This window comes from Nomascus leucogenys, chromosome X, assembly GCF_006542625.1.
Source record: "Nomascus leucogenys isolate Asia chromosome X, Asia_NLE_v1, whole genome shotgun sequence".
Lineage (NCBI taxonomy): Eukaryota > Metazoa > Chordata > Mammalia > Primates > Hylobatidae > Nomascus > Nomascus leucogenys.
The window spans coordinates 68,521,446-68,665,624 of NC_044406.1; the positions used below are offsets into that span (position 1 = coordinate 68,521,446).

Consider the following 144,179-nt stretch of genomic DNA (forward strand, 5'->3'; position numbering starts at 1 on the left):
GAGAAATGAGGATTGAATTTTGTAATAAATATTATGTTTGATTTTTGTCTCCAGCAAGGGAAAAATAGTATAGGGTAAGAGTATAGAGACGGCCAGGTCACAGGTATATTAAAAATAAATGGGCACAAGCTATTACTATGCCTTAGAGGTCCTTTCTGTTTATGTTTTGTATTTTTTTCCCCAAGGGACTACAACATTAGAAATGAAATAGAAATAATGTACACATGGCAGATTCAGATAGAAAATTTTCCCAAAGCTTTCTTTTTTCTTTATAGTTATCATTTATTTCCTCTGAGGTAATGTACCTTTTAAAAAACAAAGTTAAAGGACACACTACACTTCAGCAAAAGCTTGTCCACGAATATTATATTTCAGCCATAGATGAGTTGTTGTGGCTGTTTTAAGATCAAAGCGTCCAGTGTAATACAAAAATCACTGTAAACATATCCATGATATTCCTGTCAACATACCAATAAAAAGTAATAATAATAAAACTTATAGTGAACTTTCACCCATAATGCATATCATACAGCAAAATCTCTTACATATAGTTGTATAATAGTTGTATACATATACATAAATGTATGCATTTCTTAAAAGAATTTGTAACATGAACATTCACAATTTTCTTCATAAATCCTTTGTAGTTTATTTTGATCCCAGCAACTGGCATATAGAAAAGTAGATTCCTTTTCCTTTTCTCTTCTTCAGATAAATTTTTAATTACTTCTGTTTATATATAGGAGTGCCAGTTGTCTGACTTCTTAAGGAAGAATTATATGTCATGGATGGAGAGAAATCTCTACAGGAACCTCACTGAGCAGCTAAAACTCCACTATTCAATTTTGGGAGCCTGAGGCAAAGGCAGAAGAAAATTGGAGACAAACTGGCTTTTGACCAGATTTCTCCTGTTTCCATATTGAACATTGTATGGTGCTTTTAGGACCCTTTAGCTGAATGGTAGTCTGTTCTAGCACTTTTACATTCTCTTTTGGATGAAATGGCCCTAATTTGCCTAGCGAATCAGTACTACAAAGAAGGGTGACAGTACGTTTTATGTAGCTCCTGAGTCATTGCCAGTTCTCATCTTATGGCATGCATGCAAAGGAATATGTTAGAATGATTCAGAACTATTTGCCAATTTTATATCTATTTTTACATTTTATAACTTTTAGCTTACATATATTTTATATTGACTAATTTTATATATTTTATCCTTTGTAAAGCTTTTATTTGAAGAGGAAAACTTTAATATAAGACATATTTTATAGTGCAAAGATACAAATATTCTCCAAATTCTGGTAAATGGTCAAAATTATTTGTAATTCAGTTCATAGTTATGGACCGAATTTTTAGCACTTAAAATATCTATAAATATCTAATCATGTGGATGCATAAATGAGATAGATTTGTAGGCCCAAATAGTTAAATATTTGTAAAATATTAATTAGAAATTTTATTTTTTTGTAAATGATTTGACAAAATACTTATTTGGGAAACTATTTTCGTTGGTTTGGACTGGAAATGGATTTAAACTATACTTCACATATTTCTTCTCCTTTTTCTGGCAAAGAGGCCTTCTTTCTGGATACATAAGTCATGCTGGACAAAGAATGCTTTCTAAATGTAGACAGCCTTTTCCTAAAGTTACCTCCAGAAAAGAAATATAGGAGAGGGTCAAAGCAACAATTTGATGCAGCCAGAGACAAGGTTATGACCACGGACTTCTGCATTCTAAGGACAGAATCACAGGGTTTAGTTTCATTGTGTAAAAAATGAAGGTGAATGGTACGTTGAATATGATATGGCATGAAACTGACTAAAAAGGCAGTGGTCACGACCATGATCATTCCTATAGCCTTTTTATGACTTGACAGATTTTTTTTCATTGATTTTTTTAGTAAGGTCAAAATGATCATTGTGTAACAGACAATTATAATAACAAAAGGGATGATAAAGCCAACAAACAATGACACATAATGCAAGACCAAAACATGATTTTTAGTTTGATTGTCTTGTGGGGGCTCAAAGCACTTGGTATTATTTTTCTCATCTTTTTGTGGTTTGGCCATTAGAAATGGAGAACTGGTCAAAATCACAAAAATCCAAATACCTACACACACAAATCTGGCTTTTTTCTGTGTAACCAAATTAATGTTCTGGACTGGAAAAACAATTGCAATGCACCGGAAAAAGCTCATGGCTGTCATAAAGAAGATGCTACAATAGAGGTTGACATACAAAGCATAGGTGCTGAGGCGGCACAAGAAGTCACCAAAGAGCCAAATGCCTTTGTGAACATAATAGACCACACGGAGAGGCAGTGTGCACACACAAAGTAGATCTGCTACTGCTAAATTAATCATGTATACTTGGAAGGCTGACTTCTCATGATAGGTTTTTATGAGGACATAGAGCACGAAGCCATTGCCAAAGAAGCCTACAACAGAGATCATAGAGTACAAGGTGGAATACACTTGATTGCGGAAGTCATCAATAGTGTCACGGCATGTGGCAGAAGATACTGTCAGATTTCCTGTTTCATCCATATTTCTCTATGAATGTCTGCTTTGTGCCTACAATAAATAAAAAAAAATGTCAATTTTAACTAGACCATAAATTACAGGAAGTACTAATGTTTCATTTCATAGTGTCACTATGTATACTTTTTGACCACAGCAGCAAGCAAGAGTAGTGAGGCAATGAGGAGGGATTCAGCTGTACCTTGTCCTCTGGAGAAGAGTCTGTATCCTACAGGCATCCAGAAAACTTTTTTTGTCCTTTCCCACCCATGTTTTTCTAATGGACTTCCTCTAAATCTTCAAGACCTAGGTAAAACAGCCTTCCTGTATTTTAAATCATACTACTGTAGTATAATTCAGTAGGTTTTCCTTTCAAATGAACTTGTTTTTCTATTAGAGAAAAGCTTTAAGATAGCAGTTTCACATGTATGAATATATCTATATCTATACCTATCTATTTATTGGAAAATCTCTGAATTATTTTAGATAATAAAATCTGGATGAAAATGCTTGGCTCCCAAAAAAAGCCCACATTGCCAAATCAATCCTAAGCCAAAAGAACAAAGCTGGAGGCATCACGCTACCTGACTTCAAACTATACTACAAGGCTACAGTAACCAAAACAGCATGGTGCTGGTACCAAAACAGAGATATAAACCAGTGGAACAGAACAAAGCCCTCAGAAATAATACCACACATCTACAACCATCTGATCTTTGACAAACCTGATGAAAACAAGAAATGGGGAATGGATTCCCTATTTAATAAATGGTACTGGGAAAACTGGCTAGCCATATGTAGAAAGCTGAAACTGGATCCCTTCCTTACACCTTATACAAAAATTAATTCAAGATGGATTAAAGACTTACATGTTAGACCTAAAACCAAAAAAACCCTAGAAGAAAACTGAGGCAATACCATTCAGGACATAGGCATGGGCAAGGACTTCATGTCTAAAACATCAAAAGCAATGGCAACAAAAGCCAAAATTGACAAATGGGATCTAATTAACTAAAGAGCTTCTGCACAGCAAAAGAAACTACCATCAGAGTGAACAGGCAACCTACAGAATGGGAGAAAATTTTTGCAATCTACTCATCTGACAAAGGACTAATATCCAGAATCTACAATGAACTCAAAACAAGTTTACAAGAAAAAAACAAACAACCCCATCAAAAAGTGGGCAAAGAATATGAACAGACACTTCTCAAAAGAAGACATTTATGCAGCCAACAGACACATGAAAAAATGCTCATCATCACTGACCATCAGAGAAATGCAAATCAAAACCACAGTGAGAATATCATCTCACACCAGTTAGAATGGCAATCATTAAAAAGTCAGGAAACAACAGGTGCTGGAGAGGATGTGGAGAAATAGGAACACTTTTGCACTGTTGGTGGGACTGTAAACTAGTTCAACCATTGTGGAAGTCAGTGTGGTGATTCCGCAGGGATCTAGAACTAGAAATACCATTTGACCCAGCCATCCCATTACTGGGTATATACCCAAAGGATTATAAATCATGCTGCTATAAAGACACATGCACACGTATGTTTATTGTGGCACTATTCACAATAGCAAAGACTTGGAACCAAGCCAAATGTCCAACAATGATAGACTGGATTAAGAAAATGTGGCACATATACACCATGGAATACTATGCAGCCATAAAAATGATGAGTTCATGTCCTTTGTAGTGACATGGATGAAGCTGGAAACCATCATTCTGAACAAACCATCGCAAGGACAGAAAACCAAACAGTGCATGTTCTCACTCATAGGTGAGAATTGAACAATAACACTTGGACACAGGAAGGGGCACATCACACACCGGGACCTGTCGTGGGGTGAGGGGAGGGGGGAGGGACAGCATTAGGAGATACACCTAATGTAAATGACGGGTTAATGGGTGCAGCACACCAACATGGCACATGTATACATACGTAACAAACCTGCACGTTGTGCACATGTACCCTAGGACTTAAAGTATAATAATAATAATAAAAAAAGAAAATGCTTGGTTCCCTCAAGAAGAGGGCTTTCTTGGTAGTATCTGTTGAGTGCCACCCATACCTATGGAAAATAATCTAATTTGCTGTTAATGAAACTCCCTCCCCTGGGGGAGAGTATTAATCTAGAACATGGTTGACTCTACCTATAACTGCAGAACTCCATGGTAAGAGAAACCTTAGAAGCCATATAGTTATTTAATGATGAGAAAAATGTTTCAGAGTGATAAAATACATTTCTAAAATCTGCACCATTATTTAAGGCTCCGAAGAAAGATGTAGTACAAGTAGTTGGAATATACTTGTTTGGTGAGAAAAATGTAGCTGTTCATTCTTGTTCTCTTTCTAGACTTCCTAGACTTTACTGTTTAGCAATATACAGTTATTTCTCTTATAGGAAGGGTTTCTCTTATAGTTGATACTTGCTCTAGTGTATTTCAGCTCTGTCACTGAGGGCAGTCAATAAGTTCTGATCAGAGAAGGCTTGAGGTGAGATACTGTAGTGTAGAAGTAGTGATTTCTCTCATGTTTCTCTAGATTATCCTCTTTTATTCTTTACAAAGGTTGAAGGGACTCAATATGTAATATGTCAGATAATCTTTGATTGAAGTCTGATGTTGGCCTTTTACATAGCTCCTGCTCCCTTGTAAGAGAGGTGTTGGGGTTTTCAAGGTGGGAAGACTGCTTGAGTATGCAAAAACTGCCAGCCATGAAGGAGACTGATCTTTTTTTATTTTTTTTTTATTTTTATTTATTTATTTATTTTTTTTGAGGCGGAGTCTCGCTCTGCCACCCAGGCTGGAGTGCAGTGGCGCGATCTCGGCTCACTGCAAGCTCCGCCTCCCGGGTTCACGCCATTCTCCTGCCTCAGCCTCTCCGAGTAGCTGGGACTACAGGCGCCCGCCACCACGCCCGGCTGATTTTTTTATATTTTTAGTAGAGACAGGGTTTCACCGTGGTCTCGATCTCCTGACCTCGTGATCCGCCCGCCTCGGCCTCCCAAAGTGCTGGGATTACAAGCGTGAGCCACCGCGCCCGGCCGAGACTGATCTTTACTAGGGATACAGAAACAGATAGCTATGGCAGTTGTTGCAGGTAGGATGTAACTTCCTAGGTTTACTACCGCTAACAATTATATTTGCTATTGAGGATGTAGCATCTGTCCATCTAGCCATCCCAGCTAGTTGTTCAATTTTTTCCCTTTCATTAAAAAAGTCATTATTATTATTATTACCAAGAACTTTTGGTATAAGATAAAAATTGGATAGATTATGTGAGCCAAGATGGCCAATTGTGTGCAGTCAGAAGGAGCTTCTTCCACCAAAAGACCAGACTGTGAAGAAGATTGGCACACTCCAAATTGATCCTTGGAAAAAAGGCATTGAAAGTGGACAGATGGAGGATGGAGACCCTGGGTTGAAAGGGGAGGACGCTGAGAACACTGCACAGGGGTACCAAGTACTAGGACTCATTCCTGGCCCAGAGCAGCTCCTGGGGAAGAGATGAGTGAAATAGGCATGGAGTGCCCCAAGGATATTTGGGCCATGGACATTTGGAATCTTAGCTGCAGGAGACCCCATGATCTCCACGGACATTTGAGCTAGCAGGGAGAACTGCTCAGAGAGTTGGCAGAGACAAATCCAGCCTTCACAGAGCCCAGAGTATTTGGTACCAGAATGACTATAGTTGAGCATGGCCATGATTACACATACCCCAAGGATCGCCATACTCCTCTAAGTAGCTTCATCCTTTGTTGGCTGCCAGACCTGGACAGAGCAGGGCTGTGTTGCTCATAGGATAGGGGTAGTCTGATCTGAGGACCCCCTTGTCTGCTGGACTCTCCCAGGGTCCCTGCCTGGCCACACCTGCTTGCAGCACAGCCTCAGCTGCCAGCCAAAGAACTTGCTAGCAGCCACCACCATAGCTCTTTCACCAGATGACCCCGCATAACAGTCAGAGAGCTTTTGTAGATAGACTGCCACTAGCATGCAGTTGCCTGCAGCCTCTCCCCACCACTTCACCAGTACATGTGCAAAGACCCCACTGCTAACCCCCCACCCCCCTGAAGTGCTTTTGCTGGCAGTCCCTATTGACGTGTTATTGTCAGTAGACTGGGAACACCTTGGTTCCTCCAGCACAGCAGGTCCTTAATCTTGAGGGACCAGTGAAAAAATTGTGGGCCTGGTCCCAGCCCACCAAGGTTAAAACACATGGCTCAGGAGGAGTGGGCTGGACCTTGGACCCCTGAAAGTATCCAGAAACAAAGTCAATTGACTAAACTGAAGTTATACCACAGTCAAACCCTCAAGGGCATCAAATAATATAAAAGCAAAAAGCCATATGCAAAGAACAACAACATCAAACCTTAAAGGGACATCAGCCCACACAAACAAGAAAGAACCAGTGGGAGGGCTCTGACAACTCTAAAATCGAGAGTATCTTCTTATCTCCAAATGACCACACTAGCTCCCCAGGAATGACTCTTAACCAGATTGAAATAGTTGAAATGACAGACATAGAATTAAAAAATCTGGATGGCAACAAAGCTCATTGAAATTCAGGAACAAGTTGAAACCCAATTCAAAGAAGCTCATGAATCCAATAAAATGATACAAGAGTTAAAGATAAAATAGCCCTTTTAAGAAAGAACCAAACATCTTCTAGAGCTGAAAAACTGTCTTCAAGAATTTCATAATACAAATGGAAATATTAACAGCAGAATAGACCAAGGTGAGGAAAGAATCTCAGAGCTCAAAGATCAGTTCTCAGAAATAACTCAGTCAGACAAAAATAAGGAAAAAAATAAAGAAATAAAGAAAGAACAAAACCTCTGAGAAATATGGGATTATGTAAATAGACTGAACCCATGACTCATTGGCATCCCAGAAAGACAGGGAGAGAGAGCAAGCAAAATGGAAAACATCAAGAACACAAGCCCATTCACAATAGCCACAAAAAGAGTAAAATTCTTAGGAATACAGCTAGCAAGGGAGGTGGAAGATCTCTACAATGAGAATTACAAAACACTGCCCACAGAAACCAGATATGACATAAACAAATAGAAATACATTTTATGCTCCTGGAGGGGAAGAATCAATATTATTAAAATGGCCATACTGCCCATTTACAGATTTAATGCTATTCCTATGAAACTAACATCACTTTGCACAGAATTAAGAAAATCACTTCTAAAATTCATATGGCACCAGAAAAAAGCCTGAACACCCAAAGCAAACTAAGCAAAAAGAGCAAAGCCAGAGGCATCACACTACTTTAAACTACAGTACAAAGCTAGAGTAACCAAACAGCATAATATGGGTACAAAAACAGACACATGGACCAATGACACAGAATAGGGATTCCAGAAATAAATCTGCACACCTACAACCATCGGATATTCAACAAAGTCAACAGTAACAAGCCATGGAGAAGGGACTTCCTATTCAAAAAAATGGTGCTGAGATAACTGGCTAGCTCCATATGCAGAAGATTGAATCTGGACCCCATCCTTTCACCATCTACAAAAAGAAACTCAAGATGAATGAAAGACTTAAACATAAGACCTAAAAGTATAAAAACCCTACAAGAAAACTTAGGAAACACCATTCTCGACATAGTACCTAGCAAAGATTTCATGACAAAAACATCAAAAGCAATTGCAGCAAAGCAAAAATTAACAATTGGGATCTAATTATACTAAAGAGCTTCCACATAGCAAAAGAAGCTATCAACAGAGTAAACAGACAACCTATAGAATGGGAGAAAATATTTGCAAACTATACATCCAACAAAGGTCTAATATCCAGAATCTATAAGAAACTTAAATCAACATGCAAAAAAAACAACCTGTTAAAAAAATGGGCAATGGACATGAACAGACACTTCTCAAAACAAGACATAGATGCAGCCAACAAACATATGAAAAAATGCTCAACATCACTAATCAGAGAAATGCAAGTCAAAACCACAGTGAGATACGATCTCACACCAGTGAAAATGGCTGTTATTCAAAAGTAACAAAAATAATAGATGTCAGTGAGGTTGCAAAAAGGGAACACTTATACCTTGCTGGTGGGAATGTGAGTTAGTTCAGCTACTATGGAAAGCAGTTTGGAGATTTCTGAAAAATCTTAAAACAGAACTACCATTTTACCCAAACAATCCCATTATGGGGTAAATACCCACAGGTGTATAAATTGTTCTTCTATAAAGACACATATATGTTCATTGCAGCACAATTCACAATAGCAAAAACATGGAATCAACTCAGATGCTCGTCCATGGTGGACTGATAAAGAAAACATGGTATGTATACACTATTTGATACTAGGCAGCCATAAAAAAGCATTAAATAATGTTGTTGGCTGCAACATGTATGCAGTTGGAGGCCATTATCCTAAGAAAATTAATGCAGGACCAGAAAATCAAATACTGCATGTTCTCACTTGTAAATGGGAGCTAAACATTGGGTATATATGGACATAAAGATGGGAACAGTATACATTGGAGACTACCATAGAAGGTAGAGTGGAAGGGAGAGGATTGTGGGCTGAAAAACTACCTGTTGGGCACTATACTCACTACCTCAGTGATGGAACCATTTGTACCCTAATCCTCAGCATCACACAATATACCCATGTAACAAACCTGCACATGTAGCCCCTGAATCCTCCCCACCCCCCAAAATTGAAGAAGAATCATTCTGAGGCCATAGAGAAAAATGTAACTCCTATTCCAAACTCCTGCATTATTTCTCAGTTTGCTTTCTAGTTACCTGGCTCATTCATCATTGGTTGTGAACTCAGGTGCAGTTGTGGAAGAAAAAAAAAACTGCCTAAAGTTAATCTTTTTCTTAGTTCTATGTCAAGTGTTTTTTCTAAACTGGGCAATATTATCTTGTAATGCACTAGATAGTGCTATTGAAAATTTTGGTAATAGCCCTTTTCAGCTTTATTGAGATATAATTGACAAATAGAAATTGCATATTCTAAGTTGTACAATGTGATGATTTCATGTAAGTATACACTGTGAAATCATTTCCCTAACAAAGTTAATCAACACATCCATTATCTCATGTACCATTTGTGTGTGTGTGTGTTGGGGGAGGGGGGTAAGAATGCTTAAGATCTACTTTCTTTTTTTTCACTTCTATTTTAGGTTCAGGGGTACATGGGCAGGTTTGTTATATAGGTAAACTTGTGTCATGTGTTTTTTTATCTATACAATCATTTGTTGTACAGATTATTTCATCACCTAGGTATTAAGCCTAGTACACATTACTTATTTTTTCTTATCCTCTCCTGCCTCACAGCCTCCACCCTCAGGTAGGTCCCAGTGTCTGTTGTTCTCTTGTGTCCATGTGTTCTCATCATTTAATTCCCACTTACAAGTGAGAACATGTGGTATTTGGTTTTCGTTTTCTGTGTTAGTTTGCTAAGGATAATGGCCTCCAGCTCCATCCATGTTCCTGCAAAGGACATAGTGTCATTCTTTTTTATGGCTGCATAGTATTTCATGGTGCATACGTACTACATTTTCTTTATCCAGTCTTCTATTCAGGGACATTTAGGTTGATTCCATGTCTTTGCTATTGTGACTAGTGCTGCAATGAACATATGCATGCACACGTCTTTATGGTAGAATGATTTTACATTCCTTTGGGTATATACCCAGTAATGGAATTGCTGGGGGGAATGATAGTTCTGTTTTTAGCTCTTTGAGGAATTGCCACACTGCTTTCTACAATGGCTGACCTAATTTACACTCCCACCAACAGTGTATAAGTGTTTTTTTTTCTCCACAATCTCACCAGCACCTGCTATGTTTTATTATGTTTTAATTTTTTTTTTTTTTTTGAGACAGGGTCTCACTCTGTCACTTGAGCTGGAGTGCAATGGCACAATCTCGGCTCACTGCAACCTCCGCCTCCCGGGTTCAAGCTATTCTCCCACCTCAGCCTCCCAAGTAACAGATTACAGTTACAGGCATGTGCCATCACACCCGGCTAATTTTTGTATTTTTTTGGTGGAGACTGGATTTCACCATGTTGGCCAGGCTGGTCTTGAACTCCTGACGTCTGGTTATCTGCCTGCCTTGGCCTCCCAAAGTGCTGGGATTACAGGTGTGAGCCACCATGCCTGGCCTGCCTTATGTTTTGATTTTTAAATAATAGCCATTCGAACTTGTGTGAGATGGTATTTCATTGCGGTTTTGAAATAAGATCTTCCATATCAAATTTCAAGTAAATAATATAATAATTTCAAGTAAATAATATAATATTAACTACAGCCACCATACTGTACATTAACTCCTCAGAACTTGTTCATATTATAGATGAGCCACACTTGAAAGGTATTAGATAATTACCAGCAGGCCTTCCCACCACTATCAACTCTCAATCTATCTTGCTACAAACCCATTCCGGAATAATTTTTTACACATTGTAGTTTTCAATTATGACATGTCTTCCTTAAAATCTTCAGTGATTTAGAATGCATTCAGAATAACATCTAGACTTCTTGGCCTGATATTTAAGGCTCTCTACAGTCTGGGTGCAATTTACCTTTCCAAGTTTCTCTCTCACTTCTCTCTTTTGTACACTGTATAGTTAGAAGAAACAACTATTTTAGTATACCAGTGACATGTGCCATAAGCTTTCCCGCCTGGCTTTTTTCATTGTCTTTTTTTCTTCTTGAAATGGCCTTTTCTCCTTCCTGAAATGCCCTTTCCTCCTTCTTTGCATATGCAAAAACTACTTATCATTCAGCTCAAATTACACTTTCTTGACTAAGTCTTCCCTCAGCATCTATCTGAAGTAATTTCTATCTTTGATGAACTTCTAGAGAAACTTAAATCTATCTTGCAAATCAATGATTTGTATAAATATCTTATCTCCCAGACTATCTGGTTGATATATAAAAAAGCATCCCACACAGGGCCTAGCACATATGTATCTTGCCCATAAGTGCTCAGTAAGTGTTGAGTGAATACTAAATTAATGATAGGACAAGTTTAACATTTGAAGATATTATTTGTCATTTAAAACTATTTGGAGTTATCGTCTCATTCCAATATAAATTAAAATCTTTCCAATGTCAGAGTCTGAAGTTGCTGTGTAAGTAAAGTTACTTCCTAATATATCAAGGAAAGTACTAAGTCATAAGCCTAACCATAATGTTAAAAAACACAGTTAATGTCAGTTGTGGTGGCACATGCCTGTAATCCTGGCTACTCAAGAGGCTGAGGCAGGAGGATTGCTTGAACTCAGGAGTTTGAGACTAGCCTGGGCAAAACAGTGAGACCCCGTATCTAAAAAATAAAAAATCCCACCCATATCATTGATCTAGACTAATCATTTGTCCATTACATGTTATAATTAAATTTGAAATTCTCACATCTTTGAAAGATGCTAAATAAAACTGATAAATAACTATAAAAATATAGAAACAGATGGTCTATAGTCTCATTAATAACTTTGCAGTCCTTGCAGACCAAAATAAACTTTTCTAAAATTTCAATATTTAGGTTCAGTTGTTTATTTATAATGAAGTCAACAATTTGTATTAAGCCATAAAAAGAAGATTGTAAAACTTTTAAACAAGTAGTGAATCCTAGAATGGTAGAGATCATTTAGTACAAGCCACTCATTTCACAGATTATGGCTTTACTTGTATGAAACAGCATTTAATTTATTTTTTAGAATTTACTGTGATCCCCCAATAATGTTACCCTCCACTAGATGAATACAGAGAGTTTCTTTGGAAATATAAGATACTTAAGACCTCATCCCTGCCTTCAAGCAGCTCATTTTCTAGTGGAGGATAGGAATGATAGCTTAGAAGCGTGAAGAGGTTACAATACAGTATTGTAAAAGCCGTCTTAGCAGAAAACAAATGGGTTAATAAAAGCTAGCAACAAACATAAATAGAATTGATTTTATTTTCATGAGAATAATGAAGTAAGTTACTTTGTTAAGATAATTGCAAGTTGAAAAAGCAAAGTTCATTTGGAAAATTCAGGTATACCTCTTTCTGGCACTGGAGTACCTTCACAAATGTTCCTTCTTATGGTGATCAATACCTTTTACGGTGTAATATCAGAGGAAGCCCACGCTGAAATCTTAAGATTGAAAAGGAAGTTAACAACTGTAGAAGCAGTCCAGAAGGGTCATGAGAACTTAGCAGCCTTATGTACAGATCCAGAGTGTGTAATGGGGCATCAAATCTTTACTGACAGATTTAGGGCTAGTCACTGAATTCTGTGTCTCCTTCTTTTTTCTCCATCTGTTTTTACATTACCAGGGGGAAACTTGGAATACAGGCAAGGGCTCATCACAGATGTTTGCTGCTGTGTGCATGTAGCATCTGTATCTAAAAATGAACACACTATTATAAAATATTCCTCTCTCTATGAAACCAGGGTATTTCCTCTATCTTCTCTTCTAAACACTTGGTTATAAAGTTAAGAGGGGAAGTAATTTGGAACTTTACATCCAGGGATCTGGATTGCTAGGAATAGGCGTTAGAACATTAAAAATATCAAGCATATTGTCTGGGATGGCTTAGAAATTGTTTTCCTTAAAGGACGAATGGCTTAAACAACCTTGCACTCTTCTCCTTATAAGCTATAATAGCATATAATGTTTATATCACTAATTTGGCATATATTATATACTTTTGGAGATTAACTGTAGTTAACTTTTCATAAGCATATATCTCTTCTCTTCAATTAAATTATGTTCAGTAATCTAACACAGTATAATAAATCTCTAAGAGATGAGCAGAGATGGGCTTTCTTGAAGGAGGAGCAACCTGAATGCTTTTCTTCTAAGTTTTTGTTGTCCTATGGCAACTTTAATTCCTGCCTGCAAGGCCTCCAGAGGCTAGCTACTATTCCTTTATCTGTGGTCCAAGCGCTAACAAAATAAACACTTTCCTTCAGTTTATTCTTTTCTTTTCTTTTCTTTTTTTTTTTTTTTTTTAGACAGAGTCTCACTCTGCCCAGGCTGGAGTGGCTGGAGTGCAGTGGTGTGATCTCTGCTCACTCCGACCTCCGCCTCCCAGGTTCAAGCAATTCTCCTGCCTCAGCCTCCTGAGTAGCTGGGATTGCAGGCATACGCCACCACACCCAGCTAATTTTTGTATTTTTAGTAGAGATGGGGTTTCACCATGTTGGCCAGGCTGGTCTTGAACTCCTGACCTCAGGTGATCTGCTTGCTTCAGCCTCCCAAAGTGCTGGGACTACAGGCATGAGCCACTACACCTGGCCCCTTCAGTTTATTCTTAACCAGTAGAAACAGGCTGGAACTTTTTAAAAGAACTCTACCAAAAAAAAAAAAAAATCAAAAGGAAAATAAAAGAAATGCAAAAATAAAAAATATAGTCTAGTGTTAAAAGTAGAAACCTGAACCTACAGCTGCAATATTGCAGTTCGAACCCCCCTTGTATTCAGATAATCATTTCTTAGATCTTCTCTACTTTCTTCTCCCTCTCCAAATTGTTCCTTTTTCTCTAGGTAAGAAGTTGACATATGTAGCCTACTACAGTCTGGGTAAAGTGTGTGTTGCCGGTGCAAAATTACTCAGAGTTGTCTTTTATATTTTGTCAATCAGGCAATAAACATTTTTTTTTTTAAGTTTGTTTAGCTTGTCCCGGGTCTTCGTACGTCAATAAAGTTCTAGTGACTGAATGTTGAATGTATAAAAATCCTTTCTGGCAGGGCGCGGTGGCTCACGGTTGTAATCCCAGCACTTTGGGAGGCCGAGGCGAGTGGATCACGAGGTCAGGAGATAGAAACCACGGTGAAACCCCGTCTCTACTGAAAATACAAAAAATTAGCCGGGCATGGTGGTAGGTGCCTTTAGTCCCAGCTACTCAGGGAGGCTGAGGCAGGAGAATGGCGTGAACCCGGGAGGCGGAGCTTGCAGTGAGCCGAGATCGCGCCACTTCACTCCAGCCTGGGCTACAGAGCGAGAATCCGTCTCAAAAAAAAAAAAAAAAAAATTTGTTTCTGATCCTGAAATTATATGATTCTACTCATCTGTGAAGAAAATTAACTTGGCTCTGTCCTGGTTTTGTGTTTAGACAAAGCTTATATTTTTCCCTAGTGTGGGACAAGAAAGAAAGTTTATGAATTTCTAAGACCCACCTAAGAGAAGTTTAATATTACAAGCTTAATGCACTATCTAGTTATCCATTTCCATGGTGGCTGTGCAATTACAATTTAGTCCAATCTTTACATACACAAGTGAGTAAATGTCACATTGTCTGGGCAACAATGTAGTATTTTTCAAGTTCGGGATTCTGAAGGGTCTTCTATGGTTCCTTTATGAATTAGACTTGCACATAGTAGGCACTCAATATTTTCACTGCTTGCTTCTCTTTCCTTTGCAGTTCCTTGAGGACTCTTGTCTCTGACAGGAGCTCTGCCAATACTGGGCTCTACCATTGTTATCTGGGTGATAGGGAGGGTAAAGGTGAGTTAATGGAGTCAAATGTGGTTGTATGATTTTGATTTTAATTGTTTAATTCATGAACTACTCAGATCTTTTATTCGGCTCATGTTAAGTCCAATTCAGTTCAGGTTAACAAATATTTAAGGAGCCCCTATTCTTATAAGGAAGAGGATACTTTTTCTGCATCAGCCCTTAGCATCTATTGAACCTATAACCTGGTCAAGCTCTAGTGTACAAGGTAAATAAGAGAGCCCAGAGGTTTTCTAAGAATATCAGGCCCCAGGTTAGTTGTGTAATCCCAGTGCTTCAGGAGGGTGAGATGGGAGGATTGCTTGAAGTCAGGAATTCGAGACAAGCATGAGCAGCACAGCAAGACCGCTCTACAAAAAATAAATTGTTGCTGAATAGGATTTCATTATATAGATGTACAAATTGTTTATACATTTACTCATTGATGGACATATGAGTTGCTTTCAAGTTTTGACTATTACAGATAAAGCTGCCACAAACATTTATGTACAAGTCTCTATATGGGCATGTTTTCACTTTTTTTGGGTAGCTGGATTACAAGGTAGGTGTATGTTAAACTTTAAAAAAAACTGACAAACTGCTTTTTAAGGTGAGTAATGTGGGTGTGGGTATACTACTTGGTATCCCCTCCGTATCTCCATATGCTAACACTTGGTATGGTCAGTCTTTTAAATTATATCCGTCTAATATGTGTGTTGTGATATCTCATTTTGATTTTGATTTGCATTTTTCTAATGATGAATGATACTGAGCACCTTTTCATGTGCTTATTTGCCATACATATATTTCCCTTGGTGAAATGCTTATCCAAATATTTCACACATTTTTTCATTAGGTTGTTTATTTTCTTATTATTGTGTATGAAAGTTCTTTATATGTTCTGGACACAATACCTACATCAAATATATGCTTTGCAAATATTTGCTACTATTTTATTGGTTGCGTTTTTATTCTCCTAACAGTGTCTTGCAAACAACAGAAGTTTTCACTATGATAACATCCACTTTATCAACTTTTCTTTTATAGATTGTGATTTTGGTGCCATATCTAAGACATTTTTGCTTTACTCAAAGTCGCGAGGAAGTACTGATACATGCTACAACATGGGTCACTCAAGAACATTTGCTAAATGGAAAAGCTATATGCAAAAGACCACGTTTTGCTTATTCCATTTATCTGAAATATCCCAAAAAGACAGACTATAGAGACAGGTGATAGTTGCCTGAATCCACACGTGGGAGCAGGGAGTAATTGCAACTGGACACAAAGGATCTTCTGGGGGTGCTGAAAGTGTTCTAAAATTGCATTGTGTTGATGACTGCACAGTTCTGGAAATTTACTATAAATAATTGAATTGTACACTTACAATGGGCGAATTTTATGATGTATAAATTATACCTTTAAAACACTGGAGTTTTCGCTAAAAATGAAGAAATTATTGATACAGTCAACAATGTGGATGAATCTCAAAACAATTATACTGAGTGAAAGAAGCCAGACAAAAAAGAATCTATACTGTGTAATTCCATTTAGATAAAATTCTAGATAAACTAGTGCATAGTGATGAAGAGCAAATCAGCAGATCTCTGGGAATAGGAACAGGATAGGAAGGGGAGAGCCCATAACTAGAGACAGGAGGGAGAAATTACAAAGGGGATACTTTGGAGTGATGGATATATTCACTATCTTGATTATGATGATGGTTTCATAAGTATATACATGTGTGAAAACTCATCAAATTGTGCACTTTAAATGTGTACAGATTGCTGCATGTCAATTCTACCTCAGTACAGCTGTTTTTAAGGGACATGAATGGTAAGATAATTACAAAAAAAAATAGTTCTCTCAGAAAAAAACAAAGAACAAAAAAAATGATAAAATAATTAGCCAGGTATGGCAGCATAGTGCCTATAGTCCTAGCTACTCAGAAGGCTCAGGGGGGAGAATTACTTGAGCCCGTGAGGTCAAGGCTGCAGTGAGCCATAATTGTACCAGTGCACTCCAGCCTGGTGACAGACCTTGAAAAAAAAAATAAGGTGCCAACACATATACCATACAACTATATTGTTGCTGCAATAGAATTGTATGAACAAGAATCAATTATATACTATTGTGCTAAGTGAGGTCCAGGAACAGCTAGTGATCCAAAAGTGTCCCCAGGTAGTCCCCAGACTGGTATCTTCTACTAAATGAAATTGTAATAATACTTCTTTTTTGTTTCTAGTGAAATAGTAAGCCATTCTTGATCCTTTTAACCCAATTTAAATTTCTCTTCTTTGAAATGCTACAGTATTTTGTCTGTACCTTTCTTGATAATTTCCATTTGTTGCTTTGTCATTAGTGTTCTCTGTGGTCATTCGATTTATGTTTTTAAATTTTTTTATTTTTCATTTCTGTGGGGACATAATAGCTATATATATTTATAGGGTACATGAAATGTTTTGATACAGGCATGCAATGCATAATAATCACATCATGAAGAATGGGGTATCTTTCCCCTCAAGCATTTGTCCTTTGTGTTACAAACAATCCAATTTTACTCTTTTAGTTATTTAAAATGTACAAATAAATTATTATTCACTATAGTCACTCTGTTGTTCTGTCAAATACTGGGTCTTATTCATTCTCTCCAGCTAATGTTTTTGTGTCCATTAACCATCCCCACCTCCTCTCACTACCCTTCCAAACCTCTGGTAACCACCCTTCAACTGTCTATATCCATGAGTTAAATTGTTTTGATTTTTAGATCCCACAAATAAGTGAGAACAAGCAATGTTTATTTTTTTAAATTATACTTTAAGTACTAGGTTACATGTGCACAACGTGCAGGTTTGTTACATAAGTATACATGTGTCATGTTGGTTCGCTGCACCCATCAACTCGTCATTTACATTAGGTATCTTTCCTAATGCTATCCCTCCCCCAGCCCTCCACCCCCCAACAGGCCCTGGTGTGTGATGTTCCCCGCCCTGTGTCCAAGTGTTCTCATCGTTCAGTTCCCACCTATGAGTGAGAACATGCGGTGTTTGGTTTTCTGTCCTTATGATAGTTTGCTGAGAATGATGGTTTTTAGCTTCATCCGTGTCCCTGCAAAGGACATGAACTCATCCTTTTTTATGACTGCATAGTATTCTATGATGTATATTTACCACATTTTCTTTATCCAGTCTATCATTGATGGACATATGGGTTGGTTCCAAGTCTTTGCTATTGTGAATATTGCCACAATAAACATATGTGTGCATGTGTCTTTATAGTAGAATGATTTATAATCTTTGGGTATATACCCAGTAATGGGATTGCTGGGTCAAATGGTATTTCTAGTTCTAGATCCTTGAGAAATCACCACACTGTCTTCCACAATGGTTGAACTAATGTACACACCCACCAACAGTGTAAAAGTGTTCCTATTTCTCCACATCCTCTCCAGCATCTGTTGTTTCCCGATTTTTTAATGATGGCCATTCTAACTGGCGTGAGATGGTATCTCATTGTGGTTTTGATCTGCATTTCTGTGATGGCCAGTGATGATGAGCATTTTTTTATGTGTCTGTTGGCTGCATAAATGTCTTCTTTTGAGAAGTGTCTGTTCACATCCTTTGCCCACTTTTTGATGGAGTTGTTTGTTTTTTTCTTGTAAATTTGTGTAAGTTCTTTGTAGATTCTGGATATTAGCCCTTTGTCAGATGGGTAGATTGCAAAAATTTTCTCCCATTCTGTAGGTTGCCTGTTCACTCTGATGATAGTTTCTTCTGCTGTGCAGAAGCTCTTTAGTTTAATTAGATCCCATTTGTCAATTTTGGTTTTTGTTGCCATTGCTTTTGGTGTTTTAGTCATGAAGACTTTGCCAATCCCTTTTCCTGAATGGTATTGCCTATGTTTTCTTCTAGGGTTTTTATGGTTTTAGGTCTTACATTTAAGTCTTTAATCCATCTTGAATTAATTTTTGTATAAGGTATAAGGAAGGGATCCAGTTTCAGCTTTCTACATATGGCTAGCCAGTTTTCCCAGCACCATTTATTAAATAGGGAATCCTTTCCCCATTTCTTGTTTTTGTCAGGTTTGTCAAAGATCAGATGGTTGTAGATGTGTGGTGTTATTTCTGAGGTCTCTCTTCTGTTCCATTGGTCTATATACCTGTTTTGGTAGCAGTACCATGCTGTTTTGGTTACTGTAGCCTTATAGTATAGCTTGAAGTCAGGTAGCCTGATGCCTCCAGCTTTGTTCTTTTGTCTTAGGATTGTCTTGGCAATGCGGGCTCTTTTTTGGTTCCATATGAACTTTAAAGTAGTTTTTTTCCAATTCTGTGAAGAAAGTCATTGGTAGCTTGATGGTGATGGCATTGAAATTATCTCGGGCAGTATGACCACTTTCACAATATTGATTCTTCCTATCCATGAGCATGGAATATTCTTCCATTTGTTTGTGTCCTCTTTTATTTAATTGAGCAGTGGTTTGTAGTTCTCCTTGAAGAGGTCCTTCACATCCCTTGTAAGCTGGATTCCTAGGTATTGCATTCTTTTGTAGCAATTGTGAATATGAGTTCACTCATGATTTGGCTCTCTGTTTGTGTGTTATTGTTGTATAGGAATGCTTGTGATTTTTGCACATTGATTTTGTATCCTGAAACTTTGTTGAAGTTGCTTATCAGCTTAAGGATATTTTGGGCTGAGATGATGGGGTTTCCTAAATATACAATCATGTCATCTGCAAACATGGACAATTTGACTTCCTCTTTTCCTAATTGAATACCCTTTATTTCTTTCTCTTGCCTGATTGCCCAGGCCAGAATTTCCAACACCATGTTGAATAGGAGTGGTGAGAGAGGGCATCCTTGTCTTCAGCCAGTTTTCAAAGGGAATGCTTCCAGTTTTTGCCCATTCAGTATGATGTTGGCTGTCAGTTTGTCATAAATAGCTCTTCTTATTTTGAGATACATCCCATCAATATCTAATTTATTGAGAGTTTTTATCATGAAGGGCTGTTGAATTTTGTTGAAGGCCTTTTCTGCATCTATTGAGAAAATCATATGGTTTTTATTGTTGGTTCTGTTTATGTGATGGGTTATATTTATTGATTTGCATATGTTGAACCAGCCTTGCATCCCAGGGATGAAGCCGACTTGATCGTGGTGGATAAGCTTTTTGATGTGCTGCTGGATTTTGGTTTGCCAATATTTTGAGAATTTTTGCATCGATGTTTATGAGGGATATTGGTCTAAAAATCTCTTTTTTTTGTCTCTCTGCCAGGCTTTGGTATCAGGATGATGCTGGCCTCATAAAATGAGTTAGGGAGGATTCCCTCTTTTTCTACTGATTGGAATAGTTTCAGAAGGAATGGTACCAGCTCCTGTTTTTGTCGCTGATAGAGTTCAGTTGTGAATCCATCTGGTCCTGGACTTTTTTTGGCTGGTAAGCTATTAATTATTGCCTCAATTTCTGCACCTGTTATTGGTCTATTTAGAGATTCAACTTCTTCCTGGTTTAGTCTTGGGAGGGTGTATGTGTCCAGGAATTTATCCATTTCTTCTAGATTTTCCAGTTTATTTGCATAGAGGTGTTTTCAGTATTGTCTCATGGTAGTTTGTATTGCTGTGGAGTCGGTGGTGATATCCCTTTTATTGTTTTTTATTGCATCTATTTGATTCTTCTCTCTTTTCTTCATTATTAGTCTTGCTAGCAGTCTATCAATTTTGTTGATCTTTTCAAAAAAAAAAAAAAAACAGCTCCTGGATTCATTGATTTTTTGAAGGGTTTTTCTGTGTCTCTATCTCCTTCAGTTGTGCTCTGATCTTAGTTATTTCTTGCCTTCTGTAGCTTTGAATTTGTTTGCTGTTGCTTCTCCAGTTCTTTAAATTGTGATGTTAGGGTGCCGATTTTAGATCTTTCCTGCTTTCCCTTGTGAACATTTAGTGCTATAAATTTCCCTCTACAAACTGCTTTAAATGTGTCCCAGAGATTCTGGTACGTTTTGTCTTTGTTCTCATTGGTTTCAAAGAACATCTTTATTTCTGCCTTCATTTTGTTATGTACCCAGTAGTCATTCAGGATCAGGTTGTTCAGTTTCCATGTAGTTGAGCAGTTTTGAGTGAGTTTCTTAATCCTGAGTTCTAATTTGATTGCACTGTGGTCTGAGAGACAACTTGTGATTTCTCTTCTTTTACATTTGCTAAGGAGTGCTTTACTTCCAATTATGCAGTCAATTTTAGAATAAGTGCGATGTGGTGCTGAGAAGAATGTATATTCTGTGGATTTGGGTGGAGAGTTCTATAGATGTCTATTAGGTTCACTTTGTGCAGAGCTGAGTTCAAGTCCTGGATATCCTTGTTAACATTCTGTCTCATTGATCTGTCTAATATTGACAGAGGGGTGTTAAAGACTCCCATTATTATTGCGTGGGAGTCTAAGTCTCTTGTAGGTCTCTAAGGACTTGCTTTATGAATCTGGCTGCTCTTGTATTGGAGGCATATATATTTAGGATAGTTAGCGCTTCTTGTTGAATTGATCCCTTTACCATTATGTAATGGCCTTCTTTGTCTCTTTTGATCTTTGTTGGTTTAAAGTCTGTTTTATCAGAAACTAGGATTGCAACCCCTGCTTTTTTTTTTTTTTTTTTTTTGCTTTCCCTTTGCTTGGTAAGTATTCCTTCATCCCTTTATTTTGAGCCTATGTGTGTCTTTGCACGTGAGATGGGTCTCCTGAATACAGCATACCGATGGGTCTTGACTGTTTATCCAATTTGCCAGTCTGTGTCTTTTTATTGAGGGCATTTAGCCCATTTACATTTAAGGTTAATATTGTTATGTGTGAATTTGATCCTGTCATTATGATGTTAGCTGGTTATTTTGGCCATTACTTGATGCAGTTTCTTTAGAGCATCAATGGTCTTTACAATTTGGCATGTTTTTGCAGTGGCTGGTACTGGTTGTTCCTTTCCATGTTTAGTGCTTCCTTCAGGAGCTCTTTTAGGGCAGGCGTGGTGTTTACAAGATCTCTCAGCATTTGCCTGTCTGTAAAGTATTTTATTTCTGCTTCACTTATGAAGCCTAGTTTGGTTGGATGTGAAATTCTGGGTTGAAAATTATTTTCTTTAAGAATGTTGAATATTGGCCCCCACTCTCTTCTGGCTTGTAGAGTTTCTGTTGAGAGATCCGCTGCTAGTCTCATCGGCTTCTCTTTTTGGGTAACCCGACCTTTCTCTCTGGCTGCCCTTTACATTTTTTCCTTCATTTCAACTTTGGTGAATCTGACAATTATGTATCTTGGAGTTGCTCTTCTTGAGGAGTATCTCTGTGGCGTTCTCTGTATTTCCTGAATTTGAATGTTGGCCTGCCTTGCTAGGTTGGGGAAGTTCTCCTGAATAATACCCCAAAGAGTGTTTTCCAACTTGGTTCCATTCTCCCCGTCACTTTCAGGTACACCAATCAGACGTAGATTTGGCCTTTTCACATAGTCCCTTATTTCTTGGAGGCTTTATTCATTTCTTTTTACTCTTTTTTCTCTAAACTTCTCTTCTTGCTTCATTTCATTCATTTGATCTTCAATCACTGACACCCTTTCTTCCAGTTGATCAAATCAGCTACTGATGCTTGTGCATGCATCACGTAGTTCATGTGCCATGGTTTTCAGCTCCATCAGGTCATTTAAGGTCTTCTCTATGCTGTTTATTCTAGTTAGCCATTTGTCCAATCTTTTTTCAAGGTTTGTAGCTTCTTTGTGATTGGTTCAAACGTCCTCCTTTAGCTCAGAGAAGTTTGTTATTATCAATCTTCTGAAGCCTTCTTCTCTCAACTCATCAAAGTCATTCTCCGCCCAGCTTTGTTTCATTGCTGGCAAGGAGCTGCGCTCCTTTGGAGGAGAGGGGGCGCTCTGATTTTTGGAATTTTGAGCTTTTCTGCCCTGGTTTCTCCCCATCTTTGTGGTTTTATCTGCCTTTTGTCTTTGATGATGGTGACGTACAGATGTGGTTTTGGTGTGGATGTCCTTTCTGTTTGTTAGTTTTCCTTCTAACAGTCAGGAGTCTCAGCTGCAGGTCTGTTGGAGTTTGCTTGAGGTCCACTCCAGACCCTGTTTGCATGGGTATCACCAGTGGAGGCTGCAGAACAGCAAATATTGCAGAACAGCAAGTATTGCTGCCTGATCCTTCCTCTGAAAGCTTCATCCCAGGGGGGCACCCACCTGTATGAGGTGTCTGTCAGCCCCTACTGGGAGGTGACTCCCAGTTAGTCTACCCAGGGTTCAGAGACCCACTTGAGGAGGCAGTCTGTCCATTCTCAGAGCTCAAACACCATGCTGGGAGAACCCTTGCTTTCTTTGGAGCTGTCAGACAGGGACATTTATGTCTGCAGAAGTTGTCTGCTGACTTTTGTTCAGCTATGCCCTGCCCACAGAGGTGGAGTCTATAGAGGCAATAGGCCTTGCTGAGCTGCAGTGAGATCTGCCCAGTTCAAGCTTCCCAGCTGCTTTGTTTACCTACTCATGCCTCAGCAGTGGTGGATGCCCCTCCACCCACCAGGCTGAAGCCTCACAGGTTGATCTCAGGCTGCTGTGCTGGTAGTGTGCGTGTGTGCGTGTGACCTGCCAAGCCAGGCACGTGAGAGAATCTCCTGGTCTTCCAGTTGCTAAGACCATGGGAAAAGCACAGTATTTGGGCGGGAGTGTACTGATTTTCCAGGTACAGTCTGTCACAGCTTCCCTTGGCTAGGAATGGGAAATCTCATGACCCCTTGTGCTTCCCGGGTGAGGTGATGCCCCACCCCACTTCGGCTCACCCTCCATGGGCTGCACCCACTGTCCAACCAGTCCCAATGAGATGAAACAGGTACTTCAGTTGGAAATGCTGAAATCACCCATCTTCTTCGTTGATCATGCTGGGAGCTGCAGACCAGAGCTGTTCCTATTTGGCCATCTTGGAATGGAACCAATGTTTATCTTTTTGTGCCTGGCTTATTTCACTTAAATAATGATCTTCTGTTCCATCCATGTTGTTTCAAATGACAGTATTAAAGTCATTATTTTATGGCTGAATAGTACTCCATTTTGTATATGTACCGTCTTTTTCTTTATCCATTCATCTGTTGATGGACCTTTAGGTTGTTCCCAGATATTGGCTATTGTGATAGTGCTGCCACAAACAGAAATGCGGATATGTCTTAGATATATTGATTTCCTTTTTTTTTTTGCCCGGGTGGGGGTATATATCCAGCAGTGGGAGTGCTGGATCATATGGGAGTTCTATTTTTGGTTTTTTGAGGAACCTCCAAACCGTTCTCCATAGTGGTTGTACTAATTTACATTCTCATCAACAGTGTATAAGACATTCCTTTTCTTCACATTCTCTCCAGCATTTGTTACTGCCTGTCTTTTGTATATAAACAATTTTAACTTGGGTGAGATGATATCTCATTGCAGTTTCGATTTGTATTTCTCTGATGATAAATGATGTTGAACGCCTTTTCATATGCCTATTTAACATTTGTATGTCTTCTTTCGAGAAATGTCTTTTCAAATCTTTTGCCTATTTTTTGATTAAATTATTAGATTTCTTTTCCTAGACAATTGCTTGAACTCCTTATATATTATGGTTATAAATCTCTTGTCAGATGGGTAGTTTGCAAATATTTTCTCTCAATCTGTGGGTTTTCTGTTCACTTTGTTGATTATTTCCTTTGCCATGTAGAAGATTTTTAACTTGATAGTATCCCATTTGTCCATTTTTTGCTCTGGTTGCCTGTGCTTGTAGGGTATTACTCAATATTTTTTTTTTGCCCAGAACAATGCCCTGGAGCATTTCCCCAATGTTTTCTTGTAGTAGCTTCAAGCTTGAGGTCTTAGATTTAAGTCTTTAATCCATTTTGATTTGATTTTTGTATATGGTAAGAGATGGGGGTCACATTTTATTCTTCTGCCTATGGATATTTATTTTTACCAGCACCATTTGTTGAAGAGTGTGTCTTTTCCCCAGGGTATGTTCTTGGCAACTTTATTGAAAATGAGTTCACTATAGGTGAGTGGTTGTGTTTCTGGGTTCTCTATTCTGTTCCATTGGTCTACCTGTCTGTTTTTATGCCAGTACCATGCTGTTTTGGTTACTATGGTCTAATAGTATAATTTCAAGCTAGGTAATGTGATTCCTCCAGTTTTCTTATTTTGCTTAGGACAGCTTTGGCTATTCTGGGTCTGTTGTGTTTCCATATAAATTTTAGCATTGTTTTTTCTATTTCTGTGGAGAATGTCATCAATATTTTGATAGAAATTGCATTGAATCTATAGACTGCTTTGGATAGTATTCCAAAACATGAAAATGAAATATCTTTCTATTTTTTGGTATCCTCTTCAATTTCTTTCACCAGTATCTTATAGTTTTCTTATAGAAATCTTTCACTTCTTTGGTTAATTCCTAGGTATTTAATTTTATTTGTGGCTCTTGTAATAGGATTACTTTTAAAATTTCTTTTTCACATTGTTCACTGTTGGCTTATAGAAATGCTACTGATTTTTGTATGTTGATTTTGTATCCTGCAACTTTATGGAATTTATTTTTCAGTTCTAATGATTTTTTGGTGGAATCTTTAGGTTTTTCCAAATATAAGATTATATCATCTGCAAACAAGGATAAGTTGACTTATTCCTTTTTAACTTGGATGCTTTTTATTTCTTTTTCTTTTCTGATTGCTCTAGCTAGGATTTCCAGTACTATGTTGAATAATTGTGGTGGAAGTGGGCATCCTTGTTGTGTTCCAGATCTTAGAGGAAAGACTTAGTTTTTCCTCATTCAATAAAATTATAGCTGTGAGTCTGTTGTAGTAGGGCTTTTATTACTTGAGGCATGCTTCTTTTATACGTAGTTTTTTGAGAGTTTTGATCATGAAGGGATGTTGAATTCTACCAAAAAATTTTTCAGCATAAAATTAAAATGATTGTGTGTTTTCTGTCTTTTATTCTCTTTATATGATGTAGCACATTGATTGATTTGTACATGTTTAACCATGAATTCCAGGGATAAATCCCACTTGGTCAAGATGAATGATCTTTGTAATGTATTGTCAAATTTGGTTTGCTAGTATTTTATTGATAATTTTTGCATCAATATTCATCAGAGATATTGGCTTGTGTTTTCTTTTTTGGTGTGTGTTTGTTTGGTTTTGGTATCAAGGTAATACTGGCCCCTTAAGATAAATTTGGAAGTGTTCCGTCCTCCTCTATTTTTTGGAATAGTTTGAAGAAGATTGGTATGAGTTCTTCTTTAAATGTTTGGTAGAATTCATCAGTAATGCCATCAGGTCTCAGGCTTTTCTTTACTGGTAAACTTTTTATTATAACTTCAAACTTGTTATTTGTTATTAATCTTTTCAGGTTTTGGGTTTCTTTCTGGTTCAATCTTGGTAGGTTGCGTGTGTCTAGCAATTTGTCCATTATTTCTGGATTTTCCAATTTCATGGCATATACTTGCTCATAGTAGCCACTAATAATCCTTTGAATTTCAGCAGTATCAGTTGTAGTGTCTCCTTTTTCATTTGTGATTTTATTTATTTGGATCTCTCTCTTTTCTTAATCTAGCTCAAGGATTGTTAATTTTGTTTAACTTTTCAAAAAACTTATTTTTTGTTTCATTGATCTTTCATACTGTTTTTTCACTTCAATTTCATTTATTTCTTATCTGATCTTTATTATTCTTTTTCTTCCACTAATTTGGGTTTGCTTTGCTCTTGCTTTTCTAGTTGTGTAAGATGCAGTGTTAGATTGCTCATTTGAAGTTTTCCCTTTTTTATAATGTAGGCACTGGTAGCTATAAACCTCCCTCTTAGTGTCACTTTCGCTGTATCCCGTAGGTTTTGGTATGTTGTGTTTCCATTATCATTTGTTTCAAAAATTTTTTCAATTTCCTTCTTAATTGTTTCCTTCACAAACTGGTCACTCTGGAGCATATTGTTTAATTTCCATGTAATTGTATAGTTTCCAAAATTCCTCCTGTTATTAATGTCCAGTTTTATTCCATTGTGGACAGAGAAGATTCTTGATATTATTTCAATTTTTTGAATGTTTTAAGACTTGTTTTGTGACCTAACATATGGTTTGTCCTTGAGAATAATCTACATACTGAGGAAAAGAATGTGTATTCTGCAGCTCTTGGATGAAATATTCTGTGAGTATCTGTTAGATTCTTTTAGTGTGTAGTGCAGATTAAGTCTGATTTTCTTTGTTGATCTTCTGTTTGGAACATCTGTCCAATGCTGAAAGTGGGGTGTTGAAGTCTCCAACAGTTATTGTACTGGGGCCTATGTCTCTCTTTATCTCTGATGATATTTCCTTTATATATCTGGATGCTCCCTTGTTGGATGCATATATATACTTAAAATTGTTATGTCCTCTTGCTGAATTGACCCCTTTAAGATAATATAGTGACTTTGTTTGTCTTTTATATTTTCGGGTTGAAATCTATTTTGTCTGTTGTTAGTGACTCCTGCTCTTTTTGTTTTTTTTTATTGGCATGGAATGTCTTTTTTCCATTCTTTTATTTTCTGTCTATGTGTGCCTTTATAAGTGAAGTGTATTTCTTGTAAGCATCAGGTCAATGGATCTTGTTTTTTCATCCATTCAGCCAGTCTGTGTCTTTGGATTGGAGAGTTTAGTTCATATATATTCAATGTCATTATTAATAAATAAGGAGATAATCCTGCCATCTTGTTATTTGTTTTCTGGTTGTTTTATATTCTTCTCTTCCTTCTTTTTTTCTTCTTGTTTTCAGTGCAGGTGATTTTTGCTGGTGATATGATTGTTTTGTGCTTTTTATTTTTTGTGTATCCATTGTATGTTGTTTGGTTTGAGGTTACCATGAGGCCTGTAAATACTATCTTATAATTTATTATTTCAACCTGATAAAAACTTAACACTATTTGCATAAACAAACAAACGAAAAAGCAAGAAGAATACTTATAAAAATTCTATGCCTTAACTTTATCCCCCAACTTTTTAACATTTTGTTGTTTGTATTCATATCTTATTGTACCAACTATGTCTTGAAAAGTTGTTGTAGTTATTATTTTTGATTGGTTCATTGTTTAATCTTTCTACTTAGTATATGAGTAGTTCACACACTGAGTTACAATGTTATAATATTATGTGTTTTTCTGTGTACTTACTATTACCAGTAAGTTTTGTACATTCAAGTGATTATTTATTGTTCATTAATGTCCTCTTTTCATAATTGAAGTAATCCCTTTAACACTTCTTATAGGACAGGTCTGATAATAATAAAATTTCTCAGCTTTTTTTTTTTGTCTGGGAAAGTCTTTATTTCTCCTTCATGTTTGAAGGATATTTTCACCAGGTACACTATTTTATGGTAGAATTTTTCTCCTTCAGCACTTTAAATATGTAATGCCACTCTCTCCTGCCCTGTAAGATTTTCACTGAAAAGTATGCTGCCAGAGGTATTGGAGCTTCATTGTATGTTATTTCTTACTTTTCTCTTATTGTTTTTCATATCCTTTCTCTATCTTTGACCTTTGAAAATTTTGATTATTAAATGCCATTAGGTAGTCTTCTTTGGGTTAAATCTGCTTGGTGTTCTATAACTTTCTTGCACTTGGATATTGATATTTTTCTCTAGATATAGTAAGTTCTCTGATACTATCCCTTTGAACATGGTTTCTACCCCTATTTCTGTCTCTACCTCCTCTTTAAAGCTAATCACTCTTAGATTTGCCCTTTTGAGGTTATTTTTTAGATCCTGTAGGCATGCTTCATTGTTTTTTATTATTTTTTCTTTTGTCTCCTCTGGTTATGTATTTCAAATGGCCTGTCTTGAAGTTTACTAATCCTTTCTTTGGATCAATTCTGCTATTAAAAGACTCTGATGCATTCTTCAACATGTCTATTTCATTTTTCAGCTCCAGGATTTCTACTTGATTCTTTTAAATTATTTTAATCTTTGTTAAATTTACTTAATAGAATTCTGAATTTCTTCTCTGTGTTATCTTGAATTTCTTAGAGTTTCCTCAACAAAGCTATTTTGAATTCTCTATGTGAATGGTCACATATCTCTGTTGCTCCAATATTGGTCCTTGGAAACTTATTTAGTTCATTTGGCAAGGTCATGATCTCCTGGATGGTCTTGATACCTGTAGATGTTCATCTGTGTCAGGGCATTGAAAAATTAGGTATTTATTTCAGCATTTGCAGTTTGGGCTTGTTTTTACCTGCCCTTCTTGGGAAGGCTTTCCAGATACTTGAGAGCACTTGGGTGTTGAAATCTAAACTGTATCTGCTTTAGGGGGCACCCCAAGCCCAGCAATGTTTTGGTTCTTTCAGATACATAGAGGTTCCTTGTGCAAGATCCAGGAGAATTCTCTAGATTACCAGACAGAGACTTGTTCTCTTCCTTTACTTTCTTCCAAACAAACAGTGATATAGTTTGGCTGTGTCACCACCCAAATCTCATCTTGAATTGTAGCTCCCATAATTCCCATGTGTCATGAAGGGGACCTGGTGAGAGGTAATGGAATCACGGGGGCAGGTCTATCCCATGCTGTTCTCATGATAGTGAATAAGTCTTATGAAATCTGATGTTTTTCTTTTTTTTTTTTTTTTGTTCTTCTTTTTTTTTTTTTTTTTTTTATTATACTTTAGGGTTTTAGGGTACATGTGCACAATGTGCAGGTTTGTTACATATGTATCCATGTGCCGTGTTGGTTTGCTGCACCCATTAACTTGTCATTTAGCATTAGGTATATCTCCTAATGCTATCCCTCCCCCCTCCCCCCACCCCACAACAGTCCCCGGAGTGTGATGTTCACCTTCCTGTGTCCATGAGTTCTCATTGTTCAATTCCCACCTATGAGTGAGAACATGCGGTGTTTGGTTTTTTGTCCTTGCGATAGTTTACTGAGAATGATGTTTTCCAGTTTCATCCATGTCCCTACAAAGGACACGAACTCATCATTTTTTATGGCTGCATAGTATTCCATGGTGTATATGTGCCACATTTTCTTAATCCAGTCTATCGTTGTTGGACATTTGGGTTGGTTCCAACTCTTTGCTATTGTGAATAGTGCCGCAATAAACATACGTGTGCATGTGTCTTTATAGCAGCATGATTTATAGTCCTTTGGGTATATACCCAGTAATGGGATGGCTGGGTCAAATGGTATTTCTAGTTCGAGATCCCTGAGGAATCGCCACACTGACTTCCACAATGGTTGAACTAGTTTACAGTCCCACCAACAGTGTAAAAGTGTTCCTATTTCTCCACATCCTCTCCAGCACCTGTTGTTTCCTGATTTTTTAATGATGGCCATTCTAACTGGTGTGAGATGGTATCTCACTGTGGTTTTGATTTGCATTTCTCTGATGGCCAGTGATGATGAGCATTTCTTCATGTGTTTTCTGGCTGCATAAATGTCTTCTTTTGAGAAGTGTCTGTTCATGTCCTCTGCCCACTTTTTGATGGGGTTGTTTGTTTTTTTCTTGTAAATTTGTTTGAGTTCATTATAGATTCTGGATATTAGCCCTTTGTCAGATGAGTAGGTTGCAAAAATTTTCTCCCATTCTGTAGGTTGCCTGTTAATTCTGATGATAGTTTCTTTTGCTGTGCAGAAGCTCTTTAGTTTAATGAGATCCCATTTGTCGATTTTGGCTTTTGTTGCCATTGCTTTTGGTGTTTTAGACATGAAGTCCTTGCCCACGCCTATGTCCTGAATGGTATCGCCTAGGTTTTCTTGTAGGATTTTAATGGTTTTAGGTCTAACATATAAGTCTTTAATCCATCTTGAATTAATTTTTGTATAAGGTGTAAGGAAGGGATCCAGTTGCAGCTTTCTACATATGGCTAGCCAGTTTTCCCAGCACCATTTATTAAATAGGGAATCCTTTCCCCATTTCTTGTTTTTGTCAGGTTTGTCAAAGATCAGATAGTTGTAGCTATGCGGCATCATTTCTGAGGGCTCTGTTCTGTTCCATTGATCTATGTCTCTGTTGTGGTACCAGTACCATGCTGTTTTGGTTACTGTAGCCTTGTAGTATAGTTTAAAGTCAGGTAGCGTGATGCCTCCAGCTTTGTTCTTTTGGCTTAGGATTGACTTGGCGATGCGGGCTCTTTTTTCGTTCCATATGAACTTTAAAGTAGTTTTTTCCAATTCTGTGAAGAAAGTCATTGGTAGCTTGATGGGGATGGCATTGAATCTATAAATTACCTTGGGCAGTATGGCCATTTTCACGATATTGATTCTTCCAACCCAAGAGCATGGAATGTTCTTCCATTTGTTTGTATCCTCTTTTATTTCATTGAGCAGTGGTTTGTAGTTCTCCTTGAAGAGGTCCTTCACATCCCTTGTAAGTTGGATTCCTAGGTATTTTATTCTCTTTGAAGCAATTGTGAATGGGAGTTCACTCATGATTTGGCTCTCTGTTTGTCTGTTATTGGTGTACAAGAATGCTTGTGATTTTTGTACATTAATTTTGTATCCTGAGACTTCGCTGAAGTTGCTAATCAGCTTAAGGAGATTTTGGGCTGAGACAGTGGGGTTTTCTAGATATACAATCATGTCATCTGCAAACAGGGACAATTTGACTTCCTCTTTTCCTAATTGAATACCTTTTATTTCCTTCTCCTGCCTGATTGCTCTGGCCAGAACTTCCAGCACTATGTTGAACAGGAGCGGTGAGAGAGGGCATCCCTGTCTTGTGCCAGTTTTCAGAGGGAATGCTTCCAGTTTTTGCCCATTCAGTATGATATTGGCTGTGGGTTTGTCGTAGATAGCTCTTATTATTTTGAGATACGTCCCATCAATACCTAATTTATTGAGAGTTTTTAGCATGAAGGGTTGTTGAATTTTGTCAAAGGCCTTTTCTGCATCTATTGAGATAATCATGTGGTTTTTGTCTTTGGTTCTGTTTATATGTTGGATTACATTTATTGATTTGCGTATGTTGAACCAGCCTTGCATCCCAGGGATGAAGCCCACTTGATCATGGTGGATAAGCTTTTTGATGTGCTGCTGGATTCGGTTTGCCAGTATTTTATTGAGGATTTTTGCATCAATGTTCATCAAGGATATTGGTCTGAAATTCTCTTTTTTGGTTATGTCTCTGCCAGGTTTTGGTATCAGGACGATGCTGGCTTCATAAAATGTGTTAGGGAGGATTCCCTCTTTTTCTATCGATTGGAATAGTTTCAGAAGGAATGGTACCAGTTCCTCCTTGTACCTCTGGTAGAATTCGGCTGTGAATCCATCAGGTCCTGGAGTCTTTTTGGTTGGTAAGCTATTGATTATTGCCACAATTTCAGAACCTGTTATTGGTCTATTCAGAGATTCAATTTCTTCCTGGTTTAGTCTTGGGAGGGTGTATTTGTCGAGGAATTTATCCATTTCTTCTAGATTTTCTAGTTTATTTGCATAGAGGTGTTTGTAGTATTCTCTGATGGTAGATTGTATTTCTGTGGGATCGGTGGTGATATCCCCTTTTTCGTTTTTTATTGCATCTATTTGATTCTTCTCTCTTTTCTTCTTTATTAGTCTTGCTAGCGGTCCATCAATTTTGTTGATCTTTTCAAAAAACCAGCTCCTGGATTCATTAATTTTTTGAAGGGTTTTTTGTGTCTCTATTTCCTTCAGTTCTGCTCTGATTTTAGTTATTTCTAGCCTTCTGCTAGCTTTTGAATGTGTTTGCTCTTGCTTTTCTAGTTCTTTTAATTGTGATGTTAGGGAGTCAATTTTGGATCTTTCCTGCTTTCTCTTGTGGGCATTTAGTGCTATAAATTTCCCTCTACACACTGCTTTGAATGTGTCCCAGAGATTCTGGTATGTTGTGTCTTTGTTCTCGTTGGTTTCAAAGAACATCTTTATTTCTGCCTTCATTTCATTATGTACCCAATAGTCATTCAGGAGCAGGTTGTTCAGTTTCCATGTAGTAGAGCGGTTTTGAGTGAGTTTCTTAATCCTGAGTTCTAGTTTGATTGCACTGTGGTCTGAGAGACAGTTTGTTATAATTTCTGTTCTTTTACATTTGCTGAGGAGAGCTTTACTTCCAACTATGTGGTCAATTTTGGAATAGGTGTGGTGTGGTGCTGAAAAAAATGTATATTCTGTTGACTTGGGGTGGAGAGTTCTGTAGATGTCTATTAGGTCCACTTTATGTAGAGCTGAGTTCAATTCCTGGATATCCTTGTTAACTTTCTGTCTCGTTGATCTGTCTAATGCTGACAGTGGGGTGTTAAAATCTCCCATTATTATTGTGTGGGAGTTTAAGTCCCTTAGTAGGTCACTCAGGACTTGCTTTATGAATCTGGGTGCTCCTGTGTTGGGTGCATATATATTTAGGATAGTTAGCTCTTCTTGATGAATTGATCCCTTTACCATTATGTAATGGCCTTCTTTGTCTCTTTTGATCTTTGTTGGTTTAAAGTCTATTTTATCAGAGACTAGGATTGCAACCCCTGATTTTTTTTGTTTTCCAGTTGCTTGATAGATCTTCCTCCATCCCTTTATTTTGAGTCTATGTGTGTCTCTGCATGTGAGATGGGTTTCCTGAATACAGCACACTGATGGGTCCTGACTCCTTATCCAGTTTGCCAGTCTGTGTCTTTTGAATGGAGCATTTAGCCCATTTACATTTAACGTTAATATTGTTATGTGTGAATCTGATCCTGTCATTATGATGTTAGTTGGTTATTTTGCTCGTTAGTTGCTATAGTTTCTTCCTAGTCTCGATGGTCTTTACAATTTGGCATGTTTTTGCAGTGGCTGGTACCGGTTGTTCCTTTCCATGTTTAGTGCTTCCTTCAGGAGCTCTTTTAGGGCAGGCCTGGTGGTGACAAAATCACTCAGCGTTTGCTTGTCTGTAAAGTGTTTTATTTCTCCTTCACTTATGAAGCTTAGTTTGGCGGGATAGGAGATTCTGGGTTGAAAATTCTTTTCTTTAAGAATGTTGAATATCGGCCCCCACTCTCTTCTGGCTTGTAGAGTTTCTGCTGAGAGATCAGCTGTTAGTCTGATGGGCTTCCCTTTGTGGGTAACCCGACCTTTCTCTCTGGCTGCCCTTAACATTTTTTCTTTCATTTCAACTTTGGTGAATCTGACAATAATGTGTCTTGGAGTTGCCCTTCTCGAGGAGTATCTTTGTGGCGTTCTCTGTATTTCCTGAATCTGAATGCTGGCCTGCCTTGCTAGATTGGGGAAGTTCTCCTGGATAATATCTTGCAGAGTGTTTTCCAACTTGGTTCCATTCTCCCCATCATTTTCAGGTACACCAATCAGACGTAGGTTTGGTCTTTTCACATAGTCCCAAATTTCTTGGAGGCTTTGTTCATTTCTTTTTATCCTTTTTTCTCTAAACTTCCCTTCTCTTTTCATTTCATTCATTTCATCTTCCATCAGCGATACCCTTTCTTCCAGTTGATCGCATCTGCTACTGAGGCTTCTGCAATCTTCGCGTAGTTCTCGAAACTTGGCTGTCAGCTCCATCGGCTCCTTGAAGCCCTTCTCTCCATTTGTTATTCTAGTTATCCATTCTTCTAATTTTTTTTTCAAAGTTTTTAACTTCTTTGCTGTTGTTTTGAATTTCCTCTCGTAGCTCAGAGTAGTTTGATCGTCTGAAGCCTTCTTCTCTCAACTCATCAAAGTCATCCTCCATCCAGCTTTGTTCCGTTGCTGGTGAGGAACTGCGTTCCTTTGGAGGAGGAGAGGTGCTCTGTTTTTTAGAGTTTCCAGTTTTTTTGGTCTGTTTTTTCCCCATCTTTGTGGTTTTATCTACTTTTTGTCTTTGATGATGGTGATGTACAGATGGGTTTTTGGTGTGGATGTCCTTTCTGTTTGTTAGTTTTCCTTCTACCAGACAGGACCCTCAGCTGCAGGTCTGTTGGAGTTTACTAGAGGTGCACTCCAGACCCTGTTTGGCTGGGTGTCGGCAGCGGTGGCTGCAGAACAGCAGATTTTCGTGAGACCACAAATTCAGCTGTCTGATAGTTCCTCTGAAAGTTTTGTCTCAGAGAAGTACCGGGTTGAATGAGGTGTCAGTCTGTCCCTACTGGGGGGGTGCCTCCCAGTTAGGCTGCTCAGGGGTGAGGGACCCACTTTAGGAGGCAGTCTGACTGTTCTCAGATCTCCAGCTGCGTGCTGGGAGAACCACTACTCTCTTCAAAGCTGTCAGTCAGACAGGGACATTTAAGTCTGTGGAAGTTCTTGCAGAGTTTTTGTTTGTCTGTGCCCTGCCCCCAGAGGTGGAGCCTACAGAGGCAGGGAGGCCTCCTTGAGCTGTGGTGGGCTCCACCCAGTTCGAGCTTCCTGGCTGCTTTGTTTACCTAAGCAAGCCTGGGCAATGGCGGGCGCCCCTCCCCCAGCCTCGCTGCCGCCTCGCAGCTTGATCTCAGACTGCTGTGCTAGCAATTAGCGAGACTCCGTGGGCATAGGACCCTCCGAGCCAGGTGCGGGACACAATCTCCTAGTGTGCCGTTTTCCAGGCCCGTTGGAAAAGCGCAGTTAGGGTGGGACTGACCCGATATTCCAGGTGCCGTCTGCTTCCCCTTTCTTTGACTAGGAAAGGGAACTCCCTGACCCCTTGCGCTTCCCGAGTGAGTCAATGCCTCGCCCTGCTTCGGCTCGCGCACAGTGCGCTTCACCGACTGTCCTGCACCCACTGTTAGGCACTCCCTAGTGAGATGAAACCAGTACCTCAGGCAGAAATGCAGAAATCACCCGTCTTCTGTGTTGCTGGGGCTGGGAGCTGGAGACCGGAGCTGTTCCTATTCGGCCATCTTAGCTTTGTTCTCGAAATCTGATGTTTTTCTAAATTGGAGTTCCCCTGTACGAGCTGTCTCCACCAGAGGTTCTTCATGAGGGCCCTGCCCCTGCAGCAAATTTCTGCCTGTACATCCAGGCATTTCCATACATCCTCTGAAATCTAGCTGGAGGTTTCCAAACCTTAATTCTTGACTTCTGTCCACCCACAGGCTCAACACCACATGGAAGCTGCCAAGGCTTGGGGCTTGCACCCTGTGAAGCCACAGCCTAAGCTGTACCTTGGCTCCTTTTAGCCATGGCTAGAGTGGCTGGAATGCAGGGCACCAAGTCTCTAGGCTTCACAAAGCAGGGGGGTCCTGGGCCTGGCCCATGAAACCATTTTTTTCCTCCTAGGCCTCTGGGCCTGTGATGGGAGGGGCTGCTGCAAAGGTCTCTGACATGCTCTAGAGACATTTTCCCCATTGTCTTGGTGATTAACATTTGGCTTCTCATTACTTATTCAAATTTCTGAGGCCAACTTGAATTTCTTCTCAGAAAATAGGTTTTTCTTTTCTATTGCATCATCAGGCTGCAAATTTTCTGACCCTTTATGCTCTGTTTCCCTTTTAAAACTGAATGCTTTTAACAGCACCCAAGTAACTTCTTGAATGCTTTGCTGCTTAGAAATTTCTTCTGTCAGATACCCTAAATTATCTCCCTGAAGTTCAGAGTTCCACAAATCTCTAGGGCAGGGGCAAAATGCCACGAGTCTTTTTGCTAAAACATAGCAAGAGTCACCTTTATTCTGGTTCTCAACAAGTTTCTCATCTCCATCTGAGACCACCTCAGCTTGGATTTGATTGTCCATATTATTATCAGCATTTTGGTCAAAGCCATTCAACAAGTCTCTAGGAAGTTCTAATTTCCACATCTTCCTTTCTTCTTCTGAGCCCTCCAAATTGTTTCAACCTCTGCCTGTTACCCAGTTCCAAAGTTGCTTCCACATTTTTGGGTATCTTTACAGCAGCAACCCACTCTTCCAGTACCAAGTTACTGTATTAGTCTGTTTTCATGCTGCTGATAAAGGCATACCTGAGACTGGGTAATCTATAATGAAAAAGAGGTTTAATTGACTCATAGTTTCAAGTGGCTGGGGAGGCCTCACAATTATGGCAGAAGGCAAAAGCCACACCTTACATGGTGGCAGGCAAGAGAGAAAGCTTGTGCAGGGGAACTCCTCTTTATATAACCATCAGATCTCATGAGACTTATTTACTATCACAAGAACAGCACTGGAAAGACCCAACCCCATGATTCAGTTACCTCCCACCAGGTTCCTCCCACAACACATGGGAATTGTGGGAGTTTCAAATCAAGATGAGATTTGGGTGGGGACACAGCCAAACCACATCATCTCCCCTTTTCAAAGGCAGAGGAGCCTCACCCCATGGTCACTGCCACCTCAATCCCAAAGGGTGTACTCCCAGACTACTGTCAATGTTCCCTTAGGGCCTAAAGGCTCTCTACCAGCTTGTGGTGAATGCTGCCTAGCCGTGGACTCACCGTGCATGGCAGTGGGCTCCCCTCTGGCCCAGGGAAGGTCCAGAAATGCTATCCAAGAGCCAAGTTTTGTAATCAGGGAACCTTAAATACCACATTGGGGCCTTACATTTTTTTCTGGCTGAGCTGGTACCTGAGGTACAAGACAAGGTCATTTTTACTTCTCCCTCTGCTTTTCTCAAGCAGATGGAGTCTTGCCTCATAGCCACCACAGCTGATAATGTGCTGAGTTTCATCTGAAGATAGCAAGTCTCAGAGTGTCACCAAAGGCCCTTGACATAGTAGCTGTGTATTACTGCTGGTTATTCAGGACCTAAGGGCTCTTTAGGTATTAGGTGGTACATACTGACAGGATTGGGTCCTTCTATTCAAGGCAACAGACTTCCTTCTGGCCCAGGGTGTATCTAGAAATGTCCAGGAACTAGGATCTGGAAAAGGGCCTCACGACTCTGGTGCCCTATCCTCTGTGGCTGAGATGGTATTCAGGATGCAAGACAAAGTCCTCCCAACTCTTCTCTCTCCTCTATTCAAGTGGAAGTAAGGGGTCTCTTTTGGAGCCATGAGCTGTGTAGCCATGGGTTAGGGGAGGAATGATGCCAGCATTCTCTTAGCCACCCCTGCTGTTGTCTCAGTAGGTCATGAGAGCGCCCCCCAAGTCCACTGTTTCTGGTCACAGTTCAGCATTAGGACTCTCCTAGGAGTTGCAGTCCTTGTGGCCTGGAGTGTCTTTCAAAATTACTTTAAGCCCCAGAACACTGTAGCCCACAGCATCAAGACTTGTGGGAACTCAAGTTCTGACTGCTGCAGTCTGTAATTCCCCTCTGCCTAGGGCTGGTTTAAATGCCCCCTCCATGGGTGGCCATCAGCTGAGCTTGATCCAGTTTTCCCTTCTGCTCTAACAGGACAGCACTGAGTTCAATGCCTCACAATTGCTGCTCTCTCTCTTCCCGAGCACAAAGAAATACTCTCTGCACCATGCTGCCACTGCTAGGAGATGTGGGAGGGATGCGTTGGCAAGTCAAGACTGTTTTTTCTACCTCTTCAGTGCCTCTTTCAGCATTACAAAGTTAAAATCAGGTACTGTGAGTGCTCACCTGATTTTTGGTTCTTACGAAGGTGGTTTCTTTTTATGTAGATAGTTGTTAAATTGGTGTCCTTGTGAGGTGTGTGTGGGGGCAATCAGTGGAGCCTTCTATTTTACCATCTTGCTCCACCTCGAGTCCCTGGTCATTCAATTTAAACTTCTCCATTAATCCTACCCCAGTCCCACTAGACTGTCGAGGCAATGAATAAGTCATTCTTTTGGTATATCCTGCTGTATGTAGTACAGTGCCCTTTAAATATTAATTTATTTGAGTTAATCCATTTTCTGTATGATTCAATTGATGTCTTGTAAAAATCAGTGAGAATCCTTGCATGGAGAAAGACAATAAACATAGTGGAAAATTCATAGAACTGTTAGGCCAAAGATTTGGATTATACCTCAGGCTTCAGTGGATGATTAATTGAGTGATCTTGGGCAAATCACTTCTTTTTTTATGATCTCTTCACTTATCTGTTATACAATAGGCCTTGAATTATATGATCTCTGAAGTCTCTTCTAGCCTACCATACTATAAATCTGTGAATCAGGGTATTTCTGTTTTTTGAGAGCTGTAGGATAACAGATTTATAGCTTAAATGAAAAGAAACATAGACATAAGTTGTGTGTGATCTTGACTTAAGACTACCAGATGTTCCCTGAACTTCTTCTAGGTGATATCTGAGGGTAAGACTTAATTCTTCTTTGAGTGTATTAGCTGTGCTCACAATACAGGCTTGGTCAGGCACTCTAAAGGCAGCACAGTTCTAGATTTGAAAGTGATTTCTAAGCATAGTGCTAAATTTATGATTTAAAGTTGTCTCACTTGTCAAAGCCCACAGGTCTTTCTCCCTGGACTTATCCTTTTTGTTTTACAAGTTATGCCATCTCTAGGTCTGACTATAGCACTGCCATTCTTCAGGCCTTCTAAGAGAGAAACTCCTGAAATCATATTTGATAGCTCATTTTTATCATTTGCTGTATGAGAAGCCCATCCTGCCTGATCGTGTTGTGGCATGCCAGGTTTCACTAACACAGGCCTCCGTAATAACTGTTTCAATACTGACTGAGTGGTTAAGTTAAATATTAAAAGCCAGTGCCCTTATGTGAAGGCTGTAATTTAACAAAGAGTCCACCAAGAGTTTTGCCTAGGCTTTTCCTGGGCCTTAAAGCATGACAAAATAATGAAGGAATTCTTAACAGGACCCATTTAGGATTAAACAAACTTTATTGGGGGTCTGAAGAAACTCCCCAAACCTCCATGATTTAGCAGGAGACAAGATAAGGGTAATCACCCCAGCACCTAGACCCATTTAGATTAAGTAAATTTACTGAGGCTCCAGGGGAAGATCTTCAAAACTCAGACCTTAGTTATAGATTCAAATAAGTTAATCGCTATGTCTTTAGATGAATGCACACTTACACATAGACATATAGCTTAGAAGGTATATAAACTCTGGAAAACTTTGTAATTTTGAGTCGGTCTGGTGATAATTTCTAGGCCTTCTCCCTGTAATCGGTTACAGAAATAAAAGCTCTCTTCCTCCCCAGTGCATCTACATCTTGTTATTGGGCCACAAGAAATATCAGCCCGACCCTGTTTGGTCTGGGAACAGTATGGCTTCAGGATTCCAAATCCAGTGATCCATTTGTTCATATCTTAGCTGATGCCTGAAATCTACTCTATAGAGTTTCTAACAGGCTTTGATTTCTAGGAAAGTATATCTCTTCCTTACTGTGGACCATTTTGGTTCTTGGGCCCTTAATAACCTTAAACGAATGAGTCCTCTTTGCCCCAAGTAAAAATGTTTGTAATTTGTTTTGCTCCAACAAACTGCAATAAATAAAGCCTTTGACTTTAGTAAGACAGCTGCTCTTTTTTGTATATTTTTGGAAATTTTCTCACAGTCTTGTGGGAACCAAATTCCAGAATTAAGGCAATCTCTTGAGATCGTTTTAGAGTCCAAATGCCTAAAAGCAAACAAACTTCCACCCTTACCCTGCTGATCAAAGTTGTCCCTGACAGCTCCCCTGATTAGGGTTGTTGGAGACATCAGATATACTTGAGTACCTTCCAAGATATTACTTATAAGGAAAAAAAGTTATTTTTTTCTAGATTGGATAAATAGCAACATCAAAATGGGTATTTCATTGCTTAGAAGATGATCCTAAGATTTATTCATCTTGCTTCACTGAAATTTTATGCCCATTCCTCACCTTCCCAGCAGCCCCTGGCAAGTGCCATTCTAGTTTCTGATTCTATAAATTTGACTATTTTAGGTATTTCATTTAAGTGGAATAAGTGCAGTATTTATCTTTCTGTGATTGGGTTATTTTGCTTAGCATAACGCCCTCAAGGCTCATCCATGCAGTTGCATATTACAGAATTTCCTTCCTTTTTTTAAGGCTGGATTATATTCAATTTTATGCATATACCACCTTTTCTTTGCCCATTCACCTGCCAATGGGCATTTGGCAGAACTATTTACAATAGCTCAGATTTGGAAGCAACCTAAGTGTTCATCAACAGATGAAAGGATAAAGGAAATGTAGTACATATACACAGTGGAATACTATTTGGCCATAAAATTAGATCCAGCAATTTGCAACAACAGATATAGAACTAGAGATCATTATGTTAAGTGAAAAGTGAAATAAGTCAGGAACAGAAAGACAAACATCACATGTTCTCACTTATTTGTGGGATCTAAAAATCAAAACATTAGAACTTATGGTCGTTGAGGGTTTTTCTTTTTCTTTTCTTTTTTTTTTTTTTTTTGAGAGGAAGTCTCACTCTGTCACACAGGCTGGAGTGTAATGGCATGATCTTGGCTCACTGCAATCTCCGCCTCCCAGGTTTAAGCAATTCTTCTGCCTCAGCCTCCCGAATAGCTCGGATTACAGGTGCCCGCCACCATGCCCGGCTAATTTTTGTATTTTTAGTAGAGACCGTGTTTCACCATGTTGGCCAGGTTGGTCTCAATCTCCTGACCTCAGGTGATCTGCCTGCCTCAGATTCCCAAAGTGCTGGGATTACAGGCATGAGCCACTGCGTGCAGCCTCCACTGAGGGTTTTTAGTTTTATTCTATACCATCTCTTATTTATAGTAAGTGCCCTGTTTTATAAATAAAGACTTCTTTTTAGTTATACTAAATCACTTCTCCTTTAAGAAAGGAGAAAAATTAGCTTAATTTTCTAATGAAGCAAAGACAATATGGGTAAAGTGGCAATAACACAATAGTCTTTGTCCAAGATTGGTCTGAGTTTGAATCATTGTTTCTTCACTTAGCTGTGTGACCTTGGACAAGTTACTTAACTTCTCTGATACTGTTTCCTCATCTGTAAAATGAAGATAATAAAGGAGAAAAGACAGCAAAAGGGTATCAGAGAGGAAAAAAATGAAAAATGTGTAGTATTGTAGAATCCAAAGGAGTGGTTTTTAAGAAAGAATGTGGTCATTGGTTTGAAATGTTCCGAAAGACCAAAGAGAATGAAGTTTGTAAAATGACAATTGGACTTGGTAATTAGGAGGCCAGTGGTGATCTGGGAGAAAATATTTTCAATGAAGTAATAAATTTTTAACTAAATCACAAGGATTAAAACTTTTAACGTGACTTTTCGACCTCTGTTTGGATTGTCATTGTGAATATAAAAAGAATGAAAGAAGGTGTGAAGGTGTGTTAGTTTTCTATAGTGTAACAAATTACCACCAACGAAAAACAACATCCAATTATTTTCTCATGGTTTCTGTGGGTTGGGAGTTTAGTTAAATGTTAACTGGGTCTTCTGCTTAGCATCTCACAACACTGCAATCAAATTGTCAGCCAGAACTAGTATCTCCTCCAAGGCTTAAGGTCCTTTTCCAAGATGATTTGTCATTAGCAGAATTCTTCCCTTGCAGTTGTGTGACTGAGGTCCCATTTTATTGCTATCTGTTGACCAGGGATGACTCTCATCTCCTAAAGGCTACCCTCAGACCCTTGACACATGGTCTTATTATCTTACAACATTGCTGTTTGTTTTCTTCCAGGCCATCAGGAGAGATATCTCTTCTCCAAATCTTTCTGATACTTTCTCTGATGTCTAGACCTCCTATTAAAGGGCTCATCTGAATAGTAGGCCCAGGATAATCCACTATTTGATTAACTGAAAACCAATGAATTAGTAACCTAATCAAGAAATGAAATCCCATTATATCCACAGGTCCCACTCAGACTCAAGGGGAGGAAATTATACAGGACTTGTACATCAGGGGACAAGAATACTTGCAGTCATCTTTGAATTTTGCCTACCAAAGAGTGAATGTCTAGGAGTGATTTTCTAAGGAGGAAAATGTGTTCTAAAGCCAAGCTATAAAAATCCTTAAGAGTGGCAGCAGCAGATGCGTGGACTTGTAAATAAAAATGTTTGAGTGATTAGTCAAGGTGCTTCAGGTGAATATTTACTTATCTCAGACATATTTCTGGCAAGGTGGGAGTGAAACAGTGTAGAGTCTGCATATAAATGCTCCAAACAGAAAGAGTTTATCAGGGATCTTTGGCCTGAGTCCAGGTGAGGTTTCTATGCCAAAGTATAGCGAAATCTGGGGATGCAGTTGAGGTTTCCAAGGTAAAGGCAGGTTTTTGTAGTGCTGAAAGAAGCTCTTGAAAAGAAAAAAGCACATGGTACCATTAAGGAAGGACTCAATGGGGAAACAAAATTGTCCAGTTGCCTGATTGGTGTGGAGGAGCAGACTGTACCTTATTTCCCCAAGTGTTGCAGAAAACAGTAATGTAGTTACATTCCTCTTAGAAATACATAGCCATGTATCCATTCTTAGTGAGTAGAATGAAATGGAAGTGGCCTTATAGCTGTGTATGTAAATGGTACGTGAAAAGTTATTAATTGAATTAAATTGGATTGAATTAAACTGATTTTGACTGTATGATTAATGGTTTATGGTTTTGTCATAAATAAAATGAAATGTCTGCTGAATCTTGTTTACCTAAGCCTTAATTACCTCAAACTATTAATTTAATTAATTCAGCTAAATTTACTGAGGTTCAAGTGAAAGTTTAAATAATAGGGCTGGACATGGGGCCTCTAAGTTTAATTTTTATATCTAGAAAGATTTTGGTAAAGATACTGACAAGATCAGCCTATATTAAATACTAAGATGTACTAAGAAGAAATCAAACTGGAATTGTAAAGAGCCCACCAGCCTGATTTGAAACTTTAAATTTTATAAAATGTGGTCTAACCATAGAACTTACTACTTTCTGCCTAGTATTATATTATATGCATTCATTCAAAAATATTTTTCTAAGCCTCTATTATGTCCATTTATGTACTTGGCTTAGCACTTCTTAACTGAAACTCCTTAGGACAGGGAGCAGGTTTCACTCATCTTTGTGCTCTCTTAGAGCTTAACTCAGGGCTTGGGACATGGTAAGCCCTCACTAGGTGTTACTGCTTGGCATTGAATTGGTGGCAGGGATTATGTGTGAGGATGACACCTGATCTGTGTTTCCCTGGGAGAGATATAGCTATATTTCACAGGATTGGCCTTTGTCCACCACTGCGTTATTAATACCCTCAATTATAGGCAAGGAAAGAGAGTCATTATTTTATGCAGATGTTGTCAACTGGTGGATGGGAGTTAAAAATCTGAATAACTTTGAAAAATTAAATGAGATAGGAGGTATGACTAAGGTGAATGCCAAGTAAATTTGTGTAGTTTGTCAAATACCAGTCAAGAAATGTACTGTTTAGTTGCAAGTAGAGCTAGAGAGAGAAGGCGGGACAGAGAGAAGAAAAATTGGTATAAATGTGAAAAGTGTATCAGCAATGAAGAGGTAGTCCTGATTAAACACCACAGTGATCACACCTTCTCCCTTTTTAGAAGCCCCTTATTGTTTACAGGAAAAGGTATAATTCCTGTCCCATTAGATGGTACTGAATGACTTCTCAGGACCCCTCCTGTTACTATAAACCTATTAGCATAATATGAAATTTGATTCTCTAAGGTGTATTCAATTCTTTGAAAAATCCTTCCAGTAATTCCTGGGCACCCTTTAGAATAAGAAATGGCATGACAAAGAGTAACTTATCAGTGTCCTGGTGTTCAGGCTTTCACAAGGATTTGTAGACCAACTATGATCACAAAGTGAATAATATGAAAAGAGATGACAGCTATGTTCCCACACAACTGTGAGGTGAACCAAGTCACTTTGAACAAATAATAAAAAGGAGTATGTGTCAGGTTACTGAAAACAATTATCAAGCAGAGTTACTCAGTGAAAGGAAGCTACCAGAAGAGGCTATAAAAATCTCTTTTTGGGATTGAATGACTTAGTTTTATAGAATGTTAGAGATGGAAGAGCACTTGGAGAACATCTAATACACTCCCCTCATGACCCGGAAAGTTAAAATGACTGCTGAAAGTAACAGACAGAATTAGTGGCAGAGTAAAGACACCTCACTCACAGTCCAGTGCTATTTTCACTAAACCATATAATTAAGTTTCAGATTCCACAAAGCCTTTCAATAGACACTGGCACAAGACAAATTCATATACTGCTACAAATCATGACAGTTAAATAAACTGTTGTACAAAGGACTGCACAAAAGGCAAGGATTGATCCATTATTTTTGCTCTTTGTTTACAATGTGGGAATACTGTTTGCTGAATTTAAAATTTACAAATTTCTTTTTAATTTTCTTATCTTCTGTTCAATCTGTCCTTATCACTTATGCTGAATTATTCTTAAAGCACAGTTCTAATCATATCCTTTCCCTCTCAAAGGTCTCCAGTGGCCTATTAATTAAGCTCAAAGAACTATTCAAGACTACAATAATATTCCCTCCTAACTGCACAGAGTTACTTTCCTGTTGTTTACCATATGTGTATCGTACAAATGATGCTATGAATAGCTCCATCTCTTGTTTTGTCTCTTTTTCTTTGCTCAGGGCATTTTAAGGATGGCAAAATGCTGTTTTGCCATTTATAAAATGCCCTTTGTCCTCATCACTATTATATGTAATTCTAACCATCGTTAAGACAATCTCTTACATCACCTCTTCCCTAAAAACTTTCTAGATGCTCTGTATTACTTTGAAATACTAGTTATGTTAAAGGGGATGGATTAGCCACTTAATATGTATCAATTCTCTGCTAGATATTTGGAAAACAAGACACAGTCCTTGCCCACTAAGGGCTTACAGTCTTACTAGAAGAAGACACAGGTATGTTAACAAATAAATGCACTGCATTATTACAGCTGCTGTGACAGAAGTTGTTACAGGACACAGAGCATAAAAGTAGTAAATGGGTGCATGTATTTATAGAAAAGGCTTTATGAAAGAGAGAAGGGTGGGGCATATGGGCAAGAGTATCCTAGGTAGGAGGAGAAAGTAGAATGAGCAAGGAATGGAGGTGTGAAGTAGCCTGGCATATTTAAGGAACATCTAACATTTTGATATGGCTAAAATATAAGATGAAAGTAGTATGTGTGTGCATGTGTGTGTGTTTGGGTGTGTGTGTGTCTGTGTGTGATTGGACTATGGGGATTAAAAGTGAGAAATTAGGTAGAAAAGAAATGCAGAAAGTAGATCCTGAAGGGTGTTATATACCATTCTAGATAATTTGAGTTTATCTTCTAGGGAATTGAAAGCTACTACAGCATGCAGAGTGAGAAAAGAATACTGACATATAAGGGAAAGAGGAAGTAGAGCTGTAAATATAGAGGTTGCCCATCCCTGAGAGGTTTAATTTTCTTGATAAAATAAGAGACAATATTATCTGCTGAGAAAAAGAAATGGGCTGCAGTAGGGTTCAGCTCATTGAAAGATTGGTGGAGGTTGGAATAATTGGCTCTGGAGAATGGGAGAGAAATATGACCAAGAAGGGACTGACGGCCCAATTGAGGTTTGAGAATGTGAATTTTTAACAGCCCCAGTCTGCATGATTGTGTGATTTATTCCAGTAGTGCTCAGCAAGCACCCTGGGTGTAGGAGAGAAAATATACAAATGTTTCAATTGATTTAAAACTGGGGGCCACAGAGCAAATGTTATGAAAGGACAGTGGAGTAAGGAAGAATGCTACCAAAGAAGTCCTAGCCAAAGCAATTAGGCAAGGCAAAGCAATAAAAGGCATTCAAATAGGAAAAGAAAAAGTCAAACTATCTCTCTGTTGCTGCCGATTATATACATAGAAAACCTTAAAGACACTGCAAAAAAAAACTCCCAGAACTAATAAACAAATTCAGTAAAGTTTCAGAATATAAAATCAATGTACAAAAATCAGTCACATTTGTATACACCAAAAACATTTTAGCTAAGAACCAAATCAAGAACACAATTCCATTTACAATAGCCACAAAAAGTGAAATGGCTAGAAATTTATCTAATCAAGAAGATTGAAGATCTCTACAAAGAGAATAACAAAACACTGCTAAAAGAAATCAGAGATGACACAAATAAATGGAAAAATATTCTATGCTCATAGAGTGGAAGAATCAATATTGTTAAAATGGCCATACTGCCCAATGCCATTTATGGATTTAATGTTATCCCTATCAAAATACCAATGTCATTTTTCACAGTTAGAAAAATGAATTCTAAAAATTCATATGAAACCAAAGAAAGCCTGATTTACCAAAGCAATCGTAAGCAAAAGGAACAAAGCTCGAGTCATCACATTGCTCAATGTCAAACCATACTATAAGGCTACAGTAACCAAAATAGCATGATACTGGTACAAAAACAGACACATACACTAATGGAACACAATATAGAACCCAGAAATAACCTGCACACCTACAACCATCTGATCTTTGACAAAACTGACAAAAATAAGCAATGGGGAAAGGACTCCCTATTCAACAAATGGTGCTGGGATAACTGGCTAGCCATATGCAAAAGAATGGACCCTATACCTCTCACTATATACAAAAATTAAATGAAGATGAATTAAAGTTTTAAATGGAAAACCTCGAACTTTAAAAATACTAGAAGGAAACCTAGGAAACATCCTTCTCAACATTGACTTTGGCAAATAATTTATGGCTAAGTCCCCAAAATCAATTCCAACAAAAACAAAAATAAACAAGTAGAACCTAATTTAACTAAAGAATTTCTGCAAAGCAAAAGAAATTACCAACAAAGTAAATGTACAGCTTACAGAATGGGAGAAAATATTTGCAAACTGTACACCTGACAAAGGTCTAATATCCAGAATCTATAAGGAACATAAATCAACAAGCACAAAATAATACAATTTAAAAATGGGGAAAGAACAGGAACAGACCCTTCTCAAAAGAAGATGTACAAGCGACCAACAAACATAAAAAATACTCAACATCACTAATCACCAGAGAAATGCAAATTAAAACCACAGTAAAACACCATCTCACAACAGTCAAAATGGCAATTAGTAAAAAGTTAAAAAATAACAGATGCTGGTGAGGCTGTGGAGAAAAGGGAGTGCTCATACACTGTTAGTGGGAATGCAAACTAGTTCAGTCACTATGGAAAGCAGTTTGGAGATTTGTTGAAAAACTTTAAATGGAACTCTGTTTGACCCAGCAACCCCACTAGTGGCTATATAGCCAAGGGAAAATAATTGTCTGTCAAAAAACACACCCATGCACCTGTTCATCAAACTGCTATTCACAATGGCAAAGACATGGAATCAACCTAAATGGCCATCAATGATAGACTGGTTAAAGAAAATGTGGTACATATATACCATGAAATACTATGCAGCTATATAAAAAAACAAAATCATGTCCTTTGCAGCAACATGGACGGAGCTGGAGGCAATTATCCTAAGCAAATTAACATAGGAACAGAAAACCAAACACCACATTTCCTTGCTTACATGTGGGAGCTAAATATTGAATACATACAGACATAAAGATGGGAACAATGGACACTGGGGAATACCTGATGGGGGAGAAAGGGAAGTGGGCATGGGCTGAAAAAACTACCTATTGGGTACTGTGTTCCCTACCTGGGTGTTGAGATCATTTGTACCCCAAACCTCAGCATTATGCACTATACTCATGTAACAAACTGCACAATGTACCCCTTAATCTAAATAAAAGTTGAAACCAGAAAAAATAAAATTAGCAACAATAGAATGCAACCAAAATAATAGTTAAAAGTAAAATTATGAATAAATTTAATAGATTGGCAGAAAAGGGAGGGCACAAAAGACTTGAAGACTCACTGAGATGTATGAACTGGTGTAGTGGTAAAAGGGGTGTAAGAGATCTGAAAGTCTATGGGCTTTAGTCAGAGTGTTGTACATTGGAGTTCCAAATTTCAGTTCTGTGGTGATAAATAAGGCCCTGGGCATGGGCATGGAATGAGTAATCAAGATGGAATGTGAATGGACATTGTTTCAGATAAGGTGGTAAGAAAAATTGAAGTCAGTTTGTTGGGTTGGTTGTTCACATGGAAGATGAAGTTACCAAAGTGATCATAGAATTTAGGGGGTAGAAAGGAGAACTGTCTAAGAGGTTGACAGACGATGTGAATAAGAAAGATTAGAGGGTGACATAGATGAATGTCTTTTTGCATTATGGTAGAAAAGTAATGATTTAGAGTAGCATCAGCGAGCCAAGAGACAGCTAATAGACTCTGGCTCACAGTATATGGGATGTAGAAAAAGAAGCAGCATACTTTTGATGAGAAAGACCAAGGTTAGCTTAAGGCAAGGACATGGTGAGAGAATTCTTTGAAGAGGTTTAGGACATAGGAGAATTTACTCATAATGGAAAGGGTGTTTCAGAAGACACAGTAAATAAAGGGTTAGAAAGGTCAGATGTGGAAGAATTAGGAGGAAGGAAGTACAGTGTATTCTCAGAATGTTAGAACCTTGGAGAACAGTTGACTAGCGAATTGATGGTTCAACTACAGAATTCAAATTTCTGTTTTCACTTAATTTGTCTCTAGCTCTTCTTTGTACTTTTTAAAAATAGTAATTGTATCAGAGGATGGAGCAAGAAGGCAGAATGGAAGGCTCCACCAATTGTCTTCCCCGCAGGGATGTCACTTTAACAACTAGCTAAAAAAAAAAAAATCACCTTCATAAGAACCAAAAATTAGGTGAGTACTCATAGTACCTGGTTTTAATTTCATATTGCAGAAAGAGGCACTAAAAAGGTAGAAAAAACAGCTTTGAATTACCAATGCCACTACTCTCCTATTCCCTAGCAGTGACAGTTTGGTGGGAAGAGTGTTTCTGTGTGCCAGAGAGGGAGAGTGCAGCAATTGTGAGGCATTGAACTCAGTGCTGTCCTATTAGAGCAGAAAGAAAAACTGGACGAAACTCAACTGACACCTGCCCACAGAGAGAGCATTTAAACCAGCCTTAGTCAGGGGAGAATTACTCACTCCAACAGTCAGAATTTGAGTTCCTGCATGCCTTGCCACCAGGGGTAAACTGCCCTGGGGCTCTAAATAATCTTGAAAGGCAGCCTAGGCTGCAAGGACTGCAAGTCCTAGGAAAGTCCTAGTGCTAAACTGTGCCCAGATACAGTGGACTAGGGGAGCATGTGACCTACAGAGACACCAACCAGGCCAAGAGAGTGCTCATATCATCCTTCTTATCCCAGGCTGCACAACTTGCAAGTCCAAAATAGATGCCTTCCTTCTGCTTGAAGAGACAAAAGAGAAAAGTGGGGAGGACTTTATCTTGCATCTTGGATACCACATCATCCATAGCAGGATAGGGCACCTGTTAGAGCTATGAGGCCCCCTTTCCAGGCCCTAGCTCCTGAATGACATTTCTAGACATACTCTGAAGGGAACCTGCTGCCTTGAAGGGAAGGACCTAGTCCTGGCAACATTCATCACCGGCCAACTGAAGAGCCTTTGGGCCTTGAATAAACAGGAATGATATCCAGGTACATTGCTGATGGTCTTTGGTGACACAGAGCTGCTGGCTTCAGGTGAAACTCAGCATATTCCAAGCTCTGGTAGCTGAGGCAAGATTCCTTCTGCTTCCAAAGGGAGAGAAGAAAGTGAAGGGGATTTGGTCTTACACCTTATATACCAGCTTGGCCACAGGGAGGTAGACCACCAAATGACCTTTTGGGGTCCTCAAATCAAGAATATGGCTCTCATATGGCATTTCTGTATGTTTCTTGGGCTGGAAGGGAGCCTACTGTTCTGTAGGGTGAGTCCCAGGCTGGACAGCATTGACTACAAGCTGACTGAAGAGAACTTCACCCTTAAGGGAACATTGGTGGTAGTCTGGCAGTAGTCTCCATGGGTCTATAGTTATGGTGGCCATGAGGTGAGGCTTCTCTGTTTGGAATGGGGAGGGAAGAGTGGGAAGGACTGCATTTTGTAATTTGAGTTCCAACTCAGGTGCAGTGCAATAGCACACCAGGTAGACATCTAAGGATTTTGATTCTAGTCCCTGACTCCTGAACGGCACCACAGGACCCACCCAAAGAATGGGGAAACTTGCTACTATTAAGAGAGGGACACAAGCCTGGCTGGGTTTACCACCTGCTGATTATAGATCCCCAGGGCCTTGAGTAAACATAGACAGTAGCCAGAGAGTAGTTACAGCAGGCCTGGGGTGATACCCAGTGCTGTGCTGACCCAGCACAGTCATAGTGGTGGTAGCCACAGGGATGCTTGTGTCACTCCACCCTCAGCTTTAGGTGGTTCACAATGGAGAGACAGAGAGACTACATTTGTTTGGAAGGAAGTAAGGGAAGAGAACAAGAATCTCTGCCTGGAAATCCGAAGAATTTTCCCACATCTTATCCAAGACCATGAAGGTAAAAGTAGCAGTGGGAAGAGCCTTATAGGCACTCCCATTATCCAGCTTGAGCCCAGTGAAGCCATCCCTGACTGTATGTCACAGGGGCCTTTGGGGAAGGCACCCAGTGGAATTAGGGAGGGGTCACAGGGTGTAAGAAGTTTCCAACTAGATTTTGCAACAATTTCAACTGGGCACTAACTTTCTTGATCAGAAACCAGGGAGCAAATGGGAACTGCTGCAGATATGAATGCAGGAGCCACAGCTGACATTGTGGGCAGATAGGAAGGGGTGAGACCTGAAAGCCAAGTTTGCTTGCTCAGTGGGGAAGCTTATGGCCTGGGACAAGTTCTGAGTTCTGCACAAGCAAGCTGCCTGGATCTAAACTTGGCACCATTAGTGGAGCACTATGGGAGTGAGGCTGGCCTTGCCAACTGTGTGGGAGGTGGGTGAGGCCTTTCACTACCAGCTATCCCCCATTTCTCTTGTGAACTATATGGCACAATAGAAGCAGCTATAATTCCCTCTGGGACATAATCCTATTGGCCTGAGAACCATATCCCCATTCCTCATGGTGGCTTTGGCAAGCCCTGCCTGAGGACAGTCTGAGCTCACACCCACCTAACCCTAACCCCAGCTGATGGTATTTCTCTACCTGCCCTGGTAGATGAACACAAAAGACATACACCCTTGGGAGCTTTATGGACTTGCCCATCACCTGAGTAATGAGAATACTTCCTGTGGCCAACATAGGGCAAGCTTATATCCCACTGCTAATACCACAGCTGGTGCTGTCTTGCAAGCACCACCTCCTGGCTGGAGGCCAACCAATTCAGGCCATTACAGGAACACATGGCAGAATAACCCTGCTCCTAGGAAGATGGAAACAACAGAAAATACCACCACCTGCAATTTCCTGACTAACCAGAGGTGTTGAGTCTGTCCACTGTACAACTTCACTGCTAGCATAACCAGCAGTTGAGAAAGCCAGCACACTAATCATATCTACACCAAGGACTCTCACAGAGTCTAATTCACTCCCCTGCCACCTCAACCACAGCAGGTGCTGGTATCCATGGTTGGGAGACCTAAAGACAGATAACCTCACAGGACTCTTTGCAGACATTTCCCAACACCACCCCAGAGCTTGGTATCCCCTCTGGGTGGATAGACCCAGAAGAGCAGTAACAATCTCTGCAGTTTGGCTCTCACAAAGCCCCATCCCTAGGGGAAGGGAGAGAACACCACATCAAGGGATCACCTTGTGGTGCAGGATCTGAACAGCAGGTGCAGAATCTGAACAGCAGGACTTGAGTTCAGATCTTTCCACTGGTGGGTAGTTTCTCACAGCAGAGGCACAATTGCAGTGCTGGGTGCAGTAGGGGAAGTCTGCACTTATACCCCAACAGGCCGGTAGTCTCTGTGATCTTGAAGGGACTTGGAGAAGGGGTTCTTGTTCCCCTCTGGCACTCCACTGCAGATACAGCTGGGGCTTCCCCCACAGGAATGCAGTGTGGATGCACCTACAGACAGCCTTTCTGGAAAAATCCAGGGTGGGCACAGCCCCACAGAAGGAGCACACTCCAGATTCAGGCCTGCACAAGAGGCAGTCACAATTCCTTCCTACTTGAAATATCAAAATTTCTACAGATGAAAGGAGATACCTGTCTGATCTGAATAGCTGAAACACTAGAACAGGATTGAGGCTGTGAGGTGAATAGCTTTCCTGAAGACCCAGCAGAAGAGGTAAGGTAGCTCCCATTCTTCACCATGAGAAAACCTTAGCACATCTAATTGAGAGCTCCCCCATACACCCTCATCAAGGCTGAGACTTTGGCCCACTGTTGGATATTACATCTACCTGCTTGCCTTAGCCACAACTGGTGCCTACCCAGGGTTACCTCCCTGACACCTGAAGCTCGAATCATTAACTCAGTAAATAAAACACATGGAAAAAATTAAATGAATAAGTAAAGTGTACACCGTGAGAGAATGTGATAAGCTTTGAGAAATCCCTGCCATTTCAACTCCATAGGAGACAGTAAATTTGACCACACGCCAAGAATCTAACTACTACAACCAGCATCGGGAAAAGCCAACGCACAAAGACACTATAATTAAGGATCTCATACAGAGTAAGCATCAAGAATCAAATTAGGCTAAAATAAACATTGAAGTCAGATCCTTAAGAGGGACAAAACCCCAAAAATCCAAAAAACCACAGTTCAATAAAAAATAAATTCAATAAGAATTTTAAGAAACAGTCTACCCCGATGAGAATAAATCAGAAAAGTAATTCTGGTAATATGATAAAACAGAGTTCTATAATATCCCCAAAAGTTCACACCAGCTCTGCAGCAATAGATCCAAACCAAGAAGATAGCTCTGAATTGCCAGATAAAGAATTCAGAAGATTGATTATTAAGCTATGCAAGGAGATACCAGAGAAAGGTGAAAATCAACTTAAACTAAAAAAAACACAAGATATGAATAACAAATTCTCCAGAGAAATAGATACCTTAAAGAAAATACAATCACAACTTTTGGAAATGAAAGACACATTTAGAGAAATACAAAATGCAGTGGAAAGTTTCAACAATATGCTAGAACAAGTAGAAGAAACAACTTCAGAGCTCAAAGACACAGCTTTTGAATTAATGAATCAGACTAAGACAAAGAAAAAAGAATAAAAAAATGAACAAAGCCTCCAAGAAATTTGAGGTTATGTTAAATTCGTGTTCCTGAGGAAGAAGAGAAATCTAAAAGTTTGGAAATCTTATTCGAGGAAATAATTGAGGAAAATTTCCCTGGTCTTGCTAGAGAACTAGACATGCAAATACAAGGAGCTCAAATAACTCCTGGGAAATTAATTGCAAAAAGATCATCATATTAGGTAACCTATGAAGGAAAACCTATCAGATTAACAGCAGATTTCTCAGCATAAACCTTATAGCCACAAAGGATTGGGGTCCTATCTTTAGCCTCCTTGAAAAAAATTATTTTCAGCCATAAATTATGTATCCAGCAAACCTAAACTTCATAAATGAAGGAGATATAAAGTGTTTTTCAGACAAATGCTGAGAGAACTCTCCACTACCAAGCACTACAAGAAATGCTAAAAGAAGTTCTAAATGTTAAAACAAAACCTCAAAATACCTCAAAACAGAACCTCCTTAAAGCATAAATTTCAGAGGGCCTATAAAACACTAACAAAATGAAAACAAAACAAAACAAAACAAGGTATTTAGGCAACAGGTTAGCATGATGAATGGAACAGTACCTCACATCTCCACATTAATATTGAATGTAAAATGCATAAGTGCCCCACTTAAAAGATACAGAATGGCAGAATGGATAAAAGTCCACCAACCAAGTGTATGCTGTCTCCAGGATACTCATATAACACATAAATATTAATACTCACATAAACTTAAGGTAGAGAAGTGGAAAAATATTCCATGCAAATGGAAACCAAAAGCCAGCAGGAGTAGCTATGCTTATATTAGACAAATCAGATTTTAAATCAATAACAGTAAAGAAAGACAAAGAGGGACCTTATATAATGATAAAATAGCACAACAGAAAAATATCACAATCGTAAATATATATGCTCCTAACACTGGAGCTCCCAACCTCATAAAACAATTACTAGTAGACCTAAGAAATGAGATGGATGGCAACATAATAATAGTGGGGGACTTCAATACTCCACTGACAGAACTAGACATATCATTAAGACAGAAAGTCAACACAGAAACAATGGACTTCAACTATACACTAGAACAAATGGACTTAAGAAATATTTACAGAACATTATACTCAACAACTGCAGAATATACATTCTTATCAACAGTACATGAAACTTTCTCCAAGATAGACCATATTATGTGCCACAAAACAAGTCTCAATAAATTTAAGAAAATCAAAACATATCAAGTATCCTCTCAGACCACAATAGAATAAAACTGAAAATTAACTCCAAGAGGAACCTTCCAAACTATACAAATACATGGAAATTAAATAATCTACTGTTGAAGAATCTTTGGGTCAACAATGAAATCAAGATGGAAATTAAACAATTCTTTGAACCGAATGATAGTGACATAACTTATCAAAGCTTCACAGATACAGAAAAAGCAGTGCTAAGAGGAAAACTTATAGCATTAAATGCCTACATCAAAATATCTGAAAGAGCATGAAGAGGCAATCTAAGATCACACCTCAAGGAACTAGAGAAACAAGAACAAACCAAACCCAAACCCAGCAGAAGAAAAGAAATAACAAAGATCAGAGCAGAACTTAATAAAATTGAAACAAAAAACCCCCAAAAGATCAATTAAATAAAAAGCTGGTTCTTCACAAAGATAAACAAAATTAATAGACCATTAGCAAGATTAACCAAGAAAAGTAGAGAGAAGATCCAAATAAACTCAACTAAAAATGAAATGGGAGATATTACAACCAATACCACAGAAATGCAAAAAACCATTCAAGGCTACTGTGAACACGTTTATACACACAAACTAGAAAATCTAGAGGATATAGATAAATTCCTGGAGATATGCAACCCTCCTAGATTACATAAGGAAGAAATAGAAACTCTGAACAGACCAATAACAAGTAGGGAGATTGAAACAGTAATAAAAAAATTGCTAACAAAAATTGTCCAGAACCAGGCGGATTCACAGATGAATTCTACCAGACATTTAAAGGAGAATTGGTACCAATCCTGCTGAAACTATTCTAAAAGATAGAGAAAGAGAAAATCCTCCCTAAATCATTCTATGAAGCCAGTATCATCCTAATACCAAAACCGGGAAAGGACATAACAAGAAAAGAAAACTACAGACCAATATCCCTGATGAACATACATGCAAAAATCCTCAAGAAAATACTAGCTAACTGAATCCCACAGCATATCAAAAAGAAAATCCACCATGATCAAGTGAGTTTCATATCAGGGGTGCAGGGATGGTTTAACATACACAAATCAATAAATGTGATATATTATATAAACAGAATTAAAAACAAAAATCATATAATTATCTCAACAGATGCAGAAAAAGCATTTGACAAAATCCAGCATTCATTTAGGAATGAAAACCCTTAGCAAAATTGACATAGAAGGAATATACCTTAAGATAATAAAAGCTATCCATGACAAACCCACAGCCAACATTATGCTGAATGGGAAAATTTGAAAGCATTCCCCCTGAGAACTGGAACAAGAAAAGGACGCCCACTTTCACCACTTCTATTCAACAGAGTACTAGAAGTCCTAGACAGAGCAATCAGACAAGGGAAAGAAATAAAAGACATCTAAATTAGTAAAGAAGAGGTCAAAGTGTCGCTGTTAACTGATGGTATGATTGTATACCTAGAAAACCCTAAAGACTCATCCAAAAAGTTCCTAGATCTGATAAACGAATTCAGTAAAGTTTCAGGATACAAAATCAATGTACACAAATCAGTAGCGCTGCTATACACCAACAATGACCAACCTGAGAATCAAATCAATAACTGAATCCCTTTTGCAACAGCTGCAAAAAATAAATACTTAGAAATCTAACTAACCAAGGAGGTGAAAGATCTCTACAAGGAAAACTACAAAACACTGCTGAGAGAAATCCTAGATGACACAAACACGTGGAAACATGTCCCATGCTTATGGATGGCTAGAATCAATATTGTGAAAATGACCACAGTGCCAAAAGCAATCTACAGATATAACACAATTCCTGTCAAAGTACCATAATCATTATTCACAGAACTAGAAAAAAAATCCAAAAATTTATATGTAACCAAAAAAGAGCCTGCATAGCCAAAGCAAGACTAAACAGGAGAAATCTGAAAGCATTACATTGCCCAAATTCAAACAATACTATGACTGTAGTTACCAAAACAGCATGGTACTGGTATAAAAATAGACATGTAGACCAATGGAACAGAATAGAGAACCCCAAAACAAAGCCAAATACTTAGTCAACTGATCTTCAACAAAGCAAACAAAAACATAAACTGGGAAAGGACATCCTATTCAGCAAATGTTGCTGAAATAATTGGCAACCCACACGTAGAAGAATGAAACTGGGGGTGGAGCCAAGACGGCCGAATAGGAATAGCTCTGGTCTACAGCTCCCAGCCTGAGCGACGCAGAAGACGGGTGATTTCTGCATTTCCATCTGAGGTACCAGGTTCATCTCACCAGGGAGTGCCAAACAGTGGGTGCAGGACAGTCGGTTTAGTGCACCGTGTGCGCCAGCTGAGCCAAAGCAGGGTGAGGCATTGTCTCACTTGGGAAGTGCAAGGGGTCAGGGAGTTCCCTTCCCTAGTGAAAGAAAGGGGTGACAGATGGCACCTGGAAAATCGGGTCACTCCCACCCTAATACTGCACTTTTCCAACGGGCTTGGAAAACGGCAAACCAGGAGATTGTGTCCCGCACCTGGCTCGGAGGGTCCTACGCCCACGGATCTCGCTGATTGCTAGCACAGCAGTCTGAGATCAAACTGCAAGGCGGCAGTGAGGCTGGGGGAGGGGCGCCAGCCATTGCCCAGGCTTGCTTAGGTAAACAAAGCAGCCAGGAAGCTCGAACTGGGTGGAGCCCACCATAGCTCAAGGAGGCCTGCCTGCCTCTGTAGGCTTCACCTCTAGGGGCAGGGCACAGACAAACAAAAAGTCAGCAGTAACCTCTGCAGACTTAAATGAACCTGTCTGACAGCTTTGAAGAGAGTAGTGGTTCTCCCAGCACGCAGCTGGAGATCTCAATGGGCAGACTGCCTCCTAAAGTGGGTCCCTGACCCCCAAGCAGCCTAACTGGGAAGCACCCCCCAGTAGGGACAGACTGAAACCTCACTCGGCCCGGTACTCTTCTGAGACAAAACTTCCAGAGGAATGATCAGACAGCTGAATTTGCGGTTCACAAAAATCTGCTGTTCTGCAGCCACCACTGCTGACACCCAGCCAAACAGGGTCTGGAGTGGACCTCTAGTAAACTCCAACAGACCTGCAGCTGAGGGTCCTGTCTGTTAGAAGGAAAACTAACAAACAGAAAGGACACCCACACCAAAAACCCATCTGTACATCACCATCATCAAAGACCAAAAGTAGAAAAAACTACAAAGATGGGGAGAAAACAGCAGAAGAACTGGAAACTCTAAAAAGCAGAGCACCTCTCCTCCTCCAAAGGAACGCAGTTCCTCACCAGCAACGGAACAAAGCTGGACAGAGAATGACTTTGACGAGTTGAGAGAAGAAGGCTTCAGACGATCAAACTACTCCGAGCTACAGGAGGAAATTCAAACCAATGGCAAAGAAGTTAAAAACTTTGAAAAAAAATTAGATGAATGTTTAACCAAAATAACCAATGCAGAGAAGTGCCTAAAGGAGCTGATGGAGCTGAAAGCCAAGTTTTGAGAGCTACGTGAAGACTGCAGAAGCCTCAGTAGCCGATGCGATCAACTGGAAGAAAGGGTATCAATGATGGAAGATGAAATGAATGAAATGAAGTGAGAAGGGAAGTTTAGAGGAAAAAGAATAAAAAGAAATGAACAAAGCCTCCAAGAAATATGGGACTATGTGAAAAGACCAAACCTACGTCTGATTGGTGTACCTGAAAGTGATGGGGAGAATGGAACCAAGTTGGAAAACACTCTGAAAGATATTATCCAGGAGACCTACCCCAATCTAGCAAGGCAGGCCAACATTCAGATTCAGGAAATACAGAGAATGCCACAAAGATACCTCTTGAGAAGAGCAACTCGAAGACACATAATTGTCAGATTCACCAAAGTTGAAATGAAGGAAAAAATGTTAAGGGCAGCCAGAGAGAAAGGTCGGGTTACCCACAAAGGGAAGCCCATCAGACTAACAGCTGATCTCTCAGCAGAAACTCTACAAGCCAGAAGAGAGTGGGGGCCAATATTCAACATTCTTAAAGAAAAGAATTTTCAACCCAGAATTTCATATCCAGCCAAACTAAGCTTCATAAGTGAAGGAGAAATAAAATCCTTTACAGACAAGCAAATGCTGAGAGATTATGTCACCACCAGGCCTGCCCTAAAAGAGCTCCTGAAGGAAGCACTAAACATGGAAAGGAACATCCGGTACCAGCCACTGCAAAAACATGCCAAATTGTAAAGACCATCAAGGCTAGGAAGAAACTGCATCAACTAACGAGCAAAATAACCAGCTAACATCATAATGACAGGATCAAATTCACACATAACAATATTAACTTTAAATGTAAATGGGCTAAATGCTCCAATTAAAAGACACAGACTGGCAAATTGGATAAGGAGTCAAGACCCATAAGTGTGCTGTCTTCAGGAAACCCATCTCATGTGCAGAGATACACAAAGACTCAAAATAAAGGGATGGAGGAAGATCTACCAAGCAAATGGAAAACAAAAAAAGGCAGGGGTTGCAATCCTAGTCTCTGATAAAACAGACTTTAAACCAACAAAGATCAAAAGAGACAAAGAAGGCCATTACATAATGGTAAAGGGATCAATTCAACAAGAAAAGCTAACGATCCTAAATATATATGCACCCAATACAGTAGCACCCAGATTCTTAAAGCAAGTCCAGAGTGACCTACAAAGAGACTTAGACTCCCACACAATAATAATGGGAGATTTTAACACCCCACTGTCAACATTAGACAGATCAACGAGACAGAATGTTAACAAGGATACCCAAGAATTGAACTCAGCTCTGCTCCAAGCAGACCTAATAGACATCTACAGAACTCTCCACCCCAAATCAACAGAATATACATTTTTTTCAGCACCACACCACACCTATTCCAAAATTGACCACATAGTTGGAAGTAAAGCTCTCCTCAGCAAATGTAAAAGAACAGAAATTATAACAAACTGTCCCTCAGACCACAGTGCAACCAAACTAGAACTCAGGATTAAGAAACCCACGGAAAACCGCTCAACTACATGGAAACTGCACAACCTGCTCCTGAATGACTATTGGGTACATAATGAAATGAAGGCAGAAATAAAGATGTTCTTTGAAACCAATGAGAACAAAGACACAACACACCAGAATCTCTGGGACACATTCAAAGCAGTGTGTAGAGGGAAATTTATAGCACTAAATGCCCACAAGAGAAAGCAGGAAAGATCCAAAATTGACACCCTAACATCACAATTAAAAAACTAGAAAAGCAAGAGCAAACACATTCAAAAGCTAGTAGAAGGCAAGAAATAACTAAGATCAGAGCAGAACTGAAGGAAATAGAGACACAAAAAACCCTTCAAAAAATTAATGAATCCAGGAGCTGGTTTTTTGAAAAGATCAGCAAAATTGATAGACCGCTAGCAAGACTAATAAAGAAGAAAAGAGAGAAGAATCAAATAGACGCAATAAAAAGTGATAAAGAGGATATCACCACCGATCCCACAGAAATACAATCTACCATCAGAGAATACTATAAACACCTCTATGCAAATAAACTAGTAAATATAGAAGAAATGGGTAAATTCCTCAACAAATACACCCTCCCAAGATGACACCGGGAAGAAGTTGAATCTCTGAATAGACCAATAATAGGCTCTGAAATTGTGGCAATAATCAATAGCTTACCAACAAAAAAGACTCCAGGACCTGATGGATTCACAGCTGAATTCTACCAGAGGTACAAGGAGGAACTGGTACCATTCCTTCTGAAATTATTCCAATAAATAGAAAAAGAGGGAATCCTCCCTAACACATTTTATGAGGGCAGCATCATCCTGATACCAAAGCCTGGCAGAGACACAACCAAAAAAGAGAATTTCAGACCAATATCGTTGATGAACATTGATGCAAAAGTCCTCAATAAAATACTGGCAAACCGAATCCAGCAACACATCAAAAAGCTTATCCACTATGATCAAGTGGGCTTCATCCCTGGGATGCAAGCCTGGTTCAACATATGCAAATCAACAAATGTAATCCAGCATATAAACAGAACCAAAGACAAAAACCACATGATTATTTCAATAGATGCAGAAAAGGCCTTTGACAAAATTCAACAACCCTTCATGCTAAAAACTCTCAATAAATTAGGTATTGATGGGATGTATCTCAAAATAATAAGAGCTATCTATGACAAACCCACAGCCAATATCATACTGAATGGGCAAAAACTGGAAGCATTCCCTTTGAAAACGGGCACAAGACAGGGATGCCCTCTCTCACCACTCCTATTCAACATAGTGTTGGAAGTTCTGGCCAGGGCAATTAGGCAGGAGAAGGAAATAAAGCGTATTCAATTAGGAAAAGAGGAAGTCAAACTGTCCCTGTTTGCAGATGACATGATTGTATATCTAGAAAACCCCATTGTCTCAGCCCAAAATCTCCTCAAGGTGATAAGCAACTTCAGCAAAGTCTCAGGATACAAAATCAATGTACAAAAATCACAAGCATTCTTGTACACCAATCACAGACAAACAGAGAGCCAAATCATGAGTGAACTCCCATTCCCAATTGCTTCAAAGAGAATAAAATACCTAGGAATCCAAGTTACAAGGGAAGTGAAGGGCCTCTTCAAGGAGAGCTACAAACCACTGCTCAATGAAATAAAAGAGGATACAAACAAATGGAAGAACATTCCATGATCATGGGTTGGAAGAATCAATATCGTGAAAATGGCCATACTGCCCAAAGTAATTTATAGATTCAATGCCATCCCCATCAAGCTACCAATGACTTTCTTCATAGAATTGGAAAAAACTACTTTAAAGTTCATATGGAACCAAAAAAGAGCCCACATCGCCAAGTCAATCCTAATCCAAAAGAACAAAGGTGGAGGCATCATGCTATCTGACTTCAAACTATACTACAAGGCTGCAGTAACGAAAACAGCATGGTACTGGTAACAAAACAGAGACATAGATCAATGGAACAGAACAGAGCCCTCAGAAATAATGCCACATATCTACAACTATCTGATCTTTGACAAACCTGACAAAAACAAGCAATGGGGAAAGGATTCCCTATTTAATAAATGGTGCTGGGAAAACTGGCTAGCCATATGTAGAAAGCTGAAACTGGATCCCTTCCTTACACCTTATACAAAAATTAATTGAAGATGGATTAAAGACTTACATGTTAGACCTAAAACCATAAAAACCCTAGAAGAAAACCTAGGCAATACCATTCAGGATATAGGTATGGGCAAGGACTTCATGTCTAAAACATCAAAAGCAATGGCAACAAAAGCCAAAATTGACAAATGGGATCTAATTCAACTAAAGAGCTTCTGCACAGCAAAAGAAACTACCATCAGAGTGAACAGGCAACCTACAGAATGGGAGAAAATTTTCACAACCTACTCATCTGACAAAGGGCTAATACCCAGAATCTACAAAGAACTCAAACAAATTGACAAGAAAAAAACAAACAACCCCATCAAAAAGTGGGCAAAGTATATGAACAGACACTTCTCAAAAGAAGACATTTATGCAGCCAGCAGACACATGAAAAAATGCTCATCATCACTGGCCATCAGAGAAATGCAAATCAAAACCACAATGAGATACCATCTCACACCAGTTAGAATGGCCATCATTAACAAGTCAGGAAACAACAGGTGCTGGAGAGGATGTGGAGAAATAGGAACACTTTTGCACTGTTGGTGGGACTGTAAAGTAGTTCAACCATTGTGGAAGTCAGTGTGGCGATTCCTCAGGGATCTAGAACTAGAAATACCATTTGACCCTGCCATCCCATTACTGGGTATATACCCAAAGGACTATAAATCATGCTGCTATAAAGACACATGCACACGTATGTTTATTGCGGCAGTATTCACAATAGCAAAGACTTGGAACCAACCCAAATGTCCAACAACGATAGACTGGATTAAGAAAATGTGGCACATATACACCATGGAATACTATGCAGCCATAAAACATGACGAGTTCATGTCCTTTGTAGGGACATGGATGAAACTGGAAACCATCATTCTCAGTAAACTATTGCAAGGACAAAAAACCAAACACCGCATGTTCTCACTCATAGGTGGGAATTGAACAATGAGAACACATGGATACAGGAAGAGGAACATCACAGTCCGGGGCCTGTTGTGGGGTGGTGGGAGGGGGGATGGACAGCATTAGGAGATATACCTAATGCTAAATGACGAGTTAATGGGTGCAGCACACCAACATGGCACATGGATACATATGTGACAAACCTGCACATTGTGTACATGTACCCTAAAACTTAAAGTATAATAGCAATAATAATAATAATAATAATAAAAGAATGAAACTGGATCCTCATCTTTTACTTTACGCAAAAATCAACTCAAGATGGATCAAATACTTAAATCTAAGACCCGAAACCATAAACATTGGAAAAATTCGAGATGTTGGCTAAGGCAGACTTCATGACCAAGAACCCAAAAGCAAATGCAACAAAAACAGCAATAAATAGATGAGACCTAATTAAACTAAAAGAATTCTTCACAGCAAAAGAAATAATTAGTAGAGTAAACAGACAACCCACAGAATGGGAGAAAATATTTGCGAACTATGCATCTGACAAACAACTAATATCCAAAGTCTACAACAACTCAAATAAATCAGCAAGAAAAAACAAATAATCCCATCACAAAGTGGAAAAGGGACATGTATAGACAATTCTCAAAAGAAGATATACAAATGACCAACAAACATATGACAAAATACTCCACATCACTAATTATCTGAGAAATGCAAATTAAAACCCCAATGAGATACTGCCTTACTCCTACAAGAATTAATTAAAAAATTAAAAAATAATAGATGTTGGCATGGGTGTGGTGAAAAGGGAACACTTTTACACTGCTGGTGGAAATGTAAACTAGTACAACTACTATGGAAAACAGTATGGAGATTGCTTAAAGAACTAAAAGTGGAGTTATAATTTGATCCAGCAATACTACTATTGGGTTTCTACCCAAAGGAAAAGAAGTCATTATATGAAAAAGACACATGCACATGCATGTTTATAGCAGCACAATTCACAAATGCAAAAATATGGAACCAGCCTAAATGCCCATCAACCAATGACTGTATAAAAAATGTTGTATATCTACACCATAGAATACTACTCAGCCATAAAAACAAATGAAATTATGGCATTTGCAGCAATCTGGATACAGTTGGAGACCATTATTCTAAGTGAAGTAGATCAGGAATGGAAAACCAAACATTTTTATATTCTCCCTTATATGTGGGAGCTAAGCTATGAGGATGCAAAGACGTAAGAATGATATAATGGACTTTTGGGACTCGGGGAAGGGTGGGAAGGGAGTGAGGGATAAAAGACTACACATTGGATACAGTGTACACTGCCTGGGTGATGGGAGCACTGAAATATCAGAAATCATCACCAAAGAACTTATCCATGTAACCAGAAACCACCTGTTCCCCCAATACTATTAAAATTACATTTAAAAGTCCTAGAGACAGAAATACCATTCGACCCAGTAACCCCATTACTGGGCATATACTTGAAGGAATAGAAATTCTTCTATTATAAAGACACATGCATGTGTATGTTCATTGCAGTACTAGTCACAATAGCAAAGGCATGGAATCAACTTAAATGCCCATCAATGATAGACTGAATAAAGAAAATGTGTGACATATACACCATGGAATACTATGCAGCCACAAAAAGGAATGAGATTATGTCCTTTGTAGGGACATGGATGGAACTGGAGCCCATTATCCTTAGCAAACTAACGCAGGAACAGAAAATCAAACACCGCATATTCTCACTTATAAGTGGGAGCTAAATGATGAAAACTCATGGACACATATAAGGGAACAACTCACACTGGGGCCTATTGGAGGGCGGAGGATGGGAAGAGGGAGAGGATCAGGAAAAATAACTAAGGGATATTAGGCTTAATACCTTGGTGACAAAATAATCTGTACAACAAACCCCATTTACCTATGTAACAAACCTGCACATCCTGCACATGTACCCCTGAACTTAAGAAGAAGTTAAAAATAAAAAGAAAACTTTCATGCAAATGACTCAAATCTCTGTCCACCACAGCCACAAATGACATACCTAAATTTTAGTCTATCATTTTCAGCTGCTTATTAGATTGCTCTACTTGGATCTCTTGTCTTTTAAAAAATTTCAAATATATTTTCAGATAAATACAACCTTCTCTTCAAAATTAACTTCCCCATCTTATGTTTCTATTTTTTCAATGACAGTAATAGTCTTCCAGTCAGTCAGGCATAGAACCTGGCAGTCATCTTTCACTCCACCCTATCCTTATTTTATCCCTCTTCAAGTCCTGTTGATTCTTATTTTGCAATGCCTCCTGACCCTTTCTTTCTTCTTCTTCTTTTTTTTTTTTTTACCAACTTAGTTCAGCATCCTTATCTCATTATGCCTTAGCTACTTGAAGGTGATCTATGCATCCTCTTTCACACTTAAATAATCAAGAGGTGAACCTGGCAAATTTCTACTTATACTTCAAGATTTAGGTTGAAGTTATCATTCTCTATGAATACTCCCATGTGCATGGTTCTTTTCTTTCATTTATTACAGTGCTTTAATTACTCTTTTTTAAAAAGTTGTTTAATTTTCTTTTTTTTATTATACTTTAAGTTTTAGGGTACATGTGCACAACGTGCAGGTTTGTTACATATATATACATGTGCCATGTTGGTGTGCTGCACCCATTAACTTGTCATTTAACATTAGGTATATCTCCTAATGCTATCCCTTCCCCCTCCCCCCACCCCACAACAGACCCCAGCGTGTGATGTTCCCCTTCCTGTGTCCATGTGTTCTCATTGTTCAATTCCCACCTATGAGTGAGAACATGTGGTGTTTGGTTTTTTGTCCTTGAGATAGTTTGCTGAGAATGATGGTTTCCAGCTTCATCCATGTCCCTACAAAAGACATGAACTCATCATTTTTTATGGCTGCATAGTATTCCATGGTGTATATGTGCCATATTTTCTTAATCCAGTCTATCATAGTTGGACATTTGGCTTGTTTCCAAGTCTTTGCTATTGTGAATAGTGCCACAATAAACATACGTGTGCATGTGTCTTTATAGCAGCATGATTTATAATCCTTTGGGTGTATACCCAGTAATGGGATGGCTGGGTCAAATGGTATTTCTAGCTCTAGATCCCTGAGGAATCGCCACAGACTTCCACAATGGTTGAACTGCTTTACAATCCCACCCACAGTGTAAAAGTGTTCCTATTTCTCCACATCCTCTCCAGCACCTGTTGTTTCCCGACTTTTTAATGATTGCCCTTCTAACTGGTGTGAGATGGTATCTCATTGTGGTTTTGATTTGCATTTCTCTGATGGCCAGTGATGATGAGCATTTTTTCATGTGTCTTTTGGCTGCATAAATGTCTTCTTTTGAGAAGTGTCTGTTCATATCCTTTACCCACTATTTGATGGGGTTGTTTGTTTTTTTCTTGTAAATTTGTTTGAGTTCATTGTAGATTCTGGATATTAGCCTTTTGTCAGAAGAGTGCATTGCAAAAATTTTCTCCCATTCTGTAGGTTGCCTGTTCACTCTGATGGTAGTTTCTTTTGCTGTGCAGAAGCTCTTTAGTTGAATTAGATCCCATTTGTCAATTTTGGTTTTGTTGTCATTGCTTTTGGTGTTTTAGACATGAAGTCCTTGCCCATGCCTATGTCCTGAATGGTATTGCCTAGGTTGTCTTCTAGGGTTTTTATGGTTTTAGGTCTAACATGTAAGTCTTTAATCCATCTTGAATTAATTTTTGTATAAGGTGTAAGGAAGGGATCCAGTTTCAGCTTTCTCCATATGGCTAGTCAGTTTTCCCAGCACCATTTATTAAATAGGGAATCCTTTCCCCATTGCTTGTTTTTGTCAGGTTTGTCAAAGATCAGATAGTTGTAGATATGCGGCATTATTTCTGAGGGCTCTGTTCTGTTCCATTGATCTATGTCTCTGTTTTGGTACCAGTACTATGCTGTTGTGGTTACTGTAGCCTTGTAGTGTAGTTTGAAGTCAGGTAGCGTGATGCCTCCACCTTTGTTCTTTCGGCTTAGGATTGACTTGGCAATGTGGTCTCTTTTTTGGTTGCATCGGAACTTTAAAGTAATTTTTTCCAATTCTGTGAAGAAAGTCATTGGTAGCTTGATGGGGATGGCATTGAATCTGTAAATTACCTTGGGCAGTATGGCCATTTTCACGATATTGATTCTTCCTACCCATGAGCATGGATTGTTCTTCCATTTGTTTGTATCCTCTTTTATTTCATTGAGCAGCGGTTTGTAGTTCTCCTTGAAGAGGTCCTTCACATCCCTTGTAAGTTGGATTCCTAGGTTTTGTTCTCTTTGAAGCAATTGTGAATGGGAGTTCACTCATGATTTGGCTCTCTGTTTTTCTGTTGTTGCTGTAATTACTCTTTTTGCTTACATGTCTGTCACACCCATTTAGACAGTAAGCTCATGGCTCATTAGTAGCAGTGAATTGCTTTATTCATTTTTTGCTCTTTTCCTCTCCTAATTGGGCAACTTTGAAGAGTAACTGTGTGGTTTTAAGAGCTTTTGAGTAATAGAGTATCTAATTTCCCAGGGTGGATGTCTAGGATCAGAGGAAGGAGTGTGTGTGTGTGTGTGTGTGTGTGTGTGTGTAAGTGCAGGTTCTGTTATGCAAGAATCTAAATCATGGTGTAAAGTGATAGTAAAATGTGGATACATCTAGTAGGGTAGAATCTATTTAAAAGAAACCTGAAAATTCACAGAGTGCAGGGGACCATGAATGGGCACTTTACAAATCACCAGAGAAGAAAGGAAAGGGGCTGGAGCAGATTAAATCTACACATTTGGGCAGAAAGGGAGGCAAAGATCTTAAAACAAAGAAGGCATCGCGGTGGCTCATGCCTGTAATCCCAGTGCTTTGGGAGACCAAGGTGGGTGAATCACCTGAGGTCGGGAGTTTGAGACCAGCCTGACCAACATGGAGAAACCCCATCTCTACTAAAAATACAAAATTAGCTGGGCGTGGTGGCACATGCCTGTAATCCCAGCTACTCAGGAGGCTGAGGCAGGAGAATTGCTTGAACCTGGGAGGCGGAGGCTGCGGTGAGCCGAGATTTCGCCATTGCACTCCAGCTTGGGCAACAAGAGTGAAACCCTGTCTCAAAAAAAAAAAAAAAGGGCATAAGTGGTCTGGTGGGGCTGGAGGAGAGTTCAAAAGTGCCATATGTCAGAGACTAATGGAAATCCAAAGACTCAAGGATGTGTTTGATTATAGGGTCTGAATGAGACTGATGGGTGTTTTTGGATTGAACCAACAGCAGAGACAGAAAGATTAAATCAGTATCTGGATATACTTTTATGATTCTATTAAGTTATATGCCTGCCAAGATTTCCTTTACCTTTCTAGTAAATACTAGCATGCACTGGATAGTCTGTTTGTGTTGGAGGACTGCCAACAGGAGTAGGGTGATGAAGGCAGGGCCAAAGCAGAAGAGGAAGTGGGGAGGCTGGGACTCAGGGCTCCTAAAACCGATACTTCCTCTTCTGCTGCTGAGCAGTGGCAGGATGCAGAAAACATATTTTAGGAGGGTGCAGCTCAGTGGAGCCCTGTTTTTATTTGAACATCTCTGCAGTGCCCTCTTTTCTCCTCTCCATGTAGCCTGTTACTGTCAAATGAAAAAAAAGTTGGTTGTGCCATCCTGTAATTCTGAGCTCAGGGAGGTTAGGGACAATGCTGTATTAATCTTTTGATACAGTAGGCACTCATTAATGTTTGTTGAATCAATCTCTGAATGAATAGGAGAGTCAACAAATATGAGTGTTTTGTAAATTGCAAAGCTCTTTAAAATGTAAATTTTTATTATTCTCTTTCTTATTCATATAAGGCTCACCTACTTTGACCACACCACCCCACAATCATATCTCTCTTTGCACATAGGAAAACGTGTATTTGATGTTTACTGAGTGATTGTTTATTGATTGACTAGAGTAAAGCTACTCATCCTCTATGGAGATTTAATCTACAAACCATCAGGCTATACTAATGATCCCAGTGACTTTCTTCCATCATAGTAAAAGATTTGGGGGAGGAGGGCAGAATGATCCTTCTGTCTGTGATCACTTTAGCCCTATCATTACAATAAGTAGCTTTCTTACTTCGTATTTCCAGGGATGTGCTGCTCAAAAGGATGTGCTTTTTGGGAATACATTTCCAAGGATATGTATTCTCATTGGTATTAAAAACTATGGGGGAACTGATACTTCGTTGCTGACAGCTCTCAGGTGTTTCTTCTGTAGTCTCTTATTCTCCTTAAGAGAAGAACGTCAAACCCATCAATTCAGGCCATTCTGTTGTCAGACAGTTGGAATCTAAACACACAACACTGTCAAACCAAAAAGGACCTTGGACTATGGCATTCAGAACTAGTGACAGTGTGTCCCCTTCCATTGTACTGTGTCAAAAATGCTTTATCCTGTGTAATCAGATTAAAAGGATGCATAAGACCAGAACTTAAGGGAAATGAAAGTTACCAAAAGGCAATAGAGATCTTGAGGAGTGCATGAGTGTGGGTGACAGTGTATAGTGGAGGATACTTTCACCCCTAGTTTGGGTGATAGAAATGTGTTGCAACCTACACACATACTTTTGAACTTTTTGTAAAGCACTAACTAGCGGGCCTTTTTCCAGGAATACCTCTATAACTCTCTACCTAATTACCAGCAGCTTGGAATCCTCTGATGTTGTGAGGTCATTGCTCACAGCTAACTCTGAGGCCTGCTTCTATCATCTTGGCATTTAGATGTCTGGCTGTTGGAAAATAATTGTTCTCTAGGAGATTGCTTTTTATTTAAGGCCCTTTGTCTTAAGTAAGAATTCAAATTCAGATCAAACACAAATGGTAACCAATTTGTAATGAAAAGAAGCTTTATTACCTTCTGAGGCCTGAACATTTCCTAGGAACTTTGGAATAAGTATGTAAGACACATCTGAGATGTTTGAGTGTTGTTATTATTAGCTCAATTCTACTTAGCTTGGTGAATCCATGACAACACAAAGGCAACTCTTTGTAGAAACAAACACTGTTAATCTGAAATTTATGAGAAATCTTAACAAGTCATATACTTTAGACATCTTGAAATGCTATTCAAAACTGGATTTTTCTTTCCCTTTTAGGGAAAAGGGATTGATGAAAAATAAAAGAATGCCCAAATGTCTCCTAGTTTTTCTTTAGCTCAAGGAACTTAAGTCTAGATCTGAACTCCTGTTTCTTTTCTATCAGTTACACGTATGTAGGAGCTCAAATGTCTGGGTTGTATTGATTCTGAAAGCACTCTAAACAAGATAATGACATTTTATTCACCAAAAGGAAAATCAACTATGTGTTAAATGTCCCAGGGCTTATGTTTACTCTTCTATCTCTTTTCCTCTATTTCTATAAGGACCTCTTCCTAACTTATCCCCCAAATTTAAAATATTTTTCTTTCTCTTTTCTTCCATATGTACCCACCCCCCCCCAATCTAGAAGAAGGACTGTGGGGCACAGAGAAAGGAGAGGTCATGATGAGATGGAGTGAGATGAGACAGAATGAAGCAGCAGGATAGAAGAATTTATGCAGTGGCCTTTTCTACTAATCCATAAAGAATTCTTAATTAAAGGCAAAAGTAATTGCCATCTGAGGGTGTTTTAGCACCTTGATTGTAACATGAATTAATGGACCTAAGATGTCTGGATTTATCTAATCAAATTAGATAAAGGAATGGCTTTCTTTATTGCCTTTTCTGTAGGGATGAAGATATGTACTTCTTGCTATGAGTCTATCAGACTTCTTAGCAGTTTTTTTTTTTTTTTTTTTGAGATGGAGTCTCACTCTGTTGCCAGGCTTGAGTGCAGTTGGTGCGATCTTGGCTCACTGCAACCTCCGCCACCCGGGTTCAAGCAATTCTCCTGCCTCAGCCTCTCGAGTAGCTAGCTGGGACTACAGGCATGCGTTATCACACCCAGCTAATTTTTGTATTTTTAGTAGAGATGGGGTTTCACCATATTGGCCAGGATGGTCTCAATCTCTTGACCTCGTGATCTGCCCACCTTGGCCTCCCAAAGTGCTGAGATTACAGGCGTGAGCCACCACACCCAGCCAACAGTTTTATTTCTGCACTGCAAAGCAACAAAGTGGCATACTGACTAATCTATCTTTTGTAGGGTTGACTAATATAAATATATCTTTCAACAGTTTGTTCATATCTGATTGAACTGGGAAAGCTTTTCTCACTGACCCTTAAGTCATACCACATAGATGTTCATGTGGCCTGAAACGCAAATAACACTGGAGTGAGAGATAAAAGTGACTTTAGGTCTTTTTATTTTAGACACACACACACACACACACACACAACTATACATATTTATATATTTTAAAAACATGATTTGTATTATAACCAAATCTGTGATTGAACAAGTGGTTTTATGAAAGAGTAGTGGGATATTGTGTTGCATTCTAAACTTGCTGCAAAAAACTAGTTTAATCCTTAGCATATAATCCTAAGAATCAATGGGCTTGGTTAAAGTAGTAACAACAAAAGGTGGATAGTGCTTTCACAGAAATACTTCTTAAATACTACTCTTAAATATTTTATTCCTTTTAGAGTTCACATTGAGGTATGCATAAGTATTGTAGGGCTAATGGGGCTAGTGACAACTATAATCCAGAGTGTTCGATGCTACTGACAGGTCCTAAGAGTAGGATGAGGTCGCTGAGACTTAGAGTGATGTCCCTGACCTAGAAATATAGTCTAGGGAATAGAAAGTAGCTAGCCCTACTATCTCCCCATGCAATCAGTTTTGTTATATGTTTTATCCTCCTGGAATGAATGGAATTTAAACAAAATCCTTCTGATGGTGGTTTGTATTTTCAAGTCGCTTTCAGATTTTATATTTATCATTTTAAGAGATTTAGAAAATATTCCTATAAACTCATTACTGCATTAGATACACAAAGGAACCAAGAAATACTAATGGCTGTTAACTTGCCAGAGAACACCCAGTTGTTTACATGTCAAAGCAAGGGTGAACTCCCAGTTATCCCAGTTACCCCATTTCTCTCCCATTGAAATCCATGTAGCAAGATAGTTTAGAGCAGCCACTGTTAGGTGTTAGGAACATGAGAATAACAAAATGGACCAAAGTAGAGGTCCATACAGGGCAATGTTATTTGGGAGATTATGATAGTTACCATTCATAGTATTGAATTCACAAGGTTGGGTATGTACCTTAAGAATCAGCACCTTCCCTTTATTATCCTTTATTACTGGCCAATTATACTGAAAATACAAATTTATAATTTTCTATACTGTGGAAGAATCTTGCTTTTATGACAGATAAATAGTTTTTAAATTCATCAAAATTTCATTAAGGGGAGGTAGTAGAAAATGAGAATTGATGATTCTGGGTTAGGAATACACTAACATGCTAGATTAAGTCTAAAAGCAAATAGCAAACTTTTCTTAACCTACCATTATCTGTGTGCTTACTGGCTCCCAAACTGACTTATTTTATTTGGAGGAACCCTGATTGGCTGGTGTAGTCAATACTTAGAGGAACTGGGGAACAATTTTTTATCATGGATGAATGTAAATATAGCACTTGAGGTTGTTTATGATGTAAAAACAGATAGCTTTTAGTTCTAATTGAGCCATTAATAGCAAAACAACAACAGAAAACATTTCTGAATGATTAATACTTCTGTAATAAAGTTAAAATTGTAACAAATTTTCCTAATGTATTTTAAATGTAATGCAGTCCTTTGCATTTTATAATGCATTATAAAAATATAAATATTTTTGTATTTAAAATAGTGTACAGTCTAGTTCAGATTTAGTTACAATTTCTTTTAAAATAATCATTTGTTAGACATATGGTATCATAGCTTCTCTCTAGGTTTCAAAATAATCAGAATACTGGAAAGCAGAACCACTGAATTCAGTAGGTGGAACTCACCAACCCATTTGCTTCCTCTTGAAAACAGCTTTTTTTGTCGCTAAGTAGAAAGATGTTCCTGGCTAAAGATTTTATTAAAATGTATGAATTTTTGGCTCTGTGTAAACCTAGTCTACACCAGATGTGTCTGAGTTACTAAATAGATCATGCAATTTTCTTCTATTCATTTATAGTTGAGAGAGCTTTATTTTTACAGTCTCTGGCCAGAACTGGCCACTTTCTAGTTGTACGGTGTGTTTCAAGAAAATTTTTTAGCCTCTCTGAGTCTATTTTCTCATTCATAAACATGGACAGTAACACCTACCTTGTCTAAATTATAGGATGTTGAAAGGTTCAGGTGGGATAACAAATGTGAAACTACCTTGTGAAAAGTTTACTCTCCGCTGGTTTACCTTCAGTAATCACTACATATTTATTTTCCATATTGAAGGAAAATGCCACTACATTAGAGAAACTCCACTGAACCCTCAAAATGGGGATTTGAAAATATATCTTACATTTCTGGCTTAATTACAAAGGCACTGGAGGCTTGCGGAGTGTGTCTCCTCTGTATTTTGCCACATTGAGCCCTAGCAGAAGCACTGAGCAATATTTGTTGACAGACTGATCATATTATCAGACTTCTGGCTAAGAAATAAAGCAGAAAAAATTCATACTAGCACCCAAACTTAAAGCAGGCAAGGCAGATAACTTATCCCCAAACTCCTGGGAATTTGCTAAAATTTACCATCAGCAACATTTTACTACATACTGTTCTGGTCTTAGTACTGAATAGTGAGTCTCCTTACCTGCTAACTTCAAGGTCCACAGTTTACTGTCCTTTTGCGTTTGTTCTCAGAAGCAAGCTCCAAGTCTTCAGTAAATTTGATCTACCAGTCCTTGCAACTAATCCTTGTTGGTGAGCTGCACAGTATCTTGATACTTTGCAGGGTCGTAAAAGCACAGTCCATTCACAGAGTGCCTGCTCTATAGGCAAGCTTCTTTGCAAAGATGGGTTGCTGCTATTTTTAAGAGGGGAGAGAGCAGGGCACATTTGCTAGCCAATACATACAGATATACAGATTCTTCTTCCTCTTTCAGATTAGCCTTCAAACTGTTAAAGCACTCCCGGAGTCTGACTTCTCTGGTGCAAAGTGGGGGAGGGGAAGGGTCAGAGAGGAAGGAAGAATAGAAACTGGAGACTTGCAGGTTGCGTGTATGTATAAATAAACTTTTCTTCCTAGCTTCAGGAATAGAATTCTCAGGAAATTATTCAGCTGCTTTAAGATGAGAAGCAGGGAGGAGTGTTCTCTCTTCAACTTAGTTATTTCTGATTTCTGTGACTGTGAGGTCATTAGACTATTTGTAGGTGGGGAAAGATAATCCTGCCAGTATATGCTAATATAACTGGCATTATGTGAAACTTGATCTTAAGCAACATAAATTTAATCTCTCTGTTTCTCTCTCTCTCCTTAATGACACTTGTGGCTCTATCCACATTCTAAAAAGTCTTTTCCTTTCTGGTTCCTTTTTGAGCTTTGTTTCCTGAAATCTTCATAACAATAAATTGCCTCCATTGGATTAAAACTGTTTTTTTCTTTTTTTGTCCCACTGAAGATGATCTGGAATGACTGGACTTGCTGTCAATGGTCCTGTGTTGGAAATCCGGGGAATCAGGCAAGTGTTCTTGGCCTTTGGCTAGGCTCTGAGGTGTTAGAGCTGTGGGGTGCTCAATATGGCTTCTGGAGAATAGCGACATAGCAGTCTGGTATGTGCTGATTGAAGCCTGGGGCAGCACTTTGATGTTAAAAACCAAATTGATAAGATCGTGATGTGAATTTGTTACATCAATTATCTTGAGTTATATTAAGAAGATTCTATATGGAGATGGGCATAAATATGTTGATTTTAACACTTTGTAAACATGCCCCATAACTAACAACTAGTTTTATGTACTTGTAAAATATGAGCCCAGCAGTAGCCTTCTGGCTTGCTACCTGCTGTAGGAACAAAGTCATTTACTCAAATTTTGTATCTTTAGGTACAAGAATTACCTCACAACCAACCTGGGGCAATCGCTCTACGGCCCCTTGAATCTTTATCTCTTTTCACAGAGTTCTGGATTGTGGTGGTGATGGTGATAGTAGAGGAAAAGGCTATCCAACCACATTCGAAGGGATGTTAACATTTGGATTCAAGACTAGACTTTCTAATCCTCTCTTAGGGAGTTTTAGGAACTAAAATGACATTCAAACTAGTATTTCTTCAACTGAGTTTGGATCCCCAAATATCTATAGGAAAGTTTATAAGTGAGACAAAGAGTGAATTATCACTTTTCCTGCAGTCTGAAATGTTACAGCCATTTTGAGCTACAGTGGAAGGGCAATTCATACTTAGGAAATGAAGAAAAGAGAAAGGAGCTAGATACTTTGTGGGGATAAGAAAGAGAGATCAGATTGTTACTGTGTCTATGTAGAAAAGGAAGACATAAGAAATTCCATTTTGATCTGTACCAAGAAAAATTGTTTCTGCTTTGATACCATCCCCCAGCACGACACCCTTAAAGGGTCTCTGCTGAGGAGGAGTAGTGAAAGAGGGAGGCCTCTTTGCAGTTGAGATAAGAGGAAGGCTTCTGACTCCTGCTCCTCCCTGGGAATGGAATGTCTCCTGTAAAGCCAACCATTCCCATTCGTTCTATTCTGAGATAGGAGAAAACCGCCCTGTGGCTAGAGGTGAGATATGCCGGCAGCAATACTGCTCTGTTACTCTTTGCCACACTGAGGTGTTTGTGTAAAGTGAAACATAAATCTGGCCTACATGCACATCCAGGCACAGAACCTTTCCTTGAACTTACACATGATACGGATCCTTTGCTCACATGTTTTCCTGCTGACCTTCTCCCCACCTGTTGCCCTGCTACACTCCCCTCGCCAAGATAGTAAAAATAATGATCAATAAATACTGAGGGAACTCAGAGACCAGCGCTGGTGCAGGTCCTCACATGCTGAGTGTGCCGGTCCCCTGGGCCCACTGTTCTTTCTCTGTACTTTGTCTCTGTGTCTTATTTCTTTCTCAGTCTCTCGTACCACCTGATGAGAAATACCCACAGGTGTGGAGGGGCAGGCCCCCTTCAATCCTTGAGCTTCAAGTTGGCACCAAAATAGCTGTGGCAGAGAGGGTGTTTCTTGTGGTTCTTCTTTGTGCTCCCCTACTTGTTTCTTTCATTAGCTAATTTTCTGTTCTTGAGCAATGGGAAAGGCAGTGATTCACCCATTCCCAAATGGGTCTTTGCCTTGTACAGCTGGATCAATTTACACCACATTTGCTATAAATGACATCAGACTCCTTGTCTCCTTTCTTCATCTCTTTTTTTTTTTTTTGAGACGGAGTCTCACTCTGTCACCCAGGCTGGAGTGCAGTGGCGTGATCTCGGCTCACTGCAAGCTCCGCCTCCCGGGTTCACGCCATTCTCCTGCCTCAGCCTCTCCGAGTAGCTGGGACTACAGGCGCCCGCCACCACGCCCAGCTAATTTTTTGTATTTTTAGTAGAGCCAGGGTTTCACCGTGGTCTCGATCTCCTGACCTTGTGATCCGCCCGCCTCGGCCTCCCAAAGTGCTGGGATTACAAGTGTGAGCCACCGCGCCCGGCCTCCTTTCTTCATCTCTTTATCTTTTCTCTTCCCATCCATCCATCTTCATTACATATCTACTCTCAACATTCTCTTTCACTTTAGGAAAAGTTGAAGTGCCCAGAATGATACCTGTCTGCTGCTGTCTCTCTACTCTTGCTCATTTTCCCAGACTCCTTCAGTTCTTACTTTCTTACTGAGGTAGGGAAGACCAAAAAGGGAGTGGTGAGGGAGAGGGGGATAACATGTAGTTGGATGGGAAATCTGTCTCAATGAAGTAAGACTTGGGTAGAAAGATAAAGAATTTTCAGTCACAACAGCGTTCACACGTAAGTGACAGGATTCATAGCTTATGTGGACTCAGAGCTGAAAGAGGTAATGAAAAATCATCATCTGGTTCAGACTTTATATTAAATTGAATTCCTGAGGGTATGACATGTCTGATTCATCATTGTGTCCTCAGCTGTTAGCTCATTGCCTTGTTTGGTTTGTTGAATAAATAAATCTAGTCCAACCCTTTCATATTATAGATGAAAAAGCAGGCTAGAAAGAGGCTCTCTCAAGATGCCATTATTTTACCACAAAATCAAAAAGTAATTTTTCTTTCTCCAGTACTGAAATTTTTTCACAGCCAATACTAATTGCATTTTGGAAGGGTAAAGAGCATGACTATACTCAAAGCCCAGCTCTATACAGACATATATGCTTGTTAAATTAAGTTTAGCCTAAAGCTGTCTCTTGGAAATATTTTAAGTTCAGCCTAAAGGTTTCTCTGTACATAGTGAACTATAACCTAACTAGAAGTATAAACAGACTGTAACCTACTCTTGTGCCAATCATCAAGGTTGACCAAACGAAGGTAACCACCTGTTCCAACTATGTTCAAATAAGGAAAACGCCAAGCTGTAACCAATCCAGCTGTTTCTCTATTTCACTTTGACTTGCTGTATGTCACTTTCCTTTTTCTATCTGTAAATCTTCAACCATACCTCAGCACTGGAGCCTCTCTGAACCTTTTCTGGTTCGGAGACTGCCTGATTCACAAATTGTTCTTTGCTCAATTAAACTCTGTTAACTTTAATTTGTCTAAGGCTTTTCTTTTATCACATTCATTCACAGAGACTAGAATAGCCATGATTCACCTTTTAGTCTCAGCTTATAGAAACACGGAGACAATGAAAAAAATTAGGCTGGCTGTGGAAATATGGCTATTACAACTTTCATTTTTCCTGCCCCAGGGCCTATTCCGTGGTATAAAACAACCCTGGATTGTCATTTTTAGTGAGGCAAGTGCCCTCTGAGAGTGCTGGATGAGGTTGAATGAACCCTGTGAACAGAACAGCACAGACCACCTAGGAGAGATGGTACAGATCATCTAAGTAATGTTACATTACTATGTACATTATTCTGTGCTGTCACCACTAGCCATGCAGTAACTACTAGCCACACCTGGTTATTTAGATTTAAATATAAATTAATAAAATAAATAAATAGTTCTGTATTTTAATTACACTAACCACATTTCAGGCACTCAGAAGTATAGCCGCATGTGAATGTGGCTACTGCATTGAACAGCACAAAGTTAGGACAGATGTTAAAATTAATACCTAGCTTGGGGTAAAGAATATCAGTACAAGTTCATATAATTAAGTGCCAAAGCTGGGAAAAGAACCCAGGTTTTTGGGCATCTAATGAAGAGAAAGCAGATTTGTTTCTACCTCTACATATTTATTTATATTCAGTGTGGATCTCTGAGCATGGTTCAAGCACATTGAGTGTGTGTGACTCTATTTGTGGGCTTTAAAGTGTTTTGGGGGGCATGGGATCTGGTTAGCATGGATGACAGAGCTCCTTTACATAAATTTTTGCAGTTCTTGCCTTTCTCTCCTGACAGGACCAAAAGAGAAAATATTCATAAAGGGTCAGTGAAAAAAAACAAAACAAAAAAAAAGTTATACAAATGAAAGGTGTCATGATTATGATGAGCTCCAGCTTTACTTCCTGCTGCTTAGTGTTTGCCCCTGAGTTCAGCTGGAGGAGTATGGATGGGGAAGTGGGCTGGGTTGGAGGACATTTTGGCAGCTGAGGTGACAGAGAGTCTGCGGGTGTGTGTGGTCAGGAAACCTGCTTCATGGTCTCCAAGCCTAGGAACTGGAGCCAGTTAGACTTGCTCTTACCTCAACTTTTGCTACAAGAGAGGAATAGTAATGGGGAAATTAGGCAAAGACCTTCAGTGAGAGCTAGGCCTTTCCTTAATTAGGGAGATTGTCTACAATCACTTAAAAATGTGTCAAGTTTAGAAATAATGCTTGTTCTCACTTATAAGTGGGAGCTAAACATTGAATACACATGGACATAAAGATAGGAACAGTAGACACTGGGTACTACTTGAGGGGGGAGTTTGGGAGGGGACAAGGGTCAAAAAACTACCTATCAGGTGCTATGCTTACTACCTGGGTGACAAAATCATTTGTACACCAAGCCTCAGCAACACATAATTTACCCATGTAACAAACCTGTACATGTACCCCTGAACCTAAATATAAAAGTAAAAATAAAAAAAAATTCTGAAAAGATTCAGATTCATTAACGAGAATTGGCCCAAAGACTGACTGTCATAGGAGAGATCGTCCACTATCAATGAGGAGAATTGGATGTGAAAAACATACCATGGATTATGCAATGAGAAGATGGGGGTAATGGTGACTTTAACGCCCTGGGTTGGTGGGCATGGGAAGGATACAGAGAGGATGTTTAGATTATAGAGTCAACTCCCTCCACTTTTACTCACCAGGCAGGTTTGGGAGACAGAGAGCCTGGGCCAAATTTCAGCTTGCCCTACAAATCTGGGTGAGTTCTAGAGTCCTGCAGATTCTATTTCCATAGAATGTTGGAGCTGAAGAGAACCAGGGAGAGCATCCACGTCTTCCTCTTATTCTACTCATGAGGAAACTTATGATGCAAATTAGTTGTAGTGTTGCTTTGTTTGATTTGTTGAATAAATAAATCTAGCCCCACCCTTTCATATTATAGATGAGGAAACTGAATCCAGAGAGGATCCCTCAAAACCTTGAGGCTCCCTCAAGATGATTTTTTTTCCATCCTTGGATAGATTATTCCATCATTCTGAGTCTTAGTGTTCTTATTAGAAAAAATAATCACAATAATCTCGGCTCTGTTTATTTCACAGAATTTAAAAATCAAATAATATGAAAGACATGAAAGGGCTTTATAAACTGTAAGGCATTATGCAGATAAAATTATTTTATTGCCTATGTCTTCATCCTCCTCTCCTACCCATTGCCTTCTCTCACCCAAAATACTGCATGCCTTCTTACAAATATTTTCTTGGAGAGACATATTTGGGTAACTTTGAGATAACTTGGGGTCTTGAAGGGTGTTATCCTCCTAGGGCAGGGAATTATTGCCATTGAGTATCTAGTTGCAAAGGACCACTTTTACATATGGAGCTATGTTTACCACAACGGCAGCATCTGCCAGGTGTTATTTGTATGTATTTCCTGTTTGTTTTTGTGTGTTAGGGAGTGGTGTAAGAACAAGGCTTAGGGACAATTGAAGTACTATTTGTAAAACTGCCTTAGCTGTTGGAGTTCTCTGAAGGTAAATGGAAAACATTCACTTGGCTTGAAATTGGAATCCCAAGACCTAGGTTTATTTTGGCTCCATCACTTTTGGGATGACCTGGGTCACAGCAAGTCACTTACATCTTATGAGTCTCAGTTTTCTCATTTGTAATTAATAATATTAAAGGGATAATGCTATTCACTCTGTACTGCACTGGGAACAGTGAGCTAATGCACATGAAAGTGCTTGTGAACTGTAAATAGCTGTAAAAACAACCTCTCGGTTGTTTCCTAGTAACAGGGGAAATTCCCCAGAGACATGCTCTGAAGTTGTCTTTGGCATATTTCCTTTACCTCAGCAGGGACCAGCTAACCGTCTAGCCAAGGGAAATTGATTTAAATATTTGATTTTAGGGCCCAGCCCTTAACCTAGCTTCACCTCTCTTGATGAAACATCCTGGCTTTCAAAAAATACCAACAGTACTAGCTTGAGCAAAATTTTTGAAGCAAATCAAATATATTTTCACCTACTCCCTCTTTTTCTTTTTTCATTTTTCATTTCAGCATCCCCTCCCCTAGAGGAGGTAGAGTGCTGCAGAAGAAACAGCATTCTGAGAGGTTGTATGCCCTAGTTGTTAATAGCTTATGCTTTGGAGGTAAATAGATTTGGGCGGAATCTTTGTTTCACCATTTACTGGTTGTGATTTTGGACCAATTATCCAACCTCCAGCTCTTGGTTCCCCAGATTCCTTGTCTGTAAAACGGGGCCAATAATTTGACTACCTTATGGGGTGGTTAAAAGCCTTAAATGTAACAGTGCCTGGCACAAACTATGTTTCCAGTAAATGTAGCTTTATTTTTATTTACACTATGGCTTTGCTCTCTCAGAGTTATATTTTAAAGTTGCCAGACTGGAATTAGACACTGTCTGAAAGAATGATTTCTGGTTTGGAGCATTAAGAACTTTCCTATATCTTAACTCTGCTGACTTGGTAGTTTGTACAGGTGAGTCTTCAGGGAACATTGGTTACAAATTTGAATACAAAACATAATCTTGATGTTTTTTGGGGGGATAATATTTCCACAGGCCTTTCATTTTATCCTTGTTTGGTGATTTTTCTTTTGGTTTTGCTTACAGATGATCAGAAGTGCTTTTCCTGATGTTGATTATTTCCTAATAAATATGTGCATCCCTGTTCTGTTCGGGGGTTCCTCACAACTGGCCAGTTGGAGTCTGTATTGCCTGGTCAAGGCTTTGACCTTGACTAAAACAAACAAAAATGAAGATATTTTTTCCTGGACTTCAGAGAACACATAAAAAATGTGTGTCTCATGGGGCTGAGCTGGATCCCTAGAAGTATAATAGCTATGGTTATAGAACAAGGGCTCAGCTTGTTTAGTTTCATCATTTTTGATTTGGGTCATGCATCTGTGGATCAACCTCAAATTCATTTTGTCAGTTTATAGATTGCCTTTTGTTCCATGAAGTTGTGCCTAACAATTTATTTCTCACCCATACAGAAAAACTGTGGGCCAAATTTTGTGTTGTGTGCTGGGTTGGGGGGCAAATATGTGGTTACTGGTTGGTTGAACATTTTCCTTCATAGAAATAATAGAACCAGGAGAATAGGAAAACACACTTAATAGGATGAGGAGTGAAGGATTATGGTGTTCGGGCACTCAAACTGATAACTTTTGTCACATCTCTTAACATAGAGCCACAGCTATTGCTTTTATGTTTCTCACTGTTGATCAAATGAGGTCTGTGAAAGCACTTTGAAAATGGGAATGCATTATAAAATTCTAAGATTATTCTTTATCAGCTTAGTGTCAGTTATAGAATGCTCTTGTTAGGTAACATTGAACTTTTTTTTTGCAGAAAGATATTATTGGCATCCTTTCTCCTCTGAAATGGTTCTAACGCTCACTTTGATTTCTAAATGAAGCACATTCTTGAATCTGACAATTATTCAATCTCCAGGCTGTCTTGAGTCCAATATAATTTAAACAAACTAACAAACAAGCTGCAGTCATGAGTAGTCAAAATGGTAGCTGTAAGAGTCTGTCTTTTTGTTCCTGAGATTAAAAGGCCTCATTTTACTCATTTTGGGTTTATAACTCAGTTCTTCTCTTCCTTCCTGTTTTAAGCAGGAAGTGCTGATAGCATTCTATGTAAATAAGTACTCCATGTTGCATAGCGGTTGTCTCCTTTCAGACTTTGAAGGGTGCCTCAGGTAGTCTTGTTGCACGTAATAGGTTCTCACAAGAGCCAGTCAGAAGGTTTTTGTAAATGAAGAAAAAGGGCTAGAAATATCTCCTCCACCCTGTGTATGTCTTCTTGAAAGTATGGTTTGTCTGCTAAATGTGTGACATTAACTCTAAACTTGTCAGTCCAACAGGGTCCACCCTGAAGAAAATTAGAAACTAATTGAAATGAGTTCTTCCTGACTTATCTTTTATTAATAGCTATTTTTTCTCCCTTTTATATCTTCTGCTGCCCAGGCATCCAGTGCTTCTACTCATTTTCTATTTGTCTTTTTGTATTAGTCAGTGTTCTCTAAAGGAACAGAACTAATAGGCTAGATGTGTATATGAAAGGGAGTTTATTAAGGAGTATTGACTCACAGGATCATATGGTGAAGTCCTGCAACAGGCATCAGCAAGCTGAGGAGCAGGGAAGCCAGTCTGAGTCCCCAAACCTCAAAAGTAGAGAAGCGGACAGTGCAGTCTTCAGTCTGTGGCCAAAGGCCCAAGAGCCCCTGGCAAACCATTGGTGTAAGTCCAAGAGTCCAAACGCTGCAGAACTAGGGGTCTGATGTTAGAGGGCAGGGAGCATCCTGCATGGGAGAATGATTAAGGCCGGAACATTCAGCAAGTGAAGTCCTTCCACATTCTTCTGCCTGCTTTATTCTAGGCACGCTGGCAGCTGACTAGATGGTGCCCACCCAAATTGAGGATGGGTTTGCCTCTCCCAGTCCACTGACTTAAATGTTAACTTCCTTTGGCAACACCCTCACAGACACACCTAAGAACACTACTTTGCATCTTTCAATCAAATCGACACTCAATATTAACCATCACACTCTTTCAGCATGAGATATTTATTACAACATCACTTTTAGTGCTTGCTTTACACATACTGAGGTAAAAAATATTTTTCCAATAATTTTAATTGATTAATCACATTATACTTCATTCACATGTATTTTCTACTTTTTAATTGGAAACTTATTTTGGTATACCAACAAAAATACATTCATTAACTTCAATCTGTGAAATTTATTTTCTTTAGAAAATTAATACTGTATCTTATCTCTATGATGATTATTTAAATGTTCATTACAGTTAATGTTTCTAGAATCTATACTACATCAATTTCTTTAAAATATAATCTTACATACAGCTGCACATGAAGTACTCAAAATACCATCTAGAATTACTGGTCACCTGGTGGCTTTACATCCTCCAAATGCAAATCAAAAAGAACATGAGGCAATCATGTAAAGATTATTTTAGTTAAAAGAAAATGTCCAGTCTACAAAAGTACAGTTGTTTACTTAATTATGTTTACTATACTTGCACCTGAGAATAATTCTGCCTTATAGTCGTTATTTTAGATTTCATGTCATACTCTTTAAATTATAACTAAAAATATACCCTAAATAAATAAAGTATGCTTTGCTTTAACCACTTAAAATATCATCATTGTAAACATTTTTTATGAAATACAATAAAATGAAACTAAGAAAAAAGTTTAAGTCCATTTTCCTTTTTTGATTTAAGTTATTGTGCTATTTCTATCCATACTATGTTTCTAAAATAACAGGTCACTATAATTTTTCAAAACCTAGACCAACATTGCTTTTATTTTGTTCTGTGCATGATATGCTTCATAACTGCCATATGTTTAATTTCCAAAAGATGGACTTTATACCTTTCAACAAACTTGTCCTATTTTTATAACCAGTGCTTCTATTCTTATGCTGACTGAGATTCCAACTGAAGGAAGTGGATTTGAGAAGTCACTAATGATTCAGTGTAAATAAATTAAATTTTTTTCTAAAATGACTTTATTTTAGTTATATGAAATTACAAAATATCATTAAGTGAAAATAAAATCAATAAAAATTATCCATGATAACCACCCATTCTTAACGTTTATGTGTATAGCCTTTTATGCTTTATTTCTTCACATATATACATAAAATATTCATAAAAATGAGTTTATTTTATATATATTGTTTTGCAACCTTTTTTTTTTTTTTTGAGATGGAGATTCACTCTTGTTGCCCAGGCTGGGGTGCAGTGATTTTGGCTCACTGCAGTCTCCGACTCACGGGTTCAAGCAGTTCTCCTGCCTCAGACTCACGAGTAGCTGGGATTACAGGTATGCACCACCACGCTTGGCTAATTTTGTATTTTTAGTAGAGATGGGGTTTCTCCATGTTGGCCAGGCTGGTCTCCAACTCCCGAGTGCAGGTGATACACCCGCCTTGGCCTCCCAAAGTGCTGGGATTACAGGCATGAGCCACCGTGGCCAGCCTGCAACCTATTTTTATTTAACAAGACATTATAAATTTATTTCTATAAGATTAAATATATTTTCTCTGTCTCAGTTTCACTAAAATTTTTAAAATTAAAATGTTATGTTGAGATAATCGAAGATTCTCATGCAGTTTTAAGAAATAATACAGACATGCTGTGTGCCCTTTACCAAGTTTCCCTTAATGATAACATCTGGTAAAACTAGAGCACAATAAGACAACCAGGATATTCACATTGATGCAATCAGATACAGAAGATTTTCATCACGACACAGATCTGTGTTGCCCTTTTAAAGCCATATCCACTTGTGTCTCACCCTATCCCTCCTTAATTCCAGGCAACCATTAATCTCTTCTCTGCTTTGATAATTTTATCATTTCAAGAATGTTATATAAATGGAATAATACAGTATATAGCCTTTTGGGATTGTCTTTTTTTTCCCACTCAGCATAATTCCCTGGAACGTTATTCAAGTCATGTGGATCAACAGTTTAAATCTTTTTATTTATGAGTACTACTCCATGATACTGATATGCCACAGTTTGTTTAATTATTCAGACATTGAAAGACATTTTGGTTGTCACTAAGTTGGGGTTATTATAAACAAGTCTGTATGAACACTTGTGTACAGATTTTTGTGTGGACATAAGTTTTCATTTCTCTGAGATAAATGCCCAAGAGTCTAGTTGTTTGGTTGTAAACCAGTTGTATGTTTAGATTTGTAAGAAATTGTCAAAGCGCTTTCCAGAGTGGTTATATCATTTTACACTACCACCAGCAATATTTCTGTGCATCCTCACCAGCATTTGGTGTTGTCACTATTTTTATGTTAGCTATTCTGACAGGTGTTTAGTGACATTTTATTGTTTAAATTTGCATTTTCCTAAAGGCTAATAAAGTTGAACATTTTATGTGCTTATTTGTCATCTGTATGTCTTCTTTAGTGCAATGTCTGTTCATCTCCTTTGCTCATTTTCTTTTTTCTTTTTTTCTTTTAAAGTATTTAATTGACAAAGATTGTATATATTCAATGTATACAACATGATCATTTAACTTAAATTGTGTATATGCATTACACAATGCATATATATTATGTAATGATTATTGTAATCAAATTAATTAACACAGCCATCATCATTCATGCAGTACATTAGGTCCCCAGAACTTGTTCTTCTTATAACTGAAAGTTTGTATCATTTGATTAACATTTCCCTATTTCCCTCACCCTCCCAGCCCCTGGCAACCACTCTTCTACTCTCTACGAGTTCTACTGTTTTAGATGGCAAATACAAGTGAGATCATACATTATATGCCTTTCTCTGTCTGGATTATTTCAGTAGCATGATGTCCTCCAGGTTCATCCATGTTATTGCAAATGACAGGATATCCTTCTTTTTATGGCTGAATAGTATCCCATTGTGTGTGTGTGTGTGTGTGTGTGTGTACACTGTATACTATATAGTATATATAGTATATTATATAGCATATACTACGTAGTATATGGTATATATACACTATATATATGGATAAATATATCGTATATGCACATATTGCATTTTCTTTATCCACTGTGGATAACATTTAGGTTGTTTCCATATTTTGGCTATTGTGAATAGTGCTGCAATGAAAATGGGGGCAGGCAGGTATCTCTTTGAGATACTGATTTTATTTCCTTTGGATATATCCCCAGAAGTAGAATTGCTGGATTGTATAATAGTTCTATTTTTAATGTTTTGAGGAACACCCATAATGTTTTACATAATGGCTGTACCAATTTACATTCCCAGCAACAGTGTACAAGGGTTTGCTTATTTCTGCATCCTCACCAACACTTATTATCTCTTGTCTTTTTAATAAATAGCCATCCTAATAGCTGTGACATGATATTTCATTATGGTTTTGATTTGTACTTCTCTAATGATTAGTGATGTTGAGTACATTTTCATATACCTGGAGGCCATTTATGTCTTAGGAAAAATGTTTATTTAGGCTCTCTGCCCATATTTTAGTCAAGTTATTTGTTTTTTTGCTATTGAGTTGTATGACTTCGTTTTATAATTTTTTATTAATTTTTTATAATTGAAAATTAATATTGTGAAAATATCCATAATACCCAAGTGATCTACAGATTCAGTGCAATCCCTATCAAAATCTCAATGGTATATTCACAAAAATATTTTTAAAATTCTAAAATTTGTATGGAACCACAAAAGACCCCTAATAGCCACATCCTGAGAAAGAAGAGAGAAAATATGTGCAAACCATATATCCAGTAAGGGATTAATCTCCCTTCCAGTGCAGAGATGTTCATTTGGTGTAGTTTCACTCATTTATTTTTGCTTTTGGTGTCATATTTAAAAAATAATTCATAAGACCAATGTTTTCTTCTAGGATTTTTACAGTTTCAGGGTCTTACATTTAAGTCTGTAGTTCATTTTGAATTAATTTTGGTATATGATGTAAGACAAGGGTCCAATTTAATTATTTTGCACATGGGTGTCCAGTTTTTCAAGCACTATATATTGAAGAGAATTTCTTTTCCCTTTTGTATATTCATAGCAACATTGTCAAAAATTAGTTGACTTTATATGCTTGGGTTTACTTCTGGGCACTCTATTTTGTTCCATTGGCCTATGTGTCTGTTTTGGTGCCCATATTATATTGTTTGGATTACTATAGCTTTTGTAATATAGTCTGAAATTAGGAAGTGGAATCCTTCCAGCCTTTTTCTTTTTTCTCAGAATGTGGCTGTTAGGGGTCTTTTGTGGTTCCATACAAATTTTAGAATTTTAAAAATATTTTTGTGAATATACCATTGAGATTTTGATAGGGATTGCACTGAATCTGTAGATCACTTGGGTATTATGGATATTTTCACAATATTAATTCTTTCAATCCGTGAAAATAGGCTATCTTTCCATTTAATTGTCTTTTTGATTTCTTTCATCAATGCCGTATAGATTTCACTATATAGATCTTTCACCTCCTTTGTTAAATCTATTCCTTAGTATTTTATTTTTTTGATGCTGTCATGAACAGGATAGTTTTCTTAATTTTTCAGAGGGTTCATTATTAGTATATAGAAATACAACTGATTTTTGTATGTCAATTTTGTATTCTACAACTTTACTGAATTTATTAGTTTTAACAGTTTTTTTCATGGACTCTTTATGGTTTCCTTTTCAAAAATTTTCTTTTATTTTTAACTTTGATTTTTGGTTCAGGGGTACATTTGCAGGTTTGTTATATAGGTAAATTATGTGTCATGGGGATTTGATGTACACATTATTTCATCACTCAGGTGATATGCATGGTACCAGATAGGTTGTTTTATGATCCTCTCCCTCCTCCCACCCTCCACAGTCATGGAGGCCCCAGTGTGTTGTTCTCTTCTTTCTATCCATGTGTACTCAATTTTTAATTCCCACTTATAAGTGAGAATATGCAGTATTTGTTTTTCTGTTTCTACCTTAGTTCGCTTAGGATTATGACCTCCAGTTCCATCCGTATTGCTGCAAAGGACATGATCTCATTCTTTTTTACGGCTGCCATGGCATGTATGCACCACATTTTTGTTATCCAGTTTACTGTTGATGGGCATTTACATTGATTCCATGACTCTGCTATGGTGACTAGTGCTGTGATGAACATAGGCATTCATATGTGTGTGGAAGAATGGTTTATATTCTTTATGGAAGAATGGTTTACATTCCTTTGGGTATATACCCAGTAATGGGATTGCTGGGTCAAATGGTAGTTCTATTTTAAGTTCTTTGAGAAATCTCTACATTGCTTTCCACAATGGCTAAACTAATTTTTATTCCCACCAACAGCATATAAACATTCCCCTTTCCCCATATCCTCACCAGCATCTGTTATTTTTTGACTTTTTAATGACAGCCATTCTGACTGGTGTGAGATGGTATCTCACTGTAGTTTTGATTTACATTTCTCTGATGATTAGTGATGTTGAGCATTTTTTAATATGCTTGTTGGTCATATGTATGTTTTCTTTTGAAATGCCTACTCATGTCATTTGTCCACTTTTTAATGAAGTTGTTTGTTTTTTGCTTGTAAATTCGTTTGAGTTTCTCATAGATTCTGGATGTTAGACCTTTGTCAAATGCATATTTTCTCCCATTCTGTAGACTGGCTGTTTACTCTGTTGATAGTTCCTTTTGTTGTGCAGGAGCTCTTTAGTTTAATTAGGTCCCATTTGTCTATTGTTCTTTTTGTTGCAATTACTTTTGGCATCTTCATCATGAAATTTTTGCCAGGCCTATGTCCAGAATGGTATTTCCTAGGTATCTTTCAGGGCTTTTATAGTTTTAGGTCTTATGTTTAAGTCTTTAATCCACATTGAATTGATTTTTGTATATGGATTAAGGAAGGGATCCAGTTTCATTCTTCTGCATATGGGTAGCCAGTTATCCCAGCACAATTTGTTGAATAGGGACTCCTTTTCCCATTGCTTGTTTTTCTCAACTTTGTTGAAGATCAGATAGTTGTAGGTGTGTGGCTTTATTTCTGGGCTCTCTTTTCTGTTCCGTTGTTCTATGTGTCTATTTTTGTACCAGTACCATCCTTTTTTGGTCACTGTAGCCTTGTAGTATAGTTTGAAGTTGGTAATCTGATGCCTCCAGCTTTGTTCTTCTTGCCTAGGATTGCTTTGGGTTTTGGGCTCTGTTTTGTTTCAATATGAATTTTAAAATGTTTTCTTCTTAATTTTGTGAAGAATGCCACTGGGAATTTGATATGGATAACATTGAAACTGTTAATTGCTTTGGGCAGTATTGTCATTTTAACAATATTGATTCTTTTCATCCACGAGCATGAAATCTTTTTCCGTTTGTGTCATCTCTGATTTCTTTCAGCAGTGTTTTGTAATTCTCATTGTAGAGATCTTTCATCTTCCTTGTTAGCTTTATTCCTAGGTATTTTATTCTTTTTGTGGCTATTGTAAAGGGGATTGCATTCTGATTTACTCTCAGCTTGGATGTTGCTGATATATATAAATGTTACTGATTTTTGTACATTGATTTTGTATCCTGAAACTTTCCTGAAGTTTGTTTATCAGAGCTAGGAGCTGTGGGGGAGAGACTATAGGGTTTTCTTGGTACAAAATTATATCATCTGCAAAGAGAGCTAGCTTGACTTCCTCTCTTCCTGTTTGGTTACCTTTTATTTCTTTCTCTTGCCTGATTGCTCTGTGCAGGACTTCCAGTATTATGTTGAATAGGAGTGGTGACAGTGGGTATCCTTGTCTTGTGCTGGTTCTCAAAGGGAATGCTTCTAGGTTTTGCCCATTCAGTATGATGTTGGCTATGGGTTTGTCATAGTTGGCTCTTATTATTATTATTATTATTATTTTTTTTTGAGACGGAGTCTTGCTCTGTGCCCCAGGCTGAAGTGCAGTGGCGCGATCTCGGCTCACTGCAAGCTCCGCCTCCCGGGTTCACGCCATTCTCCTACCTCAGCCTCCCGAGTAGCTGGGACTACAGGCGCCAGCCAACACACCCGGCTAATTTTTTGTATTTTTAGTAGAGACGGGGTTTCACTGTGTTAGCCAGGATGGTCTCGATCTCCTGACCTCGTGATCCGCCCGCCTCGGCCTCCCAAAGTGCTGGGATTACAGGCTTGAGCCACCGCGCCCGGCCTGTTGGCTCTTATTATTTTGAGGTATGTTTCTTCAATGCCTCCTTTGTAGAGGGTTTTTAACATGAAGGGATGTTGAATTTTATCAAAAGCTTTTTCTGCATCTATTGATATGATAATGAGGTTTTTGTTTTTCATTCTGTTTATGTGGTGAATCACTTTTTTTGATTTGTGTATGTTGAATCAATCTTGCATTCCAGGGATAAAACCTACTTGGTCATGGTGGACTAGCTTTTGATGTGCTGGTGGATTTGGTTTCCTAGTATTTTTTTTGTTTTTTTGGTATTTTTACGTATATGTTCATCAAGAATATTGGCCTCAAGTTTTCTTTTGTTGTTGTGTCTCTGCCGGGTTTTGGTATCAGGATGAGGCTGGCCTCACAGAATGAATTAAGAAAGGAGTCCCTCCTTCTCAACTTTTTAGAATAGTTCCAGTAGGAATGGTACCAACTCTTCTTTGTATATCTGGTAGAATTCAGCTGTAAATCCATATGGTCCTGGGCATTTTCTGGTTGGCAGGCTTTTTATTACTGACTCAATTTTAGAACTCATTTTTGGTCTATTCAGGTATATAATTTCCTCCTGGTTCAATCTTGAGATCTTGTATCTTTTGAAGAATTTATCCATTTCTTCTAAGTTTTCTATTTTTGTGCATAGAAGTGTTTGTAGCAGTCTCTGAGGGTTTTCTGTATTATTGTAGGGTTGGTGATAATGTCCCTTTTGTCATTTCTGATTATGTTTATTTAGATTTTCTCTCTTTATGCTTTATTAATCTAGCCAGCATTCTGTAATCTAAAAATCTTATTAATTGTTTCAAGGAAGCAACCCCTGGATTCACTGATCTTTTAAATGGTTTTATTTTTGGCATTTTAATTTCCTTCAGTTCAGCTCTAATTTTGGTTATTTCTTGTCTTCTTCTAGCTTTGGGGTTGGCTTGCTCTTGCTTCCCTGGTTCTTCTATGTGTGATGTTAGGTTGTTAATTTGAGATATTTCTAACTTTTCGATGTGAGCATTTAGTGCTATAAAGTTCCCTCTTACTGCTTTGTCTGTGTCCCAGAGATTCTGATGTATTATATCTTTGTTCTGATTAATTTCAAAGAATGTCTTGATTTCTGTCTTAATTTCGTTGTTTACCCAAAAGTCATTCTGGAGTAGGTTGTTTAATTTTTATGTAATTGTATGGTTTTGAACAATTTTCTTAGTATTGATTTCTATTTTTATTGCACTGTGGTACGAGAATGTGTTTGGTATGATTTTGTTTTGTTTTGTTTTGTTTTTTGAATTTGCTGAGGATTGTTTTATGGCCAATTGTGTGGTCGGTTTTAGAGTAGATGCCCTGTGCAGATGAAGAGAATGTATATTCTGTTGTTTTGAGGTGGAGAGTTCTGTAGATGTCCACTTGTCTGTTCTGTAGATGTTCATTTGGTCAAATGTTGAGATCAGATCTTGAATATCTTTGTTAGTTTTCCGCCTCAATGATCTAATACCATCAGTGGGGTGTTCACATCTCCCACAATTATTGTATAGTTATCTAAGTGTCTTTGTTGGTCTCTAAGAACTTGCTTAATGAATCTGGGTGCTCTTGTATTGGGTACATATATATTTAAGATAGTTCGGTGTTCTTATTCAATTGAATCCTTTATCATTATGTAATGCCCTTCTCTGTCTTTTTAGATCATTGTTGGTCTTAAGTCTGACTTTTTTGAAATTAGAACAGGAACTCCAGCTATTTTCGGTTTTCAATTTGCTCGGTAGATTTTTCTCCATCCCTTTACTTTGAGCCTATGGATGTCACTGCACGTGAGACAGGTCTCTTGTAGATAACATACAGTTGGATCTTGCCTCTTTATTCAGCTTGCCACTTGGTGCCTTTTAATTGGGATATTTAGTCCATTTAAATTCAAGGTTAATATTTATATGTATAGGTTTGATCCTGTTATTGCATTGTTAGCTGGTTATTATACAGACTTGATTGTGTGGTTGCTTTATAGTGTCCATTGTCTTCATACTTAAGTATATTTTGTGGTGGCAAGTAGCAGTGTTTCCTTTCCATATTTAGCACTCCCTGAAGGACTTCTTATAAGGCAGGTCTCATAATGAATGCATTTAGCATTTGCTTGTCTGAAAAGGATCTTACTTCTCCTTCACTTATGATTCTTAGTTTGGCTTGATAGAAAATTCTTGATTGGAATTTCTTTTCTTTAAGAATGCTGAATGTAGGCCCCAAATCTCTTCTGGCTTATAGAGTTTCTGCTGAGAAGTCCACTGTTAGCCTGATAAGGTTTCCTTTGTAGGTAACCTGCTCCTTCTTTCTAGCTGCTTTTAATATTTTTCCTTTCATATTGACCTTGGAGAATCTGATGACAATGTGTCTTGGGAATGGTTATCTTGTATAGTATCTTGCTGGGGTTCTCTGCATGTCCTAGATTTAAATGTTGGCCTCCCTATTGAGGTTGGGGAAATTTTGGTGGATAGTATCCTCGAGTATATTTCCCAAGTTGCTTGGTTTCTCTCCCTCTCTTTCAGAGATGCCAGTGAGTCATAGATTTTGTCTCTCTACATAATCCCATGTTTCTTAGAAGTTCTCTTTATTTTTCTTTTTGGTTTTTCTTTATTTTTGTCTGATTGAGTTTGTTTGAAAAACTGTTCTCCAAGTTCTGATATTGTTTCCTTGGCTTGATTGATTCTCCTGTTAATACTTGCTATTATATGATAAAATTATTGAAGTGAGTGTTTCATCTCTATCATCTGTTTTTTTTCTTAAAATGATCATCTCATCTTTTATCTCCAGTATTTTTTTGTTTTTATTTCTTAGGTTCTTTGGATTGGGTTTCAACTTTCTCCTGAATGTCATATTTGTTCCTATCCATATTATGAATTCTGACATTTCAGCCATTTCAGCCTGGATAAGAAGCATTGCTGGGAAACAAGTGCAGTTGCTTGGAGGTAAGAAGACACTGTAGCTTCTTGAGTCACCAAAGTTCTTGCATATTTTGTTTTCCTCATCTGTATGGGCTTATGTTCCTTGTTTTTGAAGTTTCTGTCTTTTGGATTTTTTTCTTTGAAAAAAGAATTTTCTTTTATTGCAGCATTCTTATCTGGTTTGGGTATGAGGGTAATTCTGGCCTTGTAAAATGAGTTTAAAAATGTTTCCTCCTCTTCAATTTTTTTGGAATAACTTGAGAAAATTGTTAAAAATTAATATTTAAATGTTTGATAGAATTTACCAGTAAAGGTATTTGGTCCTAAAATTTTCTTTATTGGGAAGTTTTTGATTACCAATTCGATTTCATTACTCCATATTGGTATGTTCACATTTTCTATTTATTATTTAGTCTTCACAGGTTGTATGCTTCTAGGAATTGATCCATTTCTTGTAGGTTGTACAATTTGTTGGCATATAATTGTTTATAGTAATCTCTTATGGTTCTTTCTGTTGTGGGCATTTAGTGCTATAAATTTCCCTCTACACACTGCTTTGAATGTGTCCCAGAGATTCTGGTATGTTGTGTCTTTGTTCTCTTGGTTTCAAAGAACATCTTTATTTCTGCCTTCATTTCATTATGTACCCAGTAGTCATTCAGGAGCAGGTTGTTCAGTTTCCATGTAGTTGAGCAGTTTTCAGTGGGTTTCTTAATCCTGAGTTCTAGTTTGATTGCACTGTGGTCTGAGGGACAGTTTGTTATAATTTCTGTTCTTTTACATTTGCTGAGGAGAGCTTTACTTCCAACTATGTGGTCAATTTTGGAATAGGTGTGGTGTGGCGCTGAAAAAAATGTATATTCTGTTGATTTGGGGTAGAGATTTCTGTAGATGTCTATTAGGTCTGCTTGGTGCAGAGCTGAGTTCAATTCTTGGGTATCCTTGTTAACTTTCTGTCTCGTTGATCTGTCTAATGTTGACAGTAGGGTGTTAAAATCTCCCATTATTATTGTGTGGGAGTCTAAGTCTCTTTGTAGGTCACTCAGGACTTGCTTTATGAATCTGGGTGCTCCTGTATTGGGTGCATATATATTTAGGATCGTTAGCTCTTCTTGTTGAATTGATCCCTTTACCATTATGTAATGGCCTTCTTTGTCTCTTTTGATCTTTGTTGGTTTAAAGTCTGTTTTATCAGAGACTAGGATTGCAACCCCTGCCTTTTTTTGTTTTCCATTTGCTTGGTAGATCTTCCTCCATCCCTTTATTTTGAGTCTATGTGTGTCTCTGCACGTGAGATGGGTTTCCTGAATACAGCACACTGATGAGTCTTGACTCCTTATCCAATTTGCCAGTCTGTGTCTTTTAATTGGAGCATTTAGCCCATTTACATTTAAAATTAATATTGTTATGTGTGACTTTGATCCTGTCATTATGATGTTAGCTGGTTATTTTGCTCGTTAGTTGATGCAGTTTCTTCCTAGCCTCGATGGTCTTTACAATTTGGCATGTTTTTGCAGTGGCTGGTACCGGTTTTTCCTTTCCATGTTTAGTGCTTCCTTCAGGAGCTCTTTTAGGGCAGGCCTGGTGGTGACAAAATCTCTCAGCATTTGCTTGTCTGTAAAGGATTTTATTTCTCCTTTACTTATGAAGCTTAGTTTGGCTGCATATGAAATTCTGGGTTGAAAATTCTTTTCTTTAAGAATGTTGAATATTGGCCCTCACTCTCTTCTGGCTTGTAGAGTTTCTGCCGAGAGATCAGCTGTTAGTCTGATGGGCTTCCCTTTGTGGGTAACCCGATGTTTCTCTCTGGCCGCCCTTAATATGTTTTCCTTCATTTCAACTTTGGTGAATCTGACAATTATGTGTCTTGGGTTGCTCTTCTCAAGGGGTATCTTTGTGGCGTTCTCTGTATTTCCTGAATCTGAATGTTAGCCTGCCTTGCTAGATTGGGGAAGTTCTCTTGGATAATATCTTGCAGAGTGTTTTCCAGCTTGGTTCCATTCTCCCCATCACTTTCAGGTACACCAATCAGACGTAGGTTTGGTCTTTTCACATAGTCCCATATTTCTTAGAGGCTTTGTTCGTTTCTTTTTATTCTTTTTTCTCTAAACTTCCCTTCTCGCTTCATTTCATTCATTTCATCTTCCATCACCGATACCCTTTCTTCCAGTTGATTGCATTGGCTACTGAGGCTTCTGCATTCTTCACGTAGTTCTCGAAACTTGGCTTTCACCTCCATCAGCTCCTTCAAGCACTTCTCTGCATTGGTTATTTTAGTTATACAGTCATCTAATTTTTTTTCAAAGTTTTTAACTTCTTTGCCATTGGTTTGAATTTCCTCCTGTAGCTCGGAGTAGTTTGATCGTCTGAAGCCTTCTTCTCTCAACTCGTCAAAGTCATTCTCCATCCAGCTTTGTTCCATTGTTGGTGAGGAACTGCATTCCTTTGGAGGAGGAGAGGTGCTCTGCTTTTTAGAGTTTCCAGTTTTTCTGCTCTATTTTCTCCCCATCTTTGTAGTTTTTTCTACTTTTGGTCTTTGATGATGGTGATGTACAGATGGGTTTTTGGTGTGGGTGTCCTTTCTGTTTGTTAGTTTTCCTTCTAACAGACAGGACCCTCAGCTGCAGGTCTGTTGGAGTTTGCTAGAGGTCCACTCCAGACCCTGTTTGGCTGGGTGTCAGCAGTGGTGGCTGCAGAACAGTGGATTTTCATGAACCGCAAATTCAGCTGTCTGATCATTCCTCTGGAAGTTTTGTCTCAGAAGAGTACCGGGCCGAGTGAGGTGTCAGTCTGTCCCTACTGGAGGTGCCTCCCAGTTAGGCTGCTCAGGGGTCAGGGACCCACTTTAGGAGGCAGTCTGCCCATTCTGAGATCTCCAGCTGCGTGCTGGGAGAACCACTACTCTCTTCAAAGCTGTCAGACAGGGACATTTAAGTCTGCAGAGGTTACTGCTGACTTTTTGTTTGTCTGTGCCCTGCCCCCAGAGATGGAGCCTACAGAGGCAGGCAGGCCTCCTTGAGCTGTGCTGGGCTCCACCCAGTTCGAGCTTCCTGGCTGCTTTGTTTACCTAAGCAAGTCTGGGCAATGGCGGGCACCCCTCCCACAGCCTCGCTGCTGCCTTGCAGTTTGATCTCAGACTGCTGTGCTAGCAATCAGTGAGACTCCGTGGGCATAGGACCCTCCGAGCCACGTGCGGGATACAATCTCCTGGTTTGCCGTTTTCCAAGCCCGTTGGAAAAGCGCAATAGGATGGGAGTGATCCGATTTTCCAGGTGCCGTCTGTCACCCCTTTCTTTGACTAGGAAAGGGAACTCCCTGACCCCTTGCACTTCCCGAGTGAGGCAATGCCTCGCTCTGCTTTGGCTCATGCACGGTGCGCTGCACGAACTGTCCTGCACCCACTGTTTGGCACTCCCTAGTGAGATGAACCCGATACCTCAGATGGAAATGCAGAAATCACCCGTCTTCTGCGTCACTCGTGCTGGGAGCTGCTGACTGGAGCTGTTCCTATTCGGCCATCTTGGCTCCACCCCCCATTGGGTGTAGGTAACCGTTTGAGTCAGGATTGAGATAGAGTTTTTTGATTCTGTAAGTACTTTGAGGCTCAGCTGAGTGCAAACAGCTCACACATTTGAGCAGACCAATTATTAGGCAATTTTCTTAACTGTGTTTCTACGAGTTTCCCTCAATTATTGAATACCCATTTTGTTTTTCTCTCAACCACCTGGGAGGAACCATCTATTGTCCTGTCCTGGAGGGAGTTCCTCCTAGGTCTGCTTGGACCTTTGTGTGGTATTTAAGATTTAAATCCTCTGTTAGGAAATCTGCTGGGTTAAGGGAATTTTCAGTGGTGAATGTTAAATTATCCTTTTCTAACAGAATAGCCCCATACTTTAAGATGTTTGAGTTAGTAAGCTACCTTTTTGCTTTTTTGACTTAGGATAGTTCTGAACTGGTGAGGTGTGCTCACAAACAGGTTTCCTCTAAAGGCTAATTTTCTACTTTCTTCTGTTAGCAAAGCAGTTGCAACTACAGATTTAATGCATTTGGGCCATCTGTGGGTTCCTGGGTTAAGGATTTTTGATAGGAAGGCTACTGGTTGTCAGTGGCCTCAGTGCTTTTGGGCTATGCCCTTGTTTACACCGATAACAAAGTGGTATTGGAGTGTTATAGGGTCATGGAGAAAACCTTCAGTTATCAATTACAGGTTTTAAATTTACCCCGGCTTCTAAATAAATAGGGCACACTGTTTTTTCTTTACCACTTCTGTCTTTCTCTTTCTTTCTCCTTTCTGTCTTTGTAGATGGATTTTGGAAACACAGTAGAAGGATGTTTGCTCATTGACCCCATTTGCCACTATAGGAATATGCACCTCCCTTTTATTTACTCAATTTGCTTTCATTCTGATCTATTATGTTGTTGTAGACCCAGTTTCAGTTGTTAAAGTACTGGGCTATCAGTTCTAAGGCCCTGGCAAGGGTGGTGGGGCATGGGTCTCACATAACTGCCCATTTTGAGAGCTGTATGCCTAAAGTGGGAGGGACACCAGGGACAAGACTCCCTGGGTTCATAGCTTAGGGGCCTAAGGACACAGCATAGAGCTTCCTTAGATCCCTTTGGAGATACAAACTGCTCTAATACTTGGGAGAGGAAGTGAAAGTCCGAAGCATTAGTATCTAGGAGGCAGGGATCTCAAGAAGCAGGTTCAGAGGTAAGGAGAATTTTAGGGCTATACTTTCAAGAAATTCATGGTCAGGACCCAGGAGGTATGGGTCAGAAAGAAAGGTAGGGGCACACGCATGGGCAACTTTTGAGTAGAGACTTCTGGCTGTGCCATGATCTCAACCGGCTAATGTTGGGAGTTCCAGATGACAGCTTTCTGCCTCTAGTTAGCCCTCAGCTTCCCCAGGAAAATTGAAAGCAGAAGCTGGTTCCAGGCAGACCAACGCTCCCAAACCAGAAGGGTTGGGGGTTGTTAGAAAGCCCTTTCCCAGACAGCCTCACACCTGAGTCTTAAGTCCAGTGGCCACACTAATCATTTTTAACAGGCTGACAGGTGCCTACTCACCACTTTGGAGGTCCCTTCGTGGTCACCAAAATGTTACCGGGGAGGCAGGGTGTCTTGTTCTTAGAGCTCCCAAGATGGTGGTGGGCCACTTCCAAGATGGCGGCAAGCCTCTTGTTCTCTGACCTGGGGTTCTTGGCCTCACAGATTCCAAGGAATGGAATCTTGGGCCATGTGGTGAGTGTTATAGCTCTCTTAGAAGCCATGGGTCACAGAAGACAACTGTGGAACCCAGCGACTAATGTTCAGCTCGATTAGGATGAACCCGGGCACTTAGCCATGCAGGAACAATGGCGACTCTTTAGCCTGATCTGGAGTGGCAATGGGCACCTTGCTGGATCAGGAGCACAGCAGACACCCTGCTGGATCCGGAGGGTTGGAAGTCAGCAGAGGGTCTGCGATGGCAGCAAACAGCAGTGGTGGATGGTGAGCTAAAGGTCAGCTTGAGCTGTAACAAACACAGACCAGAATAGTGTGCAGTTGCAAGATTTAACAGAGTGAAAACAGAGCTCCCATAAAATGGGAGGGGACCCAAAGCGGGTTGCCCTGTTGCCTGCACTTTTAAGGTTGTATCCATAAACTTTTGCCCAGACCAGTGATGTGAAGCATTTCTCCCATGTTTTCTTTTAGTAGTTTTATACTTTTGGGTCTTATGTTTGAGATTTTTAATCAATTTTGAGTTTAACATTGGAATGATGAGTAACAATGGGTAAATTTTATTCTTCTGCATATGGATATCCAGTTTTCTCAGAATCATTCATTGAAGAGACTGTCCTTTTCCAAAATTATGTTCTTGGTGCCTTTGTTGAAAATTAGCTGCTTGTAAATGTATGAATTTATTTCTGGGTTTTCTAGTTGGCTGCTATTTGAATGAAATGTCTTTTTTTCCAACCTTTCAATTTCAACCTGTTTGTGTGTTTGGATCTATAAAGTAAATCACATTATTTTTATTTTTTAAATTTAAAAAATTATTTTTATTTTTTTGAGTACATAGTAGGTGTATATATTTATGGATTAGTAAATCACTTTTAGACAGGATATATTTGGATTATTTCTTTGTATCCATTCTGCCCATCTATACATTTTAATTGGAGAGTGTAATTTACTTCCATTTACTGATAAGATTTCTCTCATTTTGCTATTTGCTTTTGTGATCTCTCATAATTTTTGGTCATTTTTTATCACTGCCCTTTTTATATTTAGTTGACTTTTTACTGTACTTTAAAATTTTTCTTCTCACTTTATTATGTAAATATTTTCTCAATATTTTAGTTGTTGCATGGGGATTACATTTTACATCCTAAATTTATTACAACCTAGTTTGAATAGACACCAATTTATCATCAATAGAATACACTAACTGCACCTATACATCTCCATTGTCCCCTTTAAGTTATTGTCATTATTTGCATCTTTACATACTGTGTGCCTAATAAAATATATTTGTAAATGGTCCTTATGCACTTATCTTTTAAATTATGTAGGAAATAAAAAGTGATTTTACCAACCCCAAATATGACAATATAGGCTTTTGTTATTTATTTATGTAGTATCTTTATTAGTGATATTTATACCTTTGAATAGCTTTGAGTTAATGTCTAGTGTCCTTTCAGTTAAATATGTAAGGCTCTGGTTAACCCAAATCTCTCAACTTTTGTTTATCTGAGAAAGTCTTAATTTATCCTTTATTCTTGAAGAATAATTTTTATAGATACAGAATTCTTGGTTGACAGTTTTTTTCTTTCAGCATTTTAAAGGTGTCATTTCACTGCCTCTGGCTTCCAGGGTTACTGATGATAAATTAGCAGTTTGCCTTATTGAGGATTCCATGGATGTGATAATTCACTCCTCTCTTGCTGCTTCCAAGGTTTTTTGTCTTTTTCTTTTGGCAGTTTGATTATAATGTTTCTTCATGTTAATCTCTTTGTGTTTATCCTACTTGGAGTTATTCGAGTTTCTTGAATGTGTAGATTCGTGTGTTTCATAAATTTAGGAAAGTTTCAGTCTTTTTTTTTTAACATAATCTCTCTGTTCCTTTCTCTATCTCTTCTCCTTCTAGTGTGTAATGTGTAAGTTATACTTTTTTTTTTTTTTTTGAGATGGAGTCTTAGCTCTGTCGTCCAGGCTGGAGTGCAGTGGCATGATCTTGGCTCACTGCAAGCTCCGTCTCCCAGGTTCATGCCATTGTCCTGCCTCAGCCTCCCAAGTAGCTGGGACTACAGGCACCCACCACCACACCTGGCTAACTTTTGTATTTTTTAGTAGAGATGGGGTTTCACCATGTTAGCCAGGATGGTCTCGATCTCCTAAGTTGCTCTGCTTGATGGTGTCCCACAAGTCTTTTAGTCTCTGTTTTTTTTTTTTAAATTCATTTTTCTTTCTGCTTCTCAGACTGCATAATTTCCATTGTCTTATCAAGTTCACTGATGCGTCTACTTGGTCAAATCTGCTGTGGAAACCCTCTGTTAAACTTCTGTAGTGAATTTCTTATTTCAAAATTTCAGAATTTCTATTTTGTTCAAAAAAGTAATTTATATTCCTTTATTTATATTCTTAATTGTCATATATTGGTTTCCTGGTTTTCTTTTGTTCTTTCTCCACAGTTTGCTTCAATTCTTTGATATATATTGTTTTAAGACAATAGAATTAAGATCTTTGTAGAGTAAGCCAGTGTCTGGGCTTCCTTAGTAATAGCTTTTATGAATTTATTTTTTTCTTTGAATAGATTATACTTTCCTTTTTCTTTGTATACTTTGTGATTCTTTTTGTTGAGAAGTGGCCATCCATTTCAATATTATAATATGGTGACTCTGGAAATCAGATTATTCTCCCTAAGATTTTCTATTTTAAATTGTTAAAGTCTGCAATCATCCACTTGTTTATGACTTTTTCCAACTCATTTTGTAGAGATTGTCTTCCCTGAGGTCATTGAAGTTTCTGTTCCTTTAAGTTTGGTTCAGTTAGTGTTTTGATAGACATCCTTGAATGACAAAAGCAAAATAAAACAAAACAAAAATTTCTCTCTCAGGCTTTGCATGTTGTTCAGACACTTGTTTAACACTTAGCTAAAGTGTTTACAACTATCCCTTATACTTTACGTTCTGTTTGCATATGAGTAAAGAAATCAGCAAGCAGCGAAAACTTAGGGTCTTCTTGGGGCTTTTCTGATTATATATTATACCTTGGGCACATACATGGCTTTCTAAAATCCTTAGTATCCAGGGGCACTTTTGAATACTCTAATTTCCCAGTGAAGCTCTCTTTCCAGCTTTTCCTTCTGTGTTTTTTGTGCTCTATTATATGTCTTAACTGCATTATTTTTCTCCAGGTAGTTTCAGGTTTTTATTTGCCTTTTATTCTATAAACGTATGCTTCTTTTCTGCCCTGAGTAAATTCTGAATTAGGTGAAATAAAGATGAATATCTTTTGTCAGTCTTTAAGGTAGTTCACAAATAGGTTAGAAGAGACAAATAATTTATGAATCAGGTCTGCTATGTTTCTCCCAGAGTCAGGTAACAGGGTCCCATACTCAGAATAAGACATCCATCTTTAAGACTGTCATTTAGTTGGAGACTGGGTGGAGCAAGGGCAAGTAAAAAATGCAAAGGTTTTTTTCCTACTCTTTTTTATCTATTTCTTGCTTCAGCATTCATTTGGTTGCTGTAGTTTTAACTAGTGTCCAGAGGTCTAATGAAGTTGCTTCTGACAGTTTCTGGTTTTTTTTTTTTGTGTGTGTGGGGGGGATGTTTTTGTAAAGATACCGTGCATTTGGAGCCGTCTACATTGCCATTTTGCTGATTTCACTGTGAGTCTCTCTTCTTGAACTTTATATTTTTCTTAATTAGTCTACTCTGTACCACCCTCTTTTGATTATCATAACTTGATTCTATGTTATAATATCCAAAGTGCCTTAAACAGTTATGCTCTGTGTCATCATTCTGTATTTCCTTCGTAGTACATGCCACGGTTTCTAATTATCTTTCAATTTGTTTACTTGTTAGTTATAGCTTTCCTCACATTGCAATATAATCCCCATGAGGGCAGTCTCCATGTCTGTCTTATCATATTCCATCACATAGCACAGGGCCTGTCATGATGCAGGCATGTGATACATTTTGATTAATATGTAAATAAATGGCAACACAAGTCTCGACTTATTATTATTTATTTTCATAATTTATTGGATATTCTTGTAAAATTAAAAAATATTTTTAATTCTTGTGGGTACATACTAGGTGTATATCTTTATAGGGTACATGAGATGTTTTGATACAAGCATGCAATGTGAAATAAGCACATCATGGGGAATGGGGTATTCATTTCTCAAGCATTTAGTCTTTATGTTACAAACTATCTAATTACACTCTTTTAGTCACTTAAAAATGTACAGTTAAGTTATTATTGACTGTAGTCACGTTATTGTTCTATCAAAGTGTAGGTCTTCTTCATTCTTTCTAACTAATATTTTTGGACCCATTAACCATCTACACCTCACCTACATTCCCCCTACTACACTTTCCATCCTTGGAAACTATCATTCTACTCTCTATGTCTGTGAGTTCAACTGTTTTAATTTTTAGATAACACAAGTAAGTGAGCACATAAAATGTTTGTCTTTCTGTGCCTGGCTTATTTCACTTAACATAATGGTCAACAGTTCCATCCATGTTGTTGCAAATGACAGGATCTCATTCTTTTTTATGGCTAAATAGTACTCCATTTTGTTTATAAGTACCATTTTTTTTAATCCATTAGTCTGTTGATAGACATGAAGGTTGCTTCAAAATCTTGACTATTGTGAGCAGTGCAGCTACTTTCTTTTGTGTATTTACCCAGCAGAGGGATTGCTGGATTATATGGTAGCTTTATTTTTAGTTTTTTGAAAAACCTTCAAACTGTTCTTTATAGTTATACTAGTTCACATTCCCACCAACAGCATATGAGGGTTCCCTCTTCTCAACATTCTCACCAGAATTTGTTATTGCCTGTCTTTTGGATAAAAGTCATATTAAATTGGTTGAGATGATATCTCATTGTATTTTTGATTTGCATTTCTCTGATGATCAGTGATGTTGAGCACCTTTTCATATGCCTGTTTGCCATTTGTATGTCTTCTTTTGAGAATGTTTCAGCATCAGTTGAAACGATCATATAGTTTTATCTTTCATTCTCTTGATATGATGTATCACATTGATTGATTTGAGCATGTTGAATCATTTTGCATCGCTGGGGTAAATCCCACTTGGTCATGATAAATGATCTTTCTAATGTACTGTTGAATTTGGATTGCTTTTTTGTTGTTGTTGTTGAGGATTTTTGTGTCAATATTCAGTAGAGAAATTGACCTGCAGTTTTTTTTAAAATGTATCTTTGTCTGGTTTTGGTATAAGGGTAATACTGTCCTCATAGAATGAGTGGAAATATTTGTCCCTTTTCTACTTTTTGTAGTAGTTTGAATAGAATTGGATTAGTTCTTTTTTAAATGTTTGGTAGAATTCAGCAGTGAAGTCATCAGGTCTTGCGCTTTTCTTTATTGGTAGACTTTTAATTACAGCTTCATTCTTGTTACTTGTTATTTGTCTGTTCAGGTTGTGAATTTCTTCCTGGTTCACTCTTGGTAGGTTTTATGTATCTAGGAATTTATCCATTTTTAAAAATATTTTCCAATTTATTGGAAAACAAACAAGCAAGAAAATAAAAACTCTATGCCTTAACTTCATCTCTTCTCCTTTTAATGTTTTTCTGTTTCCATTTATATCTTATCATATTTATTATGTCTTGAGAAGTTGTTGTCATTATTTTGATTGGTTTGTCATTTAGTCTTTCTACTTAGGATAACAGTAGTTCACACACAAGACTTACAGTGTTATAATATTCTGTTTTTCTGTGTATTTACTATTACTAGTGAGTTTTGTACCTTCAGATGGTTCTTTGTATATAATTAATGCCCTTTATTTTTGATCGAAGTACTCTCTTTAGCATTTATTGTAGGACAGGTCTGGTGTTGAAGAAATTCCTTAGCTTTTGTTTCTCCGGGAAGGCCTTTATTTCTCCTTTATATTTGAAAAATATTTTTACCGGATATACTATTTTAGGGTCAAAGTTTTTTTTTCTTCAGTACTTTAAATATATCATGCCACTCTCTCCTGACCTGTAATGTTTCCACTTAATAGTCTGCTGCCAGACATATTGGAGGAGCACCATTGAATGTTAATTGTTTCTGCTTTTAGAATCCTTTATTTATCCTTGACTTTGGGAGTTCGATTATTAAATGCCTTTAGGTATTCTTCTTTGGGTTAAATCTGTGTGGTGTTCTATAACCTTCTTGTACTCAGATATTAATCTCTTTCCCTAGGTTTTTGAAGTTCTCTGTTATTATTCCTTTGAATAAATTTTCTATCCCTACCTATTTCTCTACCTCCTCATAAGGTCATTAACTTTTTTTTTTTTTTTTTTTTTGACGGAGTTTCGCTCTTGTTTCCCAGGCTGGAGCGCAATGGTGCGATCTCAGCTCACTGCAGGCTCCACCTCCCAGATCCAAGTGATTCTCCTTTCTCAGCCTCCCGAGTAGCTGGATTACAGGCATGCACCACCACACCTGGCTAATTTTGTATTTTTAGTGGAGACACGGTTTCTCCATGTTGGTCAGGCTGTTCTGGAACTCCTGACCTCAGGTGATCTGCCTGCCTTGGCCTCCCAAAGTGCTGGTATTAAAGCATGAACCAATGTGCCTGGTCACATTAACTCTTAGAGTTGCCCTTTTGAGGCTATTTTCTAGGTCCTGTAGGCGTGCTTCAGTGTTTTTTTTTATTCTTTTTTAAAAATCTCCGCTTATGGTGTATTTTCAAATAACCTTTCGTTGAACTCACCAATTCTTTCTTCTGTTTGATCAATTCTGTTATTAAAAGACTCTGATGCACTCTTCAGTATGCCAATTGCATTTTTCAGCCCCCAAAGTTCTGCATGATTTTTTTTTTTTTTTGAGCCTGAGTCTCACTCTGTCATTCAGGCTAGAGTGTAGTGGTGTGATCTTGGCTTACTGCAACCTTTTCCCCTCTGGGCTCTTGCAATCCTCCCAGCTCAACCTCTCAAGTAGCTGGGACAACAGATTCATGCCACCACACATGGCTACGTTTTTGTATTTTTGGTAGAGGCGGGGTTTCACCATGTTGCCCCGGGTGGTCTCAAACTCCTGAGCTCTAGCAATCCACCTGCATCGGCCTCCCAAAGTGCTGGGATTACAGGCCAGGAGTGAGCCACTGTGCCTGGCCTTCCATTTGATTTTTTAAAATTATCTCAAAATCTTGTTGAACTTACCTGATGGGATTTTGCATTCCTTCTCTGTGTTAACTTGAATTTATTTGAGTTTCCTCAACAGAGCTATTTTGAATTCTGTGTCTAAAAGATCACATATATCTGTTTCTTTACGATTGGTTCCTGGTGCCTTATTTAGGTCATAGAGTGAGGTAATGTTTTCCTGGATGGTCTTGATACTTGTAGATGTTCTCCAGTGTCTGGGCATGGAAGAGTTAGGTTAGTTATTTATTGTAGTCTTCACAGCCTGAGCTTGTCTGTACCTGTCCTTTTCGGCAAGGTTTTCCAGATGTTTGAAAGGACTTTGGTGTTATGATCTAAGCTACATTTGCATTAGGGGGCATCCCATGTCCAGTAATGCTGTGGTTCTTACAGACTCATAGAGGTACTGCTTTGATGTTCTTAGACAAGACCTGGGAGAATTTTCTGGATTACCAGGCAGAGACTTGTTATTTTGTATTACCTTTTCCCAAACATACAGAGTCTCTCTCTGTTCTCAGTCACCTAAAGATAGGGGTGAAGTGACACAAGCACCCTTGTGGCCACTTCCATTATGACTGCACTGAGTCACCTAAACCCAGCACAGACCTGAGTCTCACCCAAGGCCTACCATAACCACTCCCTGGCTATTGCCCATGTTTGTTCAAGGCCTTGAGGCTCTACAATCAGAAAGTGGCAAAACCAGTCAGGTTTCTGTCCTTTCCTTCAGGGTTGCAAGTTTCCACAGGCTCTGCATGAATCCAGAGGTGCTGTTTGGGAGTCAGGAACTAGAGTAAAACACCATAGACGTCTACCTGGTATGGTACTTGTGTTTGGGTGCTGAGCTGCCACCCAAACCACAAGACATTGTCTTTCTTCCTCTTTCTCCCCATTTCCAAAGGCAGTGGAGCCTCACCTCATAGTCACTGTCATCACAGGCTACAGGGAGTAATGCCAGACTACCACTGATGTTCCCTAATGTCCAAAGGCTCTTATGTCAGCTTGTGGTGAATGCTTCCTGGCCTGGCCTGGGATCCACCCTTCAGGTCAGTGGTCTCCTTTTTAGCCAAGAACAGGTCCAGAAATGCCATCCAAGAGTCAAGTCCTGGAATCAGGAATCCCAAGAACCTACTTGGTGCCCTACCCACTGTGGCTGTGCTGGTACCTCATGTGCAAGACAAAGTTTCCTTTACTTTTCCCTCTGCTTTTCTCAAACAGAAGAGGTTTTATCCTATTGTCAGCATAGCTGGTAATGTGCTTAGTCTCACCTGAAGCTAGGAATTCTCAGAGATTCATCCAAGGCCCTTGATGGAATACCTGGGTAGTGCTGCTGGTTATTCAGGGCCCAAGGGCTCTTCAATTAGCAGGTGATGGCTGCTGCCAGGACTGGGTCCTTTCCTTCAATGCAGTGAATGCTCTTCTGGCCCAGGGTGTGTCTAGAAATTTTGTTTCAGAGTTAGGGCTTGGAAAGGTGCCTCACAACTCTGTGGCCCTATTTTAAAGAGATTTAGGTTCCCACACAATAATAGTGGGAATCTTCAACACTGCATTGACAGTATTAGACAGATCATCAAGGCAGAAAATTAGAGATATTCAGAACCTTAACTCAACATTAAACCAAATGGGTTTGATACACCTCTACAAAACTCTCCATTCTAAAACCACAGAATATACATTCATCTCATCACAACATGGCACATACTCTAAAATTGACCACAAAACAACACATAAAACAATCCTCAGCAAATTAGAAAAAAACAAAATTACAGCAAACACATTCTTGGTCTACAGTGAAATAAAAATAGAAGGCAAGGCTAAAAAAATGTGCAAAACCATGCAATTACATGGAAATTAAACAACATGCTCCTGAATGACTTCTGGGTAAATAATGAAATTAAGGCAGAAATTACAACATGCCAGAATCTCTGGGACACGGCTAAGGAAGTGTTAAGAGGGAAAGTTATGGCACTAAATGTCCACATCAAAAAGTAAGGAAGATGTCAAATTAACAACCTAACATCACAACTAAAAGAATTACAGAAGCAAGAGCAAACCAATCCCAAAGCTAGCAGAAGACAAGAAATAATCAAAATCAGAGCTGAGCTGAAGGAAACTGAGACACAGAAAACCATCCAAAAGATAAATGAATCCAAGAGTGGTTTTTTTGAAAAAAAAAAAAAAAAAAAAAAAAAAAAAAAGCATAAATAGCCTGCTAGATAGACTATTAAAGAAGAGAGAAGATTCAAATAAAGACAATTAGAAATTACAAAGGGGATGTTACCATTGATCCCACAGAAATAATAACAACAATCAGAAACTACTACAAACACCTCTATGCACACAAATAGAAAACCTAGGAGAGATGAATAAATTCCTGGACACATACACACCCCCCAATACTGAACCAGAAAGAAATTAATTACCTGAAAAGATAAATAACAATAACAGGCTTCAAAATTGAGTTAGTAACAAATAGCCTACCAGCCAAAAAAAAAAAAAATTGTCCAGGACCAGATGAATTCACAGCTGAATTCTACCTGGTGTACAAAGAAGAGTTGGTACAATTCCTACTGAAAGTATTCCAAAAAATTCAGGAGGAGGGACTTCTCTCTAACTTATTCTATGAAGCCAGCATCATCCTGCTACCAAAGCCTGGCAAAGACACAGCAGAAAAAGAAAACTTCAGGCCAATATCCTTGATGAACACTGATGTCAAAATTCTCAACAAAATACTTGCATACTGAGTGCAGCAGGACATTAAAAAGCTAATGCACCACAATCAAGTAGGCTTCATCCTTGGGATGCAAGGTTGGTTTAACATATGCAAATCAACATGTGATTCATCACATAAACAGAACTAAAGACAAAACCCACATGATTATCTCAATAGATGCAGAAACAGCTTTCAATAAAATTCAACATCCTTTTATGTTGAAAACCCTCCATGAACTAGGTATTGAAGGAACATACCTCAAAATAATGAGAACATTCCATGACAAAACCACAGCCAATATCATACTGAATGGGGAAATGCTAGCAGCATTCCCTTTGAAAACCAGCACAAGACAAGGATGCTCTTTCTCACCCCTTCTATTCAACATATTATTGGAAGTCTTAGCCAGAGCCATCAGGCAAGAGAAAGAAATAAAGGGCATCCAAGTAGAAAGAGAGGAAGTCAAACATTCCTGCTTGCAGATGACATGATTCTATATGTAGATAACCCCACAGTATCAGCTCAAAAGCTTCTCTACCTGATAAACAACTTCAGCAAAGTTTCAGGATACAAAGTTAATGTACACAAATCATTCCTGTACACCAACATCAGCCAAGCTGAGAGGCAGATCGGAATACAGTCCTATCACAGTTGCCACAGAAAGAGTAAAATACCTAGAAATACAGCTAATCAGGGAGGTGAGAGATCTCTAAAATGAGAATCACAAAACACTGCTGAAATATATGAGAGACGACACAAACGAATCCAAAAACATTCCATGCTTGTGGATAGCAAGAATCAATATTGGAGGGGGGCAAGATGGTCAATTAGAAGCAGCTGTGGTCCGTGGCATTCATAGAGAGGAATGAAATGGGTAGTGAGCACAACATCTTCAACGAAATATCCATGTACTCACATTGGGACAGATCAGGGAAACAATTTGACCCTCAGAGAATGAAGAAAAGAAGGGTGGGGCGATGGCCCAACTGGGAGTGACATGGAGCCAAGGAAAGCCCCATCCCCAGCCAAGGGAAGCAGTGAGTGTACAACCCTGCAAAACCATGCTTCTCCCATGGATCTTTGCAACCCACGGATCAGGAGATCCCCTCATGAGCCCACACCACCAGGGCCTTGGGTTTGACACACAGACTTGTATGGAGTCTCAGCAGAGGAGGTGCTCAGGCATGCACAGAGACCCAGGATCTTTACATACTCTGGCCCCAGGATCCCCAACAAAGGTATCTGCAACTCAGGCAAGGCAAGAAGTCCCTACATACTCCTAGGAAGGAGACTGAGTCTGGAGAGCTGAGCAGTGTTGGTCTGCAGGCTCTGCTTCCATGACATCTCACAAGATAAGGCCCACTGGCTTGGAATTCCAGCCAGCCACCAGCAACAGGGTGGAGCCTGTCTGAGATGTGACGGACACACTGTGGGAGGGATGGGTTGCCATCTCTGCTGTTCGGTTGAGTCAGCTATTCCAACCTGTGGGCTTTGGGGAGTCCAAATTGTCCAGATGAGGAAGGGTCTTCCCAGCACAGCATAGCTGCTTTGCCAGAATATGGCCTATTTATTTATGCAGGACCCTAATCTATTTCTCCTCACTGGGCATGACTTCCCCACTGGGGCCTCCAACAACCTCCCCCCGCCCATATTCTACAGACAGAGCTCTGATCTCTCCCTGGGACAGAGTGCCTGTGGGAGGAACAGGCCACCAACTTGGTTATTTGGACAATTCAGCTGTTCTAGCCTGTGGGCTTTGGAGAGTCCAAATGGTCTGAATAAAGAAGGGTCCCCTCAGTGCAGCACAGCTGCTTTGCCAGAACGTAGCAAGTCTGCTGATTTAAGTGGAACCCCAATCCATTCCTCCTCACTGGGTGGGACCTCCCAGCCAGGGCCTTCAGGCCCCCCTGCTTGTATTCTATGGACAGAGCTCTGATCTCTCCCTGGGACAGAGTGCCTGTGGGGAGGGGCAGGCTGCCACCTTGGTTGAATGAGTCAGCCATTCCATCCTGCAGGCTTTGGAGAGTCCAAGCCAACAGGGGCAGAGGCAGTTCCCCAGCAAAACCCGGCTGTTTTGTTGAGGTGTGGCAAGACTGCTTCTTTAGGCAGGACCCTAATCCACACCTCTTTTTGGGGTGGATCCTCCCAACCGGGCCCTCTGGTTACCCCGGCCAGTGTTCTACAACTAACAAAATTCTAATTTATTCTTGGAATGGAGTGCCTGGGGGTTGGGGGTGGGGCAGGCCACCACCTTGGCTGTTCAGGCATCTCAACCTGTCTAGCCTGTGGGCCTTGGAGAGCCCGAACTGATCAAGGTGCTGAAATAATCCCTAATCCAGCACAACTGCTCTACCAAAAAGCAGCCAGACTGCTTCTTTAAGTGGGTCTCTGATCCCGTTGGGTGGGACTTCCCAACCAGGGTCTCCAGCCACCTACTACAGGTGCATTCCGACTGGCAACACATCAGTTTTCCCCTGGGATGGAGCGGCTAGAGGTAGGGGCAGTCTGCCATCTTTGCTGTTTCACAGGCTTCACTGCTGATACCTTCAGGTACAGGAAAAACTGAGGTGACTACAGTCTGAAGTGGTCCCCAGCAAACTGCAGCAGCCCTAGAGTGGCCAGACAGTTTTAAGAAAAATAAACCAACAGAAAACAAAAACAGCAACAACGAGAAACCCCACAAAAATGCCATCCAAGGTCAGCAACCTCAAAGATTTCAAGTAAATAAACCCACAAAGATGAGACAGATCAACACAAAAACCCTGAAAGCTCAAAAAGCCAGAGTGCCTCCTTTCCTCCAAATGACTGCAACACCTCTCCAGCAAGGGCTCAGAACTGGGCTGATGCTGAGATGGTTGAAATGACAACAGTAGGCTTTAGGACATGGAAAAAAATCGAACTTTGCTGAGCTAAATTAGCATGTTGTAACCCAATGCAGAGAAGCTAAGAATCATGATAAAGCAATGCAGGAGCTGACACCCAAAACAGCCAGTTTAGAGAGGAACATAACCCACATGATACAGCTGAAAAACACATTACAAGAACACAATACACTCACAAGTATTAATAGCAGAATAGATTAAGCAGAGGAAAAAGTCCCAGAGCTTGAAAACTATCTTCCTAAAATAAGACAGGCAGACAAGAATAGAGAACAAAATAATAATAAAGAATAAAAAATCCTCAGAAATATGGGATTATGTAAAGAGACCAAATCTATGTCTGACTGGGGTACCTGAAAGAAGTGGGAAGAATAGAACCAGTTTGGAAAACATACTTTGGGATACATGCAGGAGAACATCCCCAACCTAGCAAGACAGACCAACATTCCAATTCAGGAAATGCAGAGAAACCCAGTAAGATACTTCATGAGAAGATCAGACCCAAGATACATAATCATCAGATTCTCTAAGGCCGAAATGAGGGAAAAAATGTTAAGGGCAGCAAGAGAGAGTTCAGATCACCTACAAAGGGACGCGCATTAAACTAATGGTGGAACTCTCAATAGAAATCCTATGAGCCAGAAGAGATTGGGGTCAATATTCAATATTCTTATAGAAAAGAAATTCCAGTTTAGAATTTTATATCTGGCCAAACCAAGCTACATAAGTGAAGGAGAAAAAAAAGTCTTTTTCAGACAAGCAAATGCTGAGGGAATTTGTTACTACAAGATATACCTTACAAGAGCTCCTGAAAGAAGCACTGAATATGGAAAGGAAAAATCATTAACAGCCACTACAAAAACACACTGAAGTACACAGATCAGTGACAGTATGAAGCAACCACATAAACAGGTCTGCAAAATAACCAGCTAGCATCATGATGACAGGATCAAATCCACACAAAACAATACTAACGTTAAATGAAAATGGGCTAAATGCCCCAATTGAAAGACACAGAATGGCATGCTGGATAAAGAACCAAGACCCAACAGTATTCTGTGTTTAAGAGACCCATGCAAAGACACACAGAGGCTCAAAATAAAGGAATGGAGGAAAATTCACGAAGCAAATGGAAAACAAACAAACAAAAAGCAAGGGTTGCAATCCTAGTTTCTGACAAAACAGACTTTAAACGAACAAAAATCAAAAAAGACAAGAGCATTACATAATGGTAAAATGTTCAATGCTACAAGAAGAGCTAACTATCCTAAATATATATGCACCCAATACAGGAACACTCAGATTCATAAAGCAAGTTCTTAGAAACCTTTAGAGAGACAGACTCCCACACAATAATAGTGGGAGACTTTTACACCCCACTGATAATACTAGACAGATCATGGAGACAGAAAATTAGCAAATATATTCAGGACATGAACCAGCTCTGGATCAAGTGGACTTGATAGATATCTACAGAAGTCTGCACCCCAAAACAACAGAATATACATTCTTCTGATTGCCACACAGCACTTACTCTAAAATTGATCATATAATTGGAAGGAAAACACTCCTCAGCAAATGCAAAATAACTGAAATCATAACAAACAGTATCTTGAACCACAGCACAATTAAATCAGTATTCAAGATTAAGACATTCACTCAAAACCATACAACTACAAGGAAACTAAACAACCTGCTCCTGAATAACATCTGGGTAAATAACGAAATTAAGGCAGAATTCAAGAAATTATTTGAAACTCATGAGAACAAAGAGACAACATACCAGAATCTCAGGGATGTAGCTATAACAGTGTTAAGAGGGAAATTTGTAGCACTAAATGCCCATATCAAAAAGCTAGAAAGATCTCAAGTTAACCACCTAACATCACAACTAAAAGAACAAGAGAACCAAGAGCAAATGAACCCCAAAGCTAGCAGAAGACAAGAAATAGCCAAGATCAGAGTGGAACTTAAGGAAGTAGGGACACAAAAACTCTTAAAAAAGTCAGCAAATCCAGGAACTGTTTTTTTTTTTTGTAGAAAATTAATAAAATAGACCACTAGCTAGACTAATAGCGAAGAAGAAAGAAGATCCAAATAAACACAATTAGAAATGACTAGGGGGATGTTACCATTGACCCCACAGAAACACAAAAACCTCCAGAGAGTACTACAAACACCTTTATGCACATAAACTAGAGAATATAGAAGAAATGGATAAATTCCCGGACACATACACACCCTCAAGACTGAATCAGCAAAAAATTAAATCCCAGAATAGGTCAATAATGAGTTCTGAAATTGAGGCAGTAATAAATAACCTACCAACCATAAAAAAAGCCCAGGACGAGATGAATTCACAGCTGAATTCTACCAGAGGTACACAGAAGGGCTGGTATCATTTCTACTGAAACTATTCCAAAAAATTCAGTAGGAGGGACTCCTCTCTAACTCACTCTATGAGGCCAGCATTCATTCTGATATAAAAATCTGGCAGAGATACAAAAGAAAAAAACCTTCAGGCCAATATCCTTGATAAACATTAATGCAAAAATCCTCAACAAAATACTGGCAAACTGAATCCAGCAGCACAACAAGATTATCCACCACAATCAAGTAGGCTTCATCCCCAGTATGCAAGGCTGTTTCATCACATGCAAATCAATAAAAGTGATTTATCACATAAATAGAACTAAAGACAAAAACCACATGATTATCTCAATAGATGCAGACAAACCCTTGATATAAGTCAACATCCCTTCATGTTGAAAACTCTCAATAAACTAGGTATTGAAGAAACATACTTCAAAATAATAAGAGCATTTCATGACAAACCCACAGCCAATATCATACTGAATGAGACAAAACTGGAAACATTCCTCTTGAAAACTGGGACAAGACAAGCATGCCCTCTCACACCACTCTTATTCAACATAGTATTAGTAATTTTGGCCAGGGCAATCAGGCAAGAGAAAGAAATAAAGGGTATTCAAATTGGCAGAGAGGAAGTCAAATTCTCTTTGTTTGCAGATCCTATATCTAGAAAACCCCATCATCGCAGCCCAAAAGATTCTTAATCTGAAAAGCAACTTTAGCAAAGTCTCTGGATACAAAGTCAATGTGCAAAAATTGCCAGCATTCTTATGCATCAACAACAGGCAAGCCAACAGCCAAATCATGAATGAACTTCCATCCACAATTGCCACAAAAAGAATAAAATACCTAGGAATACAGCTAACAAGGGAAGTGAAAGACCTCTTCAAGGAGTACTACAAACTACTACTCAAAGAAATCAGAGAGGACACAAACAAATGGAAAAACAGTCCATGCTCATGGGTAGAAAGAATGAATATCGTGAAAATGGCCATATTACCCAAAGCAATTTATAGATTCAATGCTATTCCTATTAAATTACCATTGACATTCATCACAGAACTAGATGAAACTATTTTGAAATTCCTATGGAACTAAAAAAGAGTCTGAATAGCCAAGGCAGTCCTAAGCAAAAAGAACAAAGCTGGGGACATCATGCTACCCAACTTCAAACTATACTACAGGGCTACAGTAATCAAAACAGCATAGTACTGGTACAAGGACAGACACATAGACCAATGGAAGAGAAAGATTTTCTACTTAATAAATGGTGCTGGGAGAACTGGCTAGCCATATGCAGAAGATTGAAACTGGACTCCTTCCTTATACCACATACAAAAATCATCTCAAGGTATATTAAAAACTTAAATGTAAAACCCAAAACTATAAAAATTCTAGAAGAAAACCCGGGCAATGTTCAGGACATAGGCACGGGCAAAAAATTTATGATTAAAAATGCCAAAAGCAATTTCAAGAAAAGCAAAAATTGACAAATGGAGTCTAATTAAACTAAAGAGCTTCTGCACGTCAAAAGAGACTATCAACAGAGTAAACATATAAGCTACAGAATGGGAGAAAATTTTTGCAATTTATCCATCTGACAAAGGTCTAATATCCACCTCTATAAGAAACTTAAACCATTTTACAAGAAAAAAAACAAACAACTCCATTAAAAAGTGGGCAAAGGATATAAACAGATACTTCTCAAATAAGACAAGCATGCAGCTAACAAACATGAAAAAAAGCTCATCAGTGATCACTAGAGAAATGCAAATGAAAGCCACAATGAGATATCATCTCAGGCAAGTCAGAATGGCTATTATTAAAAAGTCAAAAAACAAAACAAAACAACTGATGCTGGTGAGTTTGTGGAAAAAAAGGAATGCTTATACACTGTTGATGGAAGGGCAAATGAGTTCAACAGTTGTGGAAGACAGCATGGTGATTCCTCAAAGACCTAAAGACAGAACTACCATTTGACCCAGCAGTCTTACTACTGGGTATATACCCAAAGGAATAGAAATAATTCCATTATAAAGATACATGCATGCATATGTTAATTGCAGCACTATTCACAATAGCAAAGACATGCAATCAGCCTAAATGCCCACCAATGATAAACTGGATAAAGAAAATGTGCTACATATATACCATGTGGCCATAAAAAGGAACAAGATCATGCCCTTTGTAGGGACATGGATGAAGCTGAAGGCTATTATCCTTAGCAAAGTAACATGGGAACAGAAAACCAAACACTGCGTGTTCTCACTTATAAGTGGCAGCTGAATGATGAGTACACATGGACACATGGCGGGGGCAGCAATACCCACTGGGCCTGGTCATAGGGTGGTGGGCAGAGGAAGAGCATAAGAAAGAATAGCTAATGGATGCTGGGATTAATACCTGAGTGATGAGATGATCTGTGTAGCAAATCACCATGGCAAACGTTTACCCATGAAATAAATCTGCACATCCTTCACATGTATCCCTGAACTTAAAATAAATGTTGGAAATAAAAAAGTAGAAAATGTATAGTGCTTTGAAGCCAATAAAGCTGGTATCTAGTATTGTTAAAAGAATCAATATTATTAAAATGGACATACTGCTCAAAGCAATTTACAGATTCAATTCTATTTTTATCAAGCTACCAATGACCTTCTTCACAGAACTAAAAAAAATTTTTTTTAATTTATATGAGACCAAAAAAAAAAAAAGAACCCACATAGCCAAGACAGTCCTAGGCAAAAAGAACAAAGCTGGAGGCATCAGATTACCCAACTTCAAACTATATTACAGGGACACAGTAACCAAAATAGCATGGTATTGATACAAAAACAGGCACATAGACCAATGTAACAGAATAGAGAGCCCAGAAATAAAGCCACACACCTACAACCATCTGATCTTTGACAAAACTGACAAAATCAAGCAATATGGGAAGGATTTCCTATTCAATAAATGGTGCTGGGAGAACTGGCTAGCCATATGCAGAAAATTGAAACTGGACCCCTTCCTTACACCACATACAATAATCAACTCAAGACAAATTAAAGACTTAAATGTGAAACCTGAAAATATAAAAACCCTGGAAGGCAACCTAGGCAATACCATTCTTGACATAGGAATGGGTGAGATTTCATGATAAAGATGCCAAAAGCAATGGAAACAAAAGCAAACATTGAAAAATGGGATCCAATTAAACTAAATAGTTTCTGCACAACAAAAGAACCTAACAACAGAGTAAACAGCGTACAAAATGGGAGAAAATATTGGCAAACTATGCATCCAACAAAGGTCTAACATCCTGTGTCTAGAAGGAACTTAAACAAATTTACAAGAAATAAACACATTAAACACTGGACAAAGGAAATAAACACTTTTCAAAAGAAGGCATACATGTGGTCAAAAAGCACATTAAAAAAAGCTCAATATCACTGATAATTAGAGAAATGCCAATCAAAACCACAATAAGATATCATCTAATGCCAGTCAGAATGGCTATTATTAAAAAGTCAAGCCGGGCGCGGTGGCACACGCTTGTAATCCCAGCACTTTGGGAGGCCGAGGCGGGCGGATCACGAGGTCAGGAGATCGAGACCACGGTGAAACCCCGTCTCTACTAAAAATACAAAAAATTAGCCGGGCGTGGTGGCGGGCGCCTGTAGTCCCAGCTACTCGGAGAGGCTGAGGCAGGAGAATGGCGTGAACCCGGGAGGTGGAGCTTGCAGTGAGCCGAGATCTGGCCACTGCACTCCAGCCTGGGCGACAGAGCGAGACTCCGTCTCAAAAAAAAAAAAAAAAAAGTCAAAAAATAACAGATGCTGGAGAAGTTGTGGAGAAGAGGGAACACTTATACACTGTTGGTGGGAGTGTAAATTACTTTAACCATTATGAAAAGCAGTGTGGCAATTCCTCAAAGAGCTAAAAACAGAACTACCATTTGACTCAGCAATCCCATTACTGGGTATACACTCAAAGGAATAGAAATCATTCTACCATAAAGGCACATGCACATAAATGTTAATTGCAGCACTATTCACAATAGCAAAGACATGGAATCAACCTAAATGCCTATCAATGACAGATTGGATAAAGAAAATATATGTAGATATACATCATGGACTACTATGCAGCCCAGAAAAAGAATAAGATAATGTCGTTTGCCAGAACTTGCGTGGAGCTGGAGGTCATTGTCCTTAGCAAACTAATGCAGGAAGACAAAACCAAATATCACATGTTCTCACTTATAAGTGGTAGCTAAATGCTGAGAACTCATGAGAACTTACTTTGTGTCACAACAACAGACACTGGGGCTTACTTAAGGGTGGAGAGTGGGAGGAGGAAGAGAGTCAGAAAACATAACTATTGGGACTATTGGGTACTATACTTAGTACCTGTGTGACAAAATAATCTGTACAATAAACCCCCATGACACAGGTTTACCTATATAACAAACCTGCACATGTACCCCTGAACCTAAAATAAAAGTAAAAAGAAAAAGAATAGGTTTCAGGTGTCTTTATATTTCTAGTGCAGTCCCTGGTACATAGTAAGTAATCTAATAATTTGAGTTAAGGTAATGAAGCTCAATTTTAAGTATCAACCAGCAGGTGGAAGAGAATTTGGGAGGGTTTGGGATCCTGTTTAGTAGTCTTACCTATTTTGTTAATAATAATGATTATAAGCTTAAGATAATAATCTTGGCACAAGTTTTCGCACATATTATTTATATAGTGACCTAGCAGTCCCATAAAAGCACTAGAAATAATCCTCCTATTTTCCTGGAAAAATGAGGAGTTAGGAAATTTTAGCACACCACTTATAAGTGAGGCTGACTGACGAGGTAAATGGAGAGGAATCTATTTTAGAGTCTGAAATCAATTTTATTTCACCAATGTAATCCCATTATGATCATCTGACTGGACTCTTATCTTCCTCTCCCTCTCTCTCATCCTCTCCTCAGGTACTTCTCTGACAATCTTATTGTTTAGTCTGGACAGCAGCTGATTTCAACCCTGGCTCTTAGAATAGTATTTTCTCTTAGGCCAAGGTTTTCTTGACTATGTCAGTCTGTGGATTTGTTCTGGACTCTAATTGCTATGGGAGGTTTTTTCCTTGCCCACATTCAATTATTCACCAGTCTGAGAAGAGCTCCTCTCCCCAGTGTTTTTAATTCCTCCTCTCCCATCTTGATTGCTCATTGCTGTGTTCATCTACATTTTATTGTTACACATCTACCCTTCTAAACAAAAGGTATCAAAAGACAGTGAGGAAAATCTTGACATCATGACATGCGAAGGAAATTTTTACACTATCCATTACAATACTTACCACATCGTGTTTTGATGGCTAGTATTCATGTCTTTCTTCCCCATGGGATTGTGAACTTAAGGGAAGGTGCTGTGGTTTTGTCTTGTATCCTCGCTACCTTACTCAGTGGTTGGCACATAGTAGGTTCTCAGTGTGTAATTAAGTGAACAAAGCAACCAAAATGTTCAATATTAGGGTGGGTATATAAAACTCAAGACAATAGGGTCTCTTATTTTATCAAAGGCCATTTGCCCAACATGTCTGAACAGACAATGCCTTTTTTGAAAAAAGCAGTTTATATTTCACAAACTTACTTAAGTGCAGAGGAACTTTTTTATTTTTTAAGCTTCAACTTCTATTTTAGATACAGAGGGTACATATGCAAATTTGTTACATGGGAATATTGCATGATGCTGAGGTTTGGGGTATGGATCCCATCACCCAGATAGTGAGCATAGTACCCAATAGATTTTTTTTTAAACACACGCCTTCTCTCCACTTCCTGATGGTCCACAGTGTCTATCATTAAGAAGGATTTAAAATAAATCATACTTAATGAGTTTGTCCAAAACTTTGATAAGTCACATTAAGATGTTTTCTTGTGAAAGTCACTCACAAGGGTCAAGAGTTATGTAATTATTTATTATTGTAAAACACGTGCTTAAGTTAGTGTGGTAAACTTTAAGCTTCTAAGCAATTCTTCAATCTTCAAATACAAGAATGTTTATTGGGCACAGTTTAGAGATAAAAGAGTTTAAGTAGACTTGAATGAAGTTTGGAGATGCAAAGAGTCTCAAGAAATAAAACAGATGCAGTAAGTTACATAAAGTTGTTATATTCATTTTTACTATTTATGATTTAAACATTTTTATAATAAAAATAGCATTTTTATGACTTTTTAAAAATGGCATTTTTTATTATATAAGACATGTGTTCATACAGAAAAATCTAAATGTAAAAAACCAAAAATCACTTGCAGAAATATCACACCAAAATAATTGTGATTAAGAACTTTCTCTAAATAAATCTACACTACTGTTCCGTTATATTCTCAACAAATTCTTAGCCTTTTCTTATGTATACTTGTGTATCCTGGAGGTGAGTGAATGCTGGCAGAATCAAGTTTTGGCTACTCCTTGTGCAAGCCTTTCTAGAATACCTAGCACTTCGTTGCCCATTACATTGTTTTTGGCCTTGGGCCTTCTATTAAACTGACACAACAGCGGAAGTCAGATTTAGCATCCTGTTACATTAGCTATTACTTAGTGGGTCTTACTAAATACCAAGAATTAATACGATTTGCTTTACACATATGAACTCATTCAATTCCCCCAAACAATCTAAACAGAATACAGTTTTTACCTTCATTTTACAGTTGAGAAAACTGAAGGAAAGAGGTTAAGTAACTTGCCTAAGTTTGCTCAGTTAGTGAGTGATGTAGCTAGGAATTGAATCTAGGGGGTCTGCTTCCAAAGTTTACAACAAATGTGCTGTGTATGCCTACCATAGAATTATATGTTGTTTCTGTTAGGCCAAGCAAAATGACTTTATGTTGGTTATAAATTATTGGTATTAAAATGCAACCAGACTCTTGAAGCACTGTGGTCATTTTAAAGGCCTCTTCTCATCTTTGTATTCAAGCTGTCCTTTAGAAGTTTCCTGCAAGGTCAAGAAGAATTACTAGTATTTACTGAGTAAATATGGTCACTTGTATTAAAAAATGTATTAATGTATAAAATTAGTACATGAACATGTTAAGAAATAATTCAAACTAAATTAAAGATGTTAAAAAGCAAAAGTCTCTTCCCTCCCTAGCCTTATTGTAAAGTTCCTTGTCTTTCCAGAAATAGTCTATGCACTCATAAGCATATGTAAGAATGTGTGCAAGTATGTGCATGTGTGTGTGTTTAACAAGTGGCACTACACTTCACAGTCTGTACCTTGGCTTTTTTTACATATATTTTGACCATCTTTCCATATTTTATGTAAACAACTAAACTCTTTTTTGCATATCTTTATTTTTATTTCAATAGGTTTTTGGGAAACAGGTAGTGTTTGGTTACATGAGTAAGTTCTTCTGTGGTGATTTCTGAGATTTTGGTGCACCCGTCATCCAAGCAGATTTGTAGCCTGGGAGCAATAAACTATACCATAGTAGGTGATCCCATCCAAGTTTGTGTAAATGTACTTTATAATGTTTGAACAATGATGAATTACCTAACAATGCATTTTTCAGAATGGCATCCCCATCATTAAGTGATGCATAATTGTATCTTTTAAATGATGAGATAATATGCTTTCTACATTTTTCGTGTTAAAATGTCCTATCTTTTATGAAATAATGGTAAATAGTAGAAGTAGTTGACTTTTTATTGTTCTTACTTGGTGAAATAAAAATCTGACCATCAGTGGCCAATCCCTATCTCCATCCAACTTTTTTTCCAAAAAATTTATTGGTTCATGAAATTCAAAATTTTGGAACCATTTGCCTTGTACAGACATTTTCAGGCCTTGAACTAGTGAGGGATGGCAGGTGAGAGGGAGAAGGAGCATTTGTATGGGATGTTTCCACTATTACTCAAGTCACATTGCACATAGGCACCTATATATGGTATACATTGTTGACCTTGTTTGGAGGTGTCACTGAATTTAAATATTAAAAAATGACATTACTGATACCATAGTAATCCCATTTTGGCTAAACATGTGTTGTGTTACATTCTTGTGATATAAAAACCAATGAAAGAAAACCAAATGGATTTTAGAGCTGCCAAAAGCCAGTTTGCTAGTTTTGTTTTTCTAAATTAGGGACTGCTGGGTTGTATAAATAAAATGGGTACTTTTCAAGGTTTGGTATTTAATACCTTTTTGCAAGTTAAACTTTTATTCATCTAGATATTGCATAGTTTGTCCCCGTCCTCACGGAAATTATATATTCATGACAGAAAAAATTGTTCTTTGTGAGGGAAAGGCTGTATTTGTTCACTAAGTGTATGGTTTCAGAAGACACACTGTGGGAGAGGGAAAGAGACACTCACCAAGCCAGCCAAACTAGGGAATTTTAGAGCTGAAAATGACTGTGTATTAAATTCTTTTATTTTTAGATAAAGAGGGAAAAAAGGCTCAGAAAAGAATGTGACTTCCACAAAGTAAGTCAGTTTGTCAAGAGTAGAGACAGGACTGGGACCTTATTTCAGGCCCACCTTCCTTCTATTTTGTGTCCACTTTGACAGATTGATTCAGATAAGCCATGCAGTGATGTATTGAGGCTGAGTCATTATCAGGTCCTTATAAACCCACAAATAAAAGACAGAGTCAAAAGAGGCCCAGTTTCTACTAGCACTGCAGACATTTTGGCATTTAATATTTATCTTAATCTACTGGTATGCGATTGCTAGGGTGTCTGGGGTCTGATTCTACTAACCCTGAGGAAAGCATAGAACTTTCATCACCTCAAACCTAGTTGAAAATTGGTCCCAGAGATAAAATATTTCATGTCTCAGCATCACCAGTGTAGAATAGGAATTAATACAGGATCCTGACCAGCAGAGGACAAGAGCCAGTATACCTTCAGTAAAATAAAAGTGGTAACTCCTAACTTTCTGTAGAGCAAATTAAAATGAGATGAATATAAATAAGGAAAGAACTATAGATTGCCTAGAAAAAAGGTATCTCTAAAGGGTATTCATTTTCTTTCTTTTTCCATTTACACTTATAATTTCAGAGTTTGGTGATGTGAGAAAATATAAAAATATAAGATAATAACTATTATTCTTTTTTTTCTTTTTTTATTACACTTTAAGTTCTGGGATACATGTGCAGAACGTGCAAGTTTGTTACATAGGTATACATGTGCCATGGTGGTTTGCTGTACCCATCAACCCGTCATCTACATTAGGCATTTCTAGTAATGCTATCCCTCCGCTAGCCCCCCATCCCCCCATAGGCTCTCGTATGTGATATTCCCCTCCCTGTACCCATATGTTCTCATTGTTCAACTCCCACTTATGAGTGAGAACATGTGGTGTTTGGTTTTCTGTTCCTGTGTTAGTTTGCTGAGAATGATGGTTTCCAGCTTCATCCATGTCCCTGCAAAGGACATGAACTCACTCTATTTTGTGGCTGCATGGTATTCCATGGTGTATATGTGCCACATTTCTTTTTATCAGGTGTATCATTGATGGGCATTTAGGTTGGTTCCAAGTCTTTGCTATGGTAAATAGTGCTGCAGTAAACATATGTGTGCTTGTCTTTATAGTCGAAAAATTTATAATCCTTTGGATATATATCCAGTAATGGGATCGCTGGGTCAAATGGTATTTCTGGTTCTAGATCCTTGAGGAATCGCCACACTGTCTTCCACGATGGTTGAATTAATTTACACTCCCACCAACAATGTAAAAGCATTCCTATTTCTCCACATCCTCTCCAGTAATTGTTGTTTCCTGACATTTTAATGATCACCATTCTACCTACCATGAGATGGTATCTCATTGTGGTTTTGATTTGCGTTTCTCCAATGAGCAGTGATGATGAGCTTTTTTATACATGTTTGTTGGCCGCATAAATACCTTCTTTTGAGAAGTGTCTGTTCATATCCTTTGCCCACTTTTTGATGGGGTTGCTTTCTTTTTTCTTGTAAATTTGTTTAAGTTCCTTGTAGATTCTGGATATTAGCCCTTTGACAGATGGATAGATTGCAAAAATTTTCTCCCATTCTGTAAGTTGTCTGTTTACTCTGATAGTTCCTCTTGCTGTGCAGAAGCTCTTTAGTTTAATTAGATCCCATTTGTCAATTTTGGCTTTTGTTGCAATTGCTTTTGGTGTTTTAGTTATGAAGCCTTTGCCCATGCCTATGTCCTGAATGGTATTGCCTAAGTTTTCTTCCAGGGTTTTTATGATTTTACATCTTACATTTAAATCTTTGATCCATCTTGAGTTAATTTTGTATAAGGTATAAGGAAGGGGTGCTGTTTCAGTTTTCTGCATATGGCTGGCCAGTTTTCCCAGCACCATTTATTAAATTAGGGAATCCTTTTCCCATTGCTTATTTTTGTCAGCTTTCTCAAAGATCAGATGGTTATAGATGTGTGGTGTTATTTCTGAGGCCTCTCTTCTGTTCCATTGGTCTATATATCTGTTTTGGTACAAGTACCATGCTGTTTTGGTTACTGTAGCCTTGTAGTATACTTTGAGGTCACATAGTGTGATGCCTCCAGCTTTGTTCTTTTTGCTTAGGATTGTCTTGGCTATATGGGTTCTTTATGGTTTCATATAAAATTTAAAGTAGTTTTTTTCTAATTCTGTGAATAAAGTCAATGATAGCTTGATGAGAATAGCATTGAATCTATAAATTACTTTGGGCAGTAGGTCCATTTTCACGATATTGATTTTTCCTATCCATGAGCATGGAATGTTTTTCCATTTGTTTGTGTCCTCTCTTATTTCCTTGAGCAGTGGTTTGTATTTCTCCTTGAAGAGATTCTTCACATCCCTTGTAAGTTGGATTCCTAGGTATTTTATTCTCTTTGTAGCAATTGTGAATGGGAGTTTGCTCATGATTTGGCTCTCTGATGGTCTATTATTGGTGTATAGAAGTGCTTGTGATTTTTGCACATAGATTTTGTATCCTGAGACTTTGCTGAAGTTGCTTATCAGCTTAAGGAATTTTGGGGCTGAGACGATTGGGGTTTTCTAAATATACAATCATGTCATCTGCAAACAGATAATTTGACTTCCTCTCTTGCTATTTGAATACATTTTATTTCATTCTCTTGCCTGATTTCCCTGGGCAGAACTCACTGCAAGCTCCGCCTCCTGGGTTCACGCCATTCTCCTGCCTCAGCCTCCTGAGTAGCTGGGACTACAGGCGCCCGCCACCATGTCCTGCTATTTTTTTGTATTTTTAGTAGAGACAGGGTTTCACCGTGTTAGCCAGGATGGTCTCGATCTCCTGACCTCGTGATCCGCCCACCTCGGGCTCCCAAAGTGCTGGGATTACAGGCGTGAGCCACCATGCCTGGCCCATCTTTGGCCATGTTTTTAAGCTATTGGCCCAGATGCCTTGATGAGTGCATAATAATATACATAAGGGCATCCTGGAAAAATCATCAGCGTGAAAAATATTGGAGAGCAGTCTATATGGTTAAACAGGTTGCTTACTGTAGACTTGTGTACCAAATACTCAACTTCTCTTGGCAATGCATTATCTACCCACAATGCAGAAATCTCCATGTAGCTTAGATTGGCAGAGAAATCTAGATTGTATTTTACACCAGAGATATATAACAAAATTTTATTTGGGAAATGTTTTATCAGCATTTTTCTGTTTCTGAGGATTAAGACATGTGGAGACTAGGTACAATTATTTAATAACTGTTTTAATCTCTGTGGTGCTTTTAGATCCTATGCCAAATGAATGCTCTTTGGATGTACTACTGGGTGAAAGGGTAGGCAGGCTATTGAGAAACTGCAGCAGAGCTTTTTTCATATTTATTGAAAACTCCTTCAGATGCCTGGTGTTTAACTGTGTTCTAAGAACTCCACCAAGTTTAGAAGTGCTTCTGCTACCTGACAAATGGAGGTTCCCCCGCCCCACACTGTGGTCTTTCAGACGTCTTATAAATAAACAATCGAATCTGTTAAGGCTTTGCTATTGTCTTCTAACCATTCAAAACAAGAAACAATTTATTAAGTGTTTCTGGTAAGCTGACATTTCTTGGAAATGGTGCTGAGAGGAAGCTGGAATGCTGCCACTGGCCCTTTTACCTTAATCAAGATTGTATAATATTTAAATACCGGAAGTCTTGCAAAATTTCTTGGCTTTCTCTGCCACGTTATTCTCTCATTTTTTTTCTGTCTCTGATTGCTTTTTACCTTCATTGCTGACTAACTGTGGGTATTCTCCTAAAGTTCAATATCCAGTTTTCTCTTCTCCCTCAAGGACCTATCAGCTTTCATAATCTCAGCTATCCCTTTATGTAGTTACCAAATCATTGCTTTCAATTCTCACTACTCTATTAACCATATTTTTAATCTCTTTCATTTTCAATTGGGAATATGATACAAGCTCTTTCCCACAAGCTTAAGTGTAATATCAAAGAGATTCTAACTTGCCTAACTCAACTGTTTAGCAATGTTACCCCTCCAGTATACACACAAGACTTAGGAAAGAAGTAAAAGAGTTTCCAGCAGATAATATCTTAATAGTTTTCTGATTCACCTCTCTTTTCATACCACTTCCACTGTCATTATTCTATGTTTAGCTTCTGGCATAGTCCTGAAATTACAGTAGCCTTAGGACAGAACATCAAGAAAAGATGGATAGACAAATGCAATGTACTGAAACATATGCACCTCAAATATAGAAACACTTTTAGGTTCCTCTGGTTATTACATGTAGAACACTGCACCAGGTCCTTGTTGTCTAGGAGCTCACAGTTCAGAGTGGGAAATAGTCATCTGAGTAGACAATTACAGTAGTGTAGAGAATGTTAAAATATAGTGCTGTGGCTGCAGAGATGAGGCACTTAGCTCAGAATGATCAGGGCCTAGTTCTTGAAGGAGGTGATGCTGCATCAGAGTCTTGAAAAAGGAAACATTAGTCAGGCAGAGAATAGGAAGCGTTCCAGGCCAAGTGGGTAACAATATATGGAGATATGTATATGGATTATACATATATGAAATATATGAAATATATACTTGTATATGTATGTATTTATGAATCTACTTGAAAATTTGACAAGAACACGGGGCCTTGTGGAGAGAGTAGAAGTAGATAAGATCTGATAAATTTAGAACCATAATTATTTTATTTTATTTCATCTTTTATTTTACTTTATTCAATAGTTTTTGGGGAATAGGTTGGTTTTGGTTATATGAATAAGTTCTTTAGTGGTAATTTCTGAGATTTTGGTGCACCTGTTACATGAGCAGTGTACACTGTACCCAATGTGTAATCTTTTATCCCTCAACCCCCTTCTTCCCCCCAAATCCTCAAAGTCTATTATGTCATTCTTATGCCTTTGCATCCTCATAGCTTAGCTCCTGCTTATAAGTGAGAACAAACAATATTTGGTTTTCCATTCCTGAGTTACTTCACATAGAGTAATGGTTTCCAACTCCATCCAGGTTGCTGTGAATGCCATTATTTCATTCCTTGTTATGACTGAGTAGTATTCCATGGTGTACATAGACCACATGTTTTTTATATAATCGTTGGTTTATAGGCATTTAGGATGGTTCCATATTTTTGCAATTGTGAATTGTGCTGCTCTAATCATGTGTATGTAAGTGTCTTTTTCGTATAATGACTTCTTTTTCTCTGGGTAAATACACAGTAGTGGGATTGCTGGATAAAATGGTAGTTCTACTTTTAGTTCTTTAAGTAACCTCCATACTGTTTTCCATAGTGGTTGTACTAGTTTACATTTCCACCAGCAGTGTAGAAGTGTTCCCTTTCCACCACATCCACGTTAACATCTATTTTTTGATTTTTTGATTATGGCCATTCTTGCCGAAACAAGATGGTAACTCATTGTGGTTTGAATTTGCATTTTCCTGATACTTAGTGATGTTGAGCATTTTTTCATATGTTTGTTGGTCATTTGTACATCTTTTGAGAATTGTCTATTCATGTTTTTTGCCCTCATTGTGATGGGATTATTATTTATTTTTTCCTGCTGATTTGAGTTCCTTGTACAGTCTGGATATTAGCCCTTTGTCTGATGTACAGTTTGCAAATATTTTCTCCCATTCTGTGGGTTTTCTGTTTATTCTTCTAATTATTTATTTTGCTGTGTAGAATTAGGTCCCATCTATTTATATTAGTTTTTGTTGCATTTGCTTTTGGATTCTTGGTCATGAACTCTTTGCCTAAGCCCATGTCTAGAAGTACTTTTCAAATGTTATCTTCTAGAACTTTTATGTTTTCATATCTTATATTTAAGTGTTAATTCATCTTGGGTTGATTTTTGTATAAGGTGAGAGATGAGGATCCATTTTCATTCTTCTGCATGTGGCTTGCCAATTATCCCAGCACCATTTAAACAGGGTATCCTTTTCCTACTTTATGTTATTGCTTGCTTTGACAAAAATCAATTGGCTGTAAGCATTTGGCTTTATTTCTGGGTTTTATATTCTGTTCCTTTGGTCTATGTGACTACTTTTATAGCAGTACCATGCTGTTTTGGTAAGTATAGCCTTGTAGTATAGTTTGAAGTCAAGTAATGTGATACCTCTGGATTTGTTCTTTTCACTTAGTCTTGCTTTGGCTATGCAGGCTCTTTTTTGGTTCCATATGAATTTTTGGATTTTTTTTTCTAGTTCTGTGAAGAATGATGATGGTAGTTACTTTGGTGGGAATTGCATTAAATCTGTAGATTGCATTTGGCTTTATGGTCATTTTCACAATATTGATTCTACCTATTCATGTGCATGGGATACGTTTCCATTTGTTGGTGTCATAAATGGTTTCTTTCAGTGGTGTTTTGCAGTTTTCCTTGTAGAAATCTTTCACCTCCTTGTTAGGTATATTCCTAAGAATTTTATTATTATTATTTTTTGTGGCTGTTGTAAAAGTGATTGAGTTTTTGATTTGATTCTCAGCTTGGTCATTGTTGGGGGATAGCAGTGCTATTGATATGTGTACATTGAATTTTGTATCCTGAAACTTTACTAAATTTATTTATCAGATCTAAGAGCATTTTAAATGAGTCTTTAGGTTTTTCTAAGTATATAATCATATCATTGGTGAACAGAGACAGTTTGTCTTCTTCTTTACCAATTTGGATGCCCTTATTTCATTCTGCTGTCCGATTGCTCTGACTAAAAGCTGGTTCTTTGAAAAGATAAACAAAATTGATAGGCCATTAGCAAGATTAACCAAGAAAAAATAGAGATGATCAAAATAAGCTCAATTAGATAAAAAATGGGAGATATTACCACTGATACCACAGAAATACAAAAATTATTTAAGGCTACTAGGAACACCTATATGCACACAAACTGGAAAATCTAGAGGACATAGATAAATTCCTGGAAATATACAACCCTCCTAGATTAAATAATAAAGAAGCAGAAACTCTGAACAGGCAAATAACTAGTGAAATTTAAAAATTAATTTTAAAAATGCCAAATAAAAAAACTTCAGAACCATATGGATTCACAGTTGAATTCTATCAGACATTTAAAGGAGAATTGGTGTCAGTCCTGCCAAAAGTATTCCAAAAGATAAAGAAAGAGGGAATCCTCCCTAAATCATTTTATGAAGCCAGTATCACCCTAATACTAAAATCAGTAAAGGACATAACAACAACAACAACAAAACTACAGACCAATATCCCTGATAAACATAGATGCAAAAATCCTCAGCAAAATACTAGCTAAGTAAATCCAACAGCATATCAAAAAGATAATCCACCATAATCAAATGGGTTTCATACCAGGGGTGTAGGGATGGTTTAACATACACAAGTCAGTAAATGTGACATATCACATAAACAGAATTAAAAACAAAAATCATATGATCATCTCACTAGATGCAGAAAAAGCCTTTGACAAAATTTAGTATCTCTTCATTAAAGCCCTCAGCAAATTTGGCATAGAAGAGACATACCTCAAGGTAATAAAAGCCATTTATGAGAAAAACCCACGGCTAATATTACTCTGAATGGGAAAAGTTGAAAGCATTCCCCCTTAGAACTGGAAGAGACAAGGATGGCCACTTTCATCACTTCTGTTTAACATAGTAGGGGCCATAATTCTTGTCAAGCATGGGCATCTGGTTTACACTCCTATAGCTAATTGATAATGCCAAATTAAAAGTTACGAGGGATGCTCAAGATAAGCAATGAATGAGGTTTGAGAAATGAAGAAAAAAGTCATAAAATCACAAAAAGCAGATGTAAGTATTAAAAAATAAAGTTATCTGGGGAGACAAGGTGGAGCAAGATGGCAGAATAGACTTTGTCTTGCCACCCATTGACCCGCCTCCAAGGACACCAAATTAACAACTATCTACACACACACAAAAAAAAAAATTCAGAAAAAAACAAAAATCAGGCGAGCACTTATAGTACCTGGTTTTAACTTAATATCACTAAAAGAGGCAATGAAGAGATAGAAAAAAACAGTCCTGAATTACCAATGTCACTCTTAACCCAGCCCGCAGCTGCAGCATTATGCAGAGAGCATCTGTAGGCACTGGGGTAGGGAGAACACAGCAATCGTGACGCATTGAACTCAGTGCTTTCCTGTTAGAGCAGAAAAGAAAACCAGACCAAACTCAGCTGAAGCCTGCCCATGGAGGGATCACCTAAACAAGCCCTAGCTGGATGGGAATCACCAATCTGATTCCAGAGGTCTGAAGTTGAGTGCCTGCAAACTTCTCCACCAAGGGCTATAGCATCCTGTGTCTCCAAGCACTCTTGAAAGGCAGTCTAGGCCATAAGGACTGCAACTCTTAGGCAAGTCCTAGTGCTGAAGTAGGCCCAGAGATAGTGGAGTGGGGGTGTGGCATGTGAAGTACCGAGACACCAGCTGGGGAAGCCAAGGGAGTGCTGGCATCACTCCTCTCCTAACCTCAGTCTTCACAGCTTGTAGCTCCAAAATAGACCTCTTACTTTCACTTGAGGAGAGGAGAGGGAGTAGTGCAGAGAACACTGTTTTGCATCTTGGGTATCGCTCAGCCACAGCAGGATAGGGCACTAGTCAGAATTTCAAGGCCCCTGTTGCAGGACCTAGCTCCCAGATATTTCTAGACACCCCTTGGGACACAAGAAAACCCACTGCCTTGAACTAAAGGAGCCAGTCCTGGAAGCATTCATCATCTGCTAACTGAAGAGACCTTGTACCCTGAATAACCAGCAGCAATAGCCAGGTACTACATCGAGGGCCTTGGGTGAACCTCTGAGACTTACTGGCTTAAGGTGAGACTCAGCACATTACTAGCTGTGGTGGCTATGGGGCAAAACTCCATCTGCTTGAGAAGAGCAGAGAGAAAAGTAAATGGGACTTTGTCTGACACCTCAGGGACCAGCACAGCCACAGGGGATCAGAGCACCAAGTGGGCTCTTGGGGTCCTCAACTCCAGGACTTGACTCTTGGATGGAATTCCTGGGCCTTCCCTGACCCAGCGGGATACCCACTGCCCTGAAGGATGAGTTTCACGCCAGGCAGCATTCACCATAAGCTGACTTAAGAGACCTTGGGCCTTAAAGGAACATTGGCTGGTAGGCTAAAAGTAGTCCTATGGCTTGTGGTGGCAGTGGCTATGGGGTGAGTCTCCTCTGCCTTTGGAAAGGGGAGAAAAGAGTGGGAAAGAGTGAATCTTGTGGTTTGAGTGTCAGCTCAGCTGCAGTGTGATACAATGTGAGGGAAATGTCTAGGGCTTTTGACTCTAATCCCTGACTCCTGGATGGCATTACTGGACACACCCAGGAACTGGGGGAACTTGCTGCCCTGAAGGAAAAACACAGGCCTAGCTGGCTTTGCCAGCTGTGGATTGTAGACCTCCAGGGCCTTCAGCAAACATAGGCAGCAACCAGGGAATTGTTACAGCCTGCCTTGGGTGAGACCCAGCACTATGCTGGCTTCAGGTCTGACCCAGTGCAGTCACAGTGGTGATGGCCACAAAGGTGCCTCTGTCACTCCACCCCCAGCTTTAGATGGCTCAGAACAGAGAGAGAGAGAGAGAGAGAGAGAGAGAGAGAGAGAGAGAGACTCTATATGCTTGGAATAAACTAACAGAAGAGAACAAGGGTCTCTGCCTTGTAATCCAGAAAATTCTCCCAGATCTGATCCAAGACCATTAGGGTGGTATCTCTATGACTCTGCAAGAACCACAGCATTACTGAGCTTGGGTTGCCCCCTAAAGCAGATATAACTTAGATCATAACACCCAAGTCCTTTCAAATATCTAAAAAGCTGACCCAAGAAGGATGGTACAAACAAGCCCACACAGTGAAGACTACAATAATGACTTCTCTTTAACGCCCAGACACTGAAGAAAATCTACTAGCATCAACGCCATTCAGAAAAACATGATCTCACCAATTAAGCTAAATAAATCACCAGGAACCAATCCTGAAGAAACAGAGATATGTTCAAAATGGCAGTGTTGAGGAAACTCAAAGTAATTCAAGATAACACAGAGAAGGAATTTAGAATTCTCTCAGATAAATTTAACAGAGAGAGTGAAATAATGGAAAAGAATCAAGCAGAAATTATGGAGCTAAAAAATGAAATTGGCCTATTAAAGAATGTAACAGTCATTTAATAGCAGAATTGATCAAGCAGAAAAAAAGAATTTATGAACTTGAAGACAGGCTGTTTAAAAATACACAATCTGAGGAGAAAAATAAAAAAATAGAAAACAAGGAAGCATATATATAGGATATAGAAAATAGCTTCAAAAGGGCAGAGCTAAGATTTATTAGCCTTAAAGAGAAGGTAGAGAAAAAGATAAGGGTAGAAAGTTTATTCAAAAGGACAATAACAGAGAACTCCCCAAACCTAGAGAAAGATATTAGTATCTAAGTACAAGGCTATAGAACAGCAAGCAGTTTTAACCCAAAGAAGTCTACTGCAAGGCATTTAAAAACTCCTAAAAATCAAGAAGAAAGAAAGGATCTAAAAAGAAGCAAGTGAAAATAAAGAACTAACATACAATGGAGCTTGAATATGTCTGGCAGCAGACTTTTCAGTGGAAGCTTTACAGGCCAGGAGAGAGTGGCATGATATATTTAAAGAATTGAAGGAAAAAATCTTTTACCTTAGATTAGCGTATCCAAAGAAAATATCTTTCAAACATGAAGGAGAAAAACACTTCCCCAGAAAAACAAAAGCTGAGGGATTTAATCAATATAAGAACTGTCCTACAAGAAATCTAAAGTGAGTAATTTAATCAGAAAGAAAAGGTCATTAATGATCAATAAGTTATCACCTGAAGGTACAGTAGATAGAAAACAGAGAATATTATAATACTGTAACTCTGATGTTTAAATATTCTTATCCTAAGTAGAAGACTAAATAATAAACCAATCAAAATTAATAACTACAACAGCTTTCAAAGATATAGTACAATAAAATATAAATAGAAACAACAGAAAGTTAAAAAGTGGGGGGGATAAAGATAAGGTGTAGAGTTTTTGTTAGTTTTCTTCTTGCATCTTTGTTTGTTTATGAAAATAGTGTTAAGCTTTTATCACATTAAAATAATAGGTTATAAAATAGCATTTACAATTCTCATGGTGACCTCAAACCAAACAACATACAATGGATATGAAAAAAAAATAAAGAAACTAAATTACATCACCAGAAAAAGTTATTTTCACTAGAGGAAGACAAGAAGGAAAGAAAGAGGAAAAAAAATTAAACAACCAGAAAACAAATAATAAAATGGCAGGATTAAGTACTTGCTTAATAATAACATTGAAAGCAAAGAAACTAAACTCTCCAATCAAAAGACATAGATTGGCTGAATGAATAACAAAACAAGACTCATTGATCTGTTGGTTAAAAGAAACATGCTGCACCTATGAAGACACATGTAGATTGAAAATAAAGGAATGGAAAAAACATTCCATGCTAATGGAAGCCAAAAAATAGCAGGAGTCACTAAACTTATATCAGACAAAATAGATTTCAAGACAAACATTATAAGAAAGGAAAAAGGTCACTATATAATAATAAAGATGTTGATTCAGCAAGAGGATATAACAATTTTTAGCATATATGCACCCAACATTGGAGCACACAGATATATAAGAGAAATATTATTAGAGATAAAGAGTGAGAAAGGCCCCAATAAAATAATAGCTTGAGAGTTAAACATTCCACTTTCAGCATTAGATAGCTCTCTCACACAGAAAATCAACAAAGAAACATCAGCATTAATCTGCACTATAGAACAAATAGATGTAATAGATATTCACAGAACACTCCATCCAGCAGCTGCAGAATACACATCCTTTTCCTCAGCACATGCATCATTCTTGAGGATAGACCATATGTTAGGTTACCAAACAAGTCTTAAAATTTTCAAAAAATTGAATTAATATCAAGCATCTTTTCTGACCACAATGGAGTAAAGCTAAAAATTAATAACAAGAGGAATTTTGGAAAACAGAGATACACAAAAAATAAGCAATATGCTCCTGAATGACAATGTTAATGAACACATTAAGAAAGAAATTGAAAAATTTCTTAAAACAAATTATAATGGAAGTACAATATACTAAAACTATTACCTGACTTCAAATTATACTACATAGCTATAGTAACCAAAGAGCAACTGTCATAAAAACAGACACAGACTGTATTAGTCATTCTCACACTACTGTAAAGACATTCCTGACACTGGGTAATGTATAAAGAAAAGAAGTTTAATTGACTCACAGTTCCACAGGATGTACAGGAGGCATGGCTGGGGAGGTATCACGAAAATCGCAGTCATGGTAGAAGGCAAAGGGGAAGCAGGCACAATCTTCACATGGAAGAGCAGGAGAGAGAGAGAACAAATGGGGAAGTGCTAAAAACTTTTAAACAACCAGATCTTGTGAAAACTCACTCACTATTATGAATACAGAAAGGGAGAAATCCACCTCCATGATCCAATCACCTCCCACTAGGTCCCTCCGCCAACATTGGGAATTACAATTTGGCATGAGACTTGGGTAGGAACACAGAGCCAAACCATATCATTATGCCCCTGGCCTCTCCCATATCTCATGTTCTTATCACATTTCAAAACACAATCATGCCTTCCCAACAGTCCACCAAAGCCTTAACTTATTCCAGTATTAACTCTAAAGTCTAAGTCCAAAGTCTCATCTGAGATAAGGCAAGTCCCTTCTACCTTTGAGCCTATAAAATAAAAAACAAATTATTTACTTCCAGGATAAAAAGGAGGTACAGGCATTGGGTAAATAGACCTATTCCAAGAGGGATAAATCAGCCAAAACAATGGGTCTACAGGCACCATGAAAGTCCAAAACTCATAAGGCTGTCATTAAATCTTAAATCTCTAAAATAATCTCCTTTGACTCCATGTATCACATCCAGGACACACTAATGTAAGGGATGGGCTCCTAAGGCCTTGGGCAGCTCTGCCCCTTTGGCTCTGCAGGGTAAAGCCCCCCACAGCTGCTTTCACAGGCTGGCATTGAGTGTCTGTGGCATTTCCAGGCATACAGCGTAAGCTGTAGGTGGAGCTACCATTCTGGGGTCTGGAGGATGGTAGCCCTATTCTCACAGATCCACTAGGCAGTGCCACAGTGCGGACTCTGTGTGGGGGCTCCAACCCTACATTTCTCCTCTGCACTGCCATAGTAGAGGTTCTCCATGAGGGCTCTGCCCCTGCAGCAGATTTCTGCTTGGGCATCCAGCATCAGGCATTTCCGTACATCCTTTGAAATCTAGGTGGAGGCTCCCAAACTTCAACTCTTGCCTTCTGTGCACCTGCCAGCCCAACATCACATAGAAGCCACCAAGGCTTGGGGCTTGCATCTTCTGAAGCAATGGTCCAAGTTGCACCTTGGCCCCTTTTAGCCATGGCTAAAGTTGAAGCAGCTGGAACACAGGGCACCATGTCCCAAGGCTGCACAGAGCAGTGGAGCCCTGGGCCTGGCCAACAAAACCATTTTTCCCTCCTAGGCCTCCAGGCCTGTGATGAGAAAGGCTTCCATGAAGGTCTCTAAAATGCCCTGGAGACATTTTCCCCATTGTCTTGGCTCTTCTTTACTTATGCACATTTCTGCAGCTGGCTTTAATTTCTCCACAGAAAATGGGTTTTTCTTTTCCACTACATGGTCAGTCTACAGTTTGTCCACTTTCATGCTCTGCTTTTCTTTTTTTTTAATAGAAGTTTCAGTTTTAGGCCGTTTATTTGTGCAAATGAGAATAGGCATTTAGAAGCAGCCAGGCAACATCTTGAACACTTTGCTGCTTATAAGTTTCTTCCACCAGATACACTAAATTATCTCTCTCAAGTTCAAAGTTTTACAGATTTCTAGAGCAGGGGCACAATGCAACTGGTCTCTTCACTGAAGCATAGCAAGAGTGACCTTTACTCTAGTTCCTAATAAGTTCCTCATCTCCATCTGAGACCACCTCAGCCTGGACTTCATTGTCCATATCACTATTAGCATTTTGGTTACAAGCATTCAAAAAGTCTCTAGGAAGTTCCAAACTTGCCCACATTTCCCTGTCTTCTTCTGAGTCTTCCAAACTGTTCCAACATCTGCCCATTACCCAGTTCCAAAGGTGCTTTCAAATTTTCATGTATCTTTATAGTAACACCCCATTCTAGGTATCAATTTTCTGTATTTGTTCTTTCTCACAGTACTATAAAGACATACCTGAAAGTGGGTAATTTATGGAGAAAAGAGGTTTAATTGACTCAAATTTTCACAGGCTGTACAGGAGGAATGCCTGGGGAGGTCTCAGGAAACTTACCATCATGGCAGAAGGCAAAAGGGAAGCAGGCAGAATCTTTACATGGCAGAGAAGGAGAAAAAGAGGAAATGGAGAAGTTCTACACACTGTTAAACAACCAGATCTTGTGAGAACTCAGTGAATACTATGAGAACAGCAAGGGGGAAATCCACTCCCATGATCCAATTTCCTCCCACTAGGTCCCTCCCCCAACATTGAGAATTACAATTTGACATGAGATTTTGGTCGGGACTTAGAACCAAACCATATCATAGACCAATGGAACAGAATAGAGAACCCAGAAACAAATCCACATGCTTAGAGTGAACTTATTTTTGATAAAGGTGATAAGAACCTACACTGGGGAGAAGACAGTTTCTTCAATAAATGGTGCTGGGAAAACTGGATATCCATGTGCAAAAGAATGAAACTAGACCCCTATCTCTTGCCACATACAAAAATTATATCAAAATGGACTAAAGGTCTTAAATCTAAGACCTCAAACTATGAAACTACTACAAGAAAATAAAATAATATCAGACCCCATCTCTCACCGTATACAAAAACCATATCAAAATGGACAAAAGACTTAAATATAAGACCTCAAACTTTGAAACTACTGCAACAGAACAGTGGGAGAAATCTGCAGGACACAGATCTGGGCAAGGATTTCTTGAGCAATACCCCACAAGCACAGACAACCAAAGCAAACATGGACAAACTGGATTATATCAAGTTAAAAAGCTTCTGCACAGCAAAAAACTACAATCAACAGTGAAGAGACAACCCACAGAATGGGAGAAAATATTTCCAAACTACCACTCTGACGAGGGATTAGTCACCAGAATATATAAGCAGCTTAAACAACTTCACAGGAAAAAATGGAATAACCCAATCAAAAAATGGGCAAAAGAGTTTAATAGACATTTCTCAAAAGAACACATACAAATAACAAACAGGCATATGAAAAGGTGCTTAATATCATTGATTATCAAAGAAGTAAAAATTGAATTATATCAAATTAAAAAGCTCCTGCACAGTAAAAAAAATACAATAAACAGTGAAGAGACAACCCAGAGAGTGGGATAAAATATTTCCAAACTACTACTCTGACGAGGGATTAATCAGCAGAATATATAATCAGCTTAAACAACTCCACAGGAAAAAATAGAATAACCCAATCAAAAAATGGGCAAAAGATTTGAATAGAAATTTCTCAAAAGAACACCTACAAATAACAAACAGGCATATGAAAAGCTGCTTAACATCATTGATCACCAGAGAAGTGCAACACAAAACTACAGTGAGATATCATCTCACCCTAGTTAAAAATGGCTTATATCCAAATGACAGGCAATAACAAATGCTGGCGAGGATGTGTAGAAAAGTACATTGTTGGTAGAAATGTAAATTAGTACACTCGCTGTAGAGAACAGTTTGGAGGTCTGCCATAAAACTAAAAATACAGCTACCATATGATCCAGCAATCCTACTGCTGGGTATATACCCAAACAAAAGAAAATAAGTATATCAAAGAGATATCTGCACTCCTATGTTTGTTGCAACAATGTTTACAATAACTAAGATTTGGAAGCAACTTAAGTGTTCATCAGTAGATGAATGGATAACTCAATCATTTAAATTCAGAGACTTAGAGAGCAGAAGAATGGCTACCAGAGGCTGAGAAGTGTAGTGGGGGAGTTAGGGGTAGTTGGGGATGATTAATAGGTACAAAAAAAGAGAGTGAATAAGACCTACTATTTGATAGCAGAGTAGAGTGACTATAGTCTAAAATGATATATTTGTGTATTTTAAAATAACTTTAAAAATGTAATTGGATTGTAACTCAAAGGATAAATGCTTGAAGGGATAGATATCCCATTCTCTATTATGTGCTTATTTCACATTGCATATCTGTACCAAAAGATCTCATGTACTCCCAAAATATACACACCTACTGTGTACCCACAAAAAATTAAAAAGTAATAAAAATGTTTTTAAATATAGCAAAACTTTTGGGATACAGCAAAAGCCATACCAAGAGGGACATTTATAGCTGTAAGTGCCTACATCAAAAATAAGAAAAAACTTTAAATGTACAATTAAAGATGCATGTAAAAGAATTATAAAAGCAAGAGCCAACCAAACTCAAAATTATAAGAAGAAAAGCAATTATAAAGGTCAGAGCAGGCATAAATGAAATTGCAATAAAATAAAATAAAAAAGATCAATGAAAAAAAGATTTTTTTGAAATATTAAACAAAATTAATAAGCCTTTAGCCAGACTAAGAAAAAAAGAGAGAAGATTCAAATAAATAAAATCAGAAATGAAAATGAGACATTGTAACTGATTCAGCAGAAATTCAAGGATCATTAGTGGCTACCAGGAGCAAGTATATGCCAATAAATTGGAAAATTTAGAAGAAATGGACAAATTCCTAGATACATACGACCTGCCAAGATTGAACTAGGAAAAAATCCAAAACCTGAACAGATCAATAACAAGTAATGAGATTGAAGCCATAATTTAAAAAAGAGCCCAGGATCTGATAGCTTCACTGCTGAATTCTACCAAACATTTAAAGAGAATTAATAACAATCCTACTCAAATAATTCCAAAAACAGAGGAGGAGAGAATACTTCTACACTCATTCTACAAGGCCAGTATTACCCTGATAGGACAGTCAGCCAAATACACATCAAAAAATAAAAACTACAGGTTCATATCTCTGATAAACACTGATACAAAAATTCTCAACAAAGTGCTAGCAAACCAAATTCAACAATACGTTAGAAAGATCATTCATCATGAGCAAGTGGGATTTATCTCTGAGATGCAAGGATGGTTCAACATATGTAAATCAATAAATGTGATACATTATAGCAACAGAATGAAGGACAAAACAATATGATCATTTTAATTGATGCTTAAAAATCATTTGATAAAATTCAAAATTCCTTCATGATAAAAATCCTCAAAAAGTGGAATAGAAGGTACATACCTCAACATAATAAAAGTCGTGTACAACAGATGCACAGCTAGTATCATAATGAATGGGGAAAAACTAAAATTCATTTCTCTAAGATCTGGAACATGACAAGGATGCCCACTGTTGCCAGTGTTATGCAACATTGTACTGGAACTCCTAGCTAGAGCAATCAGAGAAGAGAAAGATAAGAAATGCATTCAACCTAGAAAGGAAGAACTCAAATTATCTTTGTTTGCAGATGATATAATTTTATAGTTGGAAAAAACTAAAGACTCCACAAGCAAACTATTAGAACTGATAAATTCAGTAAAGTTGCAGGATACAAAATCAAAATACAAAAATCAGTAGCATTTCTATATGCCAACAGTGAACAATATGAAAAATAAAAACAGTAATCCCTTTTACAATAGCCACACACAAAATTAAATACTTAAGAATTAACAACCAAAGAAGTGAAATACCTCTATAATAGAAACTATGAATCAATGATAAAAGACATTGAAGAGGACACAAAAAATGGAAAGACATTCCATGTTCATAGATTGGAGGAATCAATATTGTTAAAATGTTCATACTACCAAAAGAAATCTACATATTTAATGCAATCCCTATCAAAATACCAATGACATTCTTCACAGAAGTAGAAAAAAATCCTACAATTTATATGAAACCACAAAAGACCCAGAATAGCCAAAGGTATCCCAGGCAAAAAGAATAAATCTGAAGGAATTACATTACTTGACTTCAAATTATGCTACAGAGATGTAGTAACCAAAACAGCACGGTACTGACATAAAACAGACGCATAGGCCAATTGAAAAGACTAGAGAACCCAGAAACAAACCCACACACTTACAGTAAACTCATTTTCAATAAAGGTGCCAAGAATACACATTGGAGAAAAGATAGTCTCTACAATAAATGGTGCTGGGAAAACTTGATATGAAACTAGATCCCTATCTCTCACCATATACAAAAATTAAATCAAAACCAATTGAAGACTTAGAAATCTAAGACATCAAACTATGAAGGTGCTACAAGAAAACTTTGTGGAAAATCTCCAGGACATTGACCTGTGCAAAATTTTCTTGAGAAATATTCCAAAAGCACAGACAGCCAATGCAAAAATGTACAAATGGGATCACATCAAGGTAAAAAAGCATCTTCACAGCAAAGAAAACAATGAACAAGGTAAAGAGACAACCCACAGAACAGGAGAAAATATTTTCAAACTACCTATCTGACAAGGGATTAATAACTAGAATATATAAGGAGATTAAGCAACTCTATAGGAGAAAATCTAATAATGTAATCAAAAGCTGGTCAAAAGATTTAAAGAGACATTTCCCAAAAGACAACATACAAATGAAAAACAGGCATATGAAAAGGTGCTCAACGTCATCAATCATCGGAGAAATGCTAATCTAAACTACAATGAGATATCATCTCACCCCAGTTAAAATGGCTTATATCCAAGAGAAACCAATAACAAATTCTGGTGAGGATCTGCAGAAAAGGAAACCCTCGTACACTGTTGGTAGGAACGTAAATTAGTACAACCAGTATGGAAAGCAGTGTGGAGGCTCCTCAAAAAACTAAAAATAGAACTACCATATGATCTAGCAGTCCCACTGCTGGATATATACATCAAAGAAAAAAAATCAGTATATTGAAGTGATAGTTGCACTACTGTGTTTGTTGTAGCACCATTCACAACAGTCCAAATTTGGAAGCAACATAAGTGCCTATCAACAGATAAAGGGATAAAGAAAACATGATAAGTATACATAATGTAGTACTATTTGGCAACAAAAATAATAATATTCTGCCATTTGCAACAACGTGGATGGTAGTGGAGATTATTATGTTATGTGATATAATCCAGGCACAGAAAGATAAATGTCATATGTTCTCATATATTTGTGGGACCTAAAACTCAAAACAATTGAACTCATGGATATAGAGAGTAGAAGAATGGTTACCAGAGGCTGGGAAGTGTAGTGGGAAATGGGGAGAGGTAGTTATTGATAATGGATCAAAAAATAGTTCAAAAGAATAAATAAGACTTACTATTTGATTGCATAACAGGGTGACTACATACAATCATAATTTAATTGTACATTTTAAAATTGCTGAGTGTAATTGGATTGTTTTTAACACAAAAGATAAATGCTTGAGTGATAGATACCCTATTCTTTATTATGTGATTACTGTGCATTTTATGCCTGCATCAAAACATCCCATGTACCCAATAAATACATATATGTACAATCATATATATATGTACAATCAAGAAAAATCAGTAGATTTATATTCCAACAGTAAACAATCTGAAAAATCTCAAGAAAATAATTCTGCTTACAATATCTACACATAAAATCAAATTAAACACCTTGGAAATAACTCAATCAAACAACAACTAGAAAACACTGATGAAAAAAATTGAATGTGACACCAAAAATTGGAAAGATATTTCACGGTCCTGGATTAGAAGAATCAATATTGTTATAATGTCCATACTACACACAACAGTTTATACATTTAATTCAATTGCTATCAAAATACCAATGACATTCTTCACAGAATTAGAAAAAAATTCTAAAAAACACAAAAGTTAAAATAAGAAATTAAAAAAACTTAACATCGAACAACAAAAGTTCCAGAATAGTGAAAATAATACCAAACTGGAAGAATTACATTATTTTATTTAAAATTATACTACAGAGCTATAGTAAGCAAAATAGTATGGTACTGGAATAAAAACAGACACATAGACCAATGAAATAGAACAGGGAACTCAGAAAAAAATACATCTACAGTGAACTCATTTTCAACAAATGCTCCTAGAACATGCAATACAGCAAGGACAGTTTCTTCAATAAATGGTGCTGTGAAAACTGGATATCCATATGCAAAAGAATAAAAGTAGACTTCTATATCTTGCCACATACAAAAAGCAATTCAAAATGAATTATAGACTTTAAGACTTCAAACTATAAAACTACTTAAAGAAAACTACCTATCATGTACCATGCTTATTTCCTGAGTGATTAAATAATCTTTACACCAAGCCCCTGTGACATACAACTTACCTATATAATGAACCTGTACATGTATCACTGAACCTCAAATACAAGTTAAAAAAGAGAAATGGAAAGATCAGCTTTTCAGTTTTATCTTCCAACTTACATTGACGAGATAATGAAATGGTTAAAAATGCATGATTAGAAGAAGGGGCCAAGGTGGCCAATTGGAAGCAGCTGCTCTTCACAGTTCTCACGGAGGGGAATGAAAATGGAGAGTGAATTCAGCATCTTCAACTGAAATATCCAGGTTCTCACATTGGGACTGACTAGGCAGACAACTTGAACCATGGAGAAGGAAGAAAAGTAGGCTGGGGAGATGGTCCACACAAGAGAGGCATGAAATCAAAGCAACCCCCACCCTCAGCCAAGGGAAGAGGTGAGTGATCATGCGACTCCACCTGAGAAACCATGCTTCTCTCACAAATCTTTGCAACCTTCATATCAGGAGATCCTCTCGTGAGCCCATGCCACTAGGGTCTTGGGTTTGATACACAGAGCTGTGCAGAGTCTTGGCAAAGCAGTCATTCGAGCTCACACAGAGACCCAGGACCTTACAGACACCAGTCCTGGAAATCTCAGCAGGGTGGGAGATCTATCCGTACATTCTCCTTGGAAGGGGGCTGAATCCAAGGATCCAAAGAGCATCATTCTGTGGGCCTGCCTTCCACGGCACCTAACAAGTTAAGACCCACTGGTGTGGAATTCCAGCCAACCAGCACAACAGGCTGAAGACTGCCTGAGATGGGTGAATTCCTGGTTGGAGGGGCAGCCACCATTTCCACAGTTAGGTTGATACAGACGTTCTCGTCCGCCAGCTCTGAGAAGTCCAGGTGGTCCAATAAAGGAGTTCCCAACAATGCAGCACAGCTGATGTGTCAGTTTGTGGCCAGACTGCTTCTTTAAGTGGGACCCCAATTCATCCCTCCTCACTGGGCAGGGCCTCTCTGTGGGAATTTCAGCAACTCCAGCCAGGGTTATAAGACAGAATTCTGAACTCTCCCTGGGATGGAGCCCCTGGGAGGAGGGGTGGCCAATGTGTCTGCATTTCAGTTGACTCAGCCTTTCCAGCCTACTGGCTCTGGAGAGTCCAGGTGGTCTGGACGAGGAAGGGTTCCTCACAATGCAGCACACCTGCTCTACCAAAGAACAGCCAGACTGCTTCTTTAAGCGGGTCCCTGATCCCATCCCTCCTGACTGGGTAAGACATCCCAACAGGGTCTCAAGACACTTCCTAGAGGAGTGTCTGGGCTGGCCACAGTTCAGAAACCCCCTGGGATTGAGCTCCCAAAGGAAAAAGCTGTCTGCCACCTTTGCTGTTTCACAGCTTTCACTGATGATACCTCCCGGTAGGGGAAAAACTGAGGCAAATAGGGTCTGGAGCGATCTCCCAGCAAACTATTGTGGAATAGTGGCCTGACTGTTAAAAGAAAAACAAACAGCAACAACAACAACATCAACAAAAAAAGATGCCACAAACTCCATTAAAAGGTCAGCAACCTCAAAAATTAAAGGTAGATAAACCCACAAAGATGAAAAAGAGTAAATGCAAAAATGCTGAAAACTAAAAAAGCCAGAGTGCTGCTTCTCCTCCAAATGGCTGCAACAC

General features: G+C 38.4%; 1 protein-coding gene across 3 annotated transcripts; it reads right to left on the minus strand.

Moving 5' to 3' along the window:
* Positions 1-261: 261 nt before the first annotated feature.
* CYSLTR1 (cysteinyl leukotriene receptor 1) lies at positions 262-74,292 on the minus strand. Of its 3 annotated transcripts, XM_012498779.2 has the most exons (4): positions 73,906-74,212; positions 49,938-50,017; positions 12,559-12,645; positions 262-2,576 (listed from the first exon to the last, which is right to left on the minus strand). In XM_012498779.2, exon 4 carries the CDS (start codon positions 2,547-2,549, stop codon positions 1,536-1,538), a length of 1,014 nt encoding a protein of 337 aa, XP_012354233.1. In that variant the 5' UTR covers positions 2,550-2,576; positions 12,559-12,645; positions 49,938-50,017; positions 73,906-74,212; the 3' UTR covers positions 262-1,535. The 3 variants fall into 3 exon arrangements, with proteins under 3 accessions (XP_012354233.1, XP_003269041.1, XP_012354234.1); XM_003268993.3 differs by lacking the exon at positions 49,938-50,017 and having other exon boundaries at positions 73,906-74,292; XM_012498780.2 differs by lacking the exons at positions 12,559-12,645; positions 49,938-50,017 and having other exon boundaries at positions 73,906-74,292.
* Between the last annotated feature and the right edge of the window lie 69,887 nt (positions 74,293-144,179).

Coding starts and splice junctions, on each gene's coding strand:
- CYSLTR1 (XM_012498780.2), bottom strand. CDS start 2,549: ATGGATGAAACAGGAAATCTGACAGTATCTTCTGCCACATGCCGTGAC.